We start from the raw sequence: 144179 nt of genomic DNA, 5'->3' as shown, positions 1-144179 counted from the left end.
GTGAAGCGGCTCCGGTGAAGTGGTGAGTTGGCAGTTGGGGGTTCCAAGGTGCGGAAGGTAGATCCGGCGGGGTGTGAGGTCCACCGCTGCGGCGGAGGACTAGATTCGGCGACTTGCCGTGGTTGGGGGGGAGGGGTTGTGGAGGGGAAGGGGAGGGGCTCTGAGGAAGAATGTTGGCGGCAAAGAGGGGAAAATAATGGAGTTACCAAAGAAGCCCTTTTCCGTTCATGTGGCAGGGGTAAAACAGGAATATAGTAGGGCCAAACTTTCGGGTGCGAGATATTTCGATGTGAGCGGGAATTTGAAAGCTTTTGGCGCCTGAAATTATAAGTGTTCTGCTCTTGTACTACCGACTATGATATCTGGCCGAGAATTTATTTGTTTTGCACGCAAAAAAAGTGCAAGTTTTGAAAATCAATGTCTCCAACTTGAAGCTTAGATTGTCCATTCAATTCAAATATGGACCATTGAGCTAGTGCAAGTAAATACCATCATACGGTCCAATTCAAATGAAATTCCAAATGTGTTTATCCTAAATATGATGACAAAAGCAAAAGTGTGTATGTGTATGAATAAAGTGGATGATTATAAAGTTCGAACATGCCCGTATGTGTATATCTCTAGGTTTGATATATGAATTCGAAATCACGAAATCCCGGCTTAAAAAATGTACCTCCGTTTAAATGAATTACAAAAGCTAATGATGGAGTCGAATTCCAAAATTCCAATATTAGGTTTGTAATTCTAGTACATCAAGGTATATCACACATGTTCAAAAGTATCGTTATCTCATAGTCCAAACTGTGAAACAAATTGATCAACCATGAGTGCACACACTATTTACCATATATATCTCAATTATGCTAAAGTCCCTCAAATATAGACACCTAACTCATTATCTGAAGCCAACCCCTCCCACCCCCCTCCGCCGCCCCCTGCCCCCCCATACACACGCGGTTCTCTCCCCCAGACACGAACACACGAGCACATTAACACTCCCCCTCTCTTCTAAAGTCCGGACTCCAATATAGGTCTCTTATCACTTTGTCTCTCGGGCATGCACACATCTCTTCCCCACTCTCCAGGTCTCCCGACATCTCTCTTTCCCAAGCACACGCACTATGTACAGTGTATCTTTCTCATACACACAAAACGTCGCCCCCAAACGTCTATCTCGCTAGTTATGTGGTTCTCGCACACTCACCTCACACACCACCCCCACTGCAAACAAGCACACTTTGTCTCCTTGTGCACCACTCTCCTCTTTCTATCTCTCCCACATGCGGACCCGCCCCAGCACCTTCCTTGTATACATATATGTCGTGACTCTTTCCATAGCTCCCTAATGTATCATCGTTCTCAATATCGCACATTGTTCTCTACACCATATTCTAGATATCTCATGAAGTCCCTATCACACACACAATGACTCGCTTCCCTGGCGTCTCCGTACATAGGCCAATTTGGAACAACATCAACATTGTCTCCCTATCTATACGCCACTTATGGACACAAATGACCCCTCTCCCCCTCTTTTCCTCTCTCTCTCCGTCGCTAGCTCTCTCTCTCTCTCTCTCGCTCTCACACCCCTCTCCCACACACACTCGATGTCTCTTCCAAATAGTCTGCTCCTCGCCTGCACCCATGCTATCCCGCTACTACACATGTCTTTGTCTCTCTTTGACACACATGTCACACCATTCCCCCTTCCCTTATACTAGCTTTACATCATTAGTGGTCTCTCTACTCCACACACACACACTCCCTCTCTCACACAAATGCGCGCACAAACAGACACAGACACACACAAACACCCATCTAGCTATCTGGATCCTTCTTTTAAGACACACACCCTTTCATATTCTCTACAACTCTAGATATGTATATACCCCCCTCTCTCTAGCTCGGATGCACACCAAAATTCTCCATCTCTCTAACTCACACATCTCTCCCCATGTCCGCATGTGTATCTCACACACTCACTCTCTGATTATGTCTATGTGTCTCCATGTTACACAACACAAGGCCCCATGTACATGTCTCTCTCTCTCTCTATCCTCCACACACATAGACACAAAGAATCTATTATCATTGCCTCAGTCTCTAGACATATCACACACGCACACTGTATCTCTCTCACAAACACGCTCAACAAGGGTTTTCCCGTGAATAACTTACCGTCTATTCATCAACAGTCATGGCAGTACGGCGAACACGAGACGTGAAAAAGAATAAATCTACACGTGCGTAGACCACCTAGTATGACTACTAGGACTAGAGCAAGCTGAAAGCGCGCCGCCGTCACCCCCTCCTTATCGGCGACGAGAAAACCTTTGTTTTACACAGTCGAGAAGTCATTGTGCTAAGGCCCCACAAGCTGAGCCGTTGAATAGAATGTAGACCCTAGTTTACGGAAACAAGTATCGATAATACATTTGTATATCCATACTTATATTTCTTCTCTTATAAAAACACCGAGTTGGTGATGATGGTATGCGTGCCATCTTGCAATAGACCATCGATATATATCCGACAGATGGAAATTAAACTAAAAGATACCCGCACCTCTCTCCACATTTGCAGACAAGGCCTTCCCTCGTTCATCCTTATCTCCAACAACCTCATTGTTGAGAAATTAAAAAAGGAAGCCTCTGGAACAAACTGGCCTGGTGGCTGCTGCATGCGTCGTCCATCCCCTTACCTCCGCTCAGTCCGACCACCAATCACCACCACGCCCCACTCCCCTTCACCTTATCTCCTCTTTCACGAGATATCATTAGTTTTTACACATGGGATTACTCCTGCATGGGTCAATCACAATGAGTGTTTTTATAAAATATGCATCTTGATGTTCTGTGCAATGCACGGACATCTTGCTAGTACTCCTATAGAAGACTAAGCTAGTGATGATGGTGTGTCTGCCATCCGTCATTTCTGACCATTAGATCTACATCTAACGACTGTGAGGTAAGTTGTTTCCTTTTCTCACCAACATCCCACTTATCTACCAATTTGCAGAAAAACCCATAATTAGTATCTTAAAACCAACCACACCCCTCCCTCGCCTCACCAAAATAGCCCAAGGAATATTTTCTGATTGAAACATAATATATCTCGAGTGATATATGTATATCAAAATTAGAGTGTTTTGTATCAAGTTTGTGAATAAGTATTATTCTAATTATGTTCCGTTGCAACACACGTGAACGTTGCTAGTATTTCCAACCATTCCAAAAAATGCTAGTATTTCCATAGTTTCGAGTTTTCCATCAAGATATTAGTCACTCATGGTTGATAGCATACTTTTAATCACGTACACATAGGCACTATGTAACTAGCCTTGCTTATTGGCTTCCAAAGCTTAACTTTCACTCCTACTTACAATATGTAGAGTATTTAACAAAAAACTACCACTTTCAACTAGCCCTTGGAAGAAACTATTGTACAAAAAATAGCAAAAACATACCCAAAATTTCTGAATCTGGGCGAAAAACTACTACCTAGTGCCGATTAGGCTCGTTTAAACCCGTTTATGACAGGGTTGGCCCACACGTCCGTGCTGACGAGGCAGCTTAAACCAACACATTTTGTTTGACCGTTGAGACGAGGGACACACATCTAACCTTCTATCCTGTTATATTCCCCCTCAAATAATTATTTTTCCTGAACATTACTTCAAACAATACTGATGCGTGTTCGTCGGTGGGGCTGGTGATGAGGGAGTTGGCCGCCGCTCTGCCGGACGGGCCGGACACCGCGCTGGCCTCCGCATGGGTTGGCAGGCTGGCCCAAGCGTGACTCACGCGCGAGCAAGCCACCGCGCTGGCCATCGCTCGAGCCAGATGGCTGGCCTTAGCACGGCGCACAAGAGCAAGACGCCATGCTGCCGTGCCAATCTAGCTAGCAAATCTTGCAGACAAGCAACTGGACGGAGCTATCTTGGATAGCCAGCGGCCGTGAGTGCCGGACGGTGCTGGCATCCGGGCTGCCGCAAAATGGGCTCCGCACCACCGGCAGTTTTGACCTCGCCTTCTGCCGGCGGCGGTAGTTGCTTCCCATGGCCGAGGATGACTAGGTGGATGGGACAGAGGTAGGAGGTCACACTGGTATATTTGTGCAGACTCGCATGTAGGTTCCACAAGTCATAATGACTAACTTGCCGGTCGAATAGAAGGCGTTGACTTAAGGGGCGACATGGGTTGAAACGTGCCTATAACGGCACTTTGTAGAGTAGTCGTTTCTTGGTAGGGCTGGTTGGTAAGGGCGTGTACATTGGTTGATAAGGTAGTGTTATCTTAAGTCTGCCACGTATGCAAGTGGTAGTAGTTTCTTGGCATTATTAGTGGTTTCTTGGCATTATTAGTGGTTTCTTGGCATTATTAGTGGTTTCTTGTAAGGAACAATGTACTACTAGTGACAAAAGGCGATTCTAGGTTGCGTTGTACTCCAACGCGTACTACTAGTGGTCGCGGGAGTGTAAACCTCGTTTTGTCGGTTCGATCCTGACCGAATGCACGGCGGCCTTTTTTTAAATAGTAACTTTGTTGCGAGCCAATATTGTACACGGGTAGTTTCAGTTTTGAAGTCGAACGGAGGTGTCGCACCACAATTTGGGTGCACTGGAGAGCCCAGCCACGTGAACGGGTTTTCCTTCCCATCATCTCGTGGCTCACATGTTCGCCCTAGCCGCACCTCGCTTGCAGCTTCCTCATCAGCTAGTAGCATATTTAAACTAGCGCCTCCCAATTAAGTCTGAGGAGCCGGAAAAGCCTGGCGCGGCATTGGGAACTATGCAATATGGCTCTATACATAAAGTGCTAGTACTCTACTACTCTGTAGCTTGTGGCGTTGCACGCATGGACTTCACTCCATTATCGGTTCTATAAAAGAAATCCCTCTTGACGTGATTTTTTTTGAAATGGAGGCAAAAGCTTTGCCTCATCTCATTCACAAAGAAGGAACTACTAGCAAAGTTTGACGAGATCCATTACACCTCCACAAATGGAAGCGAAAAGCCTAGTCTCGCTGTATCAAATAACTCAAATGTTCTGCCCCCGCAGTAACCGTCGCTGATAAACAGGCTGCTAGTGTGTGCGTGAGAGGAGCGGCTGAGTAGGCCAGCTACGCGCTTGAATATAGCACCGAGAGTACCCACTATACAGGTGTACTTTCCCTACATTGATAGTACAACAATGGTTCTAGAGAACAGTACTACCCTCCACTTCCAACTGTAGCTCCTTGGCCCTGAGATTAAGAGTTCAAAACTGGTGCACTATACTAGAAGTACAGTACATCGCACTACTAGTTGAGAAATTAGTACTAGTACTGCCACAGTACGAGTACGTAGTAAATAATAGCCTCACCCCTTCGCTAAGGAACGATCGAGGAGCTACAGTTTGAAGGGACGAGGCCCTGCGGTTACTACGCTCTTATCTCCTCCTCGCCAGTTCCCCTCCCCCCGAAGAGAAGGCAGTTCCTCGCTGCTCCCATGGATTCGCCAGGCAGTTCTCATCCTCGTCGGGGCTGGGAGACCTTGGACGACGATCCTCTGGGAGAAATTGCACGCCGCTCCGACGTCCTCACCGCCGCAAGACTCGTTGCTTCCTGCACCAACTTTTTCAAGATGGTGCTTAAACAGGCTTGGGAAAAGGCCATGCTTGCTGGTCTTCCATGCGTCCTCAAGGAGAAGGTTCTTCTATGGGACAATCCTTCGAACAGTCCACCGCTCCATGGCCATGGTTGCACGTTGACTCCACTAGATTTGCCGATGTTGAGAGGTAGTCGGATTTTGTCCGATGAGCAGGTCAGTCATGGAGTTTGATCATGTAGTACTCGGTTATTCCATTTCCATCCCGTAATGTCTCCGCTGCCCACCGTCTTATATATATATATGTCTGGGTCGGTGCCAACGAAGATTGGCTTGCATACCTCTGGCCGGATACCACCATCATTTTGCACAACATCCACAACAGTGCGGCCGTTCCCGTAGACCCCTTCTCAACCATTGGGATCACCCTTCCGGACTGGCTGGGCTTGAACACGTATGATGATGCCTACATGAGATTGAAGAAGATAGGAATTGCGGACACGCCGACAAAGCGATGTGGCTACGACGATTACTATCTCATCGCAGTGTTCGACATAAGGATTGCCATCAATGCAAGAGGCAATAACGGCAGAGGCTGGCGCATGTTGGCCGCGGCAGATTTGTACCCCTACACGTTCGAAGACACCGTGCGCCATCTAGGCCGCATCTTCGCGGTGACAAGCCAGGGGACTTGTTTCATCTGGTTGCCATCCTACGGTACGGGAGATTACAAACGGAATGCACAAACCATCATTTGCATCCCTAACGGTACTCTATTATTTTGCAGGACCAGTCATCCCCCGATCAAACTAAGATCGCCGATCCTGGATGTGCATTTGCATCCGCGATTCGGTCTAACCTGGAACCTTGTAGCTGACTTTGGCATATTGGGATCAACTATCTTAGCAGTCGTTACCCATGGTACCACTGATGTGCAACATGGTCACACAATCTACCATGATCGGACCTTCACCATCTACCCAGGTATTCCATTTAGTATTATATTTTTAACCCTCTCGCCTTCTCTTTCGTTGTTGTACTACTTACTAGTACTAGTAGGAGTACTTTTTACCTTGGAGGACGCATATAGCTAGCTAGGCCCTTGAAGACTTGAACCCACTAGCTGCCACCATTTTTGTTTTTCCATGTCTTACTATCTCATCCATGTAGCCAAGAGTGGCTATATATAATAAGCCGGTTATTTTACTTCCTCTATACCGGAGTAGTACTATTTGCTGCACAGTATTACTGACCGCCATATTTGAGCACCACATTATTATGCATGGACCTTGACTGTGTACATCACCATGTGTCCAGCTCTGAGATGCCGCGTGTACCAGATGAACGGCGCCGAGTTTGACCCCCATGATGCTACGTGGGTGCCGAGGAACACTCTTGGAGAATACCTGCGTTTCATTGGGGACAACTACCCCATTGTGAAGCGGATGCCACCTTCCGTGCACGACACCGAAGGCCTACCGTTCATGAAGCATGGTTGCGTCTTTAGTGCGCACCGCCAGATGAACGACATGCTGGGACATCCTATCCCTGATTTATGCCGCTTCAGCTTGGATGAGTCTCCATCGTGTGGAACCAGATTAGAAAGCTGTGACATTGATTCCCGTTTCCCACCGCTATGGATCGTGACATCCATGAAGAACACCTGGGACTGGAACCTGGTGGAGGACATGTAGCCCATCTATAAAGTGTAATTGGGGTATGGTAAATTGTGAACGGTAGCGTTGTGCATATACGTAGACTAGTCGTGCACAAATTTATCACATGAATTGGAGATGAAATTGTGCGGCATACTGGCATTTGTCCTTTAGAATTTATTACTAGTAAATGTGTTATGTTTACGTGCAACTTGGTTGTTGCACGGGATCCAACATGCTCTTTGAGAAAAAATGGTGGCACAGCTTTGGATATAGGTGATGTGGCGGCATCATACAGTAGCGTCGTTCGCTATAGTTGTAATACTCCTACTAGGACGACAACTCCTATAAAACCTTGCGCTTGGCTCTTTGCCTCTTCGGGAGGTTCAATAGTTCGTACTCGTGTGAACCTTGCACTTGGCTCTTCGCCTCTTCGGAAGGTCCAACAATGATGATACTACAGTACAAAATGCTTCTGGCAATCTGACACCGATTGAACTGCTGCACGTCCACCGCGAGGGCGAGGGCAAGCAAGAGGGAGAGGGAGAGGGCTCTGTAGTCAAAACCCTCTCCTCGTCCTGCGAGCCACCGTGCGCGTGGGTGAGGGAGAGGCGTAGTAAGCAAGCTTTCTCCTCGTTCGGTGAGTTGACGGGACACAGAAAAGCAGTACTAGTACTAGTCCTTTCTAGTTAATTTGAAACGAGAAAAATACACTGGCAGTCAACGTATGTAACAATATGCTCTTTACGGTCACTATATATAGTTTTGCGGTAATTATACGATCACTAGCTCATCGTAGAGCACCGTATTGCACCCTACTGACCGGCCACATAATCGACATGGCACTTTGTTGACTGGTTAGATTGTCACCTGGTTTCTGGGTCCCACCTGTCAGTTGGCAGAGCAAAGAAATCAGTTAAACAAACTTTACACAGGCGCGACAGGAGTCCAACCCTTGTGCGCGATCCGCCCTTGCTGTGTATGTGAGTGCATGCATGTGTACTCCCTCGGTCTTCCAACAAAGAGTGTACATCGGCTAAAAAACAAAGAGTGTACATCTACACTTCCAATGCATTTAGCCTTTAATCTAAAATCGATATTGATTGACTAATGCACAAACTTGTGCTCTAGCTATAGGCTACATGTCTATCCTTAATTACAACATGCAACAACCTTGATTTAGTCTTCTTCTCTCAATGGCCACATGCACACATAAGTCTACTACTTTTGGGCATTAATTATGCCCTGGTCGATGTGTAAATCTCTAAATGTAAAGTCTTTCACGGACGTAGGGAGTAGGTTGAGCACTTGAGCGTGAGCGTGTGTGTTGTGTGCCGCTTGGGTGTGTGAGTGTTGCGTGCGCCCATGTGTATGTGTGAGTGTTGCATGTTGCATGAATGCATGAGGCTTTTACTCCCTCCCATTGACATGTTCATATTTCAAGCTTCCTCTGTTCCCTCCATATGGTGATACTCCCTCTGTTCCCAAATACGGAGTAAAAGCCTCCCTCTGTTCCGAAATATGGAGTATTTGTATTTCTAGAGATTTCAACAAGTGACTACGTATGGAGCAAAATGAGTGAATCTACACTCTAAAATATGTCTACATACATCTGTATGTTGTATTCCATTTCAATGTCTAAAAAGACAATATTTAGGAACGGATGGAGTAGCAAATAAACATTAAGTTCTCTTGTTTTTTCCCTCCTTGATCATAGTGCACAACCAAAGATGACTTATTCACCTGGATGGAGGGAGTAGATGGTCAAAGTTTGACACAAAATTAATGTGTTGGTAAACATAATTTTTTGAGGAAAACGAGTGCATTAATTGAGTGTTTTTGCAAACTACAAAAAATATTCCACCACTCATCATCTACCTTGGTTGATGAGATTTTGGAATTGAGCCCTATAAACCGGAAAGGAGGCAGTACTAGTACTCCTACATTATTGGCGCTGGGTGCCTTGGCCAATGTTTCATCTTGTTGGACAGGATGATGAGCGTACATGCATAGGGATACTGTAGATAGGAATCTTCGCGATCCATTATTCCCCATCTCGGTCAGAGAGAACTATTCAACTAGTCTTCATAACAAAGTGACAATACACGCTGTAGCAGATGGGACACCTAATTAATAAGCTGAACCAGCATGTTGGTGTTACTAAATTAGCCTTACCCAATACTGCCATCATGCTTGCCAGTGGAGCACGCTTCCGCAAATACGACTACGCACCTCCCTCCTCCATTAACTGACATATGGGCCCTCTTGAGGTAGACCCACATGTCATCGGCATAACTATTTACACTCCGAAGGACGGTATATCCTGGTAGTAGTACTAGTAGAATTGAGATTTAATGCACTTTCTTCCCCGTCTTTCACTCTTCTTCCTCCTCTCTTCTTCCTCCTCTCTTCCCCATCGTCAGCCGCACACCATTCCCCCCCGCTCACTGCTCGCCCGCCCGCGCCATCTTCCTTGGTAGCTCGTGCGTACCATATCCCCCCGCTCACTGCTCGGCCACACACGCCATCTTCTTCGCTCGCCCACCCGAATCCACTTCCCCGCTGGCTCGCAGGCACCGAAAACCATAGTCACTCAGTGCCCTAAAAAACCCTATGGCAGAACCGACTGACACGCAGAGCCTCGATTGGAATTCCCTCCCCGATGTTCTCTTGGAGCATATCTGTAATCGTATGGACCTGCTCAGCACCGTCCGTCTGGCCGCATGCTCGGTGTCTTTGTACCGTCTACTCGTCTGAAACCAGCCGGCTCTTTTCAAGACACCCTGCTTGCCGATGCTCGATCCTTGCAGGTGGCCCAGACACCGACTTGACGATCCTACAGAGGTTGTCGTGGTGCCCCTCGACATGCTACCACTACCCGTCCACATGTCCTTTCGCGGCCACTACTGGGCAGGCAAGAAGGCCAACTGGATCGTCCTCATCCACCAATCCGGTAGTCCGTGGCGTCTCGTGGATATCTACACCCAGCAAGAGATCACCCTTCCATCATTGGATACCGCCGCCATCGAGCCTCGCGGCCCGCCGGATACTCCTGCCTACTACGCACGAGACGCGTCGAGCATTTGAATCGACCTCTGTTTGCTGAAGGTTGTAATCTGCGAAGTGCCCACACCATCAGAAGACTACATGGATTACGAGCTCATTTCCGTGTTCAACATGGGATTAGTCTATCTGGAATCTGGTCGCCATACATGGTTATGGCTCATCGTCAATCCTCTTCAGCCAACATTTCTGTCTGGTGCTAGAGTGCACGATGGCATCGTTTACGCGGTCGACGCACAGATTGGCTGCCTATACTGGTGGAATCTATCGTCGTGTAATTGTTCTATCTCATCTCATTTTTACCTTATGAATACGACTTCCTGTTCATTGTTACAAATTTAGAATATATAGTATGTCTATAACCACATCATTGCTATATGTTCCTCTCATTTCCTAGTTTTTTATGACCACACATGTTATTGTTAGAGTTGATATGAGAACAATTGGCATCTAATGATTGTTAGAATAGATATTATGAGTATAACCTCATGATTGCTATATGTTACTCTCATTTCCAGGATTTTTATAACAACGCATGTTATTGCTTAGAGTTGATATGATAACTGTAGTAAGTGCTATGGTAGAATATGAGTAGGCCCTGTCATATCTGTTTTCCTCTCATTATTACATGATGTTTGAACCATCATATATTGCTAGAATATGAAAGCCATTGGCTTATTTTTTTAACTTGGGGTATGATTATGACCACGACATTGCAATTCTCTGTCTATGATATGTGTCACTATTATAATAATCTTAATTCCACACATACTCTGAACATGATTGTTTATTTTTGTCCTTTTGGTCTCCAATTTGAATTGTTGCAGCAGACGCAAATGCACTGGCCTTCATGATTCCAGGACCTGGAATCATACCAGCCGATGGGTGGTGGTTTATCGCTCGTTCAGCTGACGGCGGTCATTTGATGCTCATTTGCACGTACCAAATTGACCAAACCATTTAATCAAACCACATGCAGTACAATGCATGGGGCGTTCGTCACATTGATGGCTATGGCTGCTTCGTGTTCGAGAAAGATCCCAGCTCCATTGGGCCAGGCGTATTCAACTGGAGGCGGGTTTACAGCCTCGGCAACCACTCCATGTTCCTCGGGCTCAATTATCCGATCATCCAACCAATCATCGATCATATCACCGGCGATGATTACCGTGCTATGCAAGTTCCATTCGCTAGGGGGAACTGTGTTTACACATCATACCATGGGTTTCATGAATCACCATATCCACAAATTCGTCGACACATCTTGTTGCCAGATAATCTTTAGTGTGTGAAAGGCATCAAGCTTCCATGCGATGGATGGCTTTTGCAAACCCGACATGCGGCGATGTGGTTCATGCCAACAGCAAATATGCACAACTTGATTCGTACTGATATCTAGACTGAGCCATGTATCCTGCTGCTGTAGCATGACCCTATTTTGTTCGATATTATGTATTGTTGTTAGTTTGAAGCACTCCTCTGGTTTGAAGGATAGATACCTTTCTGGGATTAAGTGCATCCTAACTCACCTGCGTAGGATGTACTGAAAATGATGATGGAGATGTTGTGCACAAGCCATATATATATATATATATATATATATATATATATATATATATATATATATATATCTCAATTAGGCTTCAAGTGTGTACTTGTTGGTGAAAGTGTTGTCCAATGGGAATTATATTTTGTACTACTCATGTAGCCTACAAAGTCTGTCGCACATCCTTGTAACTTCTTACCCCATTTCTAAATTTGTACTAGTCCTCTATACCATATATTGTGCTACTCGTACTACTACCTCCCTCCTGGTTTACTGGTCCCCTTCATAATTTGTGTCAAATTTTGACCATAAATTTCACTGACTAAATGTTAATGCATGTCACAAAATATTATATCGTTTAATTCGTATTTGAACATAGTTTCCAATGGAATAATTTTTGGTGACATGCATTGACATTTTGTTATTTAAACCTATGGTTAAAATGTGACACTAAATACGACTAGTAAGTAGTACAGTAGCAGTACTAGTATAGGTCGGTCAAATTATTCATCATGTCCTCACATTGAATTGATGTGACAACATGTTGTGCATGAGGTGACACAAGAATCCCGGCGGCGTGTTGGGGTGTTGTGGACTTCAGATTTGGAGTACTACCACTTATCTGTCAAAATCTTTCATCATTCACTTAAAACAGTCGATTGATCATACATTGAGTACGATATAACTGGAATTAACCGATGCAACTCCAAGAAGGATTGGCCGGTGCTACCGGCTGGCGTCAAGTTCGATCCCACAGATCAGGAGCTGATCGAGCACCTTGAGGCCAAAGTGACTGCTGACAGCGCGAGATCTCACCCTCTCATTGATTTGTTCATACCAACCATTGACAGCGAGCACGACATATGCTACACCCATCCTGAGAAAGTTCCAGGTAAGACACCGAACGGCCATCTACTTGCACAAACAAGTTCCTTTGTTTATAGCTTTATTTTTCTTTTTAGACGCAGACTTAGTGAAGCGATTACACAATTTGGCAGTTAATAAAATGTGAAACAAGTGACTAAAACATGCCAAAGGTGTTATGAAAATGCCAACTACTTACACTAAAACCTGTATTCGACAATACTGCAGGTATCACACTGAGTGACCTAAGCAAGCATTTCTTCCAGCGCAATTCCATGGCGTTCAAAAGGGGCACGTGGACGCGTCGCAAGATACAACCGGAGTGCGGCATGCACGCGATGTGGCACAAGACCAACAATACCTTGCCGGTGATGCTCAATGGCCGGCAGACGGGCAACAAAAAGGTTCTGGTGCTGCACACCAACAAGAACTTTGACCATTCCCGCAAAAAAAAGAACTTCGACTAGCAGAGGACCAACTGGGTGATGCACCAGTACCACCTCGGGGACCTGGAGAAATAGAAGGAGAGGGAGCTGGTCCTCTGCAAGATTTTCTACAAGAAGAACACTAGGGCCAGGACAAAAAAGATTATAAGTTAGTTTGGTATTGGTACTTGTACTACCTTGTCGTCCGCAAGTTGGTATTGCTGTTAACGATCTTTAGGTATGAACTTGGCATTTGCTTCCAACCATCATGCCGAGGGTCGACGTGGATATAAAGCTGAATCATTTTTTCCGAAACGAATTTTTAGGCACCTGATTTTTTTGAATGGGTAGCATAAGCACCTGCCATTCGAATTCCCAGTTCTCCAAATTTTCCAAAACAAGTGCATGAACTTATTATCATGATGAAAAAACAATATACCTGTTGCATCCCCGTTATCAGTCTGTACTTGCAGGATTCTCTCATTTATTGAGCAGGTATATTGTTTTTTCAGGTCGAGCAAGTTTCAACTGGGCTATAGACTGCCCAAGCTTGGTTTTTTTAACAGGCCTAGCCCATGACGACAACGGGGCACGAAGATCCAGCAGGTATCTACTGGCCTCTGGCCCACCAGCGTTAGTTATATTTTGTCTTACCACATCCGCAGGCAGTTTTTTTACTGAATCAAACACACAACCCAGTTCTATTTTCCTCTTGAAACGCCATGTCCTACTTCCGTTTTTAATCTCTACCTATAGTTTTACTAGTTCATATACACGTATCATTATATTGAAAATACATACAGTTCCTTTTTCATATGTACATCCTTATTTCTGTTGTTGCTTTCCCTCCCAGCGCTGATTTTTTTACCACTGGTTTTCCCTTAAACCAACTCAATTGTCCCACGTCTTGTTTGCTTACAAAAAACAAAACAATTTTTTGGGAAATCAATAAGTTCTTAAAAAAATGTTTATCATTTTAGGATTACAACAGTTTGGACTCCACCGAAATATGCAAAATAAGGTTGAACTTTTTAACCGTGGTCCTGGGTAGAAAATGGGTTGTAATAAATTACTTAAGAATTAGCAAATGGGCTGCAAATTATTAAAAATAGCAAATGGGCTCTATGTTGTCTGCCACAGATTTGGCGGTTGACTTGTGGGCCTACTAAGTTCATGCGTACACAAGGTTTCCCAAAAAAAGAAACTTAGTCAACAATCGACTCTACCAGCGTCAGACCGTTAGATGTCAATCTAACGACAATCGTGCTTCTTCAGTCTCTGATCTTATTGCTTCAGCTGCCCAAACCAGCGCCGGCGGAACCGCCTTCTCCCGCCTCCCGTGGCCGGCTGTGCTGCCGGGCAGGCCTCACAGCCCCACCATATTCGCATTCCTGGCCTGGCTATCCTTCTACTCACCCACACATCCTGTTATTTTCCGGCGATGGCAGCCGAACCAGTCAACCCTCGTACTCCCCACCGCGTGGGCAGCCACTGTCGTGTCTTCCCCGGCTCCATGTCGTTCCCTTCATAGGCCTCACCGTCGTCCACCGCGCCCTGGTGCTCTCGGCGCGGCGTGGTCAACGAACGACATCCATCGGATGTGGACTGTACGTGGAGAGGCTGACAGCTGGGTCCACGGCCACACACAAGGAAATGCCTCCTTATTACGTGCAAAATAATGATTCCTCCACCTGACATCTAGGATCAACCGAAAGGGCCTCTGTATTTCACGAAAAAATGTTCTCGCTGCTGACAGCTCGGACCCACCAGCTATATCTTCGCACGCAAGGAAGTGCTTCCTTATTACGCACACAAAAATGAATACTCCCCCTGCTAGCTGGGACGCACCACGTGGGAGGCTGACTTGTGGGCCTACTAAGATGATGGGGACGGAGGGCTTTGTCAACTTAGTCAATATGAACGATTCTAGCACCAGTGACCGTACGATGTCCATCCAACGGCTGTAGTGGTTCTTCAACCTCTGGTCTTCTTGCTCGAGCCGCCCAAACAACCGTCGGCCATGCCGCCTGCTCCTGCCTCCTGTGTCCGGCTGTGCTGCCACCGCTGGCCATGCCATCCCTCTATACTCACCCACACCTCCTGTTATTCTCCGGCGATGGCAGCCTCACACCGCAGCCCAAGCAGTCAACCCACGTAGGCCTCGCCATCGTCCACCGCCCTGGTGCTCTCGACGCGGTGTGGTCAATGTGGTCAATGAATGACTTCCATCGGAAGAGTACTGTACGTGGAGAGGCCTACAGCTGGGTCCACGGCCGCAGCAAGGAAATGCCTCCTTATTACGCGCAAAATAATGATTCCCCCACCTGACAGCAGGGACCCATCGGACGGGCCACCGTATTTTGCGGAAAAAAAACGTTTCCCCCTGACTGCTGGGATCCACTAGCTACATCTTTGCACGCAAGGAAGTGCCTGATAGTCGGGACCCACCTGGTCGAAGCGTACGTACCGTTGTCATTCTGGTCGCGAACGTGTTCGTACATACGATCGGTCTGTCTGCAGGCTGCAGCGATGAACCGTGGCCGTGTAAGGAAGGGCAGTGTCATAGTAGAGGCGCGCACGTGTCGTAGTAGAGGCACGCACATAGCATGTACATGTACGTACAACGGCCAGGGTGCAAGAAAGTAAAAACGGCCACGTACGTACATATGGGCGGGGTCTCGAATGCCTACTCGCGCATACGTACAGCCAGGGCTCGTGTACATGGCTGGGTCCGAATGGAGAAACTGCATCGTCTTCGTGTTCATGGGGAGGCAACGGAATGTGTTGTGTTCATCGGGAGGCAACAGAACGCGTGTTGTTCATCGGGAGCCAACCGGCTTGGACGGAACAGCCGATGGAAACGAGGCCTGGCGTATCGCAGAACAGAGGAAACGGCCTTGTGTTCGACCAGCCATGGTTGAAATGGGATCCTGTTCATCGGGAGGGGTCTGGCTTACCGGTAAATGGAGGAAACGGACCTCCTACGGTGGAAAACGGGTCATGTTGATCGGGAGGGGTGTGGTGTACCACAAAACAGAGGAAACGGACTTGTGTTAGAGCGCTACGGTCGAAACGGGGGTCCTGTTCATCGAGAGGGGTGTGGCGTACCGCAAAACAGGACTTCACGGGATACTGTTCATCTCCACCGTCGACTGCCTCCACGTGCTACTGTTCATCCACCGTCGACTGCCTCCACAGGGCTACTGTTCATCCACTGTCGACCTCCTCCAGCCTCCACCTGCGACTGTTCATCCACGGGCTCCTGTTCATCCAGCCTCCACCGCACGCTCCTCCATCGGCTACTGTTCAACCAGCCCTCTCCACGGGATACTGTTCATCCAGCCCTCCAACGGCTACTGTTCAACCAGCCATCCACGGGGTCCTATTCATCCAGCCCTGCACGGGGTCCTGTTCATCCACCGGCTCGATCGATCTGTTCATCCAGCAGGAACGGCCTCTACTACCACGGGGTCCTGTTCATCCAACCCCCCACCGGGAACTATTCAAACAAACCCCCCAACAACGCTCACTGTTCATCCAGAGGCAGCATCAATCGGCTTCCGTTAGCAGCAGTAGCGAAGGAATCACTCGGGTTTAGTTAACAGCAAGGGATCGATCGATCGCTCGGGTTCAGTAACGCGTAGCCTGCAGTGCAATCACTCGGGTTCAGTTAGAGCCCAAGCCTTGCTCGGGTTCAGTTAGAGCCCAACACCTTGCACACACGCGCGTACGTACGAGAGAAACGTGCATCGCTTGGCCCCCGGCCATAACCGGGAACTCCCCGATATTTTCCTCGCCCTCACTTCTATCGCAGTTTTTTCCGTCATGGACAGTGCTACCTCTTGAGCACTGCGTTGGTTTTTCCTTGAAGAGGAAAGGGTGATGCAGCAACGTAGCATAAGTATTTCCCTCAGTTTTTGAGAACCAAGGTATCAATCCAGTAGGAGGCTACGCGCGAGTCCCTCGTACCTACACAAAACAAATAACTCCTCGCAACCAACGCGATAAGGGGTTGTCAATCCCTTCACGGTCACTTACGAGAGTGAGATCTGATAGATATGATAGGATAATATTTTTGGTATTTTTGTGATAAAGATGCAAAGTAAAATAAAAGCAAAGGAAAAAAGCAAAGGAAATAACTAAGTGTTGGAAGATTAATATGATGAAGATAGACCTGAGGGCCATAGGTTTCACTAGTGGCTTCTCTCAAGAGCATAAGTATTTTATGGTGGGTGAAGGAATTACTGTTGAGCAATTGACAGAATTGAGCATAGTTATGAGAATATCTAGGTATGATCATGTATATAGGCATCACGTCCGAGACAAGTAGACCGACTCCTGCCTGCATCTACTACTATTACTCCACTCATCGACCGCTATCCAGCATGCATCTAGAGTATTAAGTTCATGAAAACAGAGTAACGCCTTAAGCAAGATGACATGATGTAGAGGGACAAATTCATGCAATATGATAAAAACCCCATCTTGTTATCCTCGATGGCAACAATACAATACGTGCCTTGCTGCCCCTACTATCACTGGGAAAGGACACCGCAAGATTGAACCCAAAGCTAAGCACTTCTCCCATTGCAAGAAAGATCAATCTAGTAGGCCAAACAAAACTGATAATTCGAAGAGACTTGCGAAGATAACCAATCATACATAAAAGAATTCAGAGAAGATTCAAATATTGTTCATAGATAATCTTGATCATAAACCCACAATTCATCGGTCTCAACAAACACACCGCAAAAAGGAGATTATATTGAATAGATCTCCACGAGAGAGGGGAAGAACATTGTATTGAGATCCAAAAAGAGAGAAGAAGCCATCTAGCTAGTAACTATGGACCCGAAGGTCTGAGGTAAAATACTCACACTTCATCAGAGAGGCTATGGTGTTGATGTAGGAGCCCTCCGTGATGGATGCCCACTCCGGCGGAGCTCCGAAACAGGCCCCAAGATGGGATCTCGTGGGTACAGAAGCTTGCGGCGGTGGAATTAGGTTTTTGGCTCTGTATCTGATCGTTTGGGGGTATGTAGGTATATATAGGAGGAAGGAGTACGTCGGTGGAGCAACAGGGGGCCACGAGGGTCGAGGGCGCGCCCTGGGGGGGTGGGCACGCCCCCGTACCTCGTGGCCTCCTCTTTTGTTTCTTGACGTAGGGTCCAAGTCTCCTGGATCATATTCTTCCTAAAAATCACGTTCCCAAAGGTTTCATTCCGTTTGGACTCCGTTTGATATTCCTTTTCTGCGAAACTCTGAAATAGGCAAAAAACAGCAATTCTGGGCTGGGCCTCCGGTTAATAGGTTAGTCCCAAAAACTAATATATAAGTGGATAATAAAGCCCAATAATGTCCAAAATAGTAGATAATATAGCATGGAGCAATCAGAAATTATAGATACATTGGAGACGTATCAGGCATCCCCAAGCTTAATTCCTGCTCGTCCTCTAGTAGGTAATTGATAAAAACAGATTTTTGATGCGGAGTGCTACTTGGCATAATTTTAATGTAATTTTTTAATTGTGGTATGAATATTCAGATGCGAAAGATTCAAGACAAAAGTTTAATATTGACATAAAAATAATAATACTTCAAGCATACTAACAAAGCTATCATGTCTTCTCAAAATAACATGGCCAAAGAAAGTTATCCCTACAAAATCATATAGTCTGGCTATGCTCTATCTTCACCACACAAAGTATTTAAATCATGCACAACCCCGATGACAAGCCAAGCAATTGTTTCATACTTTTGACATTCTAAAACTTTTTCAATCTTCACGCAATACATGAGCGTGAGCTATGGATATAGCACTATATGTGGAATAGAATGGTGGTTGTGGAGAAGACAAAAAAGGAGAAGATAGTCTCACATCAACTAGGCGTATCAACGGGCTATGGAGATGCCCATCAATAGATATCAATGTGAGTGAGTAGGGATTGCTATGCAACGGATGCACTAGAGCTATAAGCATGTGAAAGCTCAACAAAACAAACTAAGTGGGTGTGCCTCCAACTCCCTTGCTCACGAAGACCTAGGGCATTTTGAGGAAGCCCATCATTGGAATATACAAGCCAAGTTCTATAATGAAAAATTCCCACTAGTATATGAAAGTGACAAAATGAGAGACTCTATCATGAAGATCATGGTGCTACTTTGAAGCACAAGTGTGGTAAAAGGATAGTACCATTGTCCCTTCTCTCTTTTTGTCTCATTTTATATATATATATATATATTTTTTATTTGGGCCTTTTCTCTTTTTTTATGGACTCTTTTCTTTTTTTATTTTTCGTCCGGAGTCTCATCCCGACTTGTGGGGGAATCATAGTCTCCATCATCCTTTTCCTCACTTGGGACAATGCTCTAAAAATGAAGATCATCACACTTTTATTTTCTTACAACTCAACAATTACAACTCGATACTTAGAATAAAATATGACTCTATATGAATGCCTCCGGCAGTGTACTGGGATATGCAATGAATCAAGAGTGACATGTATGAAAGAATTATGAATGGTGGCTTTGCCACAAATACGATGTCAACTACATGATCATGCTAAGCAATATGACAATGATGGAGCGTGTCATAATAAATGGAACGGTGGAAAGTTGCATGGTAATATATCTCGGAATGGCTATGGAAATGCCATGATAGGTAGGTATGGTGGCTGTTTTGAGGAAGGTTTATGGTGGGTGTATGATACCGGCGAAAAGTGCGCGGTATTAGATAGGCTAGCAATGGTGGAAGAAAGAAAAGTGCGTATAATCCATGGACTCAACATTAGTCATAAAGAACTCATATACTTATTGCAAAAAACTACAAGTTATCAAATCAAATTATTACACGCATGCTCCTAGGGGGATAGATTGGTAGGAAAAGACCATCGCTCGTCCCCGACCGCCACTCATAAGGAAGACAATCAATAAATAAATCATGCTCCGACTTCATCACATAACGGTTCACCATACGTGCATGTTACGGGAATCACAAACTTTAACACAAGTATTTCTCAAATTCACAACTACTCAACTAGCATGACTCGAATATCACCATCTTCATATCTCAAAACAATTATCAAGCATCAAACTTCTCATAGTATTCAACACACTCATAAGAAAGTTTTTACTATTCTTGAATACCAAGCATATTAGGATTATTTAAGCAATTTACCATGCTATTTAAAACTCTCAAAATAATCTAAGTGAAGCATGAGAGATCAATAGTTTCTATAAAACAAATCCACCACCGTGCTCTAAAAGATATAAGTGAAGTACTAGAGCAAAACTATATAACTCAAAAGATATAAGCGAAGCACATAGAGTATTCTAACAAATTCCAAATCATGTATGGCTCTCTCAAAAGGTGTGTACAGCAAGGATGATTGTGGTAAACTAAAAACAAAGACTCAAATCATACAAGACGCTCCAAGCAAAACACATATCATGTGGTGAATAAAAATATAGCTCCAAGTAAAGTTACCGATGGAAGTAGACGAAAGAGGGGATGCCTTCCGGGGCATCCCCAAGCTTTGGCTTTATGGTGTCCTTAGATTATCTTGGGGGTGCCATGGGCATCCCCAAGCTTAGGCTCTTGCCACTCCTTGTTCCATAATCCATCAAAAATTTCACCCAAAACTTGAAAACTTCACAACACAAAATCAACAGAAATCTCGTGAGCTCCGTTAGCGAAAGAAAACAAAAGGCCACTTCAAGGTACTGTAATGAACTCATTCTTTAGTTATATTGGTGTTACACCTACTGTATTCAAACTTCTCTATGGTTTATAAACTATTTTACTAGCCATAGATTCATCAAAATAAGCAAACAACACACGAAAAACAGAATCTGTCAAAAACAGAACAGTCTGTAGTAATCTGTAACTACCGCAAACTTCTGGAACTCCAAAAAATCAGCCAAAATAGGAAGACCTAGGCAATTTGTTTATTGATCAGCAGCAATTGGAATCAGTATTTTATCACGTTCTGGTAATTTTTAACAATTTTTTCATGAACAGAAAGTTTCTGGAAATTACAGCAAGATCAAATAACTATCATCCAAGAAGATCCTATAGGTTTAACTTGGCACAAACACTAATTAAAACATAAAAACACATCTAACCAGAGGCTAGAACAAATATTTATTCCTAAACAGAAGCAAAAGCAAAAAAACTTAAAATAAAATTGGGTTGCCTCCCAACAAGCGCTATCGTTTAACGCCCCAGGCTAGGCATAAAAGCAAGGATAGATCTAGGTATTGCCATCTTTGGTAGGCAATCCATAAGTGGCTCTCATGATAGATTCATATGGTAATTTTATTTTCTTCCTAGGGAAGTGTTCCATGCCTTTCTTTAATGGAAATTGGAATCTAATATTCCCTTCCTTCATATCAATAATTGCACCAACCGTTCTAAGGAAAGGTCTACCAGGAATAATAGGACATGAAGGATTGCAATCTATATCAAGAACGATAAAATCTACGGGCACATAGTTCCTATATGCAACAATAAGAACATCATTAATTCTTCCCATAGGTTTCTTAATAGTGGAATCCAAAAGGTGCAAGTTTAGAGAGCAACCATCAAAATCACGGAAATCTAGCAAATCGCACAAAGTTTTGGGAATAGTGGAAACACTAGCACCCAAATCACATAAAGCATAGAATTCATGATCCTTAATATTAATTTTAATAATTGGTTCCCACTCATCATAAAGTTTTCTAGGGATAGAAACTTCCAACTCAAGCTTTTCTTCATAAGATTGCATCAAGGCATCAACGATATGTTTAGTAAACGCTTTATTTTGACTATAAGCATGAGGAGAATTTAGCACGGATTGCAACAAGGAAATACAATCAATCAAACAACAATTTTAATAATTAAATTCCTTGAAATCCAAAATAGTGGGTTTATTAACATCTAGGGTTTTGATTTCTTCAATCCCACTTTTATCAATTTTAGCATCAAGATCTAAAAACTCCGAATTTTTTGAACGCCTTCTAGGTAAAGGTGGATCATATTCAGTCCCATCATTATCAAGATTCATATTGCAAAACAAAGATTTAATAGGGGACACATCAATAACTTTTAGATCTTCATCTTTATTTTCATAGTAATCCGGTTTAGCGGCCATCTTATTAACTAAGGTAGCCTGCTTATCCGATATTTCAGCTATCAAATTTTCAAGACGGGCAATTTGGGATCTCAAACCATCAAATTCTTTAGCCATATCATCGAGCTCTTTATTCATATAACTCATAAAGTTTTTTTGTTCCTTAAGCTCGTTTCTGAAGAAATTATTATGCTCAAATTGCAGAACCATAAAACTCCTGACGTTGCGTTCGATCTCTTCTAACCTTTTAAGGTGAAGATCACCAAATCTAGGTAGAGCCATCGTGACAAACAAGCAATCCAACACACGAGCAAACAAAAAGCAAGCGAAAATGAGGCAAACGGAAAAGAGAGGGCGAATAAAACGGCAAGGGTGAAGTGGGGGAGAGGAAAACGAGAGGCAAATGGCAAATAATGTAATGCGGGAGATAAGGGATTTGTGATGGGTACTTGGTATGTTGACTTTTGCGTAGACTCCCCGGCAACGGCGCCATAAATCTTCTTGCTACCTCTTGAGCATTGCGTAGGTTTTTCCTTGAAGAGGAAAGGGTGATGCAGCAAAGTAGCGTAAGTATTTCCCTCAGTTTTTGAGAACCAAGGTATCAATCCAGTAGGAGGCTACGCGCGAGTCCCTCGTACCTACACAAAACAAATAACTCCTCGCAACCAACGCGATAAGGGGTTGTCAATCCCTTCACAGTCACTTACGAGAGTGAGATCTGATAGATATGATAGGATAATATTTTTGGTATTTTTGTGATAAAGATGCAAAGTAAAATAAAAAGCAAAGTAAAAAGCAAAGTAAATAACTAAGTGTTGGAAGATTAATATGATGAAGATAGACCCGAGGGCCATAGGTTTCACTAGTGGCTTCCCTCAAGAGCATAAGTATTTTACGGTGGGTGAACGAATTACCGTTGAGCAATTGACAGAATTGAGCATAGTTATGAGAATATCTAGGTATGATCATGTATATAGGCATCACGTCCGAGACAAGTAGACCGACTCCTGCCTGCATCTACTACTATTACTCCACTCATCGACCGCTATCCAGCATGCATCTAGAGTACTAAGTTCATGAAAACAGAGTAACGCCTTAAGCAAGATGACATGATGTGGAGGGATAAATTCATGCAATATGATAAAAACCTCATCTTGTTATCCTCGATGGCAACAATACAATACGTGCCTTGCTGCCCCTACTGTCACTGGGAAAGGACACCGCAAGATTGAACCCAAAGCTAAGCACTTCTCCCATTGCAAGAAAGATCAATCTAGTAGGCCAAACCAAACTGATAATTCGAAGAGACTTGCAAAGATAACCAATCATACATAAAAGAATTCAGAGAAGATTCAAATATTGTTCATAGATAATCTTGATCATAAACCCACAATTCATCGGTCTCAACAAACACACCGCAAAAAGAAGATTACATCGAATAGATCTCCACGAGAGAGGGGAAGAACATTGTATTGAGATCCAAAAAGGGAGAAGAAGCCATCTAGCTACTAACTATGGACCCGAAGGTCTGAGGTGAACTACTCACACTTCATCGCAGAGGCTATGGTGTTGATGTGGAAGCCCTCCGTGATGGATGCCCCCTCCGGCGGAGCTCCGGAACAGGCCCCAAGATGGGATCTCGTGGGTACAGAAGGTTGCGGTGGTGGAATTAGGTTTTTGGCTCCGTATCTGATCGTTTGGGGGTACGTAGGTATATATAGGAGGAAGGAGTACGTCGGTGGAGCAACAGGGGGCCACGAGGGTCGAGGGCGCGCCCTGGGGGGTGGGCACGCCCCCCTACCTCGTGGCCTCCTCTTTTGTTTCTTGACGTAGGGTCCAAGTCTCCTGGATCATATTCTTCCTAAAAATCACGTTCCCGAAGGTTTCATTCCGTTTGGACTCCGTTTGGTATTCCTTTTCTGCGAAACTCTGAAATAGGCAAAAAACAGCAATTCTGGGCTGGGCCTCCGGTTAATAGGTTAGTCCCAAAAAATAATATAAAAGTGGATAATAAAGCCCAATAATGTCCAAAACAGTAGATAATATAGCATGGAGCAATCAAAAATTATAGATACGTTGGAGAAGTATCAGACGGCCCAAAGAATGTCATGCAGCTGCGTCTTCGGCTCGCCCAGGACGAAAAGCCCATTTTCTATCATGATTTTTTGTCATAGAAGTAGGATCCCACCACATCTATGATGATGCCGGGTTTCGTCACAATTATCGTCATAGAAGTGTCATAAGTATGACAGAAAAAAATTTCGTTCGGCCCAAAATGTCACGAATGTTTCTTTTTTTTTTTGTAGTGTAATGTCTTGAATGAAAAAAGGAAATTAAATTCCCACTTGGTAAATCATAGGTGAAATGTTCTTTCCATCATTGAATAACCTTTGTGTTGTTTGTTCATTTAATAGATCAAACCATTTTTTTAGAGATCATGTAATAATTGTTTTTTGTTTTTTGGTCTGTAATTTTTTGAGCACAAGTCTTTATTAATTGATAATACTCTGAGACGTTTCATTTTGATTGCTGTGCCACACGTACAAATATGCCAATCAGGCTGAATGTGCATTCAGCAATAATAGTAGCATAGATGGACCTTAAGTGGCATGCATCGAAAAGGGCCAAGATGTTGTACTAGCTTCGCTAAAAAAAGGATGCCCTTCTAGCAAAAAAAAAGTACACTGGCCTGGCTTATGTATGTTTGTTGATATTATTGGTCCATATACTCTATAAGTGTTTATATGTCTGTTAGTTTTGTATATTATTGGTTGATTGACTCAGTATTTGAATCTTGATACATCGCTTGTGTACATATCTAAATGGGAGTACACATTATGCTGCTGTGACACTTGAGTTGGACATAAAGTGGTTTCAAATATTCGAATTCACCTTAAACTGGATTCTAGCTTATGAATTCGAGTATCGGCATTTGTAAATCATATTCATATATGACAGTGGAATACATCGTTGTCGTGCTTTTGAAGATATATAAGAACACATAGAATGATTTATAAAGATTTGTATAGGAATACAAACTGGATTCGAATTTAGTTGCCAGGGTAAACATGGATGCTTATTGTCCCAAAATTCGAAAGAAGCGGCAAAATGTCCACTCCCACTTCGGCTGCCCGAAGCCAAGTGTTTGGGAGATGGAAATTATTGTCTACCCCTTACACGGACAATCCATCGGCCCGATTTCTACTGCTCTCAATAGGGGTAGGTTAGTAACTTCAATTAGACGTGACACGACCTCCTCTAAGCCCATTCTGACACGGTGGGCGCCAAACATGGGCGACAAAACACATTTGATTCAAGCTCATCCGAAAGACCTCTGTCTCTCCCTCCATTTCCCCATTCATACACGATGGACGGCAAAAAAAACTCGACTCGGCCAAAACCAATGTAGGCAAATATTTTCAATAGGGGCAGGTTTGTAACTTCACTCAGACGTGACACCACCGCCCTACCTGTCAGCCCCATTCATACACAGTGGGCGGCAACCGTGGGCGCCAAAACACCCTCTCCTCGCCCGAAATTGCTCTGGACAAATAATGGCGAGATGCGAGATTACCATCCTATTCCCAACCGACGAGATGTCCAAATTTTAAACGGGGGCTAAGTTCGTAACTTCCCCATATTTCAGACAGGCGCGTCCCAAAAACATGGTTCCCCGTACCTCTCCCTCCATTTTCCCATTCATACACCGTCCGCGCTAGAACACCATCCCCACACCAGCCTCCTCCGTCCGCCACCCCATCCATCGCTGCCATCCTCCACCCCATCCATCGCCACCGTCCTCCACCATGCCGGAGCGCCTACCAAGACCGCGTCGTCCACTGCTAGAGATGGACATTTCTCATCCATGGCGACGGACCAAGAGCCTTGAATCGCATCCTCTCGCTTCATCGGCACCGTCGTCCTCTTTGCCAGGGCCGCTCACATGACCTTCTCGTCCACCGCAACGGGACTTATCCCCCGATGCACCCATCTACCGTCATAGATCTGCTTCAACGCCACCGACAGCCATCACACCCCTGATGCCTACATGGCACGGCAAGAGAGGTGGTACTTCATATCTCCTCAACTTTTTGATCTCAACCAGAAAATAGATAGTAACTTGGTTACCGTACTTTCTTTTCAGCTCTTAGAATTTAGTTCTTAGTTCGAAGCAAACAATGGATGCTAAATATCATTTCTGTGGTTTGCAGCTTTAAATCCGCCATGGCACAGTCATAATAGAGTTTAATTGATCATGCTTAGGGTTTAATTGATCATGTTGGTTCCGTTGTGGTTTCTTTAATAGAAATCGGAGGGGAAACCCTCTTTTGCTCAATAAAAAAATGCTTAGGGTTTCCCCCTTTTATGATCACTATACGATCAGCATACGTGCCTCGTGTCATAATAGCACTGCTCTACCCGTCAAGCTAAACAAGCTTAGTTGTTCAAATACGAATCTGATATTACTAAAACGGAGTCATTTAATTGGTCAGCTAAATGTTCCTAATTTAGTTTCGAAAATGTACGCTGCTCAGGTGTGTATCTCTACAGGGTGCCCATGGTGGGCCGCGGCCCACCCTGGGATTTTGGATCGTCCAAGGCCCCGATTCCCCTCTGTTCTGCTGCGGTTCCGATCTCTACTCGCCCCCAGCCGCTTGTCTCACCAGCGACATGTCGTCCTCGGACGACATGACTCTAGGAGGAGACGCCAGACTAATAGGAGGCCAGGAGCCGCTCGCCCAGCAGCATTACCGCTGCCCGGGCACGTCGCCGTGCCTACCTTCCCAGTTCGTTCAGGGCTCAGGCGTGCAACAGCCACTAAGCCAACCCAATTTATCCTAAGATACATCCTCAACACTCAGCAGCCACTCCTCATCACCCATTTTCTATTTGATTCATTACTCATTAGGCATGACTGTCATTAGGATTTGTTGTGTACTGAGTACTACCTACACTTTAATGGTTCAGATGTATTTCAGTAATCTTTAGTACCTGTAAAGTTCACAGGGTTTCAAAATTCCGGCCCTAGGAACAGACACTAGTCCTTTTGGATTGTTGGTCATACTGACATTGACCCAAATTACTACTGCAGGCCAGGTTTGTTGACAATTTTACTTGTCTTTCTTACTCATTTGGTATGATATCCAACTATTCACGTCGATTAGTTGCAAACAATAAGTGCTAGACCAACTTCTTGATTCACATTTTGGACGGTCTCTTACTGCAGTTACAATTCTGCATACTTGTCCTAGTAAGCTAACAAGTAATGATTGATTCACTACATCTATGCTTGGCTTGTCATATTTGTTGTTAATATTCTTTTAGGGTAGACCACCCTGTTTTAAAATACTGGAACCGCAGACATGAGTGAATAGTATTTCCCTGTGTGATCTATTCCATCATGTGTGGGCAACGAACACTGCATTGTATAGAAAGAAAGTGTCATTTCCACCTTTTACATAGACTACGATCTTTTACATGGAATACAATCTACCTACTTGCTTTGTGTCGCACTACCAACACTCCACCTTTGAAGCTAAACATTATGCCACTGATAATTCCTTAGTTTATTTGTTCAAATACGAATTTGATATGATTCTAATGTTCCTACTTCAGTTTTGAAATGTGTGTGTGCCTGTTATTGAGAGATAAGAGGTTTGTATTTCTGTGTGTGGTCTGGTCAGCACGGGGGGTGAACTTTGCATATGCAGGGGTTTATAGGGAGACACTCTTCGAGTTGAATCCGCAATGCATTCCATAGATAATCTGACTACTTTTTATGTTTTCATGAATCTCAGATACTGAACAACATCATAATGATTATGAGCTTGCGCGCATGAAAAGAATAAAGCAGAACAATGCCATGGTTGTCAAACTTGGCATTAAGGGACTGAAATCAAGTCTGGATGCAATGCAGTGCAAATGCTCTCCACCTACATATTCATGCTCAGAATATGACCCTAACAGTGATTCTGAGCTAGAGGGAGACCTAAGTCAATGTAGCTCCCTAGTGGAGGAGTCAGAGGCAGATGCCCTATCTTATTCACCCATCAAGGTGCTTGCTCTAACTTTCCAAGGTTATATTGGTCGCACATATCTTGCAACTGATGCTTTGCATTGCTTCTACGTTTTTGCACTGCCACTAGCTTAGTTTACACATCGTGTATGTTAATACGCCCTGCCTATCCATTTTCAGTACATATTCCATCTATCATCATACCATATTTATCCATTCAAATGCTGTTCTTGTGTATCAGACGTTCAAAAGGAAGAGGGCGATTGCTGATCACGGAGGAGCACGAGCAAAGTTTTCGGAAAAGGTAGTGACACCTGATAAATCAAATAGGCCATTAGGTGTAGTTGCAATATCACCTGACCCGCAAAACACGGCCCCAACTCTAGCAGACTCTAGCCCAACTACACTGGTCATCTCTGATGCCCTAGCTCAGTAGACCCCAACTGCAGCAAACAATATGATGATGCCAGTTGACATAGCACCAGCTCTACGACGCAAAACCCCCATTCCAGCAAAGAGTACACCAAATCTAGTTTCGAAATCCCTTTTCGAACTAGAGAGAGCACCAATTGCAGCAAATAGGACCCCTGTTCCATTTCTTCCCAGTTTAGAAGACAAAGCTTATATTGTTGTCAGGAACTTTGTGCGCGTCTTTCCTTCATCGAAAGATTAAACCGCCGACACATAGCAATTTCGAGTCTTCCTCCGCAACTTACGCGTAAGTAATGTACTAATGTTATTCATTGTAATTACTGCATATGTTTCTGCTGACAGAAGACAAAAGATTTCATTCTTTTCAATAGGCGAGGACCAAACAGGATTGTCAAGACAAGCAAGGGTTGGTTTCGCTTTTCAAGCACTCGTTGATGAAGTATCGTTCCTACCTGAGGCAAGCACACTTCGATGGCAAGCCTCTAAACGAAATTTCTGGAAAGTGTCCTGTGCTACATTTATCAGACAGTGATTGGAATAATCTTGTTACACATTGGTCTCGTCTGCAGCGTAAGGTATTGTCTATGGTGTCACATCGCAATTTGAACTACATTGCTGCATTTGCCTAAACGTCTCACTTGTACGAAAACGGTTAGCAGAAGAACATTCATTCTCAAGGGACCATAGAATCTCGCAACTATACCGCACACTGCATTGCTCTTCTGAGTACCTCTTGCCGTGTATGACCATACTTACTTTCATAGCAGGTTGATTATGTAGCATCACTCCACATGTTAGCCTCGTTATCGTCTATTTGGCAGACATTCTAGATCCGTATGGACTCTCACATAAGTTTAGAATCAACCCAATGCTTTTGAAGAGGTTTAGCTCTGCAGTCCTCTTGTAAGGACTGAACATCGTCTATCACTGTACTTACATTAACAGCTACTCCATCCGTCCCATAATATAAGAACGTTTTGTACAGTACACCAATGTTCAAAACACTCTTATATTATGGGAAGAGTGATTGGTTCATTTTGTAGCATTCTGCATCTTATCTCCCTCACCCACCATTTACAAAAAATATCAAATCTATATTTAATCTTACCAAAAAGTTGAATACACAGACAATGCCACTGCAGAAGTGTAGCCCATTGCTCTTGTCAGTACATTTTGTCCTGTAACGCTTGTACTTCCAGGGATTGGTAGTTGATTATGTAGCATCAATCTGCATCTTATCTTCATTATCCTCTATCCCTTCCAGTATTATCATATCTATAATTACTGTCTACAAAATGTAGAGTACAGGCAATGCCTATGAAGAAGATTCTGTGCTGAAATTCTTGAGTTATCTTTCCCTTGACATGGAGAAGGGCATTATAAAGCCGGTGTTAATTTTTAATGTAAGTCAGACCTTCTAAAGCCTTTATCCTCAACTGCTGTTTAATTTCCTCATACTCTCTATCATTAACTGCTGTTTAGTTTGTTGTTTCTATCAAAATGCATGTTCGCAACAACCGTAAGTTCCATGTTTTACTTATAAAACCAAATTCCTTATTCATACCGTGCACATTACTCAATACTCCCTATATGTATGCTTGTTTTTGTGGATCTATAATCCAGTGTGTGGTGAAGCAGCCCACGTTTGCACCTTGTCATCTCCTGTTTTATCTTACTGATGTGGCTAATGATATGAACAACATGCCATGCACATTAACCAAAATGGATACAATGATTGTCTTTGGCCTTCATCTATGCTTGTTATGTTGACATGGTAATCCAGTAGTGTGGTGAAGCTCCCCGCATTATGGACAATGCCAAATTATGCTATTGTATTTTGAACTTACTCTTTATTTTCTAATTTGAAATTGGATGGAATTGACAGCACAGTTATCATCTTTGTTTATACACGTGCAAAACCTGTCATCTCTCTGCTTGTTTCAGGGTGATATGCCTGATGGCATACAAGTCTATTGAAGGTTGTGAGACAAACCCAACATATATTGCAGCAAAGAAGGAAGAACATCTTGAAGATAGCGAGACAACCCCAGTCTTGTCTTGACGCAGTGTTCAAGTTACTTGGGCTCACATAAATCGATGTCTGAATCAGTTCGACTTCTTCAGTCCCAAGTTCTAGCAGAAAGGCATTCTGCAACTTAACTTCGACTTGAAGTCCTATCTCTAAGAAAGATTGTGGAGAACACCAATGAGAACCTCATTACTAAACAGCTACACCTGGAAGCTATGACCGACATGCTAGGCCGGTCTCATAGCCTTGCTCAGCAGCTTGCGCAGCAGTTCCCGCGCAAGGCTAACATTTCTTGAACTGTCTTGGAAGTGGTATTGGTTCATTATTATTTTGTTACGCTGCAATGGTGCCTAGTTTTTGTAATCTGCTTCTTCGTTGTGCTTTATGATCACTGGTGGCGAACTTCGATGCCCAGTGGATGTAATATACCATAAATCCCTTATTGTATAGTGTAGGTTTATTCTAAGTTACTATGCCGTAATTCTTTATTGTATAGAGTAGGTTTGTTCTTAATTCCTACTAGTTACTGCCATCATTTGCTATCTGAAAAAAATCTGATGTAGTCGACTAGGCCGAAACATTCGCCTCTAACGGGCCTGCTTTTTAGCGGGCCAAAATTGGGCTGACCTGCAACTTTCTTGGGCCTGAAAGGCCATTGGGCCTTCACACTTTGCGCCAGGCCCACAACTTACTCGGGCCTATATTCGGCCCAAATTTTAGTTGGGCCTATGTAGCTTTGGGCCATTAACAGGCTGAATATTCTGCTGGCCGGTTACGGCCCTAAAAAACCAAGGGCCTTTAGCAGGCCGAAATGCATGTTGGGCCTCAATTTTCACTAGTCGTCGACGGGCCTTTAGCAGGCTGAAATGTAGACTGGGCCTTTTTTGGCCCAGGTATATGATAGGCCATTACCAGGCCGAAACATATCTCGGGCCTTAGTTGGCCCACTGATATCAAGGGCCTTTAAGAGGCCGAAAGCTTAGTACAGGCATCAACGGGCCGAATTATACGACAGGCCTTTAACAGGCCCAAAGTCACGTTGGGCTGAACTGTTGCCACCTTTATCACGGGCCGTTAGTGGGCCAGATGTTGCGTCGAATCTTATATGGCCCATGGGCAGCATGGGCCATTCCCAGGCCGAAAGACACACCGGGCTGAAATGGGCCCATGTCTACATCAGGCCTCTAACAGGCCGAAAGTCACTGGGTCGTAATTGGGCCCAAATATTCGGTGAACAATTAACGGACCAAATATGGCTTTGGGCCGTAAATGGGCCATGTTTAAACAAGCCGTTATTGGGCCGGCCCACTAGTACCTAAGTAAGTACTACGGGCCTGTGACTGGGCCGGCCTTTTTAACCTATATGGGCCTCTGTTGGGCCCTACCACGTGTCGACATATGATAGGAATGTCTCCTCCATTGGACGGACGACATTTGGCCCACTGAGGAGCAGACACGTGTTTCCTCCAGCCAATGATGATTTTACACGTGGAAAATCCCCATTGGTCCGGGCTGTTAACGGGTTATCGGATCCAAAACGGAACCCGATAGCTTAACAACGACCTGTTACGGTGGATGACACGTGTCGGTCACCCTTGACGAAAGCACTTCTATGACGCGCGATTTATCGTCATGGAAGTGGACACTTTCGTGATGATAATTTTGGTAATGTCATGGAACACTTCTATGACAACACAGGTATGAATATCTTGATTCTGTCATAAAATCGTCATGGATGTACATGCATGACAGAAAACTTGACCTACTGTGACAAACATGTATCATCACGGAAGTGTATTTTTTTATAGTGCCAGCGGCACCACCTCAGGACCCGCGCCCATGGACAGGGTGCCTCCCTCTCTCGCATAGGAAGGCGCTCCCGGTGCCCCTCTCAGGCTGGGCTCTGGGGCTCTCCTCTGGAGGGCCTCTGACCTAGCCAACGTCACGAGGGAGGCGCTCGGGCACCACGTGGAGGCGTGCTTCAGCGCGCGCTTCCGCCAGGAGGGCACAAGGCATGGGGTGCCAGGTGCTCAGGAATTCATCACCAAGGCAACCGAGGAGCTTCAAGAGGCGAGAGCCATGCGCGGTGACCGCCGCCCACCACCCGGCGCGAATCCTTGTCCTGGCGAGGACAGCGAGCTGCGTGCCTGCGTCAACATCCCGCGGCTCAATAGGGCTGCATCTCAGGAGCACTTCTGGCCATCGCGCGTTGGCTGGTGTGAGGGTCCCCCTCACAGCTACGTTCCCATGCCTTTTGGCTTGCCGAACGCAGCTGTTATGTTCCAGCGCCACATGCGGAGCATCCTGGCGGCTCAGGACGCCAAGCACCAGGCGGTCCTAACGGAAATGCCGACGGTTCCTCACGAGCCTCCCGGGCCTCCGAAGCCTCCCGAGGTTCAGGACCTAGGTGGCTCACGAGGAGCGACTTCTTCAGCATGCGTCTTCAGCTACTTCAACATCTCTTTAGCAATGGTTCCAGGTGACGTTTTCTGGTTCATTCAGTTGGGAGCGCCCCTCGGGCTGCATTATCCCGAGATCGCATGGGCCTTTCCCTACGACTTGTATCCTTTTGCATCTTTGATTTGCTCAGTTGGGGGCGCCCCGCGGGCTACATCATCCCTATGCCGCATGGGTCCGTCCCTGTGGCATGTATTGTTTTTCGCATCTATTAGAGCTGGCTTACTTCCTTCCATGAGTTGCTTTATGATTATCATCTGCCTGTCCGGTACTTCGTTGCCGTGAACGTCGTACGCCCTTGCAAACCCACCCACGACCGCCTCGTGATTAAGGGCGGGCATGGCGTCTGTGCTCGGGTCCGTCCCTGCAGCGTTGCTAAACCCAAGAGGCTGAGCTCTGGCTCGCGGGCCAGCTCCCGTGCACGTCACCTCCCATGGTCCTTGGTGCCTTGGTCTCGCATGAGCTAATCACGGGCGGATGAGATAGGGCGCGCGACCCGGTGCCTTGTTACCATGAGAGCCGCGCGCTGGTTGTCATTCTTCAGGACTTTCGTGTGAGAACTGTGGGCGCGGCGTCTGTGCTCGGATCCGTCCCTGCAGCATTGATAAACCCAATGACTCAGCTCTGTCTGGCGGGCTGGCCCCGTTCACGTCACCTCATGGGGTCGTTGGTGTTTGGCCTTCTCATGTGATAACCTTAGGAGATTCATTCGGTGCAGGTTGTCTAACCATCTCGCAAGGTCATCACAAGTGTTCCGAATCAAATTCTGGTGCAATCCGCCTTGAGGTAGGGCCTCGTGAGTGCCGCGTTGGCTCACGAGTGCCCATACACACCTCCTCTAGCCCTGCCGTGCAAGCCACGTGTCAGGGCGGGGCTGTACATGCCCCGGGGGCTCCACTCAGAGGGAGCCCCCACCCACGCACCAGTGGAAGCACCATGCTCCGTGCTGGCAGTCGACACAGTCGAGGAGCGGCTATCACCGTGTAAGTGCGGAAGCACCATGCTCCGCGCTGGTGATAAACAAGTGATGGCAGCCCCATGGTCGCAATAACCTCAGGGAGCCGCCAGGCTCAGTGTTCGCCTCACCGCGATGCTTTCCCTTTGGGAGAGTCGCGCGAGGGGGCTGGGCACGGTGGCTACGCTCAGGTCACGCCTAGCATACGGCACCCTGCCAGGTCCCTCGGACCTGGTCTTCGCGTGCCCCTCCCGAGCGAGACCTCAGCGAGGAAAGGTATGGAGGTATGTTCGTATGTTAAGGGGGACTCCTAAGCATCGCTACTAAGGAGCCTAACTGGTCACGTAGCCCCTCACCCCTTGGTCTCGTCCTGGTGATCCGGATGACCCAACGGCAGCTGAGGTACGCGTGGGGCTAGGCCCTGCCGACACAGAACATCAAGGCAAAGGGGAAGGAAATCACAAAATCCTAGCAAATTATTACAAAACATACTGTCTCTTAAAAGTACCAAGCATAAGTTTTTACGTCTCCACGAGGCATGATATATGTTGTAGGACTTAAACGAAGGGGAGTGTCGCCGTTGAGCCTCTTCTCCAGCCTTGGAAAATGCCATCGCCAACGAGGGGAGTCTCGTCGTGGACAACATCACCGTCACCCGTGCCGTCACCCGTGGTCACGGGATCGACGGCAAGGAACTTCCACAGCAGGGCCTCCACCTGGTCCTTCACGGCTTCGGCAGCGGCGGTGTAGCGCTCCGGGTCCATAGGCTCAAGCAAAGCGCCAAGGTCGAAGCTGGGGTCGCGAAGATAGAGGTGGCTGAAGACGCGTGTCACGGCCGAGGTGGAGAGCGCGCGGGCTTCTCCTTCCACCATGGCGCCAACCCAATGACAACGCCCTCGAGGGCCGTGACAAGCTTGGGGAGCAGCTCGTCGGGGCCTTCTCCCGAAGTTACCAACGACTCCTTCAACCTGTCGACGTCCTGGGAATGGGGGTCCCCAGACTTGCCTGCCTGCAGCCCACAGCGTGGCTCCACCAGCGGCCCTGTACAACTAATCTTCACCAGCAAACACTCAAGACCCTCGCGAGGCGGACGATGCAAGACCTCCTCAGGGGCGGCCTCACCAGGCTGGCTCGCGAGGAGCGGAGAGATCAAGGCGAGGGACACCTCGCGAGGTTTCTGTGACGCAAGCCATGACGACTGGAGCCAGGCGGGTGCCAGTGCGCGCAGTGTCCTCGTTTCCTCTTTGGTGCTAAAGAGGCATGCGCAGGCGAGGAGTCCCAAGCATCAGGCAGAGCTTTCCATATCGGTGCAACAAGACCAAGACCAGCAGGACAACAGGATGGAGGTCACCGTGGAGCCCAAGACGGCGTCACCACCAGAGCCTTTGGCAGGCAAAGGCCACCTTTAGTCAGGATAGCCAATACTAGTTGTCTCCCTTCGAATTTGTTCGTTGTTGGATCCCTTCCCGCTCAATATTTGGGGAGAGGACCAGGGCCTCTATAAATAGGACTATCCACCACCATAGGACGGAGCCATTCCATCCATAGCCACACACAAGCTCCGGGGCCTCTGGAGGCTGTTCTTCCCTTGTAACTGTTCATCCTCAGCCCAAGAGGCAATCCACCACACCACACTGGAGTAGGGTATTACACCACATCGGTGGCCCGAACCAGTATAAACTCTTGTGTATCCTATTCTTTGGGTATGTTGAGCTAGGCCTTGCGATTGTTGCGAGAGCGATCTAGGGAGAGAGAGATCTTCGTGCGCACCCCAGTGTTCGAACCTCAAGGGTTTTGCCGGAACCCGAAATCTGACATTTGGCGCGCCAGGTAGGGGTGCGCCGAAGCTTTCCTTCCACCGATTCGCGTCCCGTCGCTTCGTCGTGTCCATGGCAGACGCTCGTCCAGCCCGCGCAGAGCGCCGGGCCTCCCTCGCCGCCCGCATCGCTCAGACCGCTCCTGTCGGCGGGCCTCCCTGTCGTTCTCCGTCGCCCGCCGCCAATGCCGCCACCGGCCCGGCGGGAAACGAGCAGCAAGCGTCCTCGTGGCACCCCTCGGTGCGACGGGACGGCCGCACCGACACTCTGTCGCTAACCCTGGCCGGCTCGTCGTCTCAAGCTCATCGCGCTCCCATGGACGCGCAGGCCGCACTGCTCATGGCGTGCGAGCTCCTGCGCTACCGTCCAGCCGATGACCTCTACGAGGACTGGCTCGACCGCATCGCCGAGCTCGTCAGCGCCGCAGGGGGCTCCCCCACGCCGTCCCTCTCGCTGCCTTGCCCTTCGCCAACTGCGGGCGACGTCGCTCACGGAGCGCCTCCACCACCTCAGCACCAAGACGGCGCTCTGGCGCCAAGGCGCGCGGCCCCCCGGCGCGACCCATCGGGTCGGGCGCCCGCGCGAGAAGAAGGAAGCTGCCAAGAAGTTCCCCGGCCGCAAGAGAATGCGCCCGCGCTGCCAGCGCTACCGCGACAGGACCGCGTGCCGCGTGCAGCGGCGGTGTGCGGGCATCAAGGGCGGGCTCCGCATCAGCAAAGGGCCCCGATGGCCACCGCAGGCTGCCGTGCCTTCACTCCTGATCTGCGTAGCATCGCCTGGCCGGGCAAGTTCAAGCCAGACCTGCCTCCTCGCTACGACGGCACCCCCGACCCCACGGAGTTCTTCCAGCTCTACGAGATGAGCATCGAGGCGGCCAACGGCGACGAAAAAGTCATGGCAAACTAGTTCCCCATGTCTCTAAAGGATGGCACTCGATCGTGGCTCCTGAGCCTGCCCCCGGGCTCGATCTCATCCTGGGCACTCGCGACCACCCTCCGGCCGCGGGTGACCTACGCCGCATCAAGCAGCAGCCAGGAGAGACCCTGCAGAAGTACATCCAACGCTTCAATAGAGTCCGCCTCGAGATCCCCAAGGTGACGGACGAGGCCATTATTTTAGCGTTTTCTGATGGTGTCCGCGACGTCACGATGAAGGAGGAGCTCGCCATCCACGAGGAGCTATGCACGGCTTTGGAGCTGTTCAACCTGGCGACGAAGTGCACAAGGGCTGAGGAGGGCGCCTTTCCCTCCTCGAGCTCCCGGCTACCGGCCTGGAAGAGAAGAAAGCCAAGGCCAAGGACGTGAAGTGCAAGGGAGCAGCCGTGCTCATGGCGGAGCCAGATACGAAGCGCGGCCGGGATCACCCCGAGTCGTCGAAGAGCAGCCGACCATTCTGCGCCTTCCACAACGTACACAGCCACAACACCAACGACCGTCAAGAGCTTAGGGCCATTCGAGATGGATGCTTCGATCGACGCCCCAAGCAGAACGACCGGGGCTACGGCCAAGGAGTAGGACGAGGCGGGGGACGCTGGGACGATCATGGCCCCCGCCAGGAGTGGTGCGACCGGCCTTGCGAGGACCGCTGGTAGGACCAGCCTTGCGAGGGCGCCTGGAGGGACCAGCCTCGCGAGGACCGCCCTTAGGGCAATGCTGGTCTTCCCCCGCCGTCGCCGCCGCCAAGAAGGAACGACGACCACCATCAGGACGAGGGGGCTGGGGGCTTCCAGGAACCGCGTGCCATCGCCTGCATCTTGGGCGGAGCTCAAGCCCCAGCCTCTCAGCGCATCTTCAAGCAGTTTGCTCGCGAGCTGGATGGAGCCCTTCCCAGGCTTGAGGCCATGCGCCCGCTCAGGTGGTCCAAGTGCGCCATCACCTTCAGCTCGGCGGACCAGCTGAAGTGCGCGGCCACCGCTGGCGCCCTCCCGATGCTCTGCTCACCCATCATCAGCAACGTGCAAGTCACCAAGACCCTCATCGACGGTGGTGCAGGGCTTAACGTCCTGTCTGTCGAGAGGTTCTACACCCTCCAAGTGCCATACGATCAGCTTCAGCCTACAAAACCCTTCTCAGGAGTGACCGACGGCTCCACCACGCCGATAGGGCAGGTCCACCTCCCTGTCACCTTCGGACAGCACAACAACTACCGCACCGAGCTCGTCAACTTTGACATTGCTCACATCCGCCTGCCGTACAATGCCATCCTTGGGTATCCGGACCTAGCCAAGTTCATGGTGGTGACCCACCACAGCTACAACGTCCTCAAGATGCCAGGAAGCAGCGGGATCATCACTGTCCCCTGCGAAGAAAGAGATGCAGTGTGCTCCCTCGAGCGCTCCTTCCAAGCCGCAGCGATTGAATACCCCGACAACAATGGTGTGCAATACCCTCCTGAGGTTGTCCCCATGAAGAAGAAGCAGCTACTCCGCACAGGGCCTCAGGGGAGCGGTGTCTCTGGCGGTGCAACATCAGGATCGGCGCCCGCGCCTGGGGCGCCTCCCTCCCTCGCAAAGGAAGGCGCGCCCAGCGCGCTCCTCGGGCAGGGCTCATGGGCTCTCTTCTGGAGAGCCTCATACCTAGCCAATAGCACGAGGGAGGCGCTCGGGCACCACATGGAGGTGTGCTTTGCGGCACATTTCCCTCAGGAGAACACCGGGCGAGGAGCGCCCGGCGCTAAGGAGTTCATCACCAAGGTCACTCAGGAGCTACAGGATGCAAGAGCCATGCGCGGCGACCACCGCCCACCTGGCGCTGCTCCCCATCCAGGCGAGGATGGCGGGCTGCGCGCCTGCGTCGACATCCCGGGGCTCAACAGGGCCGCATCTCAGGAGCTCTTCTGGCCTTCACGCGTGGGACAATGCGAGGGCCCACCTCACAGCTATGTTCGCATGCCATTCAGCCTGCCGAGCATGGCGGCCGCCTTCCAGCGGAACCTCGGAGCATTATGGCGGCTCAGCAGACCAGGCATCATGCAGTCCTAGCGGAGATGGAGACGGTCCTCGAGGAGCCGCCTGGACCCCCAGAGCCTCCCGAGGCTCAGGGCCCCGGTGGCTCATGAGGAGCATCCCCTTCGCCACTCATCTTCAGCTACCCCAACATCCCTTCGACAATGGAACCAGGTGACATTTTCCAAGTTTATTTAGCTGGGAGCGCCCCCTGGGCCGTATCATTCCCAGGCTGCGTGGGCATGTCCCTGCGGCATGTATCCTTTTACGTCTTTAGCTTACTCTGCTGGGGGCGCCACTCGGGCTGCATCATCCCCAGGCCGCTCGGGTCCGGCCCAGTGGCATGAATCGTACTTGCATTTACCTAAGCTAGTTTTCTTTTCATGCATAATCTATCTATGGTTATCACCTGCTTGATTGTCACCCACCATGGGTGCCGTACGCCGATCGTATTTCTTCAGGATTCTTCGCATAAGAAGGCTAGGCACAACGTCTGTGCTCAGGCCCGTCCTTGCAGCGTCGATAAATCCAACAGCTGAGCTCTGTCTGGCGGGCCGGTCCCGTTCACGTCACCTCCTGGGGTCGTTGGTGCTTGGCCTTCTCATGCGATAACCTTAGGAGATTCGTTCGTCCCAGGTTGTCTAACCATCTCGCAGGACCAGCATAGCCATCAAGAACCAAGACCAGGCGGAACCCGCCTTGAGGTAGGGCCTCGTGAGTCCCGTGCTGGCTCACGAGTGCCCAGACACACCTCGTCTAGCCCTGCCGTGCAAGCCACGTGTCTGGGCAGGGCTGTACATGCCCCGGGGGCTCTCCGCAGTAGGGAGTCCCCTCCCACGTACCAGTGGAAGCACCATGCTTCACGCTGGCAGTCGACATTGCAGAGGAGCGGCTATGCTCGTGCAAGTGCAGAAGCGCTATGCTCCGCGCTGGTGATAAACAACTGAGGGCAGCCTCACGGCCGTATCAACCTCAGGGAGCCCTTGAGCTCAGTGTCTGGCCTCATCGCAACATCTCCCCTCGGGAGAGTCTCGCGAGGGGGATGGGCACGGGTACTTCGCTCGGTGTCATGGTTCTAAGACTGACAGTAGAATGGGGGTAGGTATGAGGAGGCAAGATCCTATCTATGGTGAGGTTGTACACACAAGACTTATGAGTTCAGGCCCTTCACAGTGGAAGTAACAGCCCTACGTCTCGGTGCTCGGGAGCTTGGTCGATTGGATTATGTGTGTGTCGTTACAGGGGGTGCGACATTTGTGCCTGAGGAGGGTGTGGCTTATATAGAGTTCGCCAGACCCCTCCGGCCCTCAGTTACACAGGGTTCAATGTACATAAAGTTAGGAACGTTACTGGTAGCACCAGCATTAAAGTTACATAAATGACCATTAAGACTACGGAGTGAATGTCCGGCCGTTGTCATTCAGAGTGACCTTAGACCTTCTGTTCTCCGAGTGGATTCTGGTTTGGTCGAATGGAATTGGGGTATCCGAGTGAACACTCAGTCGAGTGGGTCAAGTCCTGTGGAGATTCCAGTCGGCGGAATCTGCTGTCCTTTGGATGTCTTTGACTGTAGGGAAGTGTCCTTAGGTAGGGTACTTAGATCAGATCTATTGCCCTACCCTAGGTACATGTCATCATCATTAGCCGCCGAATGGTTCTGGGTCTGAGTGGAATTGAAGTTGAAGGTGGTTCCGATTCAACTTTCCCGATTCAGAAGCACTGTACTTAGATTGGTGAACCACGCAAAAAGCTGGAACTTCATTTTCAGTCGCCTTGAGCCATTCAAAAGTTGTCGAATGAACTTTCGTTGATAAGCTTCGAGTGTTTCGATATGGTATAAAATCTTCAGCCTGACAGATTGATCAGTCAAAATTTTGGGAAGCGCACGGGACGGAGGAGGCCGCAATAATCGGAGTGGATTAGGAAGGGGCGCCTTGATCTCCGCGCCACCTTTTCGCCACGTACTGCGCGCGTGACTGTTGCGGGATTTGATAGGATTACCTGGGCCCATGGGTCAGCTACTCGGGAGAAGGCCTTATATAAAGCGTCGCGGCTGGGGTTTTCTGCATAGTGCGCCCCATTTTCTCCCTTCCTCCTCTGTTTCTCCAGCGCATCCACCTCCTTCCTCGGTGCCACCGCTCTGCTTGAGCTCCACCCTCCACAATGGGGAAGGAGAAGACGGTGGCTCTGGAGCGTGCGAAGAAGGCGACGACAAAGGCGAAGGGGAAGAAGATGAGCCAGGGTGGGTCCTCGTCGAGATCTGGTCTGCCACCCGGCTAGATCCAGGGCGACTGGATTCGTTCAGCGATCCAGCAGGAGGACGTGGAGGATTTGGCCGAGGGGGACTAATTCCCCATGGATCTTGGCGGCTTCTGGAGGACGAAACCGAGCCGCGGCCACAGGAGGGTGGGTGCGTCCTTCTCGCCACTCATGTTGACCGTGGTTTTTCTCTACCTCCCCGTCCTTTCTTCCGAGGCTTTCTGAACTTCTTTGGAGCTCAAGTTCACCACACTACAGGAATCAACTGATTTGCCGTCTACCATGGTAGACGGCAAAGGACCAGAAAGCTGACGGCAAAGGTCTTTGCCGTCAGCCGCAGACGGCAAACATGAACGACAAAGACAGTTACGGTAAAGAGCTTCTTTGCCGTCTGTTTTCAAACAGCGGACGGCAAAGACATTTGCCGTCAGCTTTCCTAGGCAAGCAGACGCCAAAGAAAGTTGACAGCAAAGGATAGACGTTAGCCACGTTAGGTGTCTAACGGGAGGCTTTGCCGTCTGCCGGCTGCCACCTCTTTGCCGTCTGCCACAGACGGCAAACCACACCATCCTTTGCCGTCAGCCAGAAACATTACAGTTGGCAAAGAATTTTTTATTTAAAAAAACGAACAAATAGTCCAAGTGCAGAGGCGACGAGGAACGAACTGAGGACGAACACCACAGTATCCATCAACACTGCTGTTTCAAGAATCAACAACGAACGAACGGATTTCACAGGACAAAACTATCCATCATATAGCTTGCTGATCCAAAACAAAACTACTCTGTTTAACAAGACGAATAGATTACACACGAACGGATTACACTGCGTTACAGTACAGGTGTTTGATCTGGATGAACGCGCCTCCCTGCAACCATCCCCTGTGCCATGCTCGCTGGAGCAGCAACAACCAGCAGCCGTGCCCATCTTCCTTCTCCTTCCTTTCTCCATGGACAGGAGCACACCGACATCACCATGGACACCCGAGGAGCTCAAGCCTTCCGCCGCCGCACCGGAGCTCGCCGCCCTCATCCGAGCGCTAGATCCATTGGACCGCACCAACTCCGTCAGCGCCAAGCCCCATCGACGGCAGAGAAGAGCAGCGGAGGTGGAGGCCCGCGGCATGCGGAGGCGGGCTGCAAAGGAGAGCAGCGAAGGTGAAGGCCCGCGGCTCGGCTGCTGGTGCTCGGAGGCGGGTGGCTGCTGGTCCTCGGAGGCGCGCTGAGAGAGGGAGGCAGAGAGTAGCGTAGGCGGAGGCAGGCGAGGCCGGGCGGCTTGCGGAGGAGGCCGGCGGTGAGCAGGGGCGGGCGAAGCTGGGCGGCGCACGGAGGCGGGCTCCGGTGGCATGGCAGAGGTGGACGGCGCGCGATGGGGGACGAGGCGCGGAGGCCGGCATGGCGACGAGGGATGAGGCAGGGGCCGGCGAGGTGTTGGCCGGGGCCGGGGGTCGAGGTGGTGGCGGGCACCGGCCGGTCGATCTCCTCGATTTGGATCGAGAGGGAGAGAAATGAGAGAGAGAGAGAGACGTGCGGTGGGGGTGGGGATAAGGGAGAGAGAAGACGGGGCATGGGGCTGGGCGCGTGGGTGCTGCTCTGGGGGCGCGTGCGTCGTGGGTGGCTAGGGTGTGTGTCCGACGGAGGGTGGAGATGTGCGTCTGAGATCTTGCCAAGTCATCGATCTGCGTGATCGATCTATGTGGTGTGTTTCCTCTTTGCCGTCTGCCAAAAAAACACAGACGGCAAAGAGCTCACTTTGCCGTCTGCAAAAAATAACGTTATCTCTTTGCCGTCCGCCCCCCTTTGTCGTCCACTTTTTTGCTCTTTGCCGTCTGCTAGCAGACGACAAAGAGGGGGCCGTTAGGTTTTTTTCTAAGCAGCTCGTTAGTGGAGTCGATCTCTCTCTTTGCCGTCCGCCAGCTGACCGCAAAGATTCTTTGCCGTCCGCTAGCGGACGGCATAGAACTGGCCGATGGCAAAGACCTTCTTTGCCATGAGCCAGTTCTTTGCCATCTATTTTATGTAAGCGGACGGCAAAGACCATCTTTGCCGTCAGCCAGCAGACGGCAAAGAATTGGCAGATGGCAAATAAGCTAATTCCAGTAGTGCCACTTTTCTCCCAACATCATCATGTACCTCGCCGCATTCGTGTCCATGTGTGAGAATTTTCTGGGGTGTCGACCGCACTGGGGTCTCTTCAAATACATTTTCACCTGTCGTTCTCAGTCGGTCAGAAAAGCCAACCCGAGTGATGAGAGGATGCACGTGATGCAGATGTGCGGGGGTCTTCGGATCCAAATGAGGAGTAAGAGTACCTTCCCAGCCATGATTCTTCCCGAGTCTGTCAGAGGGTGGCATTCGACCTGGTTCTATTGCAAAGACTGGCCGACTCCAGGACAGTCGACTGGTCTTCCTCCTTTTTCCATGGCTCGAGTCGAGAAGCCCTCTACCTTGAAAGTGACCCCGGCGGAGAAAGCAGAGGTGAAGGTGTTGGTCGAGCAAGTGGTCCAGCTTGTCCGCGATGGCGTGACTGGCATGGATCTGTTAGAGGTCTTTGTCAGTCGACGCATTTAGCCGCTTCAAGCCTGTGATCATTCGATGTGGCTGTATTCGGGCATTGACGACACCACTCGGATCCATCCGGAGGAAGTTGACAAGGATACGGTGGCGCAGTGGCTGCAGGGCATCACTGGTAATAAGGATAACCCCAGAGGGTCCAGGAGGATTCCTCCACTCGACAACTCTTATGAACCAGACAAGGTCCAACTCTAAATTTCCGAGTGTCTTCTTGATCTATCGTGTAATTGTTCTTGTGAATCGAGCAGGAGCAGGAGCTAGAAGGGGAGGCGAGCGGAGGTGAAACTGGTGAGTGGCACTCTGATGGAGGAGAAGATGATGAAAGTGATGACTCAGGTGACGGTGAAGAAGTCGACTCACCACCTCGCACTGAAAGGCGATCCAAGCACATCCATGACCCAGCAAGTATCCGTGGCAAAGCGACTGCGTGGACTGGTCAGACTTTGAAGCGCCCTCGGACGTCCTCTCCTGCGCCGACTGAGAAGGCCCCGAACCAATCCAAAGTTACACCGTCAAAACCACGGAAGGCCTTGCCCAAGATCAAAGTGGTTGTTCCCGTTGCTTCTGGGTAATGTTTGATCTCGATTTTTTAGTTTGGCTTGAATTGATCTTCGGTCGACTCACTTCGGAAGATCTGACCGACTGAAATTTGAGATTTGCAGTGCTGCTACCTCTGGGACTTCTGTTTACAGAGATGAAGACGAGGAAATGGAAGACGCAGTCTCCTCCAATCCGGGTATGTCTCTTGCAATCTTGTCTCTATTTTCTCAGCCATTTTGTCAGTCGACTGAACTCTGGCGATTGATTCTTTAGCAGCTCCTCCCAATGGCATTGATCTTCCAGACGACGACGAGGATGTGCTGCTGAGGCCCATGGGAAGGAGGAGTAGGAAAACATCATCTGGCAAGGCGCCTTAGTCGACGCCGGTGACGGAACCGATGATCCAGGAGACCGGTGATGCCAATTGGGCTTCTGTGACTTTTGTTGTACCATTGTCGAGTGCCCAGCCCTCGGCGTCGACTGCACAGATTCCAGCTGATCCACCGTCTTCACTCTCACTGCGCATCACGTCCCCGAGGACCAAGTGGGTGCTACCAAGGAAGCTATACGCCAGGCAGGCATCATGATGGAGCAGATGAAAGTGGTTCGGGAGGACAGTCAAGCTGCTTATGACGCCAGCTCAGCTCTCCAGACCAACGTCCAGGTTGGTTGATTTCCGACTGATACTTTTGCTTGTCGCTTGTTCTGTTAGGATATGCTACCTGAAAACTTTTCTTGTGCATGTATCTGTCTATCTGTACTTCGCATCTGTACACCCATTGGGTGTTTAAATTTCAGCTGAATAGTTTTGCTTCTTGAGTCAACTAGGTTGTGTCAATTGAGTCTTTGAACCAGTGGGGGCACGCTGAGTGCACCCACTGGGTGTAGTCCCCGAGATCATAGTTGACTGCGTGCCGTCGGCTATGGTCTGAGAATCAAAACTTTCTCACTCGGTCTGAACAGATCACGTCGAGTGGAATCTGAACCAGTGGGAGCACGCTGAGTGCACCCACTGGGTGTAGTCCCCGAGACCGTAGTCGACTGCGGGTAGTCTACTGTGGTCTCAGAACAATTTTATTCCTTCTTCTTCTCTCTTTTTTTATACTCGGCCTAGACGGACCATGTCGAGTGGAAACTGGACCACTTGGGGCACGATAAGTGCACCCACTTCGTGTAGTCCCCGAGACTACTGTTGGATGTTTGATTTGGCAGTAGTCTTAGAACTTGTTGAATTTGTCACTCTATTGCTCTGAAGTAACCAATCATCGCATCTGTCGACTGACCACAGAAATCTTGTGAACTTGGAGCTCGTTTTGCTGACTTGGAGCAGAAGCAGATTCAGCTCAATCTCGATCTGGAGTTAGCCAAGACAAACTTGCAGAAGGCCAAGGATGAAGCCGCTGGTATGAAAAACTTGTCAACTGATTCGTTCCTGAACTGAGTGTTATTTACTTCTTCTGAACCAAGCGTTATTTCTTTCAGAAACAATGAACCAGGCTCTGGCGAAGAAGGATCTGGACCTTGCAGCCGCGCAGAAAACAGCAGAAGAGAAAACTGCACTCGCCGACCAGAAGCTGGCTTCAGTCGATAAACTGGAGGAAGAGAACGCCAAGCTGAAGACTGCTCTTGATGAAGCCAACAAGGAGGCGACTCGTCTGAGGAAGGACAAGAGGACCCTGACCGACAAAGTGGAAGACATCGCCCGCAAGAGAGATGAACTAGAGAATTATCTAGGACGGCTTGCTAAGAAGCTATTCGTCATGCTTGAAGGTACTTTTCTTTATCCGACTGTGTGATTTGCTTTCGTCGACTAACCATAAACTATCGACTCATTATTTCTCTGTGGGTGCAGAATTCTGCCAAAACTTTGAGGCTGAGACTGGCCGAATCAAAATGAGGTTGGACCCCATCAACTCCCCTGTCACGGATGAAGCCGCCATGAATGTGCTCCGACTGGAATCCCGTCTTGATAGCGTCATCGACTATCTTGCTCGACTGAAGGCTGCGGTGTCGCAGATCGAGACGACACTCTGGCCAAGGGCGACACTTCCGAATGATCTCGAGTCTCTGATGACTCGACTTAATGAGATTCCTGGCCAATGGAAGAAGTCTTCTGCTCGATGTGGTGTTGACGTGGCTCTGTCTCTGGTCCATGTCCATTGCAAAGAAGCTAGAGAAGAGAAGCTAGCAGCGATCAAGGTTACCAATACCAAGAGGCTCGACTTTCAATCTTTCATGGAAACCTTCATTAGTACTGCTACTCGGATTGCTGATGGAATCGACCTGGACGAATTCGTCGAGCCTGCCAGCCCTCCCCCTGCAGAGTGAACAAACTTTATGCCTTGCCTTAAATTTGCCTCGGAATGTCGAGTGATTTTGTAACCGTAAAACTCCTTCGGGTATGATGCCTGAGCACTTTTATTCGTGGTCCTGAACTTCGCGAGATTTATCTGACCTTGGTCTTTCTCTGAATATGCTTGTGTTTACCTTTGAGTGGAACTTGTTTCTTCACTCAGAATAGTCTTTGTATTTGTGATGCAGCTCCGAGGAGAAGGTCGCGGTCGACCTGCACCTCGTCATCCTTGCGGACAAGGATGCAGCGCACATTGTATTTATGGCGCAGCTCTGAGGAGAAGGTAGCAGTCGACCTGCACCTCGTCGTCCTTGCGGATCAGGATGGAGAGCACATTGTATTTGTGGCGCAGCTCTGAGGACAAGGTCGCAGTCGACCTGCACCTCATCGTCCTTGCGGTAGGATGGAGCGTGTGGCCAAGTCTCCGAGCGAGAAAATCGTTTTTCACTCGGAGCGTATTTCAAACTTAGGCGAGTATGGAACTGCAGCTAAGCCCTCGAGTGAGAGGGTTGCTCTTCACTCAGTGGGATTTTTCAAACTTAGGGGACTACTAGACTGCAGCTAAGTCCCTGAGTGAGAGGGTTGCTGTTCACTCGGTAGGATTTTTCAAACTTAGGAGAGTACTGGCCTGCAGCTAAGCCCCCGAGTGAGAGGATTGCTCTTCACTCGGTATGATTTTTCAAACTTAGGCGAGTACTGGACTGCAGCTAAGCCCCCGAGCGAGAGGCTTGCTCTTCACTTGGTAGGATTTTTCAAACTTAGGCGAAACGGATTCGCGGCTAAGCCCCCGAGTGAGAGGCTTGCTCTTCACTCGGTAGGATTTTTCAAACTTAGGCGAAATGGATTCGCAGCTAAGCCACCCTGGGAGATTTCAAACACATGTGTAATCGACAACAATCATTTAGAACACTGTAAAACTGTGTCTTTGATAAACAAACTAAAAAGGTATTTCTTATTACAACTCAGTAGTCTGAATGCTTAAGAATAAAAACGACGGAGCAACACTGCATTCCAAGCGCGTGGCTCGTCTTTACTGTGCTGCACATTATAGAGGTGATACGCTCCATTGTGGAGCACCTTGGTGATGATGAAGGGACCTTCCCATCCAGGAGCAAGCTTGTGTGGCTGTTGCTGATCCACTCGGAGAACCAGGTCTCCCTCTTGAAATGCTCGACCTCTCATGTTTCTAGCATGGAATCGACGAAGGTCTTGCTGATAAATGGTCGACCGGATTAGGGCCATCTCTCTTTCTTCTTCCAGAAGGTCAACGACATCTTGTCGAGCTTGTTCTGCTTCGGCTTCTGAGAAAAGTTCCACTCGGGGCGCATTGTGAAGCAAGTCACTCGGAAGCACAGCTTCAACCCCATAGACTAGGAAGAACGGAGTGCGGCCAGTCGACCGATTTGGAGTTGTTCTCAATCCCCAAAGTACTGATGGTAGCTCATGAACCCAAGTGCCTGTTGCATGCTTGAGATCACGCATCAATCGGGGCTTCAACCCTTTGAGGATCCAACCATTTGCTCTTTCCGCTTGCCATTCGACTGTGGGTGGGCGACTGAAGCATAATCGACCTGAGTGCCTTGGGAAGTGCAGAAAGCTCTGAACTCATCTGAATCAAAGTTTGACCCATTATCCATGATGATGCTGTGCGGAACTCCATATCTGAATGTTAACTCTCTGATGAAACTGACAACAATACTTTGATTCACATGAGTTCAATCGGGGTTTTTGATAGGTTTAGCTTCAGTCCATTTAGTGAACTTGTCGACTGCTACGAGCACATGCGTGAAGCCACTCCTGCCAGTCCTCAATGGTCCGATCATATCTAATCCCCAAACTGCAAATGGCCAGATGAGTGGAATGGTTTTCAAAGCTGAAGCAGGTTTGTGATACATGTTGGAGTAGAACTGGCATCCCTCACACTTGTCGACTATCTCTTTCGCCATCTCGTTAGCATGTGGCCAGTAAAACCCGGCTCGGTATGCTTTGGCCACGATGGTCCGAGAGGACGCATGGTGACCATAGGTCCCTGAGTAGATATCATTGAGGATCATTTGGCCTTCTTCTGGCGTGATGCATTTCTGACTGACTCCAGTGACACTCTCTCTGTAAAGCTATCCACCCATCACAGTAAAGTCTTTGGATCGACAGACCATCTGACGGGCCTCTTCTTCATCCTCTTGGAGTTCTTTCCTAAGAATATATGCAATGTATGGCACTGTCCAATCAGGAATGATGACCAAAACCTCCATGACCAAGTCGACCACGGCTGGGATTTCAACTTCAGTCAGATCAGTGGAGCTCTTAGGCTGTTTGGGTTCTTCGGTGAAAGGATCTTCTTGAACTGAAGGTGAGTAAATATGCTCCAAAAACACATTGCTGGGAATGGGCTCCCTCTTGGAACCTATCTTTCCCAAGTCATCGGTTGCTTGTTTTTTCAGTCAGGGTATATGATGAAGCTCTAACCCCTCAAACTTCTTTTCTAATTTCCTCACTGCATTGCAATAACCAGTCATAGCTGGACTCGTAACATCCCATTCCTTCATTACTTGATTGACTACCACATCTGAGTCGCTGTAAACCATTAGGCGCCGGACGCCGAGTGAAATGGCCATACACAACCCATACAGAAGTGCCTCATATTCAGCTTCATTGTTGGAAGATTCAAAGTGAATCTGGAGAACATAACTAAGCTTGTCGCCTCGTGGAGATACCAGGACTACCCTAGCACCTGAACCATTCAACATCTTGGACCCGTCGAAGAACATAGTACAATGTTCTGACTGAATGTGAGTCGGCAGTTGTTGTTCAATCCACTCGACAAGAAAATCTGCTATTGCCTGTGATTTGATTGCTTTCTTTGCCTCAAACTTGATATCCAGCGGAAGGAGTTCAATCGCCTATTTAGCCACTCGACTAGTTGCATCTCTGTTAATCAATATTTCTGACAATGGAGCATCGCTGACGACTGTAATTGAATGATCCGAGAAGTAATGTGCAACCTTCTTTGTGGTCAAGTAAATCCCATAGACAAGCTTCTGATAATGCGGGTATCTTTGCTTGGATGGGGTTAAAACTTCAGAAATATAGTACACTGGACATTGAACCTTGTATGCCTTGCCTTCTTCTTCCCGCTCGACAGTGAGTACTGTACTGACAACTTGTCCAGTGGCTGCAATATAAAGTAGTAAAGGCTATTTGCTGATTGGAGCAGCGAGCACCGGCTGGGTGGAAAGCAGGGTTTTGAGCTCGGCAAAAGCTGCGTCTGCTTCAGGAGTCCACCCAAACTTGTCAGATTTCTTCATCAGTCGGTAAAGAGGCAACGCCTTTTCACCGAGACGAGAGATGAATCGACTCAAAGCGGCCAAACAACTAGTAAGCTTCTGAACGTCGTGTACACGCACGGGGCGTTTCATTCGGAGGATTGCACCAACCTTCTCCGGGTTTGCGTCAATTCCACATTCGGAAACGAGGAAACCAAGCAATTTTCCACCTGGAACTCCAAATGTACACTTCGAGGGTTGAGCTTGATATCATATCTCCTCAGATTGGCTAAGGTTTCAGCGAGGTCAGTCAGCAGGTCGGAACCTTTGCATGACTTGACCATGATGTCATCCATGTATGCTTCCACATTCCGACTGATTTGAGTGAGTAGACACTTCGGTATCATGCACATGAATGTGGCACCAGCATTCTTGAGACCAAAGGGCATGGTGACATAGCAAAAGCACCCGAACGGGGTGATGAAAGTTTTTTTTTATTTCATCGGGTCCATACAGTCGGATCTGATGGTACCCAGAATATGCATCCAGGAAAGACAACCGCTCACATCCTGTAGTCGAGTCTACTATCTGATCAATGCGAGGAAGAGGGAAGTGATCCTTCGGGCAGGCCCGATTGATATGCTTGAAGTCGATACACCTACGAGTGAATAATCTTTCTTAGGAACCATGATGACATGGCGAGCCACTCAGAGTGGTAAATCTCTCAGACGAACTCAGCTTCCGGAAGCCGAGCCACTTCCTCGCCAATTGCCTTTCTCTTCTGGATGGCGGACCGCCGGAGATGTTCCTTGACCGGTTTTACCTTTGGGTCGACTCGCAAACGGTGCTCAGCTAGCTCCCTTGGCACACCTGGCATGTCAGAAGGTTTCCATGCGAAGATGTCCCAGTTCTCATGGAGGAACTGGATGAGCGCTTCTTCCTATTTGCTGTCGAGCGTCGTTGAAATATGGGTTGGAGCAGTATTGGGATCGGTCGGGTGAATATGAGCCGACTTTGTTTCACCGGACGACTGAAATGCGGACTCCGAGGCAGGTTTCTTAGCCCGCGGCAAATCACTCGGATCAGCATTCTTCTGATATTCTTGCATTTCAATTGCCGCCATATGATCATCAGCAATTTTTGAGCCCTTCTGAAGGCACTCCTCTGCTTTCTACCGATTACCTCTAACTGTGATCATGCCTCTGGGACCAGGCATCTTCAACTTAAGATAGAAGTAACACGGTCGAGCCATAAAACGAGCATATGCGGGCTTGCCTAGAATAGCGTGATAAGTTCTTTGAAAATCTACCACCTCGAATGTCAACTTTTCTTTACCGTAATTCCTCGAATCACCGAAAACCACGTCAAGAGTTATCTGGCCGAGTGATTCAGCTTTCTTTCTAGGGATAACACCGTGAAAACTCATGTTGCTCTCACTAAGCTTGGACATCAGAATGCCCATCCCCTTCAGAGTTTCAGCATAAAGAATATTCAGACCACTGCCGCCATCCATCAATACTTTGGTCAGTCGAGTGCCTCCAACCATTGGGTCGACTACCAACGCTTGCCGTCCTGGAGTGGCAACGCGCGCTGGATGATCAGACTGGTCGACTGTGATCGCAGTCTGCGACCACTTCATATATGTCATCGTTGCCTGGGCAACCATGTTTACTTCTCTGTTTATCACTTTCAGTCGACTTTTGCTCTCGATATCAGCAAAAATCACCAGGGTGGAATTGACATTGGGGAAACCGTCATCCTCCTCTTTGTCCTCATCCTTATGAGATTCCTTCTCTTTCTCACTAGGTTGTTTCTCTCGGAATTGCTGGATAAGGACTCGACACTATCGAGTGGTATGCTTGGGATAAATCAGATTTCCCTCTTCATCGTTCTTGGTGTGAATATGGCATGGCAAATCCAACACGTCATTCCCTGCTTGATCTTTCACCTTCTTGGGGGTCCAGGGCCCCTTAGGTTTTCCTTTGAACTTTCCTTGGATCACGGCTGCGGTTTCACCAGGTCCTGCAGGTTCAGCTTTACGCTTCTGCTTCCGATTGGTATTGCCTCCACCGGTGTCCTGACCAGCTGGCTTGCTCTTTCCACTGTGGAGTCGATCTTCTTCTTCTCCATTAGCATACCAAGTGGCTATTTCCATCATCCAAGTCAGAGACATGTCTCTTGTCCGACCGAATTTCAGGTTAGCTCTCGATACCGAACGCCTTCCTTAAAGGCACAAACTGCTTGATGTTGAGATACATTTTCCATTGTGTGATGCAAAGTGGTCCACCTCTGAATGTAATCTCTCAGAGTCTCATTCAGCTTTTGTACACAATGTTGCAATTCTGTCAATCCTGCTGGCCATTTGCAAGTACCCTCAAAAGTTCTGACAAACACTCAGGAAAGTTCCTCCCAACTGAATATACTGCCAGGGGCCAACTGATTCAGCCACGCTCTGGCCGAACCTTCTAACATCAAAGGAAAATGCTTCATGGCCACCTCTTCATTGCCACCACCAATCCGCACAGCCACTCGGTAATCCTCAATCCAAGTGTCGGGCTTGGACTCACCGGTGAACTTGCTGACTCCAGTCGCCAACCTGAAGTTGGGAGGAATCTCTGCAACCTTGATGGCTCTGCTGAAACACTCTGGGCCTGAGACATGAACTCTACTGCCAGTCGGGCGGTCTCTGTCAAGTCCCTCTCTGTGTGCTCTGTTTCTGTCGACCAAACCTTGAACTAGAATCAATCTCGCATCAAAGCCTGGCTCCCTTGGGTCGACTGGTATTCTTCGTTCGCCACTGTGCGGGTGTTTGTCATCATATTGCCGGGGCACATATGATCCACTCCTCGGAGGGGGTGAAGACACTCAACGACGGTCATCACGGCCGTGTCGGTGATCATACTCCTTTTGGTTCTGAGCCACGTACTGATCCTGCCGATGTCCACGTCCCTCACGCCGCGGGGCGCGATCTTGGGTTGTGGGCCGACTGAACTGTATCAGCCATCACATATCTGCTATGGATTCTATTCCACGACTGAGACACCGCTGTGTTCTGCTCTCCGGCTGCCCAGAGTAAAGCCCTGATCTGCATCAAACCCCTACCAGCCTCCGACTGGGAAGGCGGAATAGACTCCGCTATACGGGCCGCAGCTGTCAGATTCCGAATTGGAGTGCGGTATACTTGAGGTTGAGGTGGGAAAAGCTGTCACTGCCGTCGACTGGACTCAGGATCCGCTGTCGAGCATGCTCGTCGAGTGCATGCTGAAGGTTCTCCAGTGGAGTGCGCTCAGCGAAATTGGCTAGGGGTGCCTCCTCCAAGCCCCGAGCCTCAGATGTCTCACCAACGATGGGCGTGTGGAGCGCCTCCATGTTGCGGCGGTGAAGCTCCTCCATCTGCTGTGAAGAAAGGGTTTTGGGTGGTAATCTTCGTGAATGCGTGACGGATCGCCGCTGCCATTGCCGCCACCGTTGCGACGGAAACCAGGCGGGCTGCGCGACGTGTCAACCATCAAGACTTCTGCCGCAGGATCGCTGCTGTTGCACTCGGATAAGGTCTCGACGGAGCCAGTCGACAGATCGAACAGGTCGTGGAGTGATTCGTCAGACTCAATTGCCGCGACTTGGGGGGTGGCGGACTGGCGAGCCACCGCGTGTTTTACCCACCGCTGAAGTGGCGAGCGACCAGATCGCTTACGGCGGCGAACAGCGGGGAGCGAAGAAACTGTAGGAGCTGACCGATACTGAGTCGACGGCTGCCGCAGAAGGACGTCGCGAACGCACGCGTGGAAGTGTGTCGCCCCGCGGACGGGGAGTGTCTCGACATCAAGGGGGGCCTCCTGGAGCCAGGCGGAGTCGTCGACGACGAAGACAAGCGCGCCGAGACGGATCTCGCAGCCCTCGGCCAATCCACCGCCCGAAACCATGATGATGGGAATCGTAAAAACTGCAACCTCACCAGAAAGTCGCTAAGACACCTGCCCCACGGTGGGCACCAACTGTCGTGGTTTTAAGACTAACAATAGAATGGGGGGTAGGTATGAGAAGGCAAGATCCTAGCTATGGTGAGGTTGTACACACAAGACTTACGAGTTCAGGCCCTTCACAGTGGAAGTAACAGCCCTACATCTCAGTGCTCAGGAGCTTTGTCGATTGGATTATGTGTGTGTTGTTACAGGGGGTGTGAACCCTTGTGCCTAAGGAGGGGGGTGGCTTATATAGAGTTCGCCAGACCCCTACGGCCCTCAGTTACACAGGGTTCAATGTACATAAAGATAGCAACGTTACTGGTAACGCCAGCATTAAAGTTACATAAATGACCATTAAGACTACAGAGTGAACGTCCGACTGTTGTCATTCAGAGTGACCTTAGACCTTCTGTTCTCCGAGTGGATTCTGGTATGGTCGAATGGAATTGGGGTATCCGAGTGAACACTCAGTCGAGTGGGTCGAGTCCTACGGAGATTCCAGTCGGCGGAATCTGCTATCCTTTGGATGTCTTTGACTGTAGGGCGGTGTCCTTAGGTAGGGTACTTAGATCAGGTCTATTGCCCTACCCTAGGTACATGTCATCATCACTCGGGTCACGCCCAAGCGTACGCCACCCTGCCAGGTCCCCCGGACCTGGTCGTCGCGTGCCCCTCCCGAGCCGAGCCTCTACGAGGGAAAAGGTACGAAGGTCGTTTGAGCATCAAGGGGGACTCCTGAGCATCGTGACTCAGGAGCCTAACTGGCTACGTAGCCCCTCACTCCTTGGTCTCATCCTGGTGATCCGGATGACCCAACGGCGGTTGAGGTATGCGCGGGTCCGGGCCCTGCCGACGTAGAAAACTAGACCTACTCCCACATCTCCTTCCCGTAAGCTGTTTGCGCGTCAAGGGGGACTCCTGAGCATCGCGACTCAGGAGCCTAACTAGCAACGTAGCCCCTCACCCCTTGGACTCGTCCTGGTGATCCGGACGACCCAACGGTGGTTGAGGTATGCGCGGGGTCGGGCCCTGCTGACGTAGAACGTAATGCAAATGGGAAGGAAATCGCAAAATCTCAAGGAAATATTACAAGACATATTGTTCCCCCAATACGAAACGCAAGTTTAAACGCCTCCACGAGGCATGGTCATTTTGCAGAAACTAAACAGGAAAGGAGCCACCAGCAAGTCATCTCGTCATCCCCGGACGCCGCCGCCATCGCCAGCAAGAGATGCTTCTTCTTCAACGACGTTGCCCTCACCTGCACCACCCGCCGGAGTCGCAGGGTCAGCAGCACCGCCAATCGAGGGCGCGGGGTCGAAGGCGCGGAACCTCTCCAGCAAGGCTTCCACCTGACCCTTCATGGCTTCAGTAGCAGCTGCACAGCGCTCGGCGTCCACGGGCTCCAGCAGCTCGTCAAGGTGGGCGGTGGGATCGCGAAGATGAAGGTGGCTGAAGAGGCGCGTCAGCGCGGCTGAGGAAAGAACGCGCGCTTCTTCCTCTGCAATGGGGCCGATGCCGCTCACGACCTCCTCAAGCGCCGCGAGCAGATAAGGAAGCAGTTGGTTGGGGCCCTCGTTGGCGGTAGCCAGCGGCTTCTCCAAGCGCTTTTTCCAAGCTTGAAGGCCGCGCGGCCCTCAACTAAGACCTTTGCCTTGGCGTCATGTTCCGCCTTCTCCGGTTCCAGCTTCTCCAGCTGGCTGCGCTCCGTGGCCTGCGCCTTCGCCAACTGCTCCAGCTCGGCGTCGCGACCCTTGATGGCGTCCTCTCGGGCCTTCATCTTCTCTTCCTCCGCCTTGCAACCTCGAGCTTCTTCCGCACGCTTGCTGCGCAGAGTCTTCAGTTCGGCCTCCAGCACCCGGCAGCTGTCCTCGGCGGCCTCGACATCTTTCAGCACCACCTCGCGAGAGGCCGAAGCCTGAGAAGCGACATGCTTGTCCTTCTCGAAGATCACTGACGCCTGGCTCAGCGCCGCCCGAATGGACATGTCTGAGTGAAGCCAGCCAGAGACCAGCTCTAGGCGCCCGGCTGCCAGGCGGGGGTCGGTGCCCTGGAGATCTTCTCGCAGCAGGGTCATCGCGAAAAGAGCACGCTGCAGGACGTCAGGAGAGGCGGAAGAACCCGGAGATAGCAATGCGGCAGAAGGAGGAGGAGGTGATGTCGTCACCATGGCCAGGGAGGCCGGAAGCTCCTGAGCTCTGGGGACCTCGGCGACCAGGCCTAGCGTCAACACCTCCAGAGCCAGCAGGGCCCCGGGGGCTGACTCCTCCCGAGGATGCTCCACCAAGCCTCGCGAGGATGATCGGGCTGGAGAAGCATGAGCACCGTCGCTGCCCTTATCCATGGAGAGGGGCGTGGCCACAGGAGCCGATCTGGTCTTGAGCAGTACAACCTCATCCTCCTTCCTCTTCTTCGCCGCGGGCATTGGCCTAATTGCACAACAGAGAAGCGTCAAGGATGAGCAACAGAAGCAAGAACAAGGTGGGACAAGAACACTTACTGGTCCACCGCGGCGTAGTCCCTCCGCTTCTTAAGCTTGAAGCCTGAGAGCCTCGCAGCCTGAGGCGCAGGTGCGCGGGCTCCAGGAGTGGAAGAAGGGGCAGCAGATGGCCCGGAGGCAGCTCTGGGCGGTGTCGGAGCAGAAGCGTCGTCGCGGGAGATCAATGCTGACCTTCCCCTCGTCGGAACCTCGGCCGGTGGCTTCCTCTGGGGGCTGGCCTTGTACCTCGAGGAGCCCCCAGCCACGGGTGGCTCCCCTTTCTCGGGGGGACATCGGCCACGTCATCGTCATCAGGCAATGTGCGGAGGATGTCGGCCTTGAGCAAGGGAGAGGTGTCCCCCATCCCTTCGGGGGTCGCCTCCGAGTCATGCTCCTCGTCCTCCTCCTCTTCCCCCTCCCCGCAGGAATCGCCAGAAGACACGTCCACCGGCGCCATCACAGTCGGGACCCCAGGAGGTGCCCGAGGCACTAGCCCGCGCTCGCCGAAGGTGGTCATTACGGCCACGACCTGCGCCCCGTCCTTGCGAAGGAACAAGGGAACGAAGGCACTTGGCGGATATTCCTGGTCATCCCCGACCAGGAGGCGGAGAGACACAGCCAGCTGTTCTCCGGACAAGACCTTCGGACTCAAGCGATGCTTATCCTCAACGCCCCCGAGCGTCCACAAGGGGCGTGAGCGCGCCTGGAGCGGAGCCACACGCAACATCAGGAATTCCCTTAGGAGTATGGCCCCCGTCAACTTTGCCGCATTTGCGTTGCACGGCTTCAGGTCAGTGGTCATCTTCTCCAGCATCTGCTTCGCCCGGTCGTCGGTAAGCTTGGCGCAGAGCCACCCTTCGTTGGACTGGGGCATCTCCATCGGCAGCATCAACCATGGGTGGACACACATGGCATCCATCATGACCCACATGCTCCTGAAGCCATCGGCCTTCTTGTCGGCCTTCGAGATCATGTTGGCCTTGCCGCCTGCGACGAAGTTGGCGCACCCTGAGGTGTGGCCGTCATTGATCCGGAGGAAGAAGAAGTGGCGTAGCAGAGCCACGGACGGCATCACCCCGACGTACGCCTCGTAGTAGAAGGCGAAGATTGACAGGAGGAGAACAGAGTTGGGACGGAGATGAAGGGCCTGTAGCTTGTAATGGCTGAGGAAGGCATAGAAGAAGTCGGAGAAAGGGGGAACCAGCCCCGCAACAACGCTGCTCATAAAGAAGGGGTAGAAGGTGCTCCCCGAAGCCTCTGGCTCGGCGGAGCCAGCCCGGAGCTTGGTTTTCCCCTTCTCGTTTTTCTCCCCCGCCGTCAGCAGACGCGTGGCGGCAAGGTTCTTCTCCAAAACATTGGGCGCGTCCAGAGCCGGCTCGTACCAGGCGGGCGATGAAGAAGCCTTGACCTTCCGGGGCACCATTGGTAGCTGGCTCAGAAGGGGATTGAAGCAGATCTGGAGATTTCGGAAGCAAGGGGCGAGCAAGGGGATCTAGAGCAAGACGAAGGAAAGCAATGAAGGCAAGCGTTGCCCGCGCCAGCCTTTTGTCAGACGGGCAGTTGCCGAGGCAGCATGGGGAAGCGGAGACGCCCACATCCAATCAATCGCCATGCGTCAAGTGGGGCCGCGGGCTATTGGGGCCCGCGGTGCTCCGCACTTGACATTTGGCTTCGCCTCGAAGCCAAGTCCGAGCGTGCCTTGGGCCCGGGGGCTACTGTCGGCGTCCTGGGAACGGGGGTCCCCAGACTTGCCTGCCTGCGTGCCCACGGCGTGGCTCCACCAGCAGCCCTGTATGGCCCATCTTCACCAGCAAACATTGAAGACCCTCGCGAGGGGCCAAGCCTCGCGAGGCGTACGACGCAAGACCTCCTCAGGGGTGGCCTCACCAGGCCGGCTCACTAGGAGCGGAGAGATCAAGGCGAGGGACACCTCGTGAGGTTTCTATGACGCAAGCCATGACGACTGGAGCCAGGCTAGCGCCAGCGAGCGCAGTGTCCTCGTTTCCTCTTTGGTGCTAAAGAGGCAAGCGCAGGTGAGGAGTCCCGAGGCATGAGGCAATGGTTTCCATATCAGTGCAGCAAGACCAAGACCAGCAGGACGACAGGACAGAGGTCACCGTGGAGCCCAAGACGGCGTCACCACCAGAGCCTTTGGCAGGCGAAGACCACCTTTAGTCAGGATAACCTGTACTAGTTGTCTCCCTTCGAATTTGGTCGTTGTTGGATCCCTTCCCGCTCAATATTTGGGGAGAGGACAAGGGCCTCTATCAATAGGACTAGCCACCACCATAGGAGGAAGATCATCTTGGACCGGAGCCATTCCATCCATAGCCACACACAAGCTCACTGAGCACAAGAGCACCTCTCCTCTGGAGGCTGTTCTTCCCTTGTAACTATTCATCCTCAGCCCAAGAGGCAATACACCACACCACACTGGAGTAGGGTATTACACCACATCGGTGGCCCGAACCTATATAAACTCTTGTGTCTCCTGTTCTTTGGGTTCGTCGAACTAGGCCTTGCGATTGTTGCGAGAGCGATCTAGGGTGAGAGAGATCTTCGTGCGCACCCCATTGTTCGAACCTCAAGGGTTTTGCCGGAACCCGAAATCCGACACAACCCCCCCCCCCCTTAGAGATCTTGCAGTGCCTTGCGAGACCTCTGCTCGAGGGAGTCGAAAGTGGCATGCCCCGCGGTGCCTGCTTCCTCAGCCTCGGCAAGGAGTTTTGCCCTGGCCTCCTGCTGGGCCTTCTCCGCCTCCACCTCCTCCTTCAACTTTTGCAGGCGGCCACGCTCCGTGATCTTCTTCTGGGCTGCTTGCTCCAGCTCAATGCCACGATCGGCAACTGCAGCTCCTCCTCCTGCACCTCGAGCCGACGGGTGTCGGCGGTCTGCCTGTCACGGAGGGTCTTTAGCTCGGCTTCTGCCGCTCGGCAGCGCTCCTCGGCGGCCTTAGCATCCTTCACCGCCGCGTCACGGGCGGCCGCGGCTAGGCCAGCTACATGCTCGCCCTCCTCTGAGGCTGCCATGGCCTGGCCCCAGGCCACCCTGATGGACGCATTGGCCGAGAGCCATCCTTTGATCAGCCCTAGGCGCCTTGACGCCATGTGCCAGTCAGTCCCCTGGAGATTGCCCCAGAGCTGATCCAACGCCAAGAAGGCCTCCTCCAGAACACCGGGCGCGGCGGAAGAATCATGGCCCAGCGGCGTGATGGACGGGGAAGGAGACGGCGCCAGAGTCAAGATAGGCGAGGCGACGGTGATAGAGAGGGCCAGGCGCTCCCGAGCCTTTGGGACCTACGCAGGCGAGCTGAGGGCGGGCGCCTCTGGAGCCGGCCTGGTCGCAAGGATTGCCTTCTCCTGAGGCTGGGCATCCGAGCCTCAGGAGGACAACACTAACGCGGGAGCGTGCAAACCAGCCTCGTCCTTCCATGCCGGAAGGGGCGCGGCCGCGGCAAGCTGCTTGGCCTCGGTGGTATCGGCCTCCTCCTTCCAACTTTACCCCGCCGGCGTCGGCCTGGCCGCAGAAGAGGGAAACGTCAAGACACTACATCGAGAGCAGGAAGCAAAGACAAGACAGCACACTTACTAGCCCGTCGCGACGTAATCCCTCATCCTCTTCAGAAGTGCGAGGCCCGCGGGCTTCATGGGCATGGGAGCCGTCGTGCCCTCAGGGGCAGACGGGCGCACGGCCGGTTCCGCAATGGTGGTGGTGGGCGATGAGGCAGAGGCGTCACCTTGAGAAAGCAGCGCCGACCTTCCCTTCTTCGGGGCCCCCATCTTCAGCTTCTTCGGAGGGGTTCCCTTGGACCTCGTGGTGACCCCGGCGGAGCGCGGCGACTACCTGACTGGGTGCTCGCCGACATCATCGTCATTGGAGAGGACGCGAAGGAGATCAGTCTGGCATGGGGGAGAAGTCTCCACCACGCCTTCCCAGGTCACCTCCGAGTCTGCCCTCTCCACCTCCTCAGGATCGCCAGAGGACACCGGCATCGGGCAGCCAAGGGGCTGGGAAGGCTCCAGCGGCACGAGCCGCCGCTCGTTGAAGACGGGCATAGCAGCGGCCACCTTCTCTCCATCAGGGCCACGGTACAGCGGGACATGGGTGTCCGGGGGGCAACCCTGGTCCTTCCCGAGCAAGGTATGCACGACCTTGTTCAGCTCCTCATCAGACAAGTTGTCCGAGCGCCGCCGGAGGTCCTTCCGCGCCCTTGAGCCTCCATAGGGGGCGCGAGTGCGCCTGAAGTGGAGCCAGGCCTTGCGTCAGGAAATCCTTGATGATCATGGCTCCCGTCGGCTTCTGCGCCTTCGAGTCGTCCGTCTTCAGGTCGGCCACCATCTTCTCCAGCAACTGCTCCGCCCGGGGATCGGTGAGCTTCTCATGAGACCATCCTTCCTGGGGCGTCAGCAACCCGGTCGACAGCTCCAGCCGAGGGTATGAGTGCTTGGCGTCCAAGAAGATGCACTTGTTCTAGAAGTCCTCCACCTTTTTCCCGGTGCGCGAGATCGTGTTGCTGCTGTTGTCCGCGGTGAAGCTGGCGGACCCCGAGCACTGACTGTCATTGACCCGGAGGTAGAAGAAGTGGCAGAACAATGCCATGGAGGGCATCACCCCCACAAATGCCTCACAGTAAAAGGTGAAGATTGACAGGAGGAGGATGGAATTGGGATGAAGATGGAGGGCATGGATCTTGTAATGGCAAAGAATGGCATAGAAGAATCTAGAGAAAGGGGAAAGCAGCCCAGTGAAGACGCTATGCAGGAAGAAGGGGTAAAAGGTGCCGCTTAAGGCTTCCGGCTTGGCGGAGCCAGCCCAGAGCGCAGTCTCTCCCCCTCGTTTTTGCTGCTCACCGTCAGTTGGAGCGCGGCAGTGAGGTGCTTCTCCTCGGCATTGGTGGACGCGCTAAGGGCTGGCTCGAACCAAGCGGTTGAGCGCGCAGCCGTGGCGGAGGACTTCGCCTTGTCGGTGGCCATCAGTCGGCGGCTTGGGGAAGAGATTTGGTGGATCTGGAGTGTTTCTTGGCAGAAGGAGAAGGGGATCTGGAGCAAGACGAAGGAAGGGCAATGAAGGCTTCATAGCATGCATCAACCTTTTATTCAACCAGAAACGGTTGCCGAGGCCGCGTGGGGAAGCGGAGACGCCCACGTCCCATCAATCGCCACGCATCGACCAAGGCCGTAGGTAGTTAGGGCCCGCATCACTCCGCGCTTGCCCTTTGGCTTCGCCTCAAAGCCAAGTTCGAGCGCGCCTTGGGCCCGGGGGCTACTTCCAGCGTTCTGGGAACGAGGGTACCTAGACTTGCCTGCCTGCGGTCCATCGACGGCCTGGTACGGCCCGGCTCCAGCATCAACAAATCAAGAGCGTCGCGAGGGGCCAAGCCTCACGAGGCAGACGACACCAATGCCTGCACGGGGGCGGCCTCCCCAGGCTGGCTCCCAAGGAGCGGAGATTCCTATGCAAGGTTCACCTCGCGAGGTTCAGATGACGTGAGCCATTACAACCAAGGTCAGGCGGGCACTAGTGGGCGCAGTGTACCAGCTTCCTCTTTGGTGCTAAGTAGGCAAGCACAGGCGCGGAGTCCCAAGGAATCAGCCAAAGGTTTCCATTCCCATGCAATAAGACGAAGACCGCTAGGACTGTAGGACGGAGGTCATCGCCGAGCCCACCGCGGCGTCACCACCAGAGGCTTTTTGCAGGCGAAGACTACTTTTGTCAAGATACCATGTACTAGTTGTCCCCCATTGAATTTGGCCGTTGGGGACTGACGATGTCATGGACTAGGGGGTACTCACCACGTCGTCCCCCGATCAGGTGGATCAGGGTGAGAACCCCCATGGCGGTTCACTTATGGGCCACTTCGGGCAGCCCATGCCGCATACAAGGAGGTTTCCACAAGACTTGGCGCCCAAGCCAAGGACTCTCCTAAACCATAGGCCTCCGATGTGTTATATAAACCGAGGCCAGGCTAGTCAATAGACAATCAGATATTCATTAGATCAATCTCGTGGTAGATACATGTACTCTGTACTACTCCCCATATTAATATAATCAAAAGCAGGACGTAGAGTTTTACCTCCCTCAAGAGGGACCGAACCTGGGTAAAATCCCGTGTCCATGTTACCAGCGCTCCCAGACGCCTAGCTTAGGAACCCTACTACGAGATATGCCGGATATATAACCGACATTGGTGCTTTCATTGAGAGCCTGTTGGCCATCGCCACGATGCGATGGGAATTCGGATCGTCTCCGGCATGATCTACACATCGGAGCTGAGCTTTCTGGTTGATGTCGACATCTTTGTTGCCAGCTCGACTGGTCACCTCGGCTGGACCGAGGACCACGCTCCATGTCAGATCATCAAGATCAGACAGATACTTTCATCATCGTCAGCTCAAATCTCAACCAAGACCAAGGAAAAGTCGTCCATGGAGCCTGGGGCTCATCGACTACATTGCCCTCATGTGATCACACAGTTTTTTTCTGTACAACAGACTTGTTTTCGCTGCCACCGTCTCCTTGGAAGTCAATTCGACGAACTCTGTGGTGGAATTGTGCAGAATTGAGTATAAAACAACCCTGTATAATTTCGTCGCCTTCCGATGGAGGAATCTCCAGCGATCTATGATATACTGGAGGCCTAGCTCGGAGGTTATTTGGAAGATCCAACCGTTCATCTTCTGTGGAATTTCCTTATCTACCACCTCTCAAAATTTTAGCTCGATCCGACCGTTCAAACTCCGGGAAGCTTCCGATTAGTGCATCACTTTTCAGATCTGTTTTCTGCGCGAACACGAATCCGACCTGAGTTCATCTTTCTTCATGAACGGGATATTGGACAACCTTTTTGAAAGAATATCTTTCTAGGGTGTTGTGCATTGTTCTTAAACACGTGCCCATAAAATTTTAAGCCTTCTCTGAGATATTCTTGACCATCACGCTAGTGTCAAACCAGTCCGGCAACATTGCTCCACGGCTGCCGACCTGCGATAGACACGTCGTTGCTTTGTTGAGCCGAGCTCAACTTCTTTGGATCATCCTCTCGGCGAGCCGAACAAGAGTTCGGCATCGCAAAGGGTAAATCATCACCAACATCGCCGCCTCATGGATTACACGGAGTGGGCACACCGGCATCGTCGCACGGTCACTTCATGAAGCCGACATTGACCGCGTCACAAGTCACGACCTGCGTTGGCATGGCCGCACTGTTGCCTCTTCAAGCCGATGTCCATCACGCCGAACTGCTTCAACACCTCGGCTGACATGGCCGCTGCAACGTCTCCTTACTGACCCGCTCCATCACCTCGGCTAGACCGGGGGCTTCGCCATCTGTTCATCAACCTACTCCAGAAACTTCGGCGCCACCAGCCGACCAGCTTCATCACATTAGCTGGACCGAGGGCTTTGCCTCGGCGAGCCAACATTTGCCAGCATTGCCATGCCATCGCTTCATCGCCCATCAGGCAATGGGTGTGCGGATCGAGTCCCAATTTTGGGAGTAACCTTTCTTCAGATTGATACAACAGATAAACTAGGTGCTATTAATCCTAGTAAATTTTTTTTGCTTGAGTTTACTTTTTCCGAGGAATTATTACTCTGGTTTGTTCCATCATCTGTACACAGGACTGTCAAGTGATGGCCGCATTAACGATGGTTGCGTGATGGTTCAGTCAGTTTCCCATCTGCAGTTCGGCGAACGCCTCATCGGGGACTCGGACCGCCCTGTGAATACAGGCTTTGTTACGCCAGCGCCCTGCACAGACATTGGCTTCGAAGCCAGGCCACATCTCTTTGAAAAAATTATCCTGCATAAATTAATTATGCGAGATATTTCTTCTATATTTATATTATTATTTTTTGGACTGCACTATTTTACATGTGTAGGTAACCGACTTCGACTGCGTCACGCGGTCACTTCGGCAAGCCGACGCCGTCGTCCCAATTGCCGTAAATCGGCTCACGTGATCACCTTGTTGGTCGAATTGCCATACCGACATGTTCGGTTGCCTCGGGGACTTCGGCATCCCCGAGAGAGCTCCCAGGTAAATCGGCACACGGGCCATATTTCTTTTATTACTCACTTTGCATAAATTATTAATTACGCAATGATTTTTTTATTTTTTTATTATTACTATTATCTCCGGCTTGCACTATTTTATCTGCACAGGTAAATGATCTGGGTTGGGCAGCGCTGTCACCTCGGCGTACCGACATACCTTGTCACCTCGGCTGGCCGGGGCTTCGTCATCACTTCATTAACCCACACCAGGGACTTCGGCGTCATACTGCCAGCCTGCTCCGCCACCTCAGTCAGACTCGAGGTTCCACCCTGCCACATTAGTCGTGCTATGTCGCCACTTCGGAGTGCCGAGCTCTTCGCTCCTGTAACGCCCACGATGCGGCTATATCTCCCACGTGTCGAGGCACGACTTAGAGGCATAACCGCATTGTGGTTTTGTCGCAAGAAGTGTCATCTTCACACAATCCCATGTAATGAACAAGAATGGGATAACGAGAGTTGGCTTACAATCGCCACTTCACACAATACATAAATATAATTCGTACATCATCCAAAATCCACACATAGACCAACTATGGTCAATCCAAAAGAAAATAAGATAACCCAAATGCTAGATCCCCGAGTCGTCCCAACTGGGCTCCACAACTGATCATCAGGAAAAGAAACATAGTAACGACCACGTTCCTCGTCGAACTCCCACTTGAGCTCGGTTGCGTCATCTGCACGTGCATCGTCAGCACCTGCAACTGTTTTGGTAGAATCTGGGAGTCACGAGGACTCACCAATCTCACACCCGCGAGATCAAGACTATTTAAGCTTATAGGAAAGGATGGTGTAATGAGGTGGAGCTGCAGCAGACTCTAAGCATATATGGTGGCTAACATACGCAAGTGAGAGCGAGAAGAGAGGCAACGCAACGGTCGCGAAGCTAGAAATGATCAAGAAGTGATCCTGAAACTACTTACGTTCATGCATAACTCAAACCGTGTTCACTTCCCGGACTCCGCCGAGAAGAGACCATCACGGCTACTCACACGGTTGATGTATTTTAATTAAGTCAAATGACAAGTTCTCTACAACCGGACATTAACAAATTCCCATCTGCCTCATAACCGCGGGCACGGCTTTCGAAAGATAATACCCTGCAGGGGTGTCCCAACTTAGCCCATCATAAGCTCTCACGGTCAACGAAGGATAAACCTTCTCCCGGGAAGACCCGATCAGTCTCGGAATCCCGGTTTACAAGACATTTCGACAATGGTAAAACAAGACCAGCAAAGCCGCCCGAATGTGCCGACAAATCCCGATAGGAGCTGCACATATCTCGTTCTCAGGGCACACCGGATGAGCAGTCCGTACAACTAAAACCAGGCCTCAAGTTTCCCCAAGGTGGCGCCGCAAAGGGCTCTAGTTTGGACCAGCACTCAGAGGAACACTGGACCGGGGGTTTAAATAAAGATGACCCTCGGGCTCGCGAAAACCCAGGGGAAAAGACTTAGGTGGCAAATGGTAAAACCAAGGTTGGGCCTTGCTGGAGGAGTTTTATTCAAGGCGAACTGTCAAGGGGGTCCCATAAATCACCCAACCGCGTAAGGAACACAAACTCAAGGAACATAATACGGGTATGACGGAAACTAGGGCGGCAAGAGTGGAACAAAACACTGGGCATAAGGCTGAGCCTTCCACCCTTTACCAAATATATAGATGCATTAATATAATAAGAGATATTGTGATATTCCAAAATATCCAAGTTCCAACATGAAACCAACTTCAACTTCACCTGCAACTAACAACGCTATAAGAAGGGCTGAGCAAAAGCGGTAACTTAGCCAAACAACGGTTTGTTAGGAAAGGATGGTTAGAGGCTTGACATGGAAAATATGGGAGGCATGATGTAGCAAGTGGTAGGTAGCGCAGCATGGCAATAGAACGAACAACTAGCAAAGCTACGATAGAAGTGATTTCGAGGGTATGGTCATCTTGCCTGCAAGGTACTCAGAGTTGTCGAAAGCTTGATCCTCGTAAGCGTACTCAACAGGTTCCTCTTTCACGAACTCGTCTCCCGGCTCTACCCAAAACAAGAACACAAGCAACGGAACCACAATCAATCATGGGAAATGCACAAGCAACATGATGCAAAACATGCATGATATGCGAGATGTGATATGCGATGCATATGCGTGCTCCGGAAGAAAAATGATGAACAAGGCAGTAACTTGGCAAACCAATCATGCCACTGGGAAGATGAGATGATTTCGGTCGAAATCGATATAAAGATCACCGGAAACGGGTGCACGGTTTGCAAATGGCAAGCAAAACAAGAATGACACGATTCTGCGATTAACAGCATGATAGCATTTAGAATACATCAAGTAACTATGCTACAGCACTCCAACATAGCAACAAAGCATATGGCAGTAATATACAGAAGATGCTTGACAAAAGATGAACACTGAGCTACGACGAGATCACAACATAACAGGTTCAAACAAGCATGGCAAAACTGCAAAAGATATCAGGTTCACAGACTTGGTGAAATCACTGGACATGGCAGAAACAACATCAGGTAACAATGTTCAGAGCACAAAAACAACATTCTACAGGAACTTAACATATCAAAACAAGGGATGGCATGAAACAGTATTATGAAGGCATCTTGGTGAGCTTGATGCACTCACCACAAAGCAATGCATGACAAGACAAGCATACCTACAGCAAGATGGCATGTTTATGAAGCTATCCATGGCAAGAGCAAGTACATAGCATGTATGAAGCAACTACAACAACCTTGGCAAAATTGAATAACACAATCTGCCAGAGATATTTTATAGCAAAAGTAGAGCAAGTTTGAGTCATGCTAGGGCACTCCATAATTGCAAACAGGGGCATGGATGGATAGAGCAAAACTATATCTACAAGACATCCTTACTGAACATCACCAAGAGGAGCATGGATCTCTCTGTAGACACATGGATACATAGCAACAAAATAACAGCAGACAAAGACTTAGTAAAACTACCATGTCTCTGAAATCGGAAACATCACGAAGCCTAGTTTGCATGCTTGTGCTAGTCACCACAGAGATCACAAAAATACATGGCATACACCTCTGTAAACATGGCATGGCCATAAGATGCACACATCAAATGCAACAAAAATAACAATTCCTCAAGTTCTGATAAGTAACAGCAGGTAACAGCATATAGCCCTCTTGCACCAGAGATTTGGGCATCAAGATAGACACAAATGAACATGGCCCAATGGAACAAAATGAAGAGCATCTCGGGACGAACATTTCGATATATTACACGCACGAAACAGAGCTATATGCAGAGAGTTATGATGCGATGAACATGAGCACATTATGCAAGAATTACGGGACTTAGAATATTTCGGGGGGGGGGGGAGAAATCAACCTTCACTGTGGATCTAGGGTTCGGCTGAGGCTCTTCGGGCTCGCCGGAGCTGCGACGGGAGGAGGACGCCGGCGTGGAGAGGAGGGAGAGGGAGACGCGGCGACAAGCGACGGGGACGGCCGGAGCAGGGCGCGGGCACGGGCTACGGGGCACCGCGGGGACGCGGGCGTGGCTCGCCGGCGGCGGCACGGGCCGGAGGAGGCGACGGCGGAGCGGTGGGCAGCGAGGCGCCGAGGCGGCGGGCGCCGCGGGAGGAGGCGGCAGCGCGCGGTGGAGGCGGGCGGCGGTGGCTCGGGCCGCGGGGGCCGACCCCGGGCCTCGGCGGGCCGCGGTCGGCGAGCGGTGGCGCTGCCACGTGGCACGCGAGGTCTTGCTGCGGCGGCGGCGACTGAAGTGTCCGGCGGCGGTGGACGCGTCCGGTGGCGGCGGGGCGATTTGATCTAGGGTTAGGGGTGGAATTGATCCGAAAATTCGGAGGGGGGAGGTATTTTATAGGTAGAGGGAGCTAGGAGACTCCAAATGGAGAACGGTTTTCGCCCACACGATCGTGCTCGAACGACCTAGAGCATGGTAGTGACTTAGATGGGTTTTGGGCTGTTTGAAGGGTTTTTTGTGCTGCAACACACAAAAGGACTTTGCGGTTACCCGGTTAACCGTTGGAGCATCAAACGACCTCCAAATGGAACGAAACTTGACTGGTGGTCTACCGGTGATATACCAAGGCCACTTGGCAAGCCTCGGTCCATTCCGAGAACGTTCAACACCCGCTCACAAAAAGAAACAAAAGGGGTGCACCAGAGGAGGTAGGAGTGCCGGATTGCAAAACGGACAACGGGGAAAATGCTCGGATGCATGAGACGAACACGTATGCAAAAGATATGCACATGATGACATGATATTAGATGCATGCCATGAACAAAATGCAAAACGAAAAACAAAACCCGACAACGAAGGGAATATCATAACACATAGCTGAAAATGGCAAGAGTTGGAGTTACAAATATGGAAAGTTACATCCGGGGTGTTACAACACTCCACCACTACGAGAGGATCTCGTCCCGAGATCTAGGACTGAAAGAACTCCGGATATTCAGAACGGAGGTGGTCCTCGTGTTCCCAGGTGGCTTCTCGGTCGGAATGTTGCGACCACTTCACTTTCAGGAATTTGATTGACTTGTTGCGAGTCTTGCTCTCAGTTTCTTCAAGAATAGCAACGGGGTGCTCATGATAAGACAGATCTTCTTGGAGGTCAATCTCTTCGAAGTTGATGGTGCGCTCAGGAGTCTTGAAGCACTTGCGAAGCTGTGACACATGGAACACATCGTGCACGTTCGCGAAGTTGGAGGGAAGCTCAAGTTGATTGGCGAGGTCGCCTCTTTTGCCAATGATCTTGAAAGGACCCATGTATCTAGGGGAAAGCTTCCCTTTGATACCGAAACGATGAGTGCCTTTCATTGGAGAGACGCAGAGGTAGACATGGTCTTCGATCTCGAAAGCCAAATCACGGTGCTTACTATCATAGTAACTCTTCTGGCGCGATTGCGCGGCTTTGAGATTTTCACGGATGACTTTACACATTTCTTCAGCCTCTGTGATCTAGTCATTACCAAGAAGTTGGCGTTCACCAGTCTCTGACCAATTGAGAGGAGTACGACACTTTCCGCCATATAGAATCTCGAATGGGGCCTTGCCCGAACTTGCTTGGAAGCTGTTGTTGTAGGAGAATTCGGCATATGGAAGACAATCTTCCCATTTCATGCCAAAGGAAATGACACAAGCCCTGAGCATATCTTCAAGAATTTGATTCACTCGCTCGACTTGGCCACTAGTTTGAGGATGGAAAGCTGTGCTGAAGCGAATGTTGGTGCCCATGGCCTTCTGGAAGGAGTCCGAGAATTTAGAAGTGAAGATGCTTCCATGATCTGAAGAAATCAATTGTGGAATGCCGTGCAAAGAGACAATCCTGGAGGTGTATAGCTCCGCCAACTGAGCTGATGTGATAGATTCTTTGATTGGAAGGAAATGAGCCACTTTAGTAAGCTTGTCAATGACAACGAAGATAGCATCATTTCCGCGTTGTGACTTAGGAATCCAGTCATGAAGTCCATTTCGATATGATCAAACATCCATTCTGGTATAGCAAGAGGTTGGAGGAGACCAGCTGGTCGTTGGTGTTCTGCTTTCACCCTTCGACAGACATCACATTCATTCACGAACTGAGCGATTTCTTGCTTCATTCGAGTCCACCAATACGACTGCTTGAGGTCATGGTACATCTTCGTACTTCCAGGATGAATGGAAAGAAGAGAATTGTGTGCCTCGTTCATTATGACTTTCCTTAGAACACCTTTAGGAACCACAATCCGGTCCTCGAAGAATAAAGTGTCTCTGTCATCAATGAGATAGCACTTGTATTTGGAAAGACCCTTTTCAATACCACGTTTCACCTTCTTCACCATGGTATCCAGGAGTTGTGCCTCACGAATTTGATCTTCCAAAGTAGGAGAGCCTAGAGGTTGGCAAGAAAGCCTTGAGGAACAACTTGGAGAAAGATTCACAAAGATCCAGTTGGAAGGGCTTGAGAATTAAGCTGTTGCAATAAGCCTTCCTGCTCAAAGCATCTGCAATGACATTGGCTTTGCCTGGAGTATATTCAGTACTCGGATTATACTCTTGAATCATTTCGACCCATCGAGTTTGCCTGAGGTTGAGGTTGGGCTGAGTGAAGATGTACTTGAGACTCTTGTGATCGGTGAAAATGTCCACTTTCCTTCCCAACAAGAGATGTCTTCATGTGATGAATGCATGGACAACTGCCGCCAACTCAAGATCGTGAGTGGGGTAGTTCCTTTCGTTGGGCATCAATTGACGAGAGGTATAGGCCACAACTTTCTTCTCTTGCATTAACACAGCACCGAGACCTTGAAGAGAAGCATCACAGAAAACTTCGAAAGGCTTGGATTCGTCAGGAGGAGTCAAGACAGGAGCTGTGACGAGTTTCTCTTTGAGAGTGTTGAAAGCAATGTCACACTCAGGAGACCAGACATACTTCACATGCTTCTGGAGGAGGTTGGAAAGAGGCTTTGCAATCTTAGAGAAATTCTCAACGAATCTTCGGCAATAGCTTGCAAGACCAAGAAAACTGTGAAGCTGCTTGACATTCTGAGGAGGTTCCCAATTCACAATTGCGGACACCTTCTCGGGATTAACAGCGATGCCCTTGGCAGAGATGATGTGACCAAGGTAAAGAACTTCATCGAGCCAAAACTCACATTTGGAAAACTTCGCATAGAATTGATACTCTCTGAGCTTGTCGAGCACCAATCGCAAATGTTTGGCATGATCCTTCTTATTCTTGGAGAAGACCAAGATATCATCGAGATACACCAGGACGAATTCATTGGTATAGGGGTTGACGATGAAATTCATCATCCGAGAGAATGTTGGAGGAGCATTGACAAGGCCGAAAGACATAACAGTATATTCATAAGAACCAAAGCTTGTTCTGAATGCTGTCTTGGGAATATCCTCTTCACGAATGCGAATCTGATGATAACCCATACGAAGGTCAAGCTTGGAGAATACTTTACACCTTTGAGTTGCTCGAATAGCTCATTTATGTTGGGAAGTGGATACTTGTTCTTGATTGTCTTCTTGTTCAATGGACGGTAGTCGACACAATGTCGTTCCATGCCATCCTTCTTCTGGACAAAAAGAACACCACAACCCCATGGAGATTAACTCGGTCTGATCAAACCCAGACGCTCTTGTTCATCGAGATTTTTCTTCAATTCCTTCAGCTCCTTGGGTCCGAGATTGTATGGACGCTTGCAAACGGGTTCAGTGTCGGGCTCTAGATCGATAACGAACTCAACTGGCCGGTGAGGAGGCATACCCGGAAGCTCTTCTGGAAAGACATCTTGATACTACAAATGACTGGAATCTGAGAGATGGCATTCAACTCGCCCTTCTCATTGAGAGAAAACAACCGAATGGTTTCATCACGAGCGGCATAAATAATCACATCCTCAGAAGAGTGTGTCAATTGAATTTCCCTGGCAGCACAATCAAGTTGAGCCTTGTGCTTAGAAAGCCAGTCCATCCCGAGAATTAGATCAATATCCGAGTCACCAAGAACAATTGGTTTGGCCAGAACTTTATAGTCGCCCATCTTGATAACGGAATCCCGAACGAATACTCGAGAAGTCATTTGTCGAGCCGGGGAAACAATAGACAAAGGACTCGGCAATACTTCAGTAACCAGATCATGCATAGCCACAAAAGGTCTTGAAATGAAAGAATGCGATGCACCAGTATCGAATAAGACTTTTGCAGGAATATCATTAACTGAGAGATTACCCATTATCACATCAGTAGATTCCTCCGCTTGAGCTGCATTCATCATGTTCACCTTTGCAGACTTGGATTATGCTTGACCACTGCATTGCTGGAAGATCTCACAGGAGGAGGAGGCGGAAGGCGCCTTTGGTTGAAGCACTTGTTAGCATAGTGACCTTTCTGCTGACACTTGTTGCAAGTCACCTCTGAGAGTGGACGATGATAAGGAGCATTCGCCTTTGGAGCTTGATTCTGAGACTTGTTCTGATAGCCAGAGTTGGATGAGTGGGAAGATCCATGGCCACCTTTGTTCTTCTGCTGGTAAGGCTGACGAAACGGAGGAGGAGGAGGCAACCAGAACTTCTGTTGCTTAGCAGCCACTAGTGAGGAAGAAGAAGACTGAACTGCGTCCCTGACTCTCTTCTTAGAAGCCTCACACTTGAGCTGAGCAGCCTCTTGCTTCAGTGCCATGTTATAGAATTGATCAAACTGAGTAGGCTCAACAAGAACGAGAGCTAACTGCAGATCCTCTCTAAGGCCACCTCTGAAGTGATAGATCATGCTCTTTTCATCAGGAACGTCTTGTTTAGCGAAGCGAGCAAGTTTCTGAAACTGGATGTTGAATTGATACACAGACATGTTGCCTTGCTTGAGATGGCGGAACTCCTCACGCTTGCTCTCAACAATACTTTGTGGAATGTGGTGCGCTTTGAAGTCCCGATAGAAGTCAGTCCAAGTGATCACACGACCTCCTCTGGAATCTTTGTATTGTTGATACCAATCAGCAGCTTGATCCTTGAGCTGAAAAGAAGCGAACTTGACATAGTCCTCAGGCCTGACATTGCTACATTCAAAATGCTTGTTGATGTCCACGAGCCAATCATCGGCATCTGTGGCCTCGGCACAGTAGCTGAAAGACTTGGGCTGATTTGCGAGAAACTGGTTGAGGGTAGCGAAGTGAGGCTGATTGTTGCCTTGGCCTTGATTTCCTTGATTGCCTTGCCCTTGGGTGCGTTCTTGCAAGAGTTGCAGAATCATCTGAGCATTGGCGTTGGTGGCTGCCATGATAGCTTGCCATGCCTCCGGAGGCGGAGGTGGTGGCGGAGGGTTCGCCTGACTCCCTTCATTGCGTTCCGGATTCTGACGCGTTGGCGGAGCCATCCTGAAGAGGGTGACATCCGTTAGCATCTTGATAGACAAATAGACAAGTTGAATCAACGGATAGAAATTGCAACATATAGTCTTCACAATAAACATTCGAACGAGGATGAACGAATGAATTCCATAGTAAATCATCACACTTCCATTAAGTTGAGAAGCCACTTAGAAAAAGGTATGGAATCAACATTTGACTTCGAAGCAACTCGAATACCACAATTCAAAACAAAACAAAGTATTGGCTTGCAGAATAAGCCGGAACAAACATATGATAGAGATTTCGTCCGAAGTTTTCGTGGTGGGGCCCACACGGGCTCGATCGTACAGCACCATCATGTACAAGGCAGTGCACATGACATACGAAGCGTCCCCGAGTCGGCATAGCCAAGGACTCTTTAAGACACTACGAGACCACTGTAAAACCAACCGTGGAAAGGCGGACCACTAGACGTCGAACCCCAATCTCATATCATGCGTCTGTCGGAAAGATATCCTAGGAGCTACTTGAATTCCCACTTATAAACTCCCGAAACTTTCTGGTTATGCAATCTGGTGTTGGGGATACAGGGGACACAAAATATATCACCCAAACTAGCAATCCCTAGATCCAGCTGTATCCATCCGTCAACACATAACCAAGAAACCTTCGAAATCGTGTACCTCAACCTTCGAAAAGCATCCGTTATACGAGTTATGGCAATACTCCCGAACTCCCGCCCCAGTACTGGGTGGCGTCGAGGTGATCTCACCAACAACTGCATAAAAGAGATTTCGATGTCGGCGAAACTCAGGTATTCCAGAACTGCAACGATAAAATTGTGACGACAACACCTCGGAGCTCAACTCCCCGGGACACTGCCACAACCCCTAAATGTCAGGAGGCACCAAGAACAATGTTCTCGTCACAAAACCATCGGAACGATTCCAAGATACCCGCGTGATCCTAAATTTTTTTTAGTGAAATTTGAGGAGAGAAGAGTCAAAACTTCTACGTCAGGAGGCCTCACAGAGCGACGAAGGGACTGAGGAGTAAAAAGAATCCTACTCTCCGATATATATAATCCTAAGACTCAAAACATTTTTGTTCTAGACTCAACAACGCCAGTGATTCGATCAAGCAGGGGGCTCCTAAGTCGGGGATGGCTCTGATTACCAACTTGTAACGCCCACGATGCGGCTATATCTCCCACGTGTCGAGGCACGACTTAGAGGCATAACCGCATTGTGGTTTTGTCGCAAGAAGGGTCATCTTCACACAATCCCATGTAATGAACAAGAATGGGATAACGAGAGTTGGCTTACAATCGCCACTTCACACAATACATAAATATAATTCATACATCATCCAAAATCCACACATAGACCGACTACGGTCAAATCCAAATGAAAATAAGATAACCCCAAATGCTAGATCCCCGATCGTCCCAACTGGGCTCCACTACTGATCATCAGGAAAAGAAACATAGTAACGACCACGTTCCTCGTCGAACTCCCACTTGAGCTCGGTTGCGTCATCTGCACTGGCATCGTCGGCACCTGCAACTGTTTCGGTAGAATCTGTGAGTCACGAGGACTCAGCAATCTCACACCCGCGAGATCAAGACTATTTAAGCTTATAGGAAAGGATGGTATAATGAGGTGGAGCTGCAGCAGGCACTAAGCATATATGGTGGCTAACATACGCAAATGAGAGCGAGAAGAGAGGCAATGCAACGGTCGCGAAGCTAGAAATGATCAAGAAGTGATCCTGAAACTACTTACGTTCATGCATAACTCAAACCGTGTTCACTTCCCGGACTCCGCCGAGAAGAGACCATCACGGCTACTCACACGGTTGATGTATTTTAATTAAGTCAAGTGACAAGTTCTCTACAACCGGACATTAACAAATTCCCATCTGCCTCATAACCCCGGGCACGGCTTTTGAAAGATAATACCCTGCAGGGGTGTCCCAACTTAGCCCATCATAAGCTCTCACGGTCAACGAAGGATAAACCTTCTCCCGGGAAGACCCGATCAGTCTCGGAATCCCGGTTTACAAGACATTTCGACAATGGTAAAACAAGACCAGCAAAGCCACCCGAATGTGCTGACAAATCCCGATAGGAGCTGCACATATCTCGTTCTTAGGGCACACCAGATGAGCAGTCCGTACAACTAAAACCAGGCCTCAAGTTTCCCCGAGGTGGCGCTGCAAAGGGCTCTAGTTTGGACCAGCACTCAGAGGAACACTGGCCCGGGGGTTTACATAAAGATGACCCTCGGGCTCGCGAAAACCCAAGGGAGAAGGCTTAGGTGGCAAATGGTAAAACTAAGGTTGGGCCTTGCTGGTGGAGTTTTATTCAAGGCGAACTATCAAGGGGGTCCCATAAATCACCAAACTGCGTAAGGAACGCAAGCTCAAGGAACATAATATCGGTATGACGGAAACTAGGGCGGCAAGAGTGGAACAAAACACCAGGCATAAGGCCGAGCCTTCCACCCTTTACCAAATATATAGATGCATTAATATAAAAAGAGATATTGTGATATTCCAAAATATCCATGTTCCAACATGGAACCAACTTCAACTTCACCTGCAACTAACAATGCTATAAGAAGGGCTGAGCAAAAGCGGTAACTTAGCCAAACAACGGTTTGCTAGGAAAGGATGGTTAGAGGCTTGATATGGAAAATATGGGAGGCATGATGTAGCAAGTGGTAGGTAGCGCAGCATGGCAATAGAACGAACAACTAGCAGAGCAAAGATAGAAGTGATTTCGAGGGTATGGTCATCTTGCCTGCAAGGTACTCAGAGTTGTCGAAAGCTTGATCCTCGTAAGCGTACTCAACAGGTTCCTCATTCATGAACTCGTCTCCTGGCTCTACCCAAAACAGTAACACAAGCAACATAACCACAATCAATCACGGGAAATGCACAAGCAACATGATGCAAAACATGCATGATATGCGAGATGTGATATGCGATGCATATGCGTGCTCCGGAAGAAAAATGATGAACAAGGCAGTAACTTGGGAAACCAAGTATTCCACTGGAAAGATGAGATTATTTCGATTGAAATCGATATAAAGATCACCGGAAACGGATGCACGGTTTGCAAATGGCAAGCAAAACAAGAATGACACGATTCTGCGATTAACAGCATGATAGCACTTAAAATACATCAAGTAACTATGCTACAGCACTCCAACATCGCAACAAAGAATATGGTAGCAATCTACAGGAGATGCTTAACAAAAGAGGCACCCCAAGCCACCACACGCTTGTGATCACTGTAGCCCTGAGGCAGCCCTTGCTGGGCAAGTTTACCACGCACCACCACATTCATTTCCACCATCAATCCACCAAAGCAGGAGTAGGGTCTTACGCCTCGCGGCGGCCCAAACCTATGGAAATTGCTTGTGTGCTCTCTGGCGTGCTGCCGCCGCTGGTCTGCTCTTTGTGAAACGCGACGTCCCCCGCCGAAGCAGCAAGGGGCCGGCCGGTCCCATAGGCGGCCGTGGATATCCCGCAACATCTTTGGCGCGCCAGGTAGGGGGATCGCTTGTGCGAACCTGAAAGCATGCGCAGCGCGTCATCTTCATCGCCGTCTTCATCTTCGACGACGCCGTCAACCATGGCACCCAAGAAGAAGAAGGCCGACCCTTCGGCCCAGCCATCTACCTCAAAGGCTCCGCCGTCTGCGACCTCAGATGCTGTGGGGGATGCGGGGATAAGTGAGGACGTGAGCGTTGCTGGGGGCGTGGCAGGAGCAGGTAGCGCCATCACCACTTCCCCTGCGGCCGACACGGGGGCTGAAGGCATCGGAGGAGAACAACTTCAGCAGCGTGTCGATGGTCAAGCTCCGCAAGGTATGGACGGGAGGCTGACTCCGCTTACATCCCCTCCTCCCACCGACGGGCGCAGCCACAGCAACGGCGCTCGGTCCAGGATGAGCCACCGTCCTCCGGCCGTCCCTGCCAAGGGGGCGGGCACGACACGTGTGTCTCCTCCCAAGCGAGCCGACCCAACCACTGCACCCGGCGGAGCCGCGGACCCTCGAGCGCCATCACCGCGCAACCCCGCTGCCCAGGTGGCCGCTCCACCACAGCACGGGCGCACCACCGCCACCGCCGCAGGCACCTTCAGGAGCCTGGCGGCGGTGCGGTCGAGGTCATCAACTTCCATGCCAAGCACAACCACGGAGGCTATGGCATGGGCCCTTCTGCTACTAAGGTTCCCTCCAGTAGCCGAGCAAACAGATGAATGGCGTGCCACCACCCAGAGTCTGCTCGGTTTCGCTGAGGCTGGGGGCTCGGGGCGCACTGGCCCGCCACGACCTCCCCAAGTGACGATGATTGCCCGAACTGCTGGCCAAACTGAGGGGGTTGTCCCCACCATGCAGTCCCCACCACGGCAGCAGGTGCGGGCACAGCAAGATCAAGACCCCGACGACGTCTCGATGGCCTCTTCCGACCCTCGAGCACGTCCGGGCCAACGGCAAACCCCAGAGGATAGTCGGCGGGGAGACGCGCGCATCGTCGTAGGACGATCCCCGCCAGACCGACGGGTGCAGCGGCCTCAACATCGACGAGCCTACGTTCAGTGTTGGCGGGTGGCTACCTTTCGAGGTCGGCTGCCCTGCCTTTACACGCAAGCTGCGGCAAGTCCGTTGGCCGTCCGTCCGCACGTTCAAGCTGGAGATACCCGAGAAGTACGATGGGAGACTGAACCCGACAGAGTTCCTTAGCATCTACACCATCGTTGTTCAGGCTGCCGGGGGAAGAGACAAGAAGGTGTTCGCCAACTACTTCCCGTTGGCTGTCAAGTCCAACATGAGATCTTGGCTCATGCACCTACCAGAGAACTCCATTTCATCATGGGCAGACCTGTGCCACGAGTTCATCGGTGCCTTCACCGGTGGCCACTAGGAGCCCGGCAGGCCCAGCGACATACAGCTTCTCCAGCAGAAGGAAGGAGAAACTCTCCATAAGTATTTACAAAGATTCGGTAAAGTCCATAGGAATATTCCGAATATCCATCTAGCAGCTGTTATAGCAACCTTCCAGTCCAATGTGCGCAAGTGTCGCATTCGTTCTAAGATGAATGTGCGGTTGCCCAAGACTGTGAAGGAGCTGTACACACTAGCGGATAAGTGTGCTTGGATAGAGGAAGGAAGGAAGTTGCCCAGAGAGGAGGATTGCATCAATGTTGATTCAGAGGAAGAAGATGAATCAACCAGTCAAAGAAAGGGCAAGAAGCGTGACAAGAAGCCAAGATATACGACAGTGATGGATGTGGAAGGTTCTGGCATGCCTAGTACCGGCAAGAAGGCCAAGGCTGACGCCCCCGACAAGGAGGTTGCCACGTGCACAGCCTGCCGGGAAGCCGCTATTGCGAAGAAAGCCGGGAAAGGTGATGGGCCGTACTGCAAGATTCACCAGACCAAGGGCCATGACCTCCATGAATGTTATCAAGTTGAACAGCTTGTCAAGAGACAGAGAGCAGAGTATGATAAGCATGATAAGGAGAAAGGTCAGAATGCTGCTAGCAGAAAGGGCCGAGGCGGTGAAGCAAACAGGCCCGGCAAACCCATTCGGAACCAAGGAAAACCTGCCAGGGGCCAAGAGAAGGAAACTTGTGATCATTTGAGTGATGGAGGGAACGAAGAGGAAACGAGTGAGCAGGAATTTCAGAGGGCCACTAACGCCCTATGCATTGATGGGGGTGCATCTTTTGCACTCCTCCCATCACCAGCTCAAGCGATGGGCACGAGAGGTCAATGCTGTGGAGCCAGTGCCAGAGGCCCGGAAGCTGCTCAGATGGTCCCGCACGGCCATTGTCTTTGATGAGGAGGACCACCCTTGCCACACCACCGCGGTAGGGTGTTTGCCATTGTTGGTCTCCCCAACAATTCGCAACCTTAAAGTCACGAAGATGTTAGTGGATGGCGGGGTCGGGTTGAATCTAATTTCCCCAGCAGTTATTAACAAGCTTTCGATAGGAGAAGAAGAGCTGGAGGTTACCGACACGTTTCAAGGAGTCAATCCCGGCAGGAGCCGTCCCAAGGAAAAGATTACATTGCCGGTGACATTTGGCGCAAAGCTGAACTATAGGACTATGAAGGTTGTGTTTGATGTGGTTGAGCTCCCCCTGCCGTATAATGGGATTCTGGGACGACCGGCCTTGGCCTAGTTCATGGCAACATCCCACTATGCTTACAACACTTTAAAGATGCCTGGGCCGTTGGGAATCATCACCATCCCATCAGATGAGAAGGATGCAATTATCTGTGTGGACAGGATGTATCGGGAGGCCGTCGCAGCAGAGGTTGCGGCAGCAATGATCCCCGCCAAGGAAAGCAGAGGAAAGAAGAGGGATTATAGGACCTCCGGCAAGGAGTCCGGGAAGCGTACCCCCTCCGAGTGCACGGCACCCGCTGACGACGTGCCGGAGTGTTCCAACAGCAAGAGATCCAAGGTTGCAGCACCCCAAGTGAAGAAGGTCCCGGCAGGGCTGGCTGGTGCTGATGGTACTTTCACCATCAGCGCCACCCTTGACGATAAATAGGAAAGCGCACTCATTGCCTTCCTGCGGGTGAATATCGATGTGTTTGCATGGCAACCATCTAATATCCCTGGTGTTCCCAGGGAGGTAATTGAGCACCACCTTGCTGTCTGCCCACATGCCCGACCCGTCAAGTAGAAAGTTAGGAAGCAAGCCTTGGAGCGGAAGCAGTTCATTGCCGAGGAAATCAAGAAGTTAGAGGCAGCTGGATTGGTCAGAGGAGTACTGCACCCTACATGGTTGGCAAACCCAGTGGTAGTTCGAAAGGCGAATGGGAAAATGGAGGCTTTGCATTGATTTCACAGATCTCAATAAGGCTTGCCCAAAAGGCCCATTCCACTTGCCGCGCATCGATCAGATTGTGGATTCCACTTCAGGATGCAACCTGCTCTCCTTTTTGGATGCTTACTCCGGATATCACCAGATCTTCATGTCCAAAGAAGATGAGGAGAAAACGTCATTTATCACCCCATGTGGTACATACTATTTTGTCCGCATGCCTTTCGGATTGAAGAGTGTCGGGTCTACTTTTACAAGAGCAGTAGAGATTGGTTTTGAAGCATAGAAGCCTATATGGATGACATTGTGGTCAAGACCAAGGATAAGGCCACCCTTATCCAGGATTTGGAAGAGACATTTGCTAATTTGTGCAAGATCAACTTGAAGCTTAACCCGGAGAAGCGTGTGTTTGGTGTTCCCTCCGGCAAGCAACTTGGATTCTTCGTGTCCCATCGAGGGATTGAAGCCAACCCTGACAAGATCAAGGCCATCGAGCAGATCCAAGCGCCAAGGACAGTTAAGGATGTGAGGCGCTTGACGGGATGCGTTGCCACGCTAAGCAGATTCATTTCCAAGTCTGTCGAGCGTGCCGTGCCGTTCTTCAAGAGTTTGAAGAAAGTAGGGCCTATGAGGTGGACCCTGTAAGCAGATACAGCCTTGCAAGAGTTGAAGGCTTACGTGTCATCTGTGCCCACCTTGGTTGCACCCAAACCCCGGGAGTCATTGCTGCTTTACTTGGCAGCAACCGCGGCAGAATCAGAAGAGGATCAAAACAGCCGTAAGCACGGCAACGAGTGCACCCCAAGGACGCGGCAAGGAAGAAAGTGGTGCAGCGCCCAGTTTAATTCGTCAGCTCCTTGTTACAAGGAGCTAGGTCGAGAGGATACTCTGAAACCCTGAGGCTACTGGCAGAATAGTGGAGTGGGCTTTGGTGTTATACAGCTTTGGTTTGAAGTTTGAGAGCACTTCAACCATTCAAAGTAGGGCGCTGGCAGAGTTTATTGCAGAATGGACGCCAACCCCTCATGAGGAAGCAACGGAAACATCTCTCCCCGGCAAGGAATCACCCCACGAGTGGATTATGTATTTTGATGGTGCTTTTTCCCTACAAGGTGCAGGAGCTAGCGTGATTCTTGTTGCCCCCTGCGGGGAGCACTTGAAGTACGGCATGCAAATGCACTTTGCCTCGGAAGAAGCCACCAACAATACATCTGAGTATGAAGGGCACCTTGCCGGGCTCAGGATTGCAGCAGAATTGCGAATCAAGAATCTGATCATTCGAGGAGATTCACAGTTAGTGGTGAGACAAGTCAACAAGGATTACCAAAGCCCATTGATGGAAGCATACGTTGAGGAAGTAAGGAGGTTGGAGGAGTGCTTTGACGGGTTGCAAACAGAGCACGTACCCCGTGCGGAAAATAGCATAGCTGATCACCTGTCAAAGTGTGTTGCACAGAAGATTCCTATGGAACCAGGAACTTTTGTTCTCCACCTATCTCAACCCTCCGTATGACCAACCACAATGGCCCGGAAAAGGAGAAAGATGGACTACGGTAAGCCTCTCCCAATCGAGCCATCTGCTCCCGGCAGAGACCCTACCGAAAACAACTCCTCACAGCCTGCCAGACCACCCCTCCAGCCAGGCCTATGGACCCCGCAAACGATGTTGGTGCTCCCGCAGGCGAGGAGGTGCCGCTAGCCCTTGTTGCCAAGCCTCAGCCTCCAACTTCGGCAAGGCACATCGTCCACTTCCTCCAAACCGGAGAACTCCCCGGTGACCCAGATGAAGCTGAGAAAGTAGCCGGAGGGCCAGTATGTATGAGTTTGTCGATGACACTCTGTATAGAAGGAGGCCCAACGGTGTGAACTTGAAGCGTGTCTGCCGAGAGGACGGAAAGGAACTGCTGGCTGAGATTCACAAAGGAATGTGCGGCTCACACATTAGATCAAGGGCATTAGTTGGGAAAGCATTCCGACAAGGAATCTATTGGCCACAGCCCTCCAAGACGCAGTTGAGCTCGTCACGACATGTGAAGCCTGTCAGTTCCATTCCAAGAAAACATACCTGCCTGCCCAAGCTCTTTAGACAATCCCTCTGTCATGGCCGTTTTCGGTCTGGGGGCTCGATATCCTCGACCCCTTCCCCCGAGCAACCGGGGCTTTTAATTCTTGTTCGTCGCTATTGACAAGTTTACAAAGTGGCCGGAAGTGACTGCCGTGAGGAAGGTGACTGCTCAGTCAGCTATCAAGTTCTTGAAAGAATTGGTGTGTCGTTTCGGAGTTCCGGCAAGGATCATCACTGACAACGGCACTCAATTCACGAGCACACCATCATGCAATATGTTCAACCCCTCGGATGCAAGATCCCATTTGCCTTTATGGCACACCCCCGGAGCAATGGACAAGCTGAGAGGGAAAACACTGAAGTGCTTCATGGACTCCAGACAAGGACTTTTGATACACTGCAGAAGCACGGCAGGTGGTGGATCGAGGAGCTGCCGGTAGTTCTCTGGTCCCTCAGAACGACACCTAATCGAGCTACCGGGCAGACTCCCTTCTCCCTGTTCTACAGGGCAGAACCAGTTATCCCCACATAACTCATTTACGGATCTACTCGGGGAGGTAGCACAAGATCAGCACCGGCGTGATGATGCTGTGCTACTTGAGGAGAACCGTCTCCGGGCCGCTACGCGTGCTGCATGCAATCAGCAACCTCTGCGTCGTTATCACAGCCACAGGGTTCGTGCCAGTGTTTTGAGGAAGGTGACCTTGCCCTTAGGCGCATTCAGTCCGCCAAGGGTACACACAAGTTATCACCGAAATGGGAAGGCCCTTACCGGGTAGTTCAAGTCTCCAAACCCGGCGCAGTCCATCTGGAGACCGAAGATGGCACGCCATTGCAAAACTCATGGAACATTGCGCATCTCCGTAAGTTCTACCCGTAAGGCGCAGAGGCTGCCAGGCCCTGCCCGGCAGCCACCCATTGTACAAGGCATTGCGGAAGCTGCATGTAACCCCTTGTACAAGCCGGGGCGATGACCCCGTGCAAGAGAAAATAAAGAAGCGTTGTAGGGGGGCCCAACTAAGATTGCATGCATGCACACGCACACCCAGATCATTGCATAAGAACTTCATGAGAATTTGCATATGCATATAGCTAGGATTGCATCCTGCTTTCATTCTCATCTACATGGAATTGCAGGTTCTTGCCGTGAACCTGGCTTCGACAAAGGACGAGAAGATTGCTCGGCACGGTGATCCCCGGCAAGCCAAACAGATAAGTTCACCTCTTGTCCATTAGTATTCTGTAAAGCTACAACTTTGCATGAGAAACCCTCGTCTCCCTCTTTGAAACTTAGGTGCTCCCATCCATGACTCGAATACTGCTTCGGTCAAGGTGGTCGCAGTGGCCTTTGGGAAAAAGGAGTTGGCGGGGGGCTAGCCCCTCTGTCTATTCCCCGGCAGACAGAGAGGGTGCCGACAGGATATCCTGCCGGAGAAAACTCGTTTATTTTATTAAAGAGGTACTTTGCCTCTGTATGGACATACACATGCACGAGTTCCCGACAGGATTCATCTTTTTCATTCATATGCAGTTACAAGTACAAGCATTACAGAATACAAACATGGACTCGAGAGATTACATTATTTGGATTAAAATTTGGCGATTGCTGGCAGATTTAAGATTGAAAAAAGATAAAAAAAACCGTATAACCCCTCTTTTTCTTTCTCTGCTCCTTTTCCCAGGATGCTTAAACCCAAGGGAAAGGATAATAAAAGAAGCAATTAGGGGAAGGCAGCGACGAAGGGACCGGCGGAGCAGTTATCCCCCACGGTCCATGGGTGACGTGCACCCAGGAGCTGCGCAAGGTGACGAGCAAGGCCCGTCACCCCTCCCCGAATGGAAAGAGGAGAGGGGACAAGGGGAAGGGGCAGAGACAGTAGCAGCATCACCCACAACGGGTATACGCCGCTACCATCATTCCAGCTAACCGGAAGGCGCCCCTCTCGTTGACAACGGCCCCAAGGCCTCCAGGAGAAGCAATGCTGGGATTACCAATGATCTCCAGCCCTGCCACCAGGCCGAGCTTCAAAAAGACCAAGAAGTTCACCGCACCAAGGACCAGGCTCATTCCCCGAGCGTCAGCACCAATATGAGGCAACAATTGCCCCGAGCAGAAGCCGGTATTCTCCCTCTTTGTGTGTACCTTGCATATTATGAGAGAATAGGCATTAGAAATACTCCAAAAAGCATTATTATACATAAAAAACAATATAAATAACAATAGGTAAACATGATGCAAAATGGACGTATCAGCGCGCCCTCCACCCTTGCCGCCACCTCACGACTCTTCTAACTTGGACACCAAGTCCCGTGGGTGTCTTCTGGTCCAAGAAAAATCATTGTGAAGTTTTATTCTGTTTGGACTCCATTTGGTATTCCTTTTATTTGAAGCTCAAAAACAAGGAAAAAACATAAACTAGCACTAGGCTCTAGGTTAATATGTTAGTCCCAAAATTAATATAAAATAGCATATTAATGCATATAAAACATCCAAAACAGATAATATAATATCATGGAACAATAAAAAATTATAGATATGTTGGAGACATATCAGGGGCAATGCGTTCATAGCTAGGACTCCCCTCCCGGCAACACGAAGTGTGTGTGTGTGTGTGTGTGTGTGTGTGTGTGTTTGGGGGGGTAGCAATAGTAACGTGTGCTTTGTGCGACATGTGCCACATAAAAGTTCTGCATTGGCCATTTGAATATTAAACCACCCTTTTCATACATATATTTGGTCCACATGCAAGTGTGTTCGTGTTCTGACCCTTTCCCGTGTTTTTTGGCCAAATTTATAAACAACAGTCGAGTCGGACGCAGCAACCATCTGCGATCGGGTACGAAATAGACACGGTTCCCTAGGACTACCCGTGTGCCGTGCCCGTGCCCTTTCACCCACATGACCACAGTAGTTTGGGCTCCACGAGGCTTCCGTCCCCCTGTCAAAAATATCTACTCCCTCGCAATCTCGAAAATATCTACCCGCGTAGATGGTTTTTCTGTTTGATAGCACACTATAAGTATGTCTGGATCGTGTGCGATGTCCATTACTCCCGCTCTGCTTCAATCATCCAAATTTTCAGTAGCCCCGACATTTACTCCCGCCTCCATCCCTCACAATCTCAAAAATATCTCCTCGCAGTCTCAAAAATACCACCTTGGACCCCCTCCACACACACACACCCCAAATCCTTCGCTCACCCCATATCCCCCGCTCACACACATACACACCACCCCTCCCTCATTCCAAACCTAGCTAGGTCGCCACCGCCACCGCCGTGCCACCTCCATCGTCAACCTCTGCCGATCTGGCCGTGCAGTTTACCCACTGATATACATACCCTCGCCGCCTTGAGTTTCTTAGATGACACCTGCGAAATGCCCCCTTTGCCAGAGACCCCCATCCCGACCCTCTCCCCCACTCCAGAGCGTTGCAACCTAAGCCTGGCTACGCTTCCCGGCGAGCTTGAGGAGTGAATGGCCCAAAAGAGCTTTACCGCGGCCTCTTTACCCGACGTCGGCGAGGTGGCTACCGAGGGAGCTGCCGATGATGATTGGACCTGGAGTGAGCCTTTCAATCAGCGGGCTAGAGTATTCTAGCATGTCGCGGACGCCGGCTACGACATCGAGGTCGTCGACACCGACGGCGTGACGCGGTTTATGTCATAGTTTAAGTTGCCCACCCCAAACCATTCGGGTTCGACAACCGTCGATCTCATTGATGGCCCTGCCGCTGATCTCATGCGGCTCATTATGAACAATTTGCCATCCTTCATCGCCATGGAGCCCCTTTTGTCATTTATGAAGGACACGTTCTACAACGCTGGCTTGGGATCCTCAGCTGACAAGTCAGACCTCATCGACGGCGACCACGAGGAGGAGCGAATCTATGACAAGTGAGGAAACCCATTATTTGTTCTCTCGAACCCCTTTTGTAGTGAGAACCTGCCCAGTATTTATTGCTATATTTGGTTGTTTGCATTACGCCATGTTTATTTCTATGGTTTATGGTTGTTCGGTTGTTTGTAGTTAGCATATGTCCAGTTTCAATTGCCATCTTTGGTTGTTTGTGGTATGTCTTGTTTATTTAAGCTATTAACAGTGTGATGTTCTATATGTGCTAGTATGAACTGTGCAGTTCAATTTCATCAATACCAAATTTAACAATAGCTCTATGAATGACTATATTTGGTTGCTGTTAAGCATGTTCTACTCCCTCCGAATCTTTTTAGTTCGCATATAAGATTTGTCTAAAGTCAAGCCTCGTAAAGTTGACCAACTTTATAGAACAAAATACCAACATGCACAATATGAACTAAATATCAGTACATGTGTCATGACTTAAATTTTCATATTGTATAACTTTAGCATGGTAGATGTTGATATTTTTTCATATAAATAAGGTCAAACTTTATGAAGTTTGACTTCAGACAATTCTTATATACAGAGTAAAAAGGACCGAAGGGAGTTTTGAACACACCTTTCCATTTGATTTAACAATGGCACTGTTTGGATACTCTAACTTAGCTAGAGGTTAGAGCTAGTTTCTTGCTCATGATAGTTAAAAGGGAGATAGAGAGATTGGTGGAAGAGTTGATTGTATTGCTTGAGCCTCGTGGGCATATATATAGGAGTACAAGGGCATCTTGGAGTACAAGTCAAGGTAGAATAAATCCTACGCTATCCTACGTTTCCTAAATAACAATGATACTAAACAATGACTTACCCTGAACTAAACCTAGCCAAAGAGGTGGTTGGATGACAATGTTAGATTGACACTAAATGCACTAGGAGAACTAGCCCCAATCAGCACCTCTTGGGTCGGATAGTTGTTTTGGGTGGGTTTGACGCAACTAGCTCAAACTAGCCCTCATGTTTGGATACTTTAGGGCTATTTGAGCGCAAACTAGCTCAAACTAACTCTAACCCATGGATCCAAACAGGGCCAATAACTAGTGTACTTAGACCTGCACAATACAAGTTTGAATGGCAACGTTTGATTGTTTTTAAATATTAGGCTTGTTGCAGTAGATAACACACCTTTCCACTTCTTGTTTTTAAATATTAGGTTTTTAACAATTTGGTCTTGCACATGTAGGTCCTACTGTCAGAGGTTTTGACGCACTATTTGACCCTTTTTTCATATGTCGAATTGAGTTTTCCATGAATATTAGTCAAGTCAAGAAACTCAGAAAGATTGTTACGATAAAGAAATTAGCGACAAAACACAACAAGATCTTTGTATGCACAATGAAGAAGACATCAGTTCACTACAGGATGGTACCAACTGTTATACCTTGTCTTTTTAATCCCTTTGCGCCATTTCAAATCTAGAAAAGATATTTATGCATATCCTTGTTTTCAGGCCTTTCCAAAGCAGTTTGCTGATGATTACCTCTCAAACCACCTGTACAGCGAGGAGGCGAGGAAGATTTTCATACAACACCCATGGTTCAATATTGAAGTGTTCCTGAAGAGGACGAAGGATGGATGGTCAATCATCCACAGGCACTGGCCTAAAGTTGCAAATACCTTCAACATCAAAGAAGGCTCAATATTCGCCTTCAGCTTCAACAATTTTCCAGATGAGATTCATCTTTCTATGTACCGTCTATGATGCTAATTTCAAAAGGTTATAGATGTTGCATCTAAAACTTGGTGCTGGTTCAGTTGTCTAATGGAGTAGATGAGTGCTGAAGCTATATGATGTTATACTCTGATGTATTTCAATTATGAAATGCTGCTTCCTTAATATGGAAATGAAATATATTGTGTGCTTAATATGAAATGTCAATTAGATTAATAAATGGATTAGTAATAATAGGGCAATTAGCCTGCTAATTGGGGTTTTCTATTGCAAACGGTTATTGAGAAAACACCGTGGGCGATGACCTCACGCAATGCACATAGTTTCTAGGAATAAACCATGTTGGATCAATGAACAATCACACACGACATCCTCTTGAAAACTGTTTGCATTAGGCCACCTTGCGCAAACGTTTACGACATAAAAATTGTATGTGATGGACATCCTTTGCCACACAGTTTCTTCTACGCAGTGTGTGTGATGCATTCGGTAACAATAGATAAATTTTTTTAATATCGTGTGCAATGGCAACGCTATCACAAATGATTTAATGGGGAAATTGTGTGTGATGTACTTGTGAACAGAAGCGCTTTCCTTGGAGTGACTGTGTGGGATGTATATACGAATGGAAACATACTTCTTAGATTAACTATGTGGGATGTACATACTAACGGAAACGTATTTATTGGATTGACTGTGTGGAATGTACATACGAACAGAAACGTTTAGCCGGGACTGACTGTGTGGGATGTACTTACGACCGGAAATGATTTGGCATGTATAATTGTATATTTTAGCACAAATGTATGTATAACCGTATTTGATCGCTCTCCCGTCGCAGACGATGTCATTTTGCGAAGCATGTGTACCAGGAGGACCTATCCCCGATGGCTTTTGGGTCGTGTGGGAAGGACCCCCATATCGCAGTCACTCACTTGGGGACGGTTCAGAACACCATCACGGAAAGGGGTTAAAAACCGTTTGTATAGCACCTCGCTGTACCAGTGTTACCAAGATTTTCTATGTGAAAGATGCCTTACATATTAACTGCCATGTAGCGATGCATGGTAAGAGGAGGGTACTGGGCATCGAGGATGTTGAGCATGAGGACGAGTATGATGAACTTGCTGAGTTGCCAGCCAAGGGGTCATGCACCAGCCAAACAGAGAAGCGTAAAATCATCAAAAAACCTAACTTCATTCAGGGTCAACTTAATGATCCCAGTTCCCCCATGTACATGGGAATTAAGCCATAACACTAATTTTTATGCCTCTTCTGCTACTTAATTCGTTCAATTTAGTACCGTTGCGTGTACTGAATTTGTGAGTTATGCCCGAACTTCTATTGATGTAAGAATGGTTAATATATTGACCTTGATATGGTGTCAGCACAGGCAATGGATTTGAACTATTTATGATTATTATACCCTAGAGGTAGCACACTCAATTGATCTCACTCCAGTATGTATGAATAGGAGATATGCAATCTGGTTTGCGAATAGCACACGGTTCATTCATGAAGGCCATGTGCCGACCAAACCGCGTGCGTGATGTGAGGTGTGCGTTCTGGTTGGCCAGAACCCAAACCCCATGGGTCGTACGTCTGCACCGTTCGATGCTCCCAGATCGAACGACAATCCTCATCCCATTCATCAGCACATGTAGTTGCGGTTGGGATTGGATTTATATGCATAAAATGCACAGTAAATGTAGAAATGGATTAAATATAGCAAACAAGACCTGAAATGCGCCAAAAAATCAAACCTGTCGTATAAGGGTGATTTCGTTCTGTGGAAATTCTTATGAGGCCAAATGATGAAGTCATCGGCTACTGGAGTTTGAATTGCCACGTCTCCTTTTCGCAACTACGATCCTTCTTGTGAGATGCTCCGGTTTCAAAGGAGCAATCATCAAAACGTGTGCCAAACATTACCAAAAAATTTCCATGGGGTTGTGAGAGCACACCACGGTGACACCGGTTTTCATGAATTTCCAACTCCATCTGAATTTCCTGTAATTAAAATACCAACTAGGCCTTTGCCGGTGGCACACGTCGCAGCAGAAATGTTTGAAAATTCTCCCTGCTTCACAGACAATGGATGAAAACTCACAAAGCGACACACAAATTTTTTCTACACCTTCTTTGCTAACACCCACATGTAGTTGTAGTAGGGTTTTGATTTTATATGCACTAAATGCACGGTAAATGCAAAAAATGGCTTAAATATAGCTCACGAGACATGAAATGGGCTAGAAAATCAAACCTAGGGTACAATGGTGATTTCTTACCATTGAAAAAAGTTCGAGGAAAAATGATGAAGTCACCGATGATTGGAGTCCGAATTGCCGCATCTCCTTTTGGGAACTATGATCCTTCTTGTGAGATGCTTTGGTTTCGAAGGAGTGAGCATCAAAACTTGTGCCGAACTTTACCAAAAAATTTCCATGGGGTCATGAGAGCACGCCACGGTGACACTCCGATTTTCGTGATTTCGGGATCTATATGCATTTCCTGTAATTAAAATACCAATGGACCTACGCCGGTGCGCGCACCCTACGGCCGAAATGTTTGAAAATTATCCCTGTTTCTCGGACAATGAATGAAAACTCACAAAGCGACACACAGATGATCTTGCTAACTCCCACATGTACTTGCGACACGGTTTTGATATATATATATATATATATATATATATATATATATATATATGCACTAAATGCATGGTAATGCAAAAAATGGCTACAAATAGTAAATGAGACCTGAAATGTGCCAGAAAATCAAACCTAGGGTAGAATGGTGATTACTTATGGTGGAAAAAAATTCGAGGCGAAATGATGAACTCACTTATTCATTCAAACGAAAATATGTTGTTAGTTGACGTAAATGTTTTGAAATAGCACACGGTTCATTCATGAAAGCCGCGTGCCTACCAAACCATGGCTGATGCCCCCCTACTGCGCGATGTGAGTCGTGCGTTCTGATTGGCCAGGACCCAACCCCACAGATCTTACGTCTGCACCGTTGAATGCTCCCAGATCGAACAACGATCTTCATCCCTTTCATCAGCAGATGCACTTGCAGTTGGGATGTGATATTTATGGACAATACATGCAAAAACTGGCTTAATTATAGCGAACGGGACCTGAAATGCGTCACAAAATCAAAGATGTGGCATAATGGTGATTGTGTACCGTGAATTTTTTTATGAGGCCAAACGATGAAGTCACTAGACACTGGAGTTTGATATGCCAAGTCTCCTTTTGGAAATTATGATCCTTCTTGTGAGATGCTCAGGTTTCCAAAAAGCAATCATCAAAACTTGTGCCAAACTTTACCAAAATAATTCCACGGGATTGTGAGAGCACGCCACGGTGACACACCGATTTTCATGTCTGCATTTCCTGTAATTAAAATACCAACTAGGCCTATGCCGGTGGCCGCACCTGCAACCAAAATGTTTGAAAATTCTCCCCACTTCTCGGACAACGGATGAAAACTCGCAAAGCGACACACAAATGATTTGCACACCTTCTTTGATAACACACACTTGTAATTGTAGTAGGGTTTTGATTTTATATGCACTAAATGCACAGTAAATGCAAAAAATGGCTTAAATATAGCAAACGGGACCTGAAATGGGCCGGAAAATTGAACCTAGGGTCTATCGGTGATTGCTTACCATGAAAAAAAATCGAGGCAGAATGATGACGTCACCGATGATTGGAGTCTGAATTGTCGCGTGTCCATCTGGAAACTATGATCCTTCTTGTGAGATGCTCCGGTTTCCAAGGTGCGAGCATAAAAACTTGTGCCAAACTTTACCAAAACAAATTCATGGGGTCATGGGAGCACGCCATGGTGACACACCGATTTTTGGACTCTATATGCATTTCCTGTAATTAAAATACCAACAACGCCTACGCCTGTGGCCACACCCTGTGGACGAAATGTTTGAAAATTCTCCATGTCTCCCCGAAAATGAATGAAAACTCGCAAAGCGACACACAAATGATGTTGATAGCACCCACATGTAGTTGCGACACGGTTTTGATATATATATATATATATATATATTCTCTCTCTCTCTATATATATATATAGTGTTACTATTCATCACCCAGGATGCAGAATAAGTTATTCTTCACCCGAGGTAATCTTACGATCACTTCCTAAATAAATTACGTTTAGAATATAAATAGTTACATGCACATTAATTCAATATGTAAAATTTGGTCTTAAAAAAGTTATAAGATCAGAAAAATCACATTTTATGTATGTTTTACAATATGTTTTTACATTTGTAATTTTATGTAACATAAAATATTTTTTACGGCGAGTACATATTTCTTACGTTCTTTTTTTATGTATGAAATAAGACAAAATTTACAAAACGTAAAAATACGGTGCATTGATGTCAAAATAGAGAGGGGGTGAAGAATAACTATTCCTCACCCAGGGTGACGAATAGCGCGACCATATATATATATATATATATATATACAGCCGGATCTATTCTGCTAATATTAGCATAATAACTATTCTGCTAACACTTCCGCACTGCACGCTCAACAGAAGTGCACTACATCTTCTTTAAGATGAGCACTGCAATGCTTCACGGGAGAACTGCTTCATTTTTTGGCAGTCCGCCCGTGTTTTTGTGTGGAATCGGGTGTTGCGGGATGATTTAATTTGTTCCTGGATCTCATTTGACCTTTATTCTTACTAATTTACAGGAAAAGCGACTAAAATCTTTGGAAATCGAGCGATTTGGAAAGACGAGATTTCTCTGTTCGTTCGTGTTCGCATCGGATGCGACTTTTTTGTGCTCGGATGTTGTTTGTTAGTAGGAATTATTTGATTGCATTCATTTTAATCTGTCCGTTTACTCTACAATTTGTCTAATTTTTAGGAGCTAGTTTTCAATTTCTACGAAATCGATTGTGTGGGCGTGTGAGCTTCGTCCGCTCGTGTGTTCTTGTTGTTTTTTCGGATTTTGTGCGCCGATGCATTTTTTAATCTTGTAATTAGTTTCTCTTTTTGGTTTGAATTCACTGTATCGCGCCTGTAATGTTCGTATTTTTGTGTGCATTTTAAAAAAATAGCGCATGCTGTTCATCCCAGTGGCCATGGGTGAAAGTGCAATCATGCCCTTACATCATGTTTTGATGTTGATGACAATATACATGTAGGTGAATAACTATGTTCGTCAAGTGAATCTCAGGTGTTAGTCCGCGGGTCATCAAAAGTGGGTGGATCATGAGTATACGAAGTGGATTTCACTCAAGGAAGACGTATGAAAATGAATACATTTTCGTTTTCTTGAGTATAGGATCCCGCACTATTAAGAGGGGATCGATAGGGTTAGTAAAAGACTTGCTCTTGCCACAAATCTCCTTCCCAAAAATCATTAGATCTATCACTATACTCTCTGGCTCATTCTGCATCTGGCCATGCCGGATGTCCGGGCTGCCAGCCGGAATTCTGGCCCGCACGCCGGATATCCAGACCTTGCTATCCAGAAAACAATATATGGTGGTGCTTTCTTCCGGATGTCCGGGCTGCCTGCCGGATGCCGGGCCACCTGCCGGATATCCAGCCCGTATGCCAGATATCCGGACCCTTCTATCTAGAGTACAATATATGGTGGTGTTTCCTTCCGGATGTCCGGCCCTCCATGCCGGATGTGCGGGCTCTCCATACACCCCGGATTTCCAGGCCTCCATGCCGGATGTCCGGCCTGAGCTATCCGGAGAGTATCTTCAGTTGCGTGGGCCAGCCGGATGTCTAACCACCTTGCCAAATGTCCAGGCCCTCTGTTTTGTTCTCTGCTTTCTGCTTCTGTTCACATATACTACACTAGGTCGAATGTCCGGCCCCGTGTCCCGGATGTCCGGCCTATCCGGTCAGTTACACTACAACGGCCATATTTTCTCACTCACTATATATAACCCTCTTCCCCCATGGGAGAGGGTTGACCAAACACTTTGAGCAAACCCTAGAACACATTTCACTCTCTCTCTCACTCTTCCACACCAAATCTTAGATTCCTAAGGGATTTGAGAGCATTTGAGAGAAGTTGTCCGACCAAGTGATAGATCCACTCCTTCCCCTTCTTTGCACCAAAGGAATTCATGATTTGAGCAAGTCTTGAGCTTTTCCCCATCGTTCTTGTTACTCTTGGAGGTTGGAGACTCCTAGGCGGTAGGAGTCTTTCGGAGAGGAATCGACCATTGTGATTACCCCCGGAAAAGTTTGTGAGGGTTTGGAGACCACCCCAAGGTCTACCACTAGTGGTTCAGAAACGCCTTCGTGGTGTTGTCTCAAAGGGAGAATAGGGTGAGCGTTCGTGGTAACATCCACCTCTCTAACGGTGACGTAGCTTCCCTCCAAGGAAGTGAACATCGGCATACATCCTTGTCTCCCGGAGTTCTGGTTATTCCTAACCCTAACTCTCTACATGTGGTTACTTGTCTCTTAGCACTTACTTATATCATGTTGTGCTTGCTTACTCACATATTTGTGTTACTTGTTTATCTTGCTTATCCCTTAGCATCATACTTGCAATTCTTAGGCTCACTTTCATATTCCGCATTATTGCCTAAAATTGCTAATAATAATTAAAATTTGTAATTGTACCTATTCACCCCCCCTCTAGGTCCATCTCGATCCTTTCAATTGGTATCAGAGCCTCGTGCTCTATATTTGTGGCTTAACCGCCATAGAGCGAGATGAACCTCGATGGGGATCCCCTTCTTGCGGATCCAAAGAATACGGGTGCATCTTCCACGGAAGTCAAGTCCTTCACTTCTGAGGATCTGAAACGGGCGCTTGCTAAGAAAAAGTAGGAGCATGATGCTTCTCTTGAGGCCTTGGTCCAAATGAGGCTAGCCACACTAACCACGATGCTTGCACCACTTTCTGGTGGTGCGGCCTCGAGGCCAGCTGTGCCTACTCCTTCACTTGGCCAACAACCTCCTAGTAATGAACACTCCAGTGTTCCTTGGCTTTATCCAAGACCCCAAATAGAGAAACCAAAGTATAACCCTCAAGGCAAACCTCCTTTACTTGATGACACTACTGATTTTGCTTCATGGAGAGTTGTTATGCAGGATCATCTTCGATATGGAAATGATGAGATGTTAGAGATCTTGGAGTATGGCTACCAAGCGGTTGACCCGAAGAATCTTACTCCAAGAGAGGTATATGAAAAGAATCTCAACGACACAGCAACCATGTGCATAAGGAGAGGTATGACTAACAAGCAAAGGAGACCATACATACATATCACAAGTGCCAAGGAATTATGGGATAGCATTGTGAGGACCAAGACCGGTACCTCCACTCTCTGGCTTGCTCCATATGAAATTGCCAAGGGTCAATTGCAAAACTTTTGTATGGAGAAAGGTGAATTTCCCAAGAAACTCCTTGAGCATCTCATGACTCTCACCGCTGACATTGAGTCATGTGAGTGTGACAAGACACAAGATCGATTCAACTTGACTAAACGATTTCTCATGGATAAGTTGCTCCATGCTCTTGCTCCGTATCATCACCAAATGGTGTGGGACATAAGACAACACCATGGATTCAAGGAAATGACTCCAGATGATATCATATCCACTTTCCAACTATTTGAAGAGTCAAAGTCAAATGCTACAAAACATCTTGCCATGCATGGTACCTCAACATCAAAAATCAATCTTGCTTTGAATGCCAAGCATTATATGAAGAAGAGCAAAGTGAAGAAGAAGTTGATGATGAGGATGAAGACGGTGATGAGATTGATTCCGATGAGAGACCTTCATATGAAGACATTGCCCTCTTTGTCATGAACTTTAGCGCGGGAAAATTCAAGGGAAGATTCCAGAAGAAGAAAGTGAGAAAATGTTACAACTGTGAAGAAGCAACCACTTCTCCAACGATTGCCCCTATGAGAAAAGGGAAGATAAACCAAGGTTTCCCAAGACCTTTCCCAAGAAGAAGTTGCCAAACCCTTTGAACTCAAAGCTCAAGAAGAGAGATGGGAAAGCAATGGTTGTTCATGAAGAATCCGATCTGGATGATGTTAGTGGTGTTGCCGGAGTTGCTCAAGATTCTCAAAACACCTTGAGGCTAGTCAACAAGAGTGGTGATGTTGTCACCTACAAGTATATGAAAGACTACAAGGGCAACGCTCACAAGTGCCTAATGGCAAAGGCCGTGGTAGAAGATGGAGAGGACCAAAACTCTCCTGACAAGGTCAAGGTAACCCCATGATCAAATCCTCCTATCTTCACACCTCCTACTCGTAGTGATGAGTACCTTGATGCGGAGGATAATTATGATGATAATGATATAGATGACCCCATGTTTGCTAAATTAAATAAGGTCATGTGCTCCCTCAAACGAAAGAAGCTCACTATGTTTCGTATGCTTATGGAGATGGTGGGTAAGCACACCGTCACCATTAAGGAACTCGAAACCCTCATAACCGAGGAAAAGGAAAAATATGAAATCCTTGAGCGGAAAGTCCAATATGAGGAAGCCCAAAATGATGAACTATGCTTGAAAATTGGTGCAAACATTGATGTTCATGCTAAAGATCTTGCCTCCTTGAAAAAGGCTGAGGACTCTTGCGAAGAGTTGATGAATGATAAAAGTAAGCTTGCGAAGTCTCATGCTTCTCTCTCTAAGGATTGTGAGCTCCTTTCCGTGTCTCTCAAGACTAAGGAAGAAGAGCTCACCCTTCTTACAATGATTTTTGAGACGCTCAAGCTTACTTATCTTGAAACTCTAGCCAAGGCTTACTCTTCTCCTATTATCAATGTTGATGCTTGTACTACTAACTATAGTAGTGATCTAGCATCTATTCTTGATGAGAATCGCTTTCTGAAGGCTCAAATTGAGAAAGGTCTCATGACATGTGCTCAAGGACAAAAGAACCTTAATGAGGTTTTGAGCCAACACAATGAGGTGTTTGCTTAAGAGGGGCTCAGGTTTGACCCGAGCACAAGCAAGAAGAAGACATCTTCTCAAAAGTGCACCACCCCTATAAAAGAAACATTTGTACGAGAAGGGCACAAGGAGAGAGGTAAGGTTGTTAGTGGGAAGGCCACCAGGGGCATGCTGTCAGATTGCGGGTTCCGGCAAAACCCTTAAGGTTCAAACTCTGGGGTGCGCACGAAGATCTCTCCCTCCCCCTAGCTCGCTGACTCACCACGATCTCAAAACTCAGCTCGTCGAACTCGAAGAACAAGGGACACAAGAGTTTATACTGGTTCGGGCCACCGATGTGGTGTAATACCCTACTCCAGTGTGGTGTGGTGGATTGCCTTGTAGGCTGAGGATGAACAAGTACAAGGGAAGACCAGCCTCCTGAGGAGAGGTGTTCTTCATCTTGGTGAGCTTGTCTGGTTGAGGATGATCTGAATGATCCATCCCTTTGCTAAGGTGGTGGCTAGTCCTATTTATAGAGGCCCGGGTCCTCTCCCCAAATGTTAGGCGGGAAGGGATTCCACATAGGCCAATTTGAAGGGGGGCAGCTAGTACAAGCTATCCTGACAAAAGGTGGTCTTCGTCTGCTAAAGGCTCTGGTGGTGACGCCGTCGTGGGCTCTGCGATGACCTTCGTCCTGCCGTCCTGCTAGTCTTGGTCTTGTTGCACCAATATGGAATCTTTGCCTGATACCTCGGGACTCTTCGCCTGTGCCTGCCCCTTTAGCACGAAAGAGGAAACCAGTACTCTGTGCCCGCTGGCGCCCGCCTGGCCTTGGTCGTCACGGCTCACATCACGGGAACCTCACGAGGTTCCCTCGCCTTGATCACTCCGCTCCTCATGAGCCAGCCTAGTGAGGCTGCCCCTGAGGAGGTCTTGTGTCGTCTGCCTCGCGAGGCTTGGCTCCTCACGAGGGTCTTGAGTGTTTGTTGGCGAAGATGGGCCGTACCAGGCCGCTGTAGGAGCCACGCCGTGGGCCACAGGTAGGCAAGTCTGGGGACCCCCGTTCCCAGAACGCCGACAGTAGCCCCCGGGCCCAAGGCGCGCTCGGACTTGGCTTCGAGACGAAGCCAACACTACTAGGAAAAGGGCTATAGATGATATGGCCACTAATGGCGCACCAGACATGTGGTGCGCCACTACTATATACTAATGGGGCACCATGTGTCGGTGCGCCATTAGTAAGAAATCTTTTTTTTCATTTTTTTTCAAAACTAGTAATGGCGCACCAGTGGATAGTGCGCCATTACTAGTTAAACTAGTAATGGCGCACCACATCCACGGTGCGCCACTAGTAATTTTTTTTCATTTTTTTTTCAAAACTAGTAATGGCGCACCAGTGGATAGTGCGCCATTACTAGTTAAACTAGTAATGGCGCACCACATCCACGGTGCGCCACTAGTAAAAAAATTTCAATTTTTTTTCAAAACTAGTAATGGCGCACCGTGTGTGTTGTGCGCCATTACTAGTTGAATTAGTAATGGCGCACCACTCCCACGGTGCGCCATTACTAACTTGGCCCAAAAATTCAACCGAATGCACCCCTAGGACCGCCTTTTCAGTTTAAAAAAATAAAAGAAAATAAGTTTCTCATGTGGTATGTGGTCTACTTGTTGGGAAAATTTACAAATATGAATTTCGACTTTATTTGCAAAATCTCTCTGGAAGTTGTAAAATGGGCATAACTTTTGCATACTAACTCGGATTAAAATGTTTTTTATATGAAAAATCATCTACTCGAAAAGTTACATCCGAATTTTAACAAGGGGAACCCCGTTAAACATTTTCAAAATCCTCAAAAACCTGACAGAAAAAAAGTTACGGGGCTTTTAAGATCTAGAGTGGAAAAAATGGAAAAAATTTCAAACTTGGTCAAATCTGGTCAAACTTTGGTCAAACTAATTATTCTAGAATATTAGTGTTACTAAATAATTAATTTAGTTTTTTGAATTTTGGTCAAATCTGGTCAAACTGTGGTCAAACTATGGTCAAACAATGGTCAAACTAATTATTCAAGAAATATTAGTGTTACTAAATAATTATTGTTTTTTAAAACAATAGTTTCAAACTCAAACAGTGAAATGTGTGACGGGGCTTCCACTAGTAACAGAAAAAAAATTGGTTTCGAAAAAAAAATTGGAATTTTTTTTCAAAATATGATACGTAATATGACCGGGAAGTTTGAAATATTTTTTCAAAATTTCATCATACTCATGAACATGAACAAAGTCCTAGACATCAACAAGGTTTAATAGGATTGATATGATAGATATATCAACAAGTGCCTGTGAAGTGAGCTGGTGCTAGGGTTGGATAGAACTGCGAAGTTAAGCGTGCTAGGGATGGAGTAGTGTGAGGATGGGTGACCTTCCGGGAAGTTCGACAGAGTGCGATTTGACTTGAGATTAAGCATATTGACCCGAGATTAAGCCATAGTGACCCGAGATTAAGAAAAAATTTGAAAAAAAAATTTGTTACTAATGGCGCACTTCTATGTGGTGCGCCATTAGTATACGAGATACTAATGGCGCACCGTGGGCTATACTAATGGCGAGCGCCATTAGTATACCAGATACTAATGGCGCGCGCCATTAGTATACCAGGTACTAATGGCGCACCAGTGGTGCGCCATTAGTATTTAATACTAGTGGTGTGGTACTAGTGGCGCACCAGTAGTGCGCCATTAGTAGGCAAAACTGGTTTGCCACTAGTAGGCCTTTTCCTAGTAGTGCAAGGGGCAAGTGTGGAGCACCGCAGGCCCCAACCGCCTGCGGCCTTGATTGACGCGTGACGACTAACGGGACGTGGGTGTCTCTGTTGGGGAATGTAGTAATTTCAAAAAAATTCCTACGCGCATGCAAGATCATGGTGATGCATAGCAACGAGAGGGGAGAGTGTCGTCTACGTACCCTCGTAGATCGTAAGCGGAAGCGTTATGACAATACGGTTGATGTAGTTGTATGTCTTCACGATCGACCGATCCTCAGTACCGAACGTACGGCACCTCCGCGTTCAGCACACGTTCAGCTCAGTGACGTCCCGCGAATTCACGATCCAGTAGAGCTTCGGGGAAGAGCTTCGTCAGCACGACGGCGTGGTGCCGGTGTTGATGAAGTTACCGTCGCAGGGCTTCGCCTAAGCACCGCTATGATATGACCGAGGTGGATTATGGTGGATGGGGGCACCGCACACGGCTAAGAGAGATCAATGATCAACTTGTGTGTCTATGGGGTGCCCCTGGCCATGTATATAAAGGAGTGGAGGAGGGGGGAGAGGGCCGGCCCCTATGGCGCGCCTGGAGGAGTCCTACTCCCACCGGGAGTAGGATTCCTCCCCTTCCATGTAGTAGGAGTAGGAGAGAAGGAAAGGGAAAAGAGAAGAGAAGGAAGGAGGGGCGCCGCCCCTCCCCCTAGTCTAATTCGGACTAGGCCCAATAAGGCCCATATACTCCCCGGCGAATTCCCGTAACTCTCCGGTACTCCGACAAATACCCGAATCACTCGGAACCCTTCCGATGTCCGAATATAGTCGTCCAATATATCGATCTTTGCGTCTCGACCATTTCGAGACTCCTCATCATGTTCTAGATCTCACCCGGGACTCCAAAATACCTTCGGTACATCAAAGCACATAAATTCATAATACAAATCGTCAAAGAACGTTAAGCGTGCGGACCCTACGGGTTTGAGACCTATGTAGACAAGACCGAGACTAATCTCCGTTCAATAACCAATAGCGGAACCTGGATGCTCATATTGGTTCCTACATATTCTATGAAGATCTTTATCGGTCAAACCGCATAACAACATATGTTGTTCCCTTTGTCATCGGTATGTTACTTGCCTGAGATTTGATCGTCGGTACCTCTATATCTAGTTCAATCTCGTTACCGGCAAGTCTCTTTACTCGTTCCGTAATGCATCATCCCGCAGCTAACTGATTAGTCACATTGCTTGGAAGGCTTATAGTGATGTGCATTACCGAGAGGGCCTAGAGATACCTCTCCGACAATCGGAGTGACAAATCCTAATCTCGATCTATGCTAACTCAACAAGTACCATCGGAGACACCCATAGAGCACCTTTATAATCACCCAGTTATGTTGTGACGTTTTGTAGCACACAAAGTCTTCCTCCGGTATTTGCGAGTTGCATAATCTCATAGTCATAGGAACATGTATAAGTCACGAAGAAAGCAATAGCAATATACTAAACGATCAAGTGCTAAGTTAGCAGAATGGGTCAAGTCAATCACATCATTCTCTAATGATGTGATCTCGTTAATCAAATGACAACTCATGTCTATGGCTAGGAAACTTAACCATCTTTGATTCAACGAGCTAGTCAAGTAGAGGCATACTAGTGACACTCTGTTTGTCTATGTATCCACACATGTACTAAGTTTCCAGTTAACACAATTCTAGCATGAATAATAAACATTTATCATGAAATAAGGAAATAAATAATAACTTTATTATTTCCTCTAGGGCATATTTCCTTCAGTCTCCCACTTGCACTAGAGTCAATAATCGCCATGTGATTTAACACTAATAGTTTACATCACCATGTGATTAACACCCATAGTTCACATCGCCATGTGACCAACACTCAAAGGGTTTACTAGAGTCAGTAATCTTAGTTCACATCGCCATGTGATTGACACCCAAAGAGTACTAAGGTGTGATTATGTTTTGCTTGTGAGAGAAGTTTAGTCAACGGGTCTGCCATATTCGGATCCATATGTATTTTGCAAACTTCTATGTCAACAATGCTCTGCACGGAGCTACTCTAGCTAATTGCTCCCACTTTCAATATGTATCCAGATTGAGACTTAGAGTCATCTGGATCAGTGTCAAAACTTGCATCAACGTAACCCTTTACGACGAACCTTTTGTCAGCTCCATAATCGAGAAACATATCCTTATTCCACTAAGGATAAATTTGACCGCTGTCCAGTGATCTACTCATAGATCAAAATTGTACTCCCTTGCCAAACTTAGTGTAGGGTATACAATAGATCTGGTACACAGCATGGCATAATTTATAGAACCTATGGCTGAGGCATAGGGAATGATTTTCATTCTCTTTCTATCTTCTGCCGTGGTCGGGCTTTGAGTCTTACTCAATTTCACACCTTGTAATACAGGCAAGAATTCTTTCTTTGACTGTACCATTTTGAACTACTTCAAAATATTGTCAAGGTATGTACTCATTGAAAAAACTTATCAAGTGTCTTGATCTATCTCTATAGATCTTGATGCTCAATATGTAAGCAGCTTCACCGAGGTATTTCCTTGAAAAACTCCTTTCAAACACTCCTTTATGCTTTCTAGAAAATTCTACATCATTTCCGATCGACAATTTGTCATTCACATATACTTATCAGAAAGGTTGTAGTGCTCCCACTCACTTTCTTGTAAATACAGGCTTCACCGCAAGTCTGTATAAAACAATATGCTTTGATCATCTTATCAAAGCGTATATTCCAACTCCGAGAAGCTTGCACCAGTTCATAGATGGATCGCTGGAGCTTGCATATTTTATTAGCACCTTTAGGATTGACAAAACTTTCTGGTTGCATCATATACAACTCTTCTTTAATAAATCCATTAAGGAATGCAGTTTTGTTTATCCATTTGCTAGATTTCATAAAATGCAGCAATTGCTAACATGATTCGGACAGACTTAACCATCGCTACGAGTGAGAAAATCTCATCGTAGTCAACACCTTGAACTTGTCAAAAACCTTTTTTCCGACAAGTCTAGCTTTGTAGATAGTAACACTACTATCAGCGTCCATCTTCCTCTTGAAGATCCTTTTATTTTCTATGGCTTGCTGATCATCGGGCAAGTCAACCAAAGTCCACACTTTGTTCTCATGCATGGATCCCATCTCAGATTTCATGGCCTCAAGCCATTTCGCGGAATCTGGGCTCATCATCGCTTCCTCATAGTTCGTAGGTTCGTCATGGTCAAGTAACATGACCTCCAGAATAGGATTACCATACCACTCTGGTGTAGATCTCACTCTGGTTGACCTACGAGCTTCGGTAGTAACTTGATCTGAAGTTACAAGATCATCATCATTAGCTTCCTCACTAAAGTGTGTAGGAGTCACAGGAACAGATTTCTGTGATGAACTACTTTCCAATAAGGGAGTAGGTACAGTTACCTCATCAAGTTCTACTGTCCTCCCACTCACTTCTTTCGAGAGAAACACCTTCTGTAGAAAGAATCCATTCTTAGCAACGAATGTCTTGCCTTCAGATCTGTGATAGAAGGTGCACCCAACAGTCTCCTTTGGGTATCCTATGAAGACACATTTCTCCGATTTGGGTTCGAGCTTATTAGTATGAAACTTTTTCACATAAGCATCGTAATCCCAAACTTTAAGAAACGACAGCTTAGGTTTCTTACTAAACCATAGTTCATACGTTGTCATCTCAACGGATTAGATGATGCCCTATTTCACGTGAATGTAGTTGTCTCTAATGCGTAACCCCAAAACGATAGTGGTAAATCGGTAAGAAACATCATAGATCACACCATATCTAATAAAGTACGGTCACGATGTTCAGACACACCATTACACTCTGGTGTTCCAGGTGGCGTGAGTTGTGAAGCTATTCCACATTGTTTTAAATGAAGACCAAAATCATAACTCAAATATTCGCCTCCGCGATCAGATCGTAGAAACTTTATTTTTCTTGTCACCACGATTCTCCACTTCACTCTGAAATTCTCTTGAACCTTTTCAAATGTTTCAGACTTATGTTTCATTAAGTAGATATACCCATATCTGCTCAAATCATCTATGAAGGTCTGAAAATAACGATTCTTGCCGCGAGCCTTAACACTCATTGGACTGCATACATCAGTATGTATTATTTCCAATAAGTTAGTAGCTTGCTACATTGTTCCGAAGAACGGCGTTCTAGTCATCATACCCATGAGGCATGGTTCGCAAGCATCAAAATGATTCATTAATCAAGTGATTCCAAAAGTCCATCAGCATGGAGTTTCTTCATGCGCTTTACACCAATACGACCTAAACGGCAGTGCCACAAATAAGTTGCACTACCATTATTAACTTTGCGTCTTTTGGCTTCAATATTATGAATATGTGTATCACTACGATCGAGATCCAACAAACTATTTTCATTGGGTGTGTGACCAACAAAGGTTCTACTCATGTAAACAAAACAACAATTATTCTTTGACTTTAAATGAATATACGTATTGCAATAAACATGATCAAATCATATTCATGCTTAAGACAAACACCAAATAACATTTATTTAGGTTCCACACTAATCCCAAAAGTATAGGGAGTGTGCGATGATGATCATATCAATCTGGGAACCACTTCCAAGACACATCGCCACTCAACCCCTAACTAGTCTCTGTTCATTCTGCAACTCCCGTTTCGAGTTACTACTCTTAGCAACTGAACCAGTATCAAATACCGAGGGGTTGCTATAAACACTAGTTAAAGTACACATCAATAACATGTATATCAAATATACCTTTGTTCACTTTGCCATCCTTCTTATCCGCCAAGTATCTAGGGCAGTTCCACTTCCAGTGACCATTTCCTTTGAAGTAGAAGCACTCAGTTTCAAGCTTGAGTCTAGCTTTGGGCTTCTTCACGGGAGCAGCAACTTGCTTGCCATTCTTTTTGAAGTTCCCCTTCTTCCCTTTGCCCTTTTATTGAAACTAGTGGTCTTGTCAACCATCAACACTTGATGCTTTTCTTGATTTCTACCATCGTCAATTTCAGCATCACGAAGAGCTTGGGAATCGTTTCCGTTATCCCTTGCATATTATAGTTCATCAGGAAGTTCTAGTAACTTGGTGATAGTGACTAGAGAAATCTATCAATCACTATCTTATTTGGAAGATTAACTCCCACTTGATTCAAGTGATTGTAGTACTCAGACATTCTGAGCACATGCTCACTAGCTGAGCTATTCTCCTCCATCTTGTAGGCAAAGTACTTGTCAAAGGTCTCATACCTTTCGACATGGGCATGAGTCTGAAATACTAATTTCAACTCTTGGAACATCTCATATGCTCCGTGGCGTTTCAAAAACGTCTTTGAAGCCCTGATTCTAAGCCATAAAGCATGGTGCACTAAACTATCAAGTAGTCATCATGTCGAGCTTGCCAAACGTTCATAACGTCTGCATATGCTCCTGCAATAGGTCCGTCACCTAGCGGTGTATCAAGGACATAATACTTCTGTGCAGCAATGAGGATAATCTTCAGATCACAGAGCTAGTCCGCATCATTGCTACTAACATTTTTCAACATAGTTTTTTTTGTAGGAACAATCAAAAATAAACGGGGAGCAACATCGCGAGCTATTGATCTACAACATAGTTATGCAAATACTATCAGGACTAAGTTCATGATAAATTAAAGTTCAATTAATCATATTACTTAAGAACTCCCACTTAGATAGACATCCCTCTAATCATCTAAGTGATCACGTGATCCATATCAACTAAACCATGTCCGATCATCACGTCAGATGGAGTAGTTTTCAATGGTGAACATCACTATGTTGATCATATCTACTATATGATTCACGTTCGACCTTTCGGTCTACAGTGTTCTGAGGCCATATCTGCATATGCTACGCTCGTCAAGTTTAACCTGAGTATTCTGCGTGTGCAAAACTGGCTTGCACCTGTTGTATGTGAACGTAGAGCTTATCACACCCGATCATCACGTGGTGTCTCGGCACGAAGAACTGTCGCAACGGTGCATACTCAGGGAGAACACTTATACCTTGAGATTTTAGTAAGGGATCATCTTATAAAGCTACCGCCAAACTAAGCAAAATAAGATGTATAAAAGATAAACATCACATGCAATCAAAATATGTGACATGATATGGCCATCATCATCTTGTGCTTTGGATCTCCATCTCCAAAGTACTGTCATGATCTCCATTGTTACCGGCATGAAACCATGATCTCCATCATCTTGATCTTTTATCAATGTGTCGTCACCTGGTCGTCTCACCAGCTATTGCTTTTTCAACTATTGCTATCGCATAGCGATAAAGTAAAGCAATTACATGGCACTTGCATCTTATGCAATAAAGAGACAATCATAAGGCTCCTGCCAGTTGCCGATAACTTTAACAAAACACGATCATCTCATACAACAATTTATATCTCATCACGTCTTGACCATATCACTTCACAACATGCCCTGCAAAAAAAAGTTAGACGTCGTCTAGTATGTTGTTGCAAGTTTTACGTGGCTGCTACGGGCTCAGCAAGAACCGTTCTTACCTACGCATCAAAACCACAACGATAGTTCGTCAAGTTAGTGATGTTTTAACCTTCACAAGGACTGGGCGTAGCCACACTCGGTTCAACTAAAGTTGGAGAAACTAACACCCGCCAGCCACCTGTGTGCAAAGCACGTCGGTAGAACCAGTCTCGCGTAAGTGTACGCGTAATGTCTGTCCAGGCCGCTTCATCCAACAATACCGCCGAACCAAAGTATGACATGCTGGTAAGCAGTATGACTTGTATCGCCCACAACTCACTTGTGTTCTACTCGTGCATATAACATCTACGCATAAACCAGGCTCGGATGCCAATGCTGGGGAACGTAGTAATTTGAAAAAATTTCCTACGCGCACGCAAGATCATGGTGATGCATAGCAACGAGAGGGGAGAGTGTCGTCTACGTACCCTCCTAGACCGTAAGTGGAAGCGTTATGACAACGCGGTTGATGTAGTCGTACGTCTTCACGATCGACCGATCCTCAGTACCGAACGTACGGCACCTCCGTGGTCAGCACACGTTCAGCTCGGTGACGTCCCGCGAACTCACGATATAGTAGAGCTTCGGGGAAGAGCTTCATCAACACGACGGCGTGGTGACGGTGTTGATGAAGTTACCGACGCAAGGCTTCGCCTAAGCACCGCTACGATATGACCAAGGTGGATTATGGTGGAGGGGGCACCGCACACGGCTAAGAGAGACCAATGATCAACTTGTGTGTCTATGGGGTGCCCATGGCCACATATATAAAGGAGTCGAGGAGGGGAAGAGGGCCGGCACCTATGGCGCGCCCTGGAGGAGTCCTACTCCCACCGGGAGAATGATTCCCTCCTTCCATGTAGTAGGAGTAGGAGAGAAGGAAAGGGAAAAGAGAAGAGAAGGAGGGGGCGCCACCCGTCCCCCTAGTCCAATTCGGACTAGGCCTTGGGGGGCGCGCAACCTCTCCTCTCTCTTTCCCCTAAAGCCCAATAAGGCCCATATACTCCCCGGCGAATTCTCGTAACTCTCCGGTACTCCGATAAATACCCGAATCACTCGGAACCCTTCTGATGTCCAAATATAGTCGTCCAATATATCGATATTTACGTCTCGACCATTTTGAGACTCCTCGTGATTTCCCCGATCTCATCCGGGACTCCGAACTACCTTCGGTACATCAAAACACATAAACTCATAATACAAATCGTCACAGAAGGTTAAGCATGCGGACCCTACGGGTTCGCGACCTATGTAGACATGACCGAGACTCATCTCCTGTAAATAACCAATAGCGGAACCTGGATGGTTATTTTGGTTCCTACATATTCTACGAAGATCCTTATCGGTCAAACTGCATAACAACATACGTTGTTCCCTTTGTCATCGGTATGTTACTTGCCCGAGATTCGATCGTCGGTATCTCAATACCTAGTTCAATCTCGTTACCGGCAAGTCTCTTTACACGTTCCATAATGCATCATCCCGCAACTAACTCATTAATCACAATGCTTGCAAGGCTTATAGTGATGTGCATTACCGAGAGGGCCCAGAGATACCTCTCTGACAATCGGAGTGACAAATCCTAATCTCGATCTATGCCAACTCAACAAGTACCATCGGAGACACCTGGAGAGCACCTTTATAATCACCTATTTACGTTGTGATGTTTGGTAGCACACAAAGTGTTCCTCCGGAATTCGGGAGTTGCATAATCTCATAGTCATAGGAACATGTATAAGTCATGAAGAAAGCAATAACAATATACTAAACGATCAAGTGCTAAGTTAACCGAATGGATCAACTCAATCACATCATTCTCTAATGATGTGATCTCGTTAATGAAATGACAACTCATGTCTATGGCTAGGAAACTTAACCATCTTTGATTCAACAAGCTAGTCAAGTAGAGGCATACTAGTGACACTCTGTTTGTCTATGTATCCACACATGTACTAAGTTTCTGGTTAATACAATTCTAGCATGAATAATAAACATTTATCATGAAATAAGGAAATAAATAATAACTTTATTATTGCCTCTAGGGCATATTTCCTTCAGTCTCCGCTTCCCCACGCTGCCTCGGCAACTGCCCGACTTGACGAGTCCCTGGTGCATGCAGAGAAAGCCATCATTACCTGCGATCGTGGGGGTCGCCGGTTGGCCTTCTCCTGCTATAAATGGGGAGGGGGGCAGAGCCCCCGTCGCCCATGTCTTCCCGTTCCGCTTGTTTCTTCTTCCTTGCTTCACTGCTAGCAGCAACGCCCATGGCGCCGATGAAGATGTCCTCTACCGCGGAGAAAGGAAAGGATCGCCAAGTGGGGCCCGACTCTCCCCGCCCAAGAGGGGGCGCGGTCGCCCTCGTAAGCATGCCTCGACCCCCGCTGTGGTTCCCCGCGGGCGAGGGCGAGTCTCTTCGGGGTCCGGTGCCGCTCCGGGCGTCAGAAGCGGCACTTCTCCTCCTAGTGGGAGCCGCTTGAGGTGCGGCATCCCTGTCGATGAAGGGAGGTGCACCGCGGTTGCTAGGCCTCCTCGGCCGTGCTTCCACTCAGCGGAGGTTCTTCCGGAGTTCCTTGTGTGGTCGGAGAACCCGACCAGCACCTGGCTCCAGCTTCCACGCTTCTTTGCCGGAGAGCTGGCGGCTTCGGTTCCCGGCGGCCTCTGGCTGCAGGCGGACGGCTGCTGCAGCAAGGCCTCATGTGTCGCGATGGAGATTTCCGTCGCGGGCAACATAGCCCTAGCCCGCGGCTGGCAGACGTTTGCCAGCGCGCGCGGCCTGTGCAGGTGGTGCACCCTCCACTTTAAGTATGACGGTGCCGCGACCCTCTTCATGAGGGTGTTTGGGGAAGACGGCCGCCGCGCCGGGTGCTGCACAGAGGACAACGATGGTGGCGAAGTACTCAGCCTTGGCGATGGCCGCAACGAGGACGAGGGCGAGCTCGCCCTTGGTGATGGCCGCGGCTCGTCCAACGGCAGCAGCTCCTCCTCCGGCGAAAGCTCCAGCAGCGGTGGCTATGACCAGTCGCCCCGTCGCCTTGCTCGCTTTGAGGACGGTGGTGGGTTGTCCCACCGTCGCGCCCCAGTGAAGCGCGAGGAGGACTCTGGCTGAGTTGGAGGGAGCGCTGGGGACTGATTCTCAGGAGTAGCCGCGGGTGTAGGGGCCGCTTTTCCCTATTTTTCTTTCTTTTCTTCCTGCATCATAAGAAACAAGTATGGGGCCCCGCGGGGCGTATGATGAACCGTACCACTTTTCCTGCCTTCGATATGTTTATCATTTCTGAATTGTGCCGCGGCATCAAAGTTTTACGTAGGTGTGTAAAGGTAACTTAGCTCGGTGTGTCTGAAGTAGTTTCCGCCTCATGAGACGTGCATCTCCAGCACCTAGTGAGACCTCCTTACTGCAGACTTGGGGGGAGCGTCGAGGTACTGCAAATATTTGTTAAGAAACCCTTATTCTTCCTTGCTGAGGGCCCCAGGCAAAGCTGGTCATGACCCAGCACTCCACATCGCGGTTCCCGTGGGGCACGGACTTAAGAGAGGGGGGTGCGCCAGTTTCTGAGCTCGGACGAGGGTGCCTCGCGAAGACCAGTGGAAACACTTATGCACGCACCCTGTCCAGCCCCCTCGTGAGGCATGCGAGGGAGAGTGCGGGCTAAAACAAAGAATCGAGGAAAAAATAGAGGGAAAAAGGGAATCGAACCGAGCCAACGAGAAACACCAGAATGCAAATTTCCATTAAAGAGGGGCAACCCAACTACAGAAAGCAAATGAACAGCCGCGTCCGACACCTAGTTTAGTCTTCTCACCAGCGCGGAGCTAAGTGCTGCCACTAGGACGTGGGAGGGAGCCCCCGAGGCCCGAGGGCGGCACTCCGGAGATTCCGGGGCGTGTACAGCCCCACTCATTATTACGTGAGAGTGTCACGAGTGGTGACCTTCACAAGCACTGGGCCTTGCTTCATGGGTAGAACTTCTGGAAGTGCTGGATGTTCCAGGCGTTCTGGATGGGGACCCCGTCCTGCGTCTCCAGGCACACAGCACCAGGGCTGGAGACGTGGGCAACCCTAAACGGGCCCTCCCACATGGGCGAGAGCTTATGCAGCCCTTCCCTGGAGAGCACCCACCTTAGGACGAGGTCGCCCACCTCGAGTGCCCTGGAGCGGACACTGTGGCAGTGGTACCGTCGCAGTGCCTGCTGGTATCTTGCCGCTCCGAGCGTGGCTTCACGGCGGCGTTCCTCCCCCTGCACAAGGTCCATCCCCCGCGTGGCGTCCTGCTGCGTCTCATCAAACGCTAGGACACACGCGGAGCGATGCTTGACCTCGTGAGGGAGAACCGCTTCTGCTCCATAGACGGGGAAGAACGGGGTCTCGCCTGTTGGCTTGGTGGCGGTGGTGCCGATGGACCACAGCACGGACTGGAGGTCCTGGTCTCGAGCCAGCCCCTGCCGTAGGCCTTGAGCTTCTTCTTGAAGGTCCTGGTCTTGAGGCCTCTCAGGACCTCCACGTTGGGGCGTTCGGCTTGGCCATTGCTCCTGGGGTGTGCCACCTAAGCATAGCAGATCTGTGTTCCAAGGTTAGCACAATATGTCTTGAAGAGATTCCCAGTGAACTGCGAGCCATTGTCGGTGATGATGCAGTTAGGGACCCTGAACCGGCTCACGAGGCCTTTGATGAACTTAACTGCGGACCCGTCTGGGATGGTGCGGGCGGCCTCTACCTCTGCCCATTTGGTGAACTTGTCGATGGCAAAGTAGAGGTAGCGGTAGCCCCCATGCGCTCTAGGGAACGGGCCCAGGATATCCAGCCCACAGACCGTGAATGGCCACAAGAGGGGGATGTTCTGGAGGCCCTGAGCTAGTTGATGGATCTGCTTGGTGTATAATTGGCAGGCCTCACAGGACCTCACCAGCTCGGTCGCGCTGTTGAGTGCCGTAGGCTAGTAGAACACGATGCGGAACGCCTTGCCGGCCAAGGTACGTGATGATGAGTGGTGCCCGCAGTCTCCACCGTGTATGTCAGCCAGCAACTCATTCCCCTGCTCCCTGGAGATGCATCGCAAGGAAACTTCATTTGGCCGCTTCCTGTATAGCTCACCGTCCTGGATGTAGTATGCCGTCGCCTGTCGGGCCACGCGCTCTGCATCTTCCTCTTTCTCCGGCAGCGTCCCTCGTGTCAGGTATTCCTTGAACTCCTCAGTCTAGCACCCCTCCCGAGGATCGAGCACCAGGAGCAGGCGCGCTCCTGTGGTCGGGCCATGGGCGGGGCTCCTGAGGCCGGTGGTTGAGGGAGTTCCTCCCGAGGTGACGCCAGCACCGCAGATGGGGGTGCTGCTGATGGCTTGAAAAGCCGCTCTTCGAAGACGCCGGGCTCCTGGGGCAGACGCTTGGATGCCCTTCTGGCGATGTGGTCGGCTTCCTTGTTCGTGCCGCGAGGCACGTGCTGCAGCTCCAGGCCCAAGAACTGCTTCTCCATCTTGCGCACCTCCGCGAGGTACGCCTCCATGTGCTCGTCCTTTGGCTCGAACACCTTGTTGGAGAAGTTGACGAGGAGCTACGAATCACCCTTGATGGTGAGACGTTTTACCCCCAAGGCCATGGCGGCCTTGAGGCCAGCGACCAACCCCTCGTACACTGTGATGTTGTTGGAGACCTTCTCGCCCCGCTGGAAGTAGAGCTGCATGGCGTAGTAGAGCTTGTCTTGGGTGGGCGAGATGAGCACGGCTCCAGCCCCCGCGCCTTGCCATGCGAAGGCACCGTCGAAATACATGACCCAACCATCTGGTGCTTCACTCCCCGGTGAGAGGGATCGGCCCTCGCTGACCTCAGGTTCCGGGGCGTCGGTCCATTCGGCCACGAAGTCGGCTAGGGCGGCTCCCTTGATGACCCTGGTTGTGCTGCACACGAGCTGAAATTCCTGAAGTTCGATGTTCCATTCAGTGAGCTTCCCGCGGCATTAGGGCTCCGGAGCACCCTCTCCAGTGGGTAAGCTGAGACGACTTTAATCGGGTGGCCTTGGAAGTAATGGCGTAGCTTGCGTGAGGCCACCAGGAGAGCGAGCAGGAGCTTTTGTGGCATAGGGTACCGTGCCCTCGCATCCCGCAGTACCGTGCTGACGAAGTACACTAGGTGCTCGACGATCGGGAGCGCCGATGGAGCTTGCGTCTACCGGAGGTTGGGGCGCTCCCTGAGGTGACGAGACCCCCGAAGCCTGGCCATCCGTCGGGGCCTCTGCAGGCCCGAGAACGCCGTCTTGCTGGACCTGATAGTTTGTTGGCGTTGTGGCGGCCCTTGCGGCATCCTCTTGCTGTCGCATCGCTTCTGTTGGGGGTGTAGCACGGCACGGCGGAATCTTGGCCTGGCGCTCCTCCCGTACCGGCACCAGCGCCGTGCTGGCGGAGTAGGGAGTGGCGGCAAGGTAAAGCACCAGGGGCTCGAGGGGACGAGGTGCCACCATCACTGGGGGCTAGTCAGGTATCTCTTGAGGTCTTGAAACACCAGGTCGGCCTTCGGGGTCCACTCGAACGGGCCCTTCTTCTTCATCAGCTTGAAGAACAGCAATGCGCGCTCCCCCAGCTTGGAGATGAAGCGCCCTAGCGAGGTCACGCAGCCCGCAAGGTTCTGCATCTCCTTGAGAGTTTGCGGTGGGCTCATGTCTTCTATCGCCTTGACCTTCTCCGGGTTAGCCTCGATCCCCCTGTGGGACACGAGGAAGCCCAGCAGCTTGCTGTAGGGGACACCAAACATGCACTTCCCTGGGTTGAGTCAGGTCCACCTGGCGTAGGCAAGCGAAGGTCTCCTCCAGGTCCTGAATCAAGGTTCTTGCCTCCCGAGATTTTACCACGATGTCGTTGACGTAGGCTTCAGCGTTTCTCCCGAGCTGCTGACCTAGGGCGATGTGCATCAGCCGTTTTAAGGTCGCACCTGCGTTGCGCAGCCTGAACGACATGCAAGTGTAGCAGTGCACCCTACATGGGGTCAGGAAAGCCGTCTTCTCCACATCCTCCACTGCCATCTTGATTTGGTGGTAGCCCGAGAACACGTCCAGGAAGCACAGCAGGTCGCACTCGGCGGCGGAGTCGACAATCTGGTCGATGCGCGGAAGCAGGAACGGGTCTTGGGGGTAGGCCTTGTTAAGGTTGGTGAAATCGACACACATGCGCTCCTTTCCGCCTTTCTTTGGCACGACAACGGGGTTCGCCAGCCACTCCGGGTACCGGACCTCACAAATGACACCTGCCGCTTCCAGCTTGCGCATCTCCTGGACGATGAAGGACTGCTTCTCCGTGGATTGCACATTGGGGCACACCCTCAGGTGATGCTCGATCACCCACCTCGCCACCCCTACTAGCTGCTTGGTTTCCCAGGCGAATACCTCCTTGTTCGCGCGCAGGAACCTCACCAATGCCTCCTCTTGATCCGGGTCGAGGTTGGCACCTATGGTGAAGGTGGCTCCTGGGGGTCCACCTTCCTCGATCGGCACATGCTTAGTTTCAGCCCGATCTTGAGTGAACAATTGCTTCTTCTTTGCCGGTGCGGCCTCCTTAGCTCCATGGGTGGCCTTGTTGGCCGGGCGTGCTGTCGTCGCAGCTTTGAGGGCAAGCTTGAGCGCCGCCAGAGCCTCCTTCGTGTCTCCAGCTACGATGAGGACGCCCTTGCTCCCTGGCATCTTCATGAGGTTGTAGGCCGGATGAGTTGCCGCCATAAACTGAGCCAGGGCCGGGTACCCGAGGTTGGCGTTGTATGGGAGGCCAATGCGGGCGATGTCGAAGTCGATCAGCTCAGTGCGGTAGTTGTCGCGACTGCTGAAGGTCACAAGAAGGCGGATCTGCCCAAGGGGGCTGGCGGAGCCGCCGCCGACTGTCGGTGTACAAAAAGAGGGGCACGCCTTTGTACCCCTTTACCTGTGCATGGGCAGTCGGAGCCGCGCCCACGGTCACACCAAGCAGAACAAGGAGGTGAGCCAAGGTAAGACCGAAGCCCAAGATAATCAGAGCAACACCAACGCCAAGACCACAACGAGCAGAGGGACGAAGCAGGCTCCCCCGGCAAGACCCTTGTCGGGGCAGCTCGCCCCACACCAACAGGGCGAGCCACCCTTGAGCCCGCGGTCCCCAACGCCATCATCCACGTGGGCCCAGGGCTCGCGAAGGCACCTCTGTGGTGGCATGCAGATCTTTGTGAAGACATATTCAAGATTAGATGAGGATTAGAAGACGACGATCCTCGGCAAGATCCTTGCCGAGGAGGGCCACCAGACCCCCGGCAAGGCCCTTGCCGGGGACAACAGCGTGCCACGGCACGACCCTTGCCGGGCCACCCGGCAAGGCCCTCACGAAGGACGCCAGCAGGGCCACCGCCAGGCCCATGCCAACCAAGCTTCCACTGTCATTCACATGCAGCTGCCAGACCAACTAGCTGGGCGGGCACCTGCGTGGCAACATGCAACTCCCAGGCCAACTCATCGAGCGCCTGCGTGGCGGCATGCAGATCTTCGTGAAGGCTCCATCACCACGCCACCTTAGCTGCCTGCCTGCCTACATGGCACCGCACGCATCGCTGGCCAAGGCGCGTGTCGAAGCAAGGAGTAGCGGCTACGGACGGGACGGGCCTCGCCCCCGTCCCCGATAAAGCAGGGGGACACCTAAGCTACGCATTAAATGCGTCTTGTCCTGTAATACGAGCGATAAGCTCAGGGCACTGTGCGCCTTTCCACCTCCTTTGTGCCACTGTGGCAGCCCCTATCGACTACAAAAGGAGGCCCATGGCATACTGGAGAAGGATTCGGCTCTTTCATACCACGTGATACGTCTCCGTCGTATCTACTTTTCCAAACACTTTTGCCCTTGTTTTGGACTCTAACTTGTATGATTTGAATGGAACTAACACGGACTGACGCTGTTTTCAGCAGACTTTCCATGGTGTTATTTATGTGCAGAAACAAAAGTTCTCGGAATGTCCTGAAACTCCACGGAACATATTTTTGGAAAATATTAAAAATACTGGAAGAAAAATCCACGTTAGGGGGCCCACACCGTGTCCATGAGGGTGGGGGCGGGCCCCCCTGCCTCGTGGGCCCCCTGACGCTCCACCGAACTCAACTCCAACTCCATATATTCGTGTTCGGGGAGAAAAAAATCAGAGAGAAGGATTCATCACGTTTTACGATATGGAGCCGCCGCCAAGCCCTAAACTCTCTAGGGATGGCTGATCTGGAGTCCGTTCGGGGCTCCAGAGAGGGGAATCCATCGCCATCGTCATCATCAACCATCCTCCATCTCCAATTTCATGATGCTCACTGCCGTGCGTGAGTAATTCCATCGTAGGCTTGCTGGACGGTGATGGGTTGGATGAGATTATCATGTAATCGAGTTAGCTTTGTTAGGGTTTGATCCCTAGTATCCACTATGTTCTGAGATTGATCTTGCTATGACTTTGCTATGCTGAATGCTTGTCACTAGGGCCCGAGTGCCATGATTTCAGATCTGAACCTATTATGTTTTCATGAATATATATGTGTTCTTGATCCTATCTTGCAAGGCTCTAGTCACCTACTATCTGTTATGATCCGGCAACCCCGAAGTGACAATAATCGGGACCACTCCCGGTAATGACCATAGTTTGTGGAGTTCATGTATTAACTATGTGCTAATGCTTTGGTCTGGTACTCTATTAAATGGAGGCCTTAATATCCCTTAGTTTCCGCTAGGACCCCGCTGCCACGCGAGGGTAGGACAAAAGATGTCATGCAAGTTCTTTTCCATAAGCACATATGACTATACTCGGAATACATGCCTACATTACATTGATGAACTGGAGCTAGTTCTGTGTCACCCTATGTTATGACTGTTACATGATGAACCACATCCGGCATAATTCTCCATCACTGATCCAATGCCTACGAGCTTTTCACATATTGTTCTTCGCTTATTTACTTTTCCGTTGCTACTATTACAATCACTACAAAACCAAAAAATATTACTTTTGCTACCGTTACCGTTACTTCCATATTACTTTGCTACTAAATACTTTGCTGCAGATACTAAGTTATCCAGGCGTGGTTGAATTGACAACTCAACTACTAATACTTGAGAATATTCTTTGGCTCCCCATGTGTCGAATCAATAAATTTGGGTTGAATACTCTACCCTCGAAAACTGTTGCGATCCCCTATACTTGTGGGTTATCAAGACAATTTTCTAGCGCCGTTGCCGGGGAGCATAGCTCTATTCTTTGAGTCACTTGGGATTTATATCTGCTGGTCATTATGAGGAACTTGAAAGACGAGAAAACAAAGATTTATCCCTCAACTACGAGGGGAGGTGAGGAACTGCCATCTAGCTCTGCACTTGATTCACCTTCTGTTTTGAGTAAGCTTGCGACACCTAAACCTGCTTCTGCTATTCATTCTGATATGTCGCATGTTATTGATGATGCCACTTCTGCTATGCATGATACTTATGATGAAAATACTTCTACGCTTGATACTACTTGCCACTTGGTGAATTTCTTGATGAACAACTTGCTAGGGCTAGAGAGAATGAAATTATTGAAACTGATAATATTGAAGATAGTGATGATGAAGACTCTCCCCCTAATAAATATGAATTACCTGTTGTACCTAAGGGTTATGTTTTGGATGAAGAATCTGCTAGAGCCATTTTAGCTTGCAATGATAGAAGTGATCTTAAGAAGTTATTAGCTAAATGGAAGCAGCGATCTCTTAATGCTAGAATGAAACATGACCCTGCTTTTGCTACTTCACCTATCTGTGTTACTGATGAGGATTATGAATTCTCTGTTGATCCTGAGATAATTACTTTGGTTGAATCTCATCCTTTTTATGGCTATGAATCTGAAACTGTTGTGGCACATCTTACTAAATTAAATGATATAGCCACCCTGTTCACTAATGATGAGAAATCTCGCTATACCTTAAATCCTTAAATATTTCCGTTCTCATTAAAGGGTGATGCTAAGATATGGTTTAATTCTCTTGATCTTGGTTGTGTGCGTAGTCCCCAGGATATGATTTATTACTTCTCTGCTAAATATTTCCCTGCTCATAAGAAACAAGCTGCTTTAAGGGACATATATAATTTTGTGCAAATTGAAGAAGAGAGTCTCCCACAAGCTTGGGAGAGGCTTCTCCAATTACTTAACGCTTTGCCTGATCATCCTCTTAAGAAAAATGAAATACTTGATATCTTTTATAGTGGACTAACCGATGCTTCCAGAGATTACCTGGATAGTTGTGCTGGTTCTGTTTTCAGGGAAAGAACACCGGATGAAGCTGAAATTCTATTGAATAATATGTTGACAAATGAAAATAATTGGATACTTCCTGAGCCAATTCCTGAGCCTATTCCTAAACCAACTCCGAAGAAGAGAGGTGTTCTATTTCTCAGTCCTGAAGATATGCAAGAGGCAAAGAAATCAATGAAATAAAAAGGTATGAAAGCTGAAGATGTTAAGAATTTACCTCCTATTGAAGAAATACATGGTCTTAATTTACCGCATGTTGAAGAAACATATGATCTTAATCCCTCACCTATTGAAGAAACTCATGGTCTTGATAACCCGACACAGGTAGTAAAGGTAAATTCTCTCTATAGATATGACAAAGCTGAAATCCCTCCTACTAAGTTTGCTAGCCAATGTTTGGATGAGTTTGATAACTTTATGGTTAGGCAAGAAGATTTTAATGCTTATTTTGGTAGACAGTTAAAGCAAAATGCTTATATGATTGAACACTTGGGTGATTATATGTCTAGAGTTAAAGGTGAACTTAAACTCATTAGTAAACATGCTTCTATGGTTACCACTTAAGTAGAACAAGTACTCAAAGCTCAGAATGATTTGCTCAATGAATTAAATAGTAAGAATAATGATTATGCTATTAGAGTGGCTACTAAAACTGGTAAAATGACTCAGGAACCTTTGTATCCTGAAGGCCACCCTAAGAGAATTGAGCAAGATTCTCAGAGAAATAATATAGATGCACCTAGTCCTTCTAAATAGAAGAAAAAGAAAAATGATAAGACTTTGCATGCTTCTAGTGAACCTGTTGCTGAACCACCTGAGAATCCAAATGATATTTCTATTTCTGATGCTGAAACACAATCTGGTAATGAACATGAACCTAATGAAAATATTAATGAAGATATTCATGATGATGCTCAACCTAGTAATGACAATGATGTAGAAATTGAACCTGCTGCTGATCTTGATAACCCACAATCAAAGAATCAACGTTATATTAAGAGAGACTTTGTTGCTAGGAAACACGGTAAAGAAAGAGAACCATGGGTTCAGAAACCCATGCCTTTTTCTCCCAAACCATCCAAGAAAAAGGATGATGAGGATTTTGAGCGCTTTGCTGAAATGATTAGACCTATCTTTTTGCGTATGTGATTAACTGATATGCTCAAAATGAATCCTTATGCTAAGTACATGAAAGATATTGTTACAAATAAAAGAAAGATCCGAAAGCTGAAATTTCCACCATGCTTGCTAATTACACTTCTAAAGGTGGAATACCAAAGAAACTTGGAGATCCAGGAGTACCTACTATACCATGCTCCATTAAAAGAAACTATGTTAAAACTGCTTTATGTGATCTTGGAGCCGGTGTTAGTGTTATGCCTCTCTCTTTATATCGTAGACTTGACTTGAATAAGTTGACACCTACTGAAATATCTTTGCAAATGGCTGATAAATCAACTGCTATACCTGTCGGTATTTGTGAGGATGTGCCTGTTGTAGTTGCAAACGTTACTATTTTAACGGACTTTGTTATTCTTGATATTCCGGAGGACGATAGTATGTCTATTATTCTGGGAAGACCTTTTTTGAATACTGCAGGGGCTGTTATTGATTGCAACAAAGGCAATGCCACTTTTCATGTTAATGGTAATGAGCATACGGTACACTTCCCGAGGAAACAACCTCAAGTCCACAGTATCAATTCTATTGGAAAAATCCCATCGATTATTTTTGGACGTTTTGAATTTCCTCTTCCTACTGTTAAGAAGAAATATGATATTCTTATTATTGGGAATGTGCATATCCCCGTTGAGGTAACATAGTGTTATTCGAAATTTCTCCGGTTTCATGCGATTCGGAATGAGCTTGTTAACAAGACCTGATCAACCTTGTTAGTGGATTCCTTTTGATGAGCATGAGATGGATGAAACTAGAAGGCACAACCTTCTGTACCCTCTCTTTACTTTCTGTTATTTAGTTGAAATAAAGTAAAATAGTATTTTTCTGTCTGTTTTCTGATTTATCCATGCAATATAAAAACAGCCCGAAAATAAAATTTCTCCAAATGCCCTGCCAATTTAATATGATTTTTTCTGAAATATTTGAGAATATCTGGCACTGAGAACACAGCAGGGGGAGCAAGCACCTGCCACGAGGGTCCAGGGCGCGCCCACCCCTACAGGGCGTGCCCCCCTGCCTCGTGGGCCCATGGTGGCCCCCTCCACTTATTCCTGCACCCACACACTTCTTCTTCCTCCCAAAAAAATCACCATCCAGCTCAAAGCACCTCTCACAAAACTGCTTGGGGGATTGTTCCTTGGTATGTGACTCCTCCATTGGTCCAATTAGTTTTTGTTCTAGTGCTTTATTCATTGCAAATTTATGCTGCCTAGGAGACCATGTTCTTGAGCTTGCATGACAAATTTATATGGTTCTAAGTAGTTCTAATGCACGATATAGGTTTTAGGCACTTGTAGGAGTAGTTGCTATCAATTTTGTTGAGCTTGGTTCAGTTTTATTTGAAGTTACTAAAAATTTCAGAATTTTTCAGAAAATAATGAAGAGATTTTTGAGGGGCTCATCGAGCTGAAGCTCGAAGGAAAAGCAAAGTGAGGAAGCAGAGAGGCCCAAATATAATTTGCCTCGTACCGCGGAGGTTCGGCCGTGCGAATGGCCTTCCGATGATTTCCTGAGAACAGCCGGGATTTATGATGATTTCTATGAATTGGCTGAGAATGCAGGCCTGACCGCCTTCCTCCGCGACCAACGCGAACAGTATCTCTTACTCACCAATACTTTTGTGCAAAACTTCTACTGTTATCCTAGGGAATCACCTCCTTTAGTAGAGTTTCATTTATATGATGTGGTTAAGAAGATGCCACTAGATGAATTTTGCAAGGTTTGCAAAATACCCTTCGAGGGTAGCTTAGAGGAATCACATCGTAAAGATGTGGACGGGTTTATTGACACTATTACTGTAGGGGAAACTAGGAAGGTTTCCGATGCAAGAATCACTAGCATACATTTTCCTGTTTTACGCTACTTTGCCATATTTGCTAGTCGTTGCTTAATTGGTCGCCGAAACTGTGGAAACCTTAGTGTTCCTAATATTATCATTTTGTTCCATGGTTTATTCTGAGATAACACTGTTAGTATGGGCGGTATTATTGCTAAACGGTTATGTTTGAACCGTACAAAGGGCCCCATCTTTGGAGGTATTTACGCTTCACGCCTTGCTGCACATTATAACATACCTATTAGGCACTATGAAAACGAAGAAAAATTGTTGCCCACTGCTTATTTAGATTATAAGAGTATGGTAGCGCATGACTTTATTGTTAAGAATAGGGAAGGGGCGCTTAAATACAAATTGTTCTTTGATAAACATCACCCTGAGACTATTACCTTGCCTGCTCCTTCCTTGTTTGATTTATCTGCAAGCTAGTATCTCGTTCCGCTGGCAGCCATTCACGCCTACCGGAACCCTACATCAGCCACAGAGCCAGAGCCGGAACCACAATTTGATCCTCCACGATAGTCTAATTACCAGTGGGATCCGGAAGTGATTGCCAACCAGTGGCAATTCGATGCCGCATCTCAGTACGACCCCAGCTACAATTATGGATGTCCGCCAGGCCATCTGTGGCAATAAACCAACTTAGGCCAAAAGCCTAAGCTTGGGGGAGTACGTATTTCTCACCGACATTACATTCATGTTCACACACTCATTGCTAGATGTCGGTGCTCATACTCTTTCACTGTAATATCCATGCTAGTTTATTTTCCTTTTTCTTGCTTTCTTCTTGTGTGTTTAATAAACCTTAAGAAAAACAAAAAAATTAGTTGTAGCTTTTAGCTAGTTTACTTTCTTGCTGTAGTAGTAATAATTAAAAAGAAACCCCAAAAAGATTTCCCGTTCTTCTTTTGCTTGTTGGGAGCTTTCCCGTGTAAATAGTTTTTATTTCTTTTCTTTGGGGGTCAATACGAGAAGACCATAATTAAATTGTTGAAGTGGCTCTTATATGATTTGTTGTTGATTTAACCAAGAGTCCATATTGCCTTGTCTTCTCCTGTCTATTGAATGCTCGCAGATTCCAGCTTAGTCCAATGCACGTGCACTCTTATTATTATTCACATCATTTGGTCGTGCAAGTGAAAGGCAATTATGACAATATATGATGGACTGACTGAGATTAGAGAAGCTGGTATGAACAAGACCTGTCTTGTTTTTGTAAATATGATTAGTTCATCGTTCCTGATTCAGCCTATTATGAATAAACATGTTTGCAATGACAATTAGAGATCATAGTTTCTTATGCCATGCTTGATTAGCTATGAGTTATAATGTTTTACCTTGCGTGCCAACATGCCATTAAAATGGTTGTGATGTGGTATAGTGGGGTGGTATCCTCCTTTGATTGATTTAAGAGACTCGACTTGGCACATGTTCACACATGTAGTTGAAACAAATCAACATAGCCTTCATGATATTTATGTTCATGGTGGATTATATCCTACTCATGCTCGTACTCAATGTCTATTAATTTTAATGCATGTTCATGACTGTTGTCGCTCTCTAGTTGGTCGCTTCCCAGTCTTTTGCTAGCCTTCACTTGACTAAGCGGGAATACTGCTTGTGCATCCAATCCCTTAAACCCCAAAGTTATTCCATATGAGTCCACTATAACTTCCTATATGCGGTATCTACCTGCCGTTCCAAGTAAATTTGTATGTACCAAACTCCAAACCTTCAAATGAAATTCTGTTTTGTATGCTCAAATAGCTCATCTATCAACTAGAGGTGTCCGTATCTTCCATGCTAGGCGGGTTATTCTCAAGAGGAGTGGACTCCGCTCATCATTCACGAGAAAATGGCTGGTCACCGGGATGCCCAGTCCCATGCTTTATGAAAATCAAATCAAAATAATTGCAAACAAATCTCCCCCTGGGACTGTTGCTAGTTGGAGGCACTCGTTGTTCCGAGCAAGCCATGGATTGATGCTTGTTGGTGGAGGGGGAGTATAAACTTTACCATTCTATTTGGGAACCGCCTATAATGTGTGTAGCATGGAAGATATCGCCATCTCTTGGTTGTTATGTTGACAATGAAAGTATGCCGCTCAAAATATTATTTATCTCTATTTCAAAACCGAGCTGTGGCACCTCTACAAATCCCTGCTACCCTCTGTGAAGGGCCTATCTATTTACTGTCATGTTGAGTCATCACCCTCTTATTAAAAAGCACTAGCTGGAGAGCGCTGCTGTCATTTGCATTCATTACTATTAATTTATATTGGGTATGACTATGATTGGATCTCTTTTACCATGAATTGCAATGTCTAGTCAGTCCTTGATCTTTAAAGGTGCTCTGCATTTATGTTTTGCTGTCTCAGAAAGGGCTAGCGAGATACCATCCTATTATATCATATCATGATTGTTTTGAGAAAGTGTTGTCATCCGAGATTTATTATTATTGCTCGCTAGTTGATTATGCCAATGACATGAGTAAACATGAGACCTAAGAGTTATTGTGAATATGGTTAGTCATAATCTTTGCTGAAAACTTGAATGCTGGCTTTACATATTTACAACAACAAGAGAAAACAGAGTTTGTAAAAGTTTTTCTTTATCACTTTCAGTTTATCAACTGAATTGCTTGAGGACAAGCAAAGGTTTAAGCTTGGGGGAGTTGATACGTCTCCGTCGTATCTACTTTTCGAAACACTTTTGCCCTTGTTTTGGACTCTAACTTGTATGATTTGAATGGAACTAACACGGACTGACGCTGTTTTTAGCAGACTTCCCATGGTGTTATTTATGTGCAGAAACAAAAGTTCCCGGAATGTCCTGAAACTCCACGGAACATATTTTTGGAAAATATTAAACATACTGGAAGAAAAATCCACGTCAGGGGGCCCACACCCTGTCCACGAGGGTGGGGGCGCGCCTGCCCCCCTGGGCGTGCCCCCTGCCTCGTGGGCCCCCTGACGCTCCACCGACCTCAACTCCAACTCCATATATTCGTGTTCGGGGAGAAAAAATCAGAGAGATGGATTCGTCGCGTTTTACGATACGGAGCCGCCGCCAAGCCCTAAACTCTCTCGGGAGGGCTGATTTGGAGTCCGTTCGGGGCTCCGGAGAGGGGAATCCGTCGCCATCGTCATCATCAACCATCCTCCATCACCAATTTCATGATCCTCACCGCCGTGCGTGAGTAATTCCATCGTAGGCTTGCTGGAAGGTGATGGGTTGGATGAGATTTATCATGTAATCGAGTTAGTTTTGTTAGGGTTTGATCCCTAGTATCCACTATGTTCTGAGATTGATGTTGCTATGACTTTGCTATGCTTAATGCTTGTCACTAGGGCCCGAGTGCCATGATTATATCTGAACCTATTATGTTTTCATGAATATATATGTGTTTTTGATCCTATCTTGCAAGTCTATAGTCACCTATTATGTGTTATGATCCGGCAACCCCCGAGTGACAATAATCGGGACCACTCCCGGTGATGACCATAGTTTGAGGAGTTCATGTATTCACTATGTGCTAATGCTTTGGTCCGGTACTATATTAAAAGGAGGCCTTAATATCCCTTAGTTTCCGCTAGGACCCCGCTGCCACGGGAGGGTAGGACAAAAGATGTCATGCAAGTTCTTTTCCATAAGCACGTATGACTATACTCGGAATACATGCCTACATTACATTGATAAATTGGAGCTAGTTCTGTGTCACCCTATGTTATGACTGTTACATGATCAACCGCATCCGGCATAATTCTCCATCACTAATCCAATGCCTACGAGCTTTTCACATATTGTTCTTCGCTTATTTACTTTTCCGTTGCTACTGTTACAATCACTACAAAACCCAAAAATATTACTTTTGCTACCGTTACCGTTACCATTACTTCCATATTACTTTGCTACTAAATACTTTGCTGCAGATACTAAGTTATCCAAGTGTGGTTGAATTGACAACTCAACTGCTAATACTTGAGAATATTCTTTGGTTCCCCTTGTGTCAAATCAATAAATTTGGGTTGAATACTCTACCCTCGAAAACTGTTGTGATCCCCTATACTTGTGGGTTATCACCATGCACTCACCACGGCTAGTTCGAGAGCTCAAGAACTCTCTGAAATACACCCACCAAAGCAGGACTATGGTTTTACGCATCCTCGCGGCCCGAACCTGGGTAAACTCTCCTTGTGCTGGCTACTGATCCTGCTCTTCTTGCAACCCTGCGCCCCGGCAACCGTAGTAGGGATTCTTGTGATCCTATAGGTGTCGTTTTCCCCCGACATCCTTGGCGCGCCAGGTAGGGGCGCAATTGTGAGAATCTAGGCTAGTAGCTAAACTAGCGGTTCTTCATCGCCCTTGGCTCCTGAGAAGAAGGCGGCCGGAGGAACGACGTCGGCGCGGCAACAGAAAAGCTAAGTCATTCAGAGCTTTGAGTTATTTCCTCCCATATATAAGGTTATCGTCCTCGGAGATTTTGCCTATATATGAGAGACCTGTACGCAAAGGGGCCCTCCCACAACTGGAAACGCCCTTGATCTGTTTCGAGTCCGCTCAACAGCTCAAGCGGCCGCGTCGAGAGTCGCGGGGTAGCCTTCCGCACCTGGCAACGCTCTCGATTCTGACTCGAGTCAAGCTCGACAGTTCGGGCGGCCGCGCTAAGGACGGCAAGGTGGTTTGCCCGGCAGCAAGCACACCCGGCAGGCCAATGGGGATCCGTCCCCAAGACGCCACCCTGGGTTTACGCGCCGGCAAACCTACCCAGGTAGCGTAGGGTGGACATACAAAGGAAAATCGAACAGGAAAATAACATGCATGATACTGAAAGTGCTGCAGAGTTATATTACATCGAATTGTTGCTGCGGTTCTAACTAGAGATAGCGATTGTCTTGGTTGTGAACCTGCAGCGGCGATAAAGAACGGGGTGCCTAATCCCGGCGCTGGCCCTCCACCCTCTGAATTTCGCCGACTCGGCTGATGATGGGCTTGATACGCTCCCTGAGCGGCGCGAGGTCAGTACCCTCCGGCAAGCTCTCCAGCGCGGCGTCGAAGTCGAGGTCGGGGTACCAGTGCGCCACCTTGGTGAGAACCTTCGTCATGGCACCCTGGCAAAGCCTCCGGGACACGTCGGCCAGTGAGGCCGCCCGGTTGGCGTGAAGCCGCTCCGGAGCGCCGACGACCTTCTCAAAGAACATGGCCAGGCTGCAATTGGCGCTCACGCTCCGCTCTGGGACATACCTCACATCCGACATCCCCATGATGGCCAGCTGCGAGGCGGCCTGGTTGGCGACGGTGGCGAGGCGATCGAGCCAACGGTTCTCGCCCTCCACGTGATCCGTGAAGTTGAGGCCCTCGTTCTTCCGCAACTGCTTCTCGGCCTCCAGCTCCTTGGCCAGGGTCCCCTCTCGGGTTTTGGCCTCCGACAGCACCTTCTCGAGACCCTCCAGCTTCAGCTTGAGGTCTTTGATGGAGTTGTTGGCCTCGGAGAGCTCCCAGCCTTGCTGACGGCCGCGCCCTGCGCCTCTGTCAGGGCACTGTTAAGCGTGTCCTTCTCTTGGGACAGCTTCAGGGCCTGCTCCTTCAGCCCGTTGCACTCTGCCTCCAGCTCCTCCACCTTGCCGGCATGAACCTGGGCCTGGGCATTGAGTGCCTCTTTGTGCCTCTGCTCCAGCTCACTTGTCCGCTGCAAGACAAGCTTCTCCACCTCTGCATCCTTGCCGCAAAGCATGGCGGCAAGCTTCTCCTCGCGTGCAGCGAGGTCCTCCTCCTGGGAGTTCAGCGCGGCCTCGTGCTGGGTCCGGGCGGCTTCGGCGGCCACGGCCAAGTTCCTCGCCATCTCTTGAGCTTTCTCGATGTCGGCGAGCTTCATGGTGAGCTCCACGTCGCGCTTGGCCAGCTCGCCCTGGGCAGCCTTGAGCTACTTGTGGGCCTCGCGGAACCAGTCTCGCATCTCGGCAACGCGCTTCTGGAGGCCCACCTCCGCCTTCTCCACCACCGCCGTCCTGGACTTAGCCTTGTCTAAGCGGGCGCGGTGGAGCGCCTGGAGCTTCCGGAAGCTGGCGCCCATGGTGTGGAGGAGCCGCTCTTCCTGCGAACCATCGCCCCCAACGATCGGCTCGTCGACGACTTCAAGCCCGGCAGCGGCAAGCACTTCATCGTCGAACACCTCTCCCTCAACGGGTGTCCTGGTGCTCGACGCGCCTGGAAGGTGGACGAACAAGTCATCGCTCACCCTCAGGTACTTGCCAGAGCCGGAAGCAGCTGAAGAGGAAGGCTGGTCATCAGCCACCTCCTCCTCCTCCTCGGCAGCGGCCCCGTCGGCCTCTCCGGCAGGCCCCTTGCCGGTCTCCTCAGCGGCAGCCTTGCCGGCCTCCCCGGTAGGCCCCTTGGCGGGGTCCTCGGCAGCGCCCTTGGCGGCCTCCTCGGTGGCGGTCTTCTCGGCGTCCGCCTCTGCGGCCTTGGCGACATCCTCGATGACGGCATCCACATCCTCTGGGTTCACCGAGGAGGAATCTGGACGCCGAAGAAGGGGGTGAGGCAAGGCCAGGACCAAGAGCCAAAAAGAAAAAGAAACAGGGATGAACGACGAATGACTTACCTGTGCCAGTACCAAGCTGGGAAACGGAAGTCCCCTCCCCGCCAACATTTGACGACGAGGCAAAGCCGCCAACGCCCAAGTTCTCCTCCTCCTCCTCCATGTGCGTGGGCTCAGTGCTTGGCGCCCTTGCCGGGGACGCCCCTCGGGGCGGCGTGGTCGATGGGGGCGGCATGTTGGGAGTAGCCCTCTGCGGCTCCTCCTGCTACTGCTCTGCTCCTGCATACCTGGCAAGGTCAGCACCAAAATGTGGTGCCCCTGACACATGTCGACAGGGGAAGAGTCATGAACTTACGCTGGGGGCTATGCCGGGGGCTGCTGTCCGGGCTTCTCAACACCACTAGTGGCGCCCTCAAAGTACCAACCGGGGGCTGGCCACCTGCCGAGACCTTGGCCCTCTTCACACTCTGGGCCAGCATCTCCACGTCCCTGCAAAGGCGAAGACAAGTCAAGATGAGCAACACAGATTGAGGAGGCAGAGATAACGAAAAGAAACCGGATACTTACTCGTCGCCCGCCTCCTCCTCTTCTGTTTTCCTCTTCCTCCTCGGGCTGAGGGATCCATAATCAAAAGTAACCTCCGTGTCAACATCCGCCGGAGGGGGGGAAGGAGGTGGTGTCTGGACACGCGTGGACGAAGAAGGGGCGGCTGTCTTCTTCTTCACCGCGGCCGTCGCCGGCTTCCTTGCCGCCGCGGCCCTCGTGTGGTGCCCAGACCCCTCCAAGGTCAGCTGCGGCCGCGCAGCTTTGCCAGGCCGGACCGCCTCGCCGGAACTGGCCCGCAGCAGGACTCGCCCTCTCCCCATAGCCGGTGTCGGGCCGGCGGTCTCGGCCTCCTCCGACGACAACTCGCCGACCACATCTTCAACCAAAGGAGCCTCGGTGCTGGCGCTGCTGGCTTCCCCGGCGGCCGCCGCCCACCGGGCGAGCTCCTCCTCCTCCGCGGCCGTCGCGGCCTTGTCCTCCACACCGCCTGCGCTGCTGGCCTCCTCGGCAAGCTGTGCCTCCCTCGCCCTGGTGGCGATGTAGTCCAGTTCCGCCTGGGTGGTGTCCTGGACAAGCAGCCGCTCGGCGTCGGCGTTATAGTACCCCTCGTGCAGAGTATCAAAGAACTGCTGCACCTCTGCGTCCTCCGGCTCCTTCCAGCTCGGGTCAGGGCCATGCGCGTTGCATTACGGCATCATGGCAATGATATCGGACCAGCGCGAGTTATTGCACAACGGGACCACCCCTGTCGGCAGCTTGAACAGAGGCCCCTTGAGGACCTTGCCGGCCTTTGCGGCGGCCCTCGCGACCTCGCCGGTCCGCTCGGCCTCGCCGTCGCGGCCCACGTCAAGCTGGAAGAGCCGCTGGCAGAAATGGGCGTGCCCCATCACTGTGAAATTGTGGTCGAGGCCGGGACGAAGCCGCATGATGTCGGCGGGGTTCGTGAAGAGCCAGGATGGCCTCCCCTTGTTATGCAGTGGAGCGATCCGACGGCGGATGAAATCCGCCCCGATCATCTCAAGGGTGAGGCCAGCCTCGGTGAGCCAGAGGATCCTGGTGGTGGCAACCGTGAGCTTCTCGTCGTCAGCATCGACGTCGCTCCAATCGCTTCTGCGGACCGGCGGCGCCCGGCGAACTTCGCAGAATGCCGGCGGGTCCTTCTCCTCGATCCAGCACTACCGGCCCCGCCATTCTTCCCACCTCTCCTTTATGGCGCCCTCCGGATATGCTCCCTTGGATCTTGAGACACAGGCGATGCAACCGGAGATGGCGCCCCCTGGTTGGATCCGAGGGGAGAAGTAATGGCGAAAGAGCGCCGTGTTGGGGTGCACCCCGGCGAAGCCCTCGCAGAGATGCGCGAAAAGGGCCATGCACGCCACCGCATTCGGAGTAAAATCCAGGAGGTGGAAGCCAAAGGTATGCATGACATCGCTGAAGAAATCGGAGAAGGGAGGACAGAGCCCGCAGGAAAAATAATCAACAAAGAAGGGGTACCGATTTGGGGCAGCCTCGGCGCAGTCGGCGGGGATGACGCGCGTGGCTGGATGCCCCGAATTCTCCCCCCGTCTTCACTCCCCACAGGGGCCTTAAGGAGTCCCGGAGCTCGAACACATCAACTGTCGAGGGTAAGAAGGCGGACTGCGTCCGCTACACCACCAGCGCACTCTCCGGCGGCTCCGCGGCTCCGGCGTCCTTGGCCACTCCCTTGCCCTTGGTGGATTTTGGCGCCACGGCGGCTGGGGGAGGAGGGAAGGACAGAGGGCAGCGGAAGCGCAACGGCGGCGAACGGGAACGAAGCTTGGAGAAGAAGAGGAAGGCAAGCGGAGGTTTCCGAGATTGGGGTTGCACAAGGGGGAAAAGGAACAGTGCGCCCGCGGTTATCCCTTTTTATGGGGAAGCCGCGGGTCGCGCTGCCCATTTACTGCGATATGACGCATGCGTGTGGAGACCGCCCCACGCATACCGCCCACGTCACGCACACCCCTCCACGCCACGCCACACGCGCGGGTCGTGGGAAGCGCAGCGCGCGAAAAGTCTTACCGCGGTAAAAACCGCCCCGCCTGCCCGCGCACCGTTTTGGGCCTGGCCCAACAACGTGTCGCACTTATGTGTGGCGCAGGCCCGGGGGCTCCTGTCGGTGTACAAAAAGAGGGGCACGCCTTTGTACCCCTTTACCTCTGCACGGGCAGTCGGAGCCGCACCCACGGTCACACCAAGCAGAACAGGGGAGGTGAGCCAAGGTAAGACCGAAGCCCAAGATAATCAGAGCAATGCCAAGGCCAAGACCACAAGGAGCAGAGCGACGAAGCAGGCTCCCCCGGCAAGACCCTTGCCGGGGCAGCTCTCCCCACACCAACAGAGCGAGCCGCCCTTGAGCCCACGGTCCCCAACGCCATCATCCACGTGGGGCCAGGGCTCAGGAAAGCACCTCTGTGGTGGCATGCAGATCTTTGTGAAGACATATTCAAGATCAGATGAGGATTAGAAGACAACGATCCTCGGCAAGATCCTTGCCGAGAAAGGCCACCAGACCCCCGGCAAGGCCCTTGCCGGGGACAACAGCGCGCCACGGCAAGACCCTTGTCGGGCCACACGGCAAGGCCCTCACCAAGGATGCCAGCAGGGCCACCGCCAGGCCCACGCCAACCAAGCTTCCACCGCTGTTCACATGCAGGTGCCAGCCCAACCTGCTGGGCAGGCACCTGCGTGGCAACATGCAGCTCCCAGGCCAACTCATCGAGCGCCTGCATGGCGGCATGCAGATCTTTGTGAAGGCTCCACCACCATGCCACCTCAGCTGCCTGCCTTCCTACATGGCACCGCACGCATCGCTGGCCAAGGGGCGTGTCAAAGCGAGGAGGAGCGGCGACGGACGGGATGGGCCTCGCCTCCGTCCCCGATAAAGCAGGGGGACACCTAAGCTACGCATTAAATGCGTCTTGTCCTGCAATACGAGCGATAAGCTCAGGGCACTGTGCGCCTTTCCACTTCCTGTGTGCCACTGCGGCAGCCCCTTTCGACTATAAATGGAGGCCCATGGCATACCGGAGAAGGATTCGGCTCTTTCGAACCACGCACTCACCACAGCTAGCTGGAGAGCTCAAGAACTCTCTGAAATACACCCACCAAAGCAGGACTAGGGTTTTACGCATCCTCGCGGCTCAAACCTGGGTAAACGCTCCTTGTGCTGGCTACTGATCCTGCTCTTCTTGCAACCCTGCGCCCCAGCAACTGTAGTAGGGATTCTTGTGATCCCATAGGTGTCGTTTTCCCCCGACACCGACCCCGGAGAAGAGCTTGGTGGGACGAAGCCGTTCGTGCGGCACATGAACAAGCCAAAAGCTTCCACAGAGAGCACATTAAGGCCGGACCCACCATCGATGAGGGTCTTGGTGATGGCTACGTTGCAGATGGTGGGCGTGCAAAGCATTGGGAGCACACCCGAGCTGGTGGTGGTGATGGGTGATCCCTCTAGTCGAAGGTGAGGTCGGCCTTGGGCGCCGCCCAACCTAGGGGAGCTCCTTGCTGCATGGAGGCGGCGCTGATCTGGCGGAAGAACTGCTTGGTGTTGTCAGATTTCGAGTTGCGGCAAAACCCTCGAGGTTCTAACACTAGGGTGCGCACGAAGATCTCTCCCTACCTAATAACGCCCTCATCCTTACCGTGATCTGAAAAGCTTAGCGGGTCGAACCCACAAAAAGAGAGACACAAGAGCTTATACTGGTTCGGGCCATCAATGTGGTGTAATACCCAACTCCAGTGTGGTGTGGTGGATTGCCTCTTGGGCTGAGGATGAACAGTTACAAGGGAAGAACAGCCTCCTGAGGAGAGGTGCTCTTGTGCTTGTGTGTGGTTGAGGATGATCTGGATGATCCGTCCCCTCTATGGTGGTGGCTAGTCCTATTTATAGAGGCCCTGGTCCTCTCCCCAAATATTGAGCGGGAAGGGATCCAACAACGGCCAAATTCGAAGGGAGACATCTAGTACAAGTTATCCTGACTAAAGGTGGTCGTCGCCTGCCAAAGGATCTGGTGGTGACGCCGTCTTGGGCTCCACGGTGACCTCTGTCATGCCGTCCTGCTGGTCTTGGCCTCCTTGCACCAATATGGAAACCTTTGCATGATGCCTCGGGACTCCTCGCCTGCACTTGCCTCTTGAGCACCAAAGAGGAAACGAGGACACTGCGCACGCTGGCGCCCGTCTGGCGCCCGCCTAGCTCTAGTCGTCATGGCTTGCGTCACAAAAACGTCGCGAGGTGTCCCTTGCCTTGATCTCTCCGCCCCTCGCGAGCCTGCCTGGTGAAGCTGCCCCCGAGGAGCTCTTGTGTCGTCCACCTCGCGAGGCTTGGCCCCTCACGATGGTCTTGCGTGTTTGCTGGTGCAGATGGGTCGTACAGGGCCGCGGGTGGAGCCATGCCGTGGGCCGCGGGCAGGCAAGTCTAGGGACGCCCGTTCCCAGGACGCCGACAGTAGCCCCTAGGCCCAAGGCGCGCTCGAACTTGGCTTGGAGGTGAAGCCAAAGGGCATGTGCGGAGCGCCGCGGGCCCCAATAGCCTGCGGACCCGCTTGACGCGTGGTGATTGATTGGACGTGGGCGTCTCCACTTCCCCACACTGCCTCGGGAACTGCCCGACTTGACGAGTCCCTGCTGCATGCAGAGAAAAGTCATCATTACCTGTGATCGTGGGGGTCGCCGGTTGGCCTTCTCCTGCTCATCTCTTCCTGCTCCACTCGCTTCTTCTTCCTTGCTTCATTGCTAGTAGCGACCCCCATGGCGCCTACGAAGAGGTTCTCGGCCATAGAGAAGGGGAAGGCCCGCCAAGAGGGCCCGGCTCTCCGCCGCCCAAGCATGGGCGCGGCCGTCCCTGTAAGCACATCGCGACCCCCGCCGCAGCCACCCACGACCGCGGCGGCGCCTCTTCTCATGGTGGGACTCGCCCAGATCGTGGCTGTAACGCACCGGATTCGATGCGCCAGGTGTCTTCCAGTTATTCATCGTCGTTGCCATGTCATTTCCTTGCGTGTTGCATTTTGCCATGTCATCATCTGCATTTCATTTGCATGTCTTTCCAAACTTGCATCCGGTCCTTTTCCCCGTTGTCCGTTTCGCGATCCGACACTGCCACACGCACCCGTCGCCCCTCTCAGACCATGTTTCGTGAGCGGGAGAAAAACGTTCTCGGAATGGGCCAAGATTTGTCGAGTGGCCTTGGTATAGCACCGACAGACCGCCGGTCAAATTTCGTTCCATTTGGAGGTCGTTTGATGCCCCAACGGTTAACCGGGTAACCGTAAAGCCCCTCTTGTCTTGCAGCCCAACACCCCTCCAAATCAGCCCACTAACCCAGCAAAACCCCCTCCATGCTCTCGGTCGTTCGATCACGATTGCGTGGCCGAAAACTGCACCTCATTTGGACTTTCCTAGCTCCCTCTATCTATAAATATGCCCTCTTCCCCAAAATTTCATGGATGAAACCCTAGCCATCGTCCCACCTCGCAGCCGGACATGTCCGTCCGCCGCCGGACACACCGCGCCGCCGCCCCAAGCAAACCACCGCCCGCCACATGTCGCCTCCGCCGCCACCCGTCCCGCGCGCCGCAGCGGCCTGCCAGGCCCGTCGCGGGCCCGCGCGAGCCCATCTGCCGCCGTCGCCCGAGGCGCCCCGCGCCCGAGCGCCTCCCGTGCCCTTCGCCGGCGCCCGCCTCCGCCGCCGTTCGCCGCGATCTCGCCTCCCGCCGTCTGCCTCGGGCGACCCCGCAGCCTGGCGCCGCCCCGACTGCCCCGACCGTCGCCGGCGCGCCGCCCTTCGCCAGACCGCGCCGCCCGCCGCCAGCTCCGCCTTCCGCCGCCCGCCGGCCTCCTCTCGTCGCCGCCCGTCCCCACTCCGGCCACCGTCGCCCTTCTCCGGCGGAGATCCGGCGAGATCCGCGGCCGCCTCGGGATCCGTGTCGCGGTCAAACCCCAGATCTGAAGGTCGACCCCCCCCCCTCGTTTTTTCCACCAAGTCATTTTCCTGTGATAGTTTTATGAAATGTTCATCATGCCATAACTTTGTGTGTGCTGCTCCTTTTTGTGCGTGTAATATGTCAAAATGTTCATCATGAGGTGCTCTTCATTTTGTTCCATTGTCCCATGCTGGTTTGAGTCCATCTTGATGCTCTAATCATTGCTGCAAGAGTGCTATATTATGTTAACTGCTGCCTGTTATCAGAACTTGATGATTTGTCTTTTTCATTGCATTTTGTGTGTGCATCCTATGAGCATGAGCTCTACATGTGTTTTTATCTACATCATTCCATCTTTACAGGGGTGCTTGTCTTGTATTTTTGTGACATGTTTCATGACTAGCACAAGCATGCAAAGTAGCCTCTGTGATGTTGCTGATTTCTGTGACACTGATTTCTGCGAAGTCTGAGTCTGTTATATTTTGTTGCCATATAAACCTCTTGTCACTATGAGTTCTATGCATGATCTGGAGATGTCCACTAAGGATGTTTTGTTATACATGTTATGCTCTATCCATCCATGCCCTTGTTTGAATTTATAGCATGCCGTAGCTTGTTGTAATCTTGCTCTCAATTTTGCTAAATAATGTTTCTGTCAGCCTGTTAATATTAAGTTCAGTTTTCACATGTGTTTTGCTAGTGATCCGTGCACCCTATGAACTTTCTCTTGCCATGCTTAGCTTCATAATTATGCCATCTTACTGTTGGATTCCCTTCCATGCCATGTAATGCTCTTTGGTGAGTGGTTCAAGCTCACCAACATGCCTACTTATCATTGTTTCTGCCATGAACTGTTATTTTCACTGTCTGAATCTGTATATGCAACTTGCTATGTTTACATGGGTTCCATCATATCTTCTGTGCCTTTTGGCTCGTTATCAGTAAGGGACTTTTGTTCTATGCAATTAGTAGATTCATGCCATGCCTTTCTTTACTAAGATCTGTTTCTGTAGAATATTGTTTGATAGCGCTAAACTTTGCAACCTGATGTAATTTCTGCCATGTCCAGTAATTTCTGCCAAGTCTGTGAAACTGTTATTATATGTAATCTTGCCATGTCCTTTTGAGCATGTTCTAGTGGTTTCTGGGGATAGCTCAGTGTTCATGTTTTGTAATACTTTACCTGTACATCATGCCCATGCCTTTTGTTTTCATGTTGGAGTGCTGTAGCATATGTTCATGATGCTTGCAAGATGCCTAGTTGCTGTTTTGGACAGATGGTTGTTATATCTTGTTTGGAGTGTATGTGTTGCACCGTTGCTCCGTTTTGAGCATGCTCTATATGAAACTTGCTTAGTTTTGCATGTAGTTCCATATTGTCATGTTGCATCCTTGTTTTGAGGGTGTTTGCTTGATGTTTGAATGCATTTTGCATCAATGCCACGTTTAACTTGTTTTGCTCATATCTTCTAGGCCGTAGCTCCGAATCTAATGAACTTTATATGTAACATGACTAGAATGTAGATCATCTTGGTGCATCGTAACTTGCTGTTTAACAACCTGAACATAAGGCTTATTCAGATCTGGACCAATTTCGAAATTTGCATATGAGGACTTACCGGAATTGTCATATGTTGTTTCCGGCCTCATTTAAACTTGCTTTGATGTGTTGTTCTAGTATGCATCATACTTGATTGAGCATCATGCCTTGTTCATGTGTGGTGTGTTTACCATGTTGTGTGCTTCTTCTCGATAGTTCTCGTTTCGTTGCGATCGTGAGGATTCGTTCGTCTACGCTTGGTTTGTCTTCGTGGCTTCATCTTCTTCATGGACTCGTTCTTCTTCCTAGCGGGATTTCAGGCAAGATGACCGTCACCTTGGATCTCACTACTATCATTGCTATGCTAGTTGCTTCGTTCTATCGCTTTGCTGCGCTACCTATCACTTGCTCTTCAAGCCTCCCAAATTGCCATGAACCCCCAACCTTTGCCACCCTTCCTAGCAAACCGTTATTTGGCTATGTTACCGCTTTGCTCAGCCCCTCTTATAGCGTTGCTAGTTGCAGGTGAAGATGAAGATTGCTCCATGTTGGTTTATGTTTATGTTGGGATATCACAATATCTCTTATATTATTAATGCATCTATATACTTGGTAAAGGGCGGAAGGCTCGGCCTTATGCCTGGTGTTTTGTTCCACTCCTGCCGCCCTAGTTTCCTTCATACCGGTGTTATGTTCCTTGATTTTGCGTCCCTTACGCGGTTGGGCGTTTTATGGGACCCCCTTGACAGTTCGCTTTGAATAAAACTCTTCCAGCAAGGCCCAACCTTGGTTTTACATTTGCCTCACCTAGCCTTTTTCCCTTGGGAGTCGCGCATCCCGAGGGTCATCTTTATTTTAACCCCCCGGGCCAGTGCTTCTCTAAGTGCTGGTCCGAACTGAGTAGACTGCGGGGCCCCCTCGTGGAAACTCGAGGTCTGGTTTTACTCGAAGGATGTCTCATCCGGTGTTGCCCTGAGAACGAGATATGTGCAGCCCCTATCGGGATTGTCGGCACATCGGGCGGCTTTGCTGGTCTTGTTTTAACATTGTCGAGACTGATCGGGTCTTCCCGGGAGAAGGAATATCCTTCGTTGACTGTGAGAGCTTATGATGGGCTAAGTTGGGACACCCCTGTAGGGTATAAACTTTCGAGAGCCGTGCCCGCGGTTATGTGGCAGATGGGAATTTGTTAATGTCCGGTTGTAGAGAACTTGACACTTGACTTAACTAAAATGCATCAACCGCGTGTGTAGCCGTGATGGTCTCTTCTCGGCGGAGTCCGGGAAGTGAACACGGTTTCTGGGTTATGTTTGACGTTAGTAGGAGTTCAGGATCATTTCTTGATCATTACTAGTTGACGACCGTTCCTTTGCTTCTCTTCTCGCTCTTGTTTGCGTAAGTTAGCCACCATACTTGCTTAGTCGCTGCTGCAACCTCACCACTTTACCCCTTCCTTACCCATTAAGCTTTGCTAGTCTTGATACCCATGGTAATGGGATTGCTGAGTCCTTGTGGCTCATAGATTACTACAACACAGTTGCAGGTACAGGTTTTACGATCATCATGACGCGAGAGCGATGTTTCTTGTTTTGGAGTTCTTCTTTTGCTTCTTCTTCGATCAGGGGACAGGTTCCAGGTCGGCAGCCTGGGCTAGCAGGGTGGATGTCGTTTGAGCTTCTATTTGTGTTTCATCTGTAGGCGGATGTTGTTCTTATGTATGTTTTATTGATGTATTCTTGCGGCATTTGTATGCCTTGTATGTATCCCCATATATTATGTAATGTTGATGTAATGATATCCACCTTGCAAAACGTGTCAATATGCGGTTCTATCCTTGGTGGGACCTTCGAGTCAACTGAGGATAGTATCGCATATTGGGCGTGACAAGTTGGTATCAGAGCCTCGACCGACCATAGGAGCCCCCTTGACTGATCGTGTAGTTAGGCCGATGTCGAGTCTAGAAGAAAACTATTTTGGAGTCTAGTTATATCGGAGAGTAGGATTTCTTTTTACTCCTCAGCCCCTTCATCGCTCTGGTGAGAAATCTCTATGTAGGTCTTTTGAATTACTCCTCTTCCCCTTCAAACTTTTCTTGGGATCACGCGGTTAGTTTTCTTTCGATCGTGGGTTCTCATCTCTTTTCATCCGGTGCATTTTATCATCAAGTCGATTCGACCTGTTTGTTTTTGCAAGTTCAATCCTCAGTTCTCTCTCAACGAAGTTGTTTCTCTGTCCTCAATTGTTTTCTTTTTCCCACCCGCCCACCCCTTTTCTTCTCTGAGCCAGAGTCCGAAATCGAGTATCCATCCTACTTGTGCGAAGATTTTTTTCTCCTGAATCATTTCAACCGGCGCTTCTCTATTCAATTATTCGTCGCTCCAGTTGCCTGTGTTTTTCCCGCCCTCCCACCCTTTTTATTCCCGGAGTCTAAGTCTCTTTCGATCATCAATTTCATTCGTGCGGAGTATTTTCAGTCTTTCCTCAGTTGTCTCAACCGGTGAATTCTCGTCTTGCTAATCATTGTTTGTCTCGTTTTTCTTTCCGGTGGATTCAATTCAAGTTTTTCGGGTCGATTACATTATTTCCCTCAAATCAAATGTTTCCCTTTAATCGTTCTCCTCTCGCCATTTAATCCTTCCGGAGTGCTGAAGACATCTCAGAAGATTCGTGTTTGCATTCAATTATTTCGACGTTATCACCTCATTCAAATACTTCAATCGTTCCGGTGCATAGTCTCTCCTTCAATCCTTTCCAACGGTATTTCTTTTTAGTGAGCCCTTGTAACACCCCGGATGTAACTTTCCATATTTGTAACTCTAACTCTTGCCATTTTCGGCTATGTGTTATGATATTCCCTCCGTGGTCGGGTTTTTGTTTTTCGTTTTGCATTTTGTTCATGTCATGCATCACATATCATGTCATCATGTGCATCTCATTTGCATACGTGATCGTCTCATGCATCCGAGCATTTATCCCGTTGTCCGTTTTGCAATCCGACACTCCCACGTGCACCGGCACACCCCTCTTGTTTCTTTTCGTGAGCGGGTGTTAAACATTCTCGGAATGGACCAAGGTTTGCCAAGTGGCCTTGGTACACCACCGGTAGACCACCTGTAAGTTTCGTTTCATTTGGAGGTCGTTTGGTGCTCCAAGGTTAACCGGGTATCCGCAAAGTCCTTTTGTGTGTTGCAGCACAACCCCCCTCCTAACAGCTCAATAACCCATCTAAGTTGTGACGCCCGGATAATCAAGCTACAGTAAACCTCTGCTAAAGGTGCCACGTCACCTCGGTTACTGTTGATAAACTCGAGTTAGTTCAAAAACGATTCAAGTTAAAATTTAAAATATAGGCCAACAATAAAAGTTTTCAAATAATGAAAACTAAACTAAAAACTGAAAACTAAATTGTTCAAAATTTAGAAAATAAATCATGGGTGATTGTGGTGGAGAAACCACATTTTGATAAAATGTTTAGATGCAAGAAATTAATTAAAACAGGGGCTAAACAATTACTTAAATGCTTTTAATTAGCCAACAAATATAAACCTATTTTATTAAAGTGTGAAACTTCCTGTGGCAGAGGGGTAATTTAAAACACTAATTTAAGTGTTGGTCTCATATTTTTATAAAACTAAAATCTACTAGTAATAAAATAAAACAGAAAAGAAAAATAAATAAAAGAAACTGGAAAAGAATAAAAATAAAAAGAGGAGAAACCCCCTGCCCTCGTGGGCCTCGTGGCCCAGCTGGCCATTCAGCCGGCCGGCCAGGCCTGCCCACACGGCCCACCCCACTCCCCCGGCCTACATACCCCCCGAAACCCTAGGCCTCACCCACTCTCTCCCGGATCCCCTTCTCCTCCCCGTCTGGATCGGGCGCACGCCCCGCCCCCGACGCGGTCGCCCCCTCCCTCGCCCGGAGCCTCCCCCGGCGCACACCGTCGCCACCCCGATGCCATGCCCCATGCCCGCCGTCGCCCACTCCCCCCTCGATCTAGATCGAGATCGAGGGCTCGACCCACCGTCGTCGCCGTTGCCTCCTCATCCCCGCCGTCTAGCTCCGTGGCCGGATCGACCAAGGCCGCCCCTACACCGCGCCTCGACCTCGTCGCCGCTTGACACCGACCGCCGCCCGACGCTACCTCGCCGCAGCCGAGAGCTCCTCCGCCTCGACCGTCGCCCCGTCCTCGTCTCCCCCTCGACGGCTCCACCGAGCCACGCCTACCCCCTACCCGCCAACGCCGGTGAGGGCCTCGCCCTCCCCTCTCCCACTGTCCCGCACGCGCCCCGGCACCGTCCTTCGCCGTGCCAACATGTGCTCGCCGCGCCTTCGACCGCGCCCAGCAACCCTCCTCCCGTGCGGCTCTCTGGACCTCGCCGCACACGCTCCCCACGAGCCCCCGCCCGCGGCACGGCGCCCACATCGTGCGCGACCGCAACCTCCCGCGCATGGTCGTCCCTGCCCGACCGCGCTCCACGCCGCACCGGCCTCGTACGGCGCTCCCCTGCCCGCGGCTGTTTGCACCTCACCGTGCCAAAGCCCCTCCCCCCCACGGTGGCCTGGCCGCGCCCGCGCCATGGCGCTGCTTGGCCGCCCCGCCGCCTGCTGCGGTGCTGCTGCCTCCGCCCGTTTCCGGTGGGCGCTACCTCCCTGTCCGCCCCTGCCTTGCTTCCTCCCCGTGAGCACGGCTCGCGCGCCCACTCATGGCCTCGTCAGGGCCCCGTGCCCCTTCCCAGCGTGCCCAGCCATGGCGCTGGCCGACCTGTGCCACTGACCCAAGGGGCCCACGCCCATGTACTATTTAGAACGTTTTTTTATATATATAAAAAAAGCGAATAAAAAAAGATTTAAAAAAAATAAAAATAAGAATAAAAATAATAATAAAATTAATTAATTAATTAATTAAGATAATTAATTAACTTATTTAATCATGTTAATATTAATTAATTAAAGTTAATTAATCCTAAAGAATTAATCTAATTAACCTGTTAGTTTAATTAAACAGAATTAGTTTAATTAAACCCTAATTAACCTAACAGAGTATGACACGTGGGTCCCACTGGACTCACGCGGCAGTTTGACCCAGTCAACCCCTGTTGACTGCTAACGTCAGCATGACATCATGCTGATGTCATAAATCCATTTTTGAATTAATTTAAATAATTAGTTAAATTCCAGAAATTAATAAAATCTTTAGACAATCATATCTTTTAATCCGTAACTCGGATTAAAATATTTTCAACATGAAAGTTGCTCAGAACGACGAGACGAATCCGGATACACAGTCCGTTCGTCCACCACACCTCCCTAACCTATCGAACTCGCAACTTTCCCCCTCCGGTCCATCTGTCCGAAAACGCAAAACATCGGGAATACTTTCCCGGATGTTCCCCCCCCCTTCGCCGGTACCACCTACTGTCGCGTTAGGACACACCTAGCACCGCTCATTGTCATGTCACGCATCGTCATGTTTATGTTTGCATTGTATTTACTGTTTCTTCCCCCCTCTTCTCTCCGGTAGACTACGAGAACGACACTGCTGCTGCCCAGTTTGAATACGGAGTTGACGACCCCTCCTACCTGCCAGAGCAACCAGGCAAGCCCCCCCCTTGATCACCAGATATCGCCTATTCTTCTCTTTACTGCTTGCATTAGAGTAGTGTAGCATGTTACTGCTTTCCGATATCCTTTCCTGATGCATAGCCTATCCTTGCTACTACTGTTGTTACCTTTACCTGCAATCCTACATGCTTAGAATAGGATGCTAGTTTCCCATCAGTGGCCCCACATTCTTGTCCGTCTGCTGTGCTATACTATCGGGCCGTGATCACCTGGGCGGTGATCATGGGTATATACTTATATACTATATACATGACACATGTGATGACTAAAGTCGGGTCGGCTCGTAGGAGTACCCGTAAGTGGATCTTTGTGGCGGAGCGACAGGGCAGGTTGAGACCAGCCAGGAGAGAGGTGGGCCTGGCCCTGGTCAACGTTCGCGGTTACTTAACACGCTTAACGAGATCTTGGTATTTGATCTGAGTCTGGCCATTTGGTCTATACGCACTAACCATCTACGCGGGAGTAGTTATGGGTATCCCGGCGTCGTGGTATCAGCCGAAGCCTTCGTGACGTCAGCGACTGAGTGGCGCGCGCCGTGTTGGACCGCTTTGACGTAACCGCCGTGATCGTGTGGGTTGCTAGATCTGCTCGCGGCCGCGTTCGCAACGTGCAGGTGTGCATAGGGCGATGGGCCCAGACCCCTGCGCGCTTAGGATTAGACCGGCGTGCTGACCGCTCTGTTGTTCTTAGGTAGGGCTGCGACGCGTTGATCTTACGAGGCCGGGCATGACCCAGAAAAGTGTGTCCTGCCAAATGGGATCGAGCGTGTTGGGTTATGTGGTGCACCCCTGAAGGGAAGTTTATCTATTCGAATAGCCGTGTCCTTCGGTAAAAGGACGACCCGGAGTTGTACCTTGACCTTATGACAACTAGAACTGGATACAGAATAAAATACACCCTTCCAAGTGCCAGATACAACCCGGTGATCGCTCTCTAACAGGGCGACGAGGAGGGGATCGCCGGGTAGGATTATGATATGTGATGCTACTTGGAGGACTTCAATCTACTCTCTTCTACATGCTGCAAGATGGAGGCTGCCAGAAGCATAGTCTTCGACAGGATTAGCTATCCCCCTCTTATTCTGGCATTCTGCAGTTCAGTCCACCTATATGGCCCCTTTACACATATACTCATGCATATGTAGTGTAGCTCCTTGCTTGCGAGTACTTTGGATGAGTACTCACGGTTGTTTTTCTCCCTCTTTTCCCCTTTCTTTACCTGATTGTCGCAACCAGATGCTGGAGTCCAGGAGCTAGAGATCCTGAGGATGATGCTACATGGAGTTCGGCTTCGAGGAGTAGTTAGGAGGTCCCAGGCAGGAGGCCTTGCCTTTTCGATCGTTGCTACTTTTCTGCTAGCCTTCTTAAGGCAAACTTGTTTAACTTATGTCTGTACTCAGATATTGTTGCTTCCGCTGACTCTTCTTTGATCGAGCACTTGTATTCGAGCCCTCGAGGACCCTGGCTTGTATTATAATGCTTGTATGACTTATTTACGTTTTAGAGTTGTGTTGTGATATCTTCCCGTGAGTCCCTGATCTTGATCGTACACATTTGCGTGCATGATTAGTGTACGGTCAAATTGGGGGCGTCACAAGTTGGTATCAGAGCCTACTGCCTGTAGGAATCCCCCTTCCCAAACTCATTGGCCGAAGTTGAGTCTAGTCATTGAAAAACTTTTACTGACAGGGCTGTGTGGCTTACGGGCCCACGTCGCCATTGGGTGGTATTAGGATCTTTTACTCCTTGTCTATACTCTGGGACTCTGATCTCTCTTCTATTCGGGTTAAGTGAATTTTACTAAATCTAACATTAGGATCTCGTTATCACTTTCACCCGGAGAGCCCCTTATTACTGATTATCATCTGCTGCACGTGAAGACCCTGAAGATACTCTCCGCTGATAACCCGAGAACTTGTGTTCATCGCTTTTGCAATTCCCTTTCATCGATAAACTCCTATTAATAACCATGTATACTAGCCATTCTTACAATGTTTCCCAGATGATCTTGTTATTACAAGATACCCCGAAATTCTCTCTGTTGTTTCGAGAATCCTTTGAGCTTACTACCTTGCTGTTCATTGACACCTGAATATCCCTACGGATAATCCTCGCACTTACCGAGTATCCGCTCATCCCCAGTTGATTCAAGTATTCCACAATAGTCTTCAAAATACTATTCGATCTTCCGAAAATCCTCAGGAGCCTATTGCTCTTGAAATTCTTGTTTGCTTGCATTATGGTTAATCCCATAAGTCTCGTAATCTTATTGGCATCTCTTGTCATTAACATTTTGAGTCCGTTGATTCAATTTGTTGCGAATGCTCGCAATCCTCAATCATATCCTAGAATTCATTCTTCTGGCTCAGACGTCATTTTAAACGTGAGCTGGATCTCGACCTATCAAATTGCCATCGATTGTACCCCTAAGCCTACTCAACTTATCCATCCCTAATTAGAGCATTGCTTCGGATCCCTTGATTTGGAAATCATAATCCCTTTGACTTTGAGCTTTGAGTTAGTTAGTTGTTTCTATAATCTGATCCCCTTGCATTCTTCTTCCTCTGGTGGAGTACCGTTGCTCACGTAAGATCCCTTGTGGACCACCAGATCCTTTGTTGGATTTTATCCGACAGCGTCCTTCATATTCAATAAGCCTGTGAGCTTTTCCTCGGATACATAATACCTTTGGTAAATTGTATCCTCTGCTTTGTCAACCATGCTCTACTTTTGAGCTTGTGTTATTTACTCCTGAAGTTTGTAGTATATCTTTCTACGATGCCCCGATGGGTTGAACCTATGCCTTCCTTAATCTGTGTGAACCTGAAAGATTTCGCGGGACATACTTATCTGGTATTGCACCAGGTAAAACATTCGACAACTAATGTCATTATCAAAATATGAGAGGCGAATGGAAGGTTATGCATTGAAGAAGTGGGAGTCGACCTTGAACCTTTGTGTTCATGCCCATGGGCACGATGTAGATCCTATCATGGAAGCTTCTCTTATAATAATTACCCCCTGTAATAAGTTCATCTGGTATCCGTGGACGTGGTTCCGACCATGTTTCTCCTTGATTCCGTTTCTCGTGCAAGTTTGAGCACTTGTCTTCTGCAGGGCAATACCCTAGTCCAACCTTTACCTTGATCTGTCGTCGAGTATTACCCCCTGGTATCTCGAGATTATCATGGAACTGCATAACTTCTTATGAGTTTTTCATCAAGTGCTACATTCTCACTGATTCCAATTTTCCACGGGCTCTGAGTTATTAGTCACTCGAGAACACCGATAAGCGGATCGATTCCGCACTCCGATTCAATAACTCTAAGTAATTCTTGTTGCTTACGAGTGTAATAATCCTTCAAGTCATTCCTAGCCTTATCGGCTATATCATTATCGTGCAAACTTTTAACTGTGCTACCCGGTCCTTCCCGGAACACAACTTTCGGTGATGAGCTAAGCTTACGTCGATCTTCCTTGTCATATTAGTTCGCCTTGAACAACAAGCTTGATTTCAAGTTTGTGCCTTCCCCTTGGTTCCATTAACCTATTGCTTCATCATTCCTTTGACTTGATGTCATCGCCGATCGATTACATCTTCGTGGAGCCTCTTGACAAAATTTGCCGTGAACATCATCAACATTTTGACTCCTTCCAGGATATCAATGGAATTCTTGATGATAAGTGCCATCCTCGTTCCTTGGTAATTTGA

The sequence above is a fragment of the Triticum aestivum genome, chromosome 6D (genome assembly GCF_018294505.1).
Source record: "Triticum aestivum cultivar Chinese Spring chromosome 6D, IWGSC CS RefSeq v2.1, whole genome shotgun sequence".
NCBI classification, from domain to species: domain Eukaryota; kingdom Viridiplantae; phylum Streptophyta; class Magnoliopsida; order Poales; family Poaceae; genus Triticum; species Triticum aestivum.
Note: the sequence above shows the minus strand (reverse complement) of the source record.